The sequence below is a fragment of the Equus caballus genome, chromosome 3 (assembly GCF_041296265.1).
Source record: "Equus caballus isolate H_3958 breed thoroughbred chromosome 3, TB-T2T, whole genome shotgun sequence".
Lineage (NCBI taxonomy): Eukaryota > Metazoa > Chordata > Mammalia > Perissodactyla > Equidae > Equus > Equus caballus.
In genome coordinates this window covers 7,129,388-7,267,500 of record NC_091686.1, presented here as the reverse complement: position 1 = coordinate 7,267,500, position 138,113 = coordinate 7,129,388, and the positions used below count along the sequence as shown (strand labels likewise).

At 45.4% G+C, this 138,113-nt stretch overlaps 1 protein-coding gene and 1 long non-coding RNA gene across 11 annotated transcripts; one reads left to right on the top strand and one right to left on the bottom strand.

Annotated features, from left to right (window-relative positions):
- Positions 1-30,690: 30,690 nt before the first annotated feature.
- Positions 30,691-52,033, bottom strand: IRX5 (iroquois homeobox 5). Of its 4 annotated transcripts, XM_070261825.1 has the most exons (5): positions 51,307-52,033; positions 49,833-50,238; positions 48,880-49,659; positions 41,630-41,824; positions 32,327-32,449 (listed from the first exon to the last, which is right to left on the bottom strand). In XM_070261825.1, exons 1-4 carry the CDS (start codon positions 51,553-51,555, stop codon positions 41,679-41,681), a joined length of 1,581 nt encoding a protein of 526 aa, XP_070117926.1. In that variant the 5' UTR covers positions 51,556-52,033; the 3' UTR covers positions 32,327-32,449; positions 41,630-41,678. The 4 variants fall into 4 exon arrangements, with proteins under 4 accessions (XP_023492773.2, XP_070117926.1, XP_023492771.2 ...); XM_023637005.2 differs by lacking the exons at positions 32,327-32,449; positions 41,630-41,824 and adding an exon at positions 30,691-30,869 and having other exon boundaries at positions 51,307-52,032; XM_023637003.2 differs by lacking the exon at positions 41,630-41,824.
- A 158-nt stretch (positions 52,034-52,191) lies between these two features.
- Positions 52,192-112,471, top strand: LOC102148326 (uncharacterized). Of its 7 annotated transcripts, none has more exons than XR_011436858.1 (7): positions 53,852-53,987; positions 57,486-57,607; positions 58,974-59,038; positions 99,666-99,849; positions 100,729-100,901; positions 101,690-101,950; positions 112,112-112,471. It is a non-coding gene; the product is annotated as an uncharacterized lncRNA (long non-coding RNA). The 7 variants fall into 7 exon arrangements; XR_011436859.1 differs by lacking the exon at positions 53,852-53,987 and adding an exon at positions 54,085-54,211; XR_011436862.1 differs by lacking the exons at positions 53,852-53,987; positions 57,486-57,607 and adding an exon at positions 52,192-52,606.
- Positions 112,472-138,113: the final 25,642 nt, after the last annotated feature.

Here is a 138,113-nt window from a genome sequence, read left to right as displayed (position 1 = left end):
TTTTTTGAAACAAAGATGAAGCTAGTCTCTAATTGATCTGTGTCTGCTGTTCTCAGCTCTTGCCTGGCAGCCAGACAGAGGGCCGGGGCCTCTGCCAGGGGCAAGCCTGGCGGGCGTTCGTCCTCGCGAACGGTGGGGGCCCCGGGCTGTGGGCTCACAAAGAAGTAACAAGGCCCTCTGCACACCAAGGGCAGCGGGGCCAAGGGAGAGGGGGTCTTGTCCCCATGGAAGTTAAAGCCAAACTCCCCTCTGCTTTCTAAGAGCCTGGGAATCAATTCCTGCTCTTCTGAGTGGACAGAAGAGCAAGCTGGCCTCTTACGCGCCCAGGTCTACCTGGTGGTGTGGGAGTCTGGGGGGAGATGCCAGCTGCCCTCCCCCACACGTGGGGAGCACAGGCCTGGTGGTTAGACAGTGTGAGTCCAGGCCTGCGGTGGGCCGGTAAAGGGTTGACAGCCGACTTTCTGGGACAAGGCAGTACCCCTTATCCGTGGCATTTACTGATACCCGTGGTGTAAATATTACCACCATGGCCAGTGTCAAGGCACCAAGGTGACTAAATGGACAGCTGGGAAAAAAGGTGCATGTGATCAGCTCTCACAAGCCATTACATGCAAGCCCCAGCTCACCATGGGCTCCAGCACTACCACATGCTGCTCTGTGGCTTCAGGCAGGTTGCTTAACCTCTCTGTGCCTGACTTTTCTCAAATGTAACAAGAGAATAATAACAGTACCTACTTCCTAAGGTTATTATAAGACTTAAATGATAAATGCCTGGACAACATTTAGTGCAGTGTCTAGTACATCGTTAGCACTCGGTAACACTGGGGATAATTATTACCACTGAGATTACTGTTACGGTTCAGTTCAGAGAGGAGTTGGCAGAGCAGCACTCATGTATACACAGACGTACGTATACATGCTCTCACTTAGAAATGGGTGCAGGATAGTGGATCCCTAACTTGCAAAAGGCCACCAGGAGAGACAAGTACTAGGTGGAGCAGTCTCGGCAGACTTCCTGGAGGAGGCAGGATCCGGATCTGGAGGAGGTGAGAGAAGAGGCAATGGAGAGAGGTGAAGGTTTGGGGCCAGGACACAGAGAGAGGGACACATGAGGGTTCACAGATGAACAGTAGGAGTCAAGGAAGGAGAGGGGACTTGAGCAGAGGGAGCAGGCCTGAGCCCACCGCTGTGGGCTTCTGGAGCCTCCTGGGGCTCCCATGGCAGGGCCCGGAGCAGCAGCCCAGGCCAGGGGGGAGTCTGGAGCAGAGTGCCAGGGCCCCTCAGGGTTCCTGTCGCAGGCCTTGTCCTGGAGAACTGGCCTGAGCAGCAGGTACCGGACCCCAGACGCTCAGAGTGTTCTGAAGCGCCCCCTCCGCGCCCGCGCCCCGCATGGCCCGGCGGCCCTGACTCGGGTAATTGCGAGTGATAATTATTGAGTGTGCACAAAGGCCTGGCTTGTTTTCTCCTGCGGGTGGGGCCCGGGGGCTTTGTTTGGGCCAGGGATTGTCTTGGGGCCTCTGTTTAGCCAGCACTGTCTCCTCTTTGTTAACATTCCTCACTAACGGTGGCTCCTCCAGGGCTGGAGCGGAGGGAGCAGGGCGGCACACACGCCCTCTGCGCGCTCCCCGGGCCCCTGGGAAACCTCGGCCCTGCTTCCTTCTCGCCAGGCACAGGGGCACGGGGGGTGGGGTGGGGGCAGCAGCAGGCGGCTGCCAGGCCCAAAACAATCCAGCCCACCTGGCAGGTGCAAGGCCCCCGCTCAGGCCATCGCCCTAAACACGGGGCCCTTCCCGTGACCCGCTGTGGCCTGAAAACAGTCATTAGGTGTCACTTTCTATGGCGGCCCTCTCTCTCTCTGGGGCAGAGGGGATAATTACACACCTGGCCCTTCCCTGCCTTGCACAGCCCCCAGGACAAATGCTACCTAGGTCCTCTCGGCACTCGGAGCCCATTCCCACCCAGCACTTACACGGCCGACAAATGAATGTTTTCGCCTGTCCTCGGTTCACATAAATAGCCACAAATTCCTATAATTAACTACAGTGAGCTGGGCTGGGATTAAAACAAAGACGGGCTTGTTTACTGGGATGTTCTGAAACAAGCAATTTTCAACATTACAGTGTCAACTGCTGCCTCTGTCTTTGTTAAGCAAGGCTTCGGGGTAAGGGGGGCAGGCGTGGATGGTGAGGGGCCCCGGCAGGGAGCTGGGAAGTGGTAGGGATGGCCGCTTCTGATGTTTCAGCCAAACACCCTTTGTCCATGGGTCATTGGACCCCTAAGGCCCCAGGACCCACTCAGCTACACGAGTGGAGCCAGGCACAGCCACGAAGACACTCTCTCCTCTGCCCGGATAATGGGGTTGGAGGCCCCCAGAAACGCTTCCTCCCTCACTCCTGGCCATTCCTTCCACCCACCCAGCAAAATTTCTGAAGTTTCCACCATTAAGTGTTAAAGTGGAACAGGCCTTTGGAGAGCATCGGGCCCAGGCCGTCCTTTCCCATACGGGGGAACTGAGTCCCAGAGAGGCTCTCATAGCCACCTGTTCAAGTGACTCGGCCAGCTGGTGATCAAGCTGGACTCGAACCCGGGTCTTCTGATTACCACCGGGGGACCAAAACCAGGGCCCACGGGCCAAGACCGCCCAATGCCTGGTTTTTAATGGACTGCAAATCAAGAACAATTTTTACATTATTAAATGGTTGAAAAAAATGAAAAGAAGGATAATATGACCTGGCATGTGAAAACTACGTGAAATTTAAGCGTTCATAAAAACAAAGTTTTACTGGAACCCGGCTTCTCGTCTGCTTCCACGCGGCTCTGGCTGCTTTCGAGCTACAGCGCAGAGCCAGGTGGCTGCCAGAGACAGTGGCCCGTGGAGCCTAGAGCACTTCCTCTCTGACCCCTCACAGGACGAGGCTGCTGCTTCCTGCGCTGGTACATTACGTGCTGCTCTATTAAAAAAAAAAGAAAAAAGCGGAAGCTTTTTTTCAAAAGTTTATTTTCTGTTCGGTGGAACTCTTTCCTGAAACAAAATCTTGGGCAGACCCTCAGTGTGTAATGCTCATCAAAGCGGCCTCTTCTGTTCCATTCAGCCGGGGGGGAGCGGGGTGACAAAGACCCCTGAGGACCCTTGGTGGGCTCCCTGAGTAGAGGGACGAGTGTCTGAAACCCCAGGTGGGAAGAGCAGTGGCTTATGCACAGCCGTCCCGTCCACAGCAGAGTGGGGGCGTCCACACGGCTGTGAGGAGCAGGTCTCCTGCAGACCCTGAGACAGGAAACTGCCAGGAGACCTTTCGGATGGGGTGGCCTCACCCCACATGTGTTGGGCAAATGAGTTTAGCATTCAACAAATCTTTCCTGATCTCCTCCTTGGTGCCAGGCGCTGGGTTTGGCAAGGAGGCTACCGAGCGGACCAGATGGGACCAGGTCCCGCCCTCACGGAGCTGACACTCCAGCAGGAAGCCGCCAAGTCGTTCATGTGAAGCAGTTACTCGTCATAAGGAAGAAAAATAGGGTGGAGCGAGAGTGGGAGCGAGATGAGGGTGGGCACCGGATAAAGGAGAAAAGGAAGGACTCTGAGGAGGGGACCTCTGAGCAGGGAACGAATGAATGAACGAATGAGAAAAAATGAAAGGGGAGAGCAAAATCCAGACTGTGGACAGGGCTGGAGCAGGCTGGCCCACAGAGGCCACTAGACAGAAACCTCAGGGAACTATAGAGAGAAGCAGGTGAACACTGAAAGACGACCTTGAAAATTTAGAGATCTGTGCTGGGTAAGTGGTGGGGCCTGTGCCCCCTGAAGGCACAGTGTTAAGACCCCGTGTCCTATTGCTTGGGCTTCTAGCCAGACACCTGGCAAAGAACCCAAAAGCCAGATGCTTGTCCCCATTGACAAGATCAGCTGTTGGAGGCACGAGGAAGTCAGTGGAGAAGACCCCAGCAGCCAGGCCCTTCGGCTCCTGGGGAAGCCCCACGAGTGATCCCCGTTTGCATCCTGCCACAGTGGCGTGTGTGCAGCCTGGGCTCTTGAATGGAACTCTCCAGCATCCACCTCCATATACGTCTAGTTGTTCATCTTGATGATTTGCCTTAACGGTGCTGCCATCAAGGCAACTCAGCTCGCGGCAGGGTGACAAAACTCACGAAAATTCAAGGTGTTTAACAGCCACCCAGTCAGAGCTGTCCCCCGGGGCCAGGGGGCCAAGCAGCTGCAGATGCGTTAGTCCGGGCAGAGTCAGACCCGGGCAGAGGGGCAGAGGGGTGAGAGGCGGGCCGACGGGGCGGGGCACTGTGAAAGCGAGGACGCTGGGAGAGTCTGCCCCAGGTGACCTCTGGGAGCCTTTGTCTCCACCTCTGAGAAATGGGCATGGATGGAGCGATAACCATACAACCCCTCAGGGTTGCCATGAAGAGCAAATGAGGGGACACATGTGGAGCGCTTCAGAAACGTGACGAGACGTGCAGGCGCGCCGCTGGGGCTCCTAACAGAGGGGGGTCCAGCCAGGCTGAGAGAAGGTCACGACCTATCTGAGTGGCAGGGGGCTCGTCAGACTGCGGGCTGTGGTGCAGAAACTGGGGCGGGGCCTCCGCGGCCAGGCTGCCTGCGGTCAAATCCTGGCGCCGAGACTTGGGGCTCAGGCCACTTGGGCCAAGTCGCCGTATTTCCCAGGACCTCAGTTTCATCACCTACAAAATGGAGATAATGATGGGTCTCGCTTCTCAGGATTCCTGCAGGACTGCCCGTGTCAGTTAATAAACGAAGCACAGAGCCAGCCTGCGTCACAGTTCTTGGCAGGGCCCGTCTCTGCTCCCAGGGCTGGGGGAGCGGGGCTCTGAAACCCCTGGGTAGCTGGGCACATGGGAGGGGCGTCCTTACTGGGTCGGGGGGATTGGTTGGGGGAACTGGTGCTGGCGGGGACCTTGCTTCTCGCTTCTCCCCCTTCTTCTGGCTTCTCACCACACGGCAGTCAAAAGCTGGCCGGATCTGCTGCATGCTGTGGTTTTCTTCTTCACCCGGTTATTTGCTAATGCCGAGTGTACGGAGTGGCAGGCATTGGTCTAGGTGCGGAGGACAAGATGGGGATGGAACAGACCATGTCCTGCCTCGGGAATCTGGCTTCTAGGGGGGGACGCAAGAAATGCGGACAAGGCAGACCGCGATATCATGCCGAGTGGTGACCGGGACTGGGAAGAAAAACAGAGCCGGCGAGGGGCTAGTGACAGTGCCGTTTCAGCAGGGGTGTCAGTGAAGGGCTCCTTGCAGAGGTGACGGCTGGGCACACCGACTGTCTCTGGTCCTCGGGCCCCAACCTGTACGGCGAGCGTGACACGGAGCCCTGAGCAGACTTTGTCTCTGATCACCTTGCCCACCTTGCTGCTGCCTTCTGGGAGAAAGGCCCCCTCCAGACCCTGAGGCGTCTGTCCCCAGCAAGCCCCGGGGCACCTGGCTCCTGAGAACCAGTGCTGCCATCAGCCCCAAGGAGAGCTATTTTCTTATTCGGGCCAAAGGTACAATTAACAGCCTCCGCTTGGGCCTCACCCAGCCCCGGGGCCTCTGCTCACGCCTGACCGAAGGCAGGAGGGAGGGGACCCTCCCAGTACCCCTCAGTCAACTGCCAGGGCTATTCTGGTGACTGTTATTTGGGCAAGGAGTGGGCTAGTGGCTTGTGGGAGGGAGGACAGGAGGGAAGACGCTAAAAATACCGAGGCCAGACTGAGGTGACGGCCTCTACCCTCCCTGGCCCGGCCGCCCTCCCTGGGGGAGCAGACCCCAGTCCCTGCCGTCTCCTGGGGACAGGCCCCTGAGGGCTCAAACCCACCCAGGAGTCCTCAGGTTTCGGCTAATGGGAGTCACAGCCACCGCCAGGCGGGAGGTTCTGGGGGGTAGGCGACCGGCCGGGGTCACGTAGTTGGGGTGGAGGACAGACGCCTGGGACGTTGAGAAGCAGCTGTCAGTGGAGCAAAGGCAGCCCAGTCAGAGGCGTCCTGCTGAAAGCATGGTGTGGGGGAAGCCTGCACGATGGTGTCGCCTCCCCAGGCCCCTCCAGCCCTTTCTTCACTGAAGGAAGACCCCAGCCACCCCCAACCTGTGCCCCTTGCCCGCACATCTAAATCCCACAAGCCAAGGCCACCTCCTCCAGGATGGCTGAAGCAAGGCCCCCAGTCAGCTGTGTGCTCTCTCTGCTCTCCCATGTGCTCTACACGAGCGGGCCCTGGGGCCCCGAGCAGGAGGGCCCTTCTGAATCCTGGCTCAGTCACACCTTGATCTCGGGTGATCTCGGACACGCCACTCGACTCCCCCGGCCTCAGGTCTCTGGCTCTGACCACCTTGTAAACAGCCATCTGGGCGACTCCCCACAGCTTCCACCCGATGGGGGCTCCAACTGAGCAGGGTCTGTGGTTTACTCAGCTTGAAGGCCAAGGGCTACTGCATGAGCAAGCCCACCTCCACCTGGGGGGCTGGGACACATCAGGGGAGGGGACTAAGGGGCCCTTCATATGGGGCTCTAGTCACTCAATCATTCGTTCACTCATTTGTTCCTCTGTGCTCTCCTTAAAGAGTTTCTGAGTGTGCTCCGTCTCCACGTGGGTGTTCCTCTGAGCACTCGGAATCCAAGGGGAGCAAGTCAACGCCCCACATCCGTGCGGAACTTACGTTGTAGGAGGAATAGACAGACAGGCACCAATAAATGAACCCGTGTGTTTGCAGGTGATGCGGGCTGTGACGAAGAGGAAAGCAGTGTTAAAGAAATAGGGAGAGTGTGTGTGTGTGTATAGGTGCATGTGTGTGTACATGCGTGTATATGTGTGTGTGCATAGGTGTGCATGTGCATGTGTGTGCAGGTGTGAGATGATGTAGGGGGCTGGGAATGGTGACCAGGGAAGGTCAGATTTGAACCAGGACTCCAAGGATGTGAGAGCATGAGCCCCTGAAATACCTGGGGAAGAGCATCCTGGGAGCGGTCCGGGGCAGAGGCAGCCGGCACTCCCCCTGCCCCTCTCAGCGCCGGCTCCCCAGGGCGGTCCCCTCTCCCCTGTGAGCCCCCGTGAACCTTCACCCTACAATTACCATCCTCTGCCCAGGGCTATTTCCTGCAGACTTGTAAATAGAACCTCTTTCAGCTCCACACACATTATGGTTTGTCTAAAACGGTGTCACAGGAGCCAATTTTCCTGAAGGACAACTGATGCCTAGAGGTAAGGTTTACGGAGGATTCCCGCAGGACCCCGGCCTGCCGGGGACCGAAACGAGGGCCTGGGGGTGACATGACCCCGCCAAAGCCACTCACGTAGCCAGGTGGACCTTGGGCTTCTCTGGAGTGGATTTTCTTGGGGACACGGAAATAAATAAGATGGTTGGGTCACAAACTGACCAGCACATCAGGGCGGGGCCGCAGCTCAGGCTCAGGGAGTGGGAGCAGCGGGGAGCTGGGCCCAGCTCCCTCCTCTGCACCTGCTCACCCTTTGTGAGCTGACGCCAAGGCACCTGACTAGCCAGCTGTGACAGGTAGTGGCCATCTTGCAGAAGCGAAGGAGGTTTATTACCAGAGAGAGGGAAGAAGCACGAGGAAAAGGCCAGACGGTTCCAAGGCTTCTCCACCCTCCATGCCGCCGATGGTGCTGCCCAGGCTGCCGCAGGCCCGGATGACCGGTGCGGATGGAGAACCGGTCCCTGCTCAGGGGAAGCAGCCCACGGGCACAGGGCTTGGCGGAGTGGAAAGCAGGCTGGACGGGGCCCCATGTGAAGTTGGGGTTGTCATCTCCACGCCACCAACGAAGAAGCTGAAGCCCAGAGAGATGTCATGCGTTAAATGCTCAGTCGCACGTTTGCTGAGTGGCAGAGGCGGGATTCAAACCCAGGCCTGCTGGACCCCAGAGCCCACAAGGCCTCCACACTCACGGACACCTGGAACCCTGCCCCTGCTCTGCCTTAGGATGTCTGGGCAGGGCCCTCTGACCAGGAGCTTCTCCAGGCCGTGACCTTCCCACAGCCCCAGGGGAGCGTGCCGCGCAGCTCTCTCCAGGGCTCAGGCTTGAACCCCACAAGCAGTGCTGGCCGCGTTGGCCCAGGTCCCTGCCGCACTCACGCTTCTATGAATAAAGGTTCAGAGAGCATTTTAGGAACCAAAACCACCTAGTAATCTTCACTGTCTTGTCGCTTTTTTTTAACAAAACAAAAAGCTTGAACAGATGTTCAAGGAACAGCCTAACTAGAAAAGTACTCAACTTGGGTTATTTAAAGATGACTCAGGAAGCGGAGGTCCAGGGCCAGGTCCTGAACCCAAACTGACCTCTAAGTCAGTTAGCTTCTCGGAGCCTCAGTTTCATCTTTCACCAAATGAGGAAGGTGTTAATATCCACCCTGTTAATATCCCATTTGCCTCGAGGATGAGAAACAAGGCAAAGCGTTAAGAACACAGCTTTTAGGATCGAACACACCTGGGTCTGAATTCTCGGCTCCACCATTTCTAGCTGTGTGACCTCGGTGGTTGAGAGTGCCCTCTCTGGGCCCCAGTTTCCTTAGCTACGAAAGGGAATTAACAATCCTTGTCCTGCCTCTCCTCCGGGCTGAGTGTGAGGCTCCTGAGCAACCCCTGAGTGTAACGCAATGCAGGGTTTTCCTCCCCCTCTGGGGATTTTTAGTTGTTAAAGGTTTATATGTATATATACGGTAAAATCATGACTCACTCACACAAATATAAGACGAACACGTGTCAAAGATTTTACTTAACTCATTAATTAAGGAGGCAATTACAACTGTTCAAAGGAGAATTCAAAGAACCCGCACACACGGGCAATCGAGAAAGCTGAAATGAATTTACAAATAGATGCAAAAGTATCTATCCACCGACCAACCCACAGGCATTGATCAACTGCATTCCTGACCAAACAAAACTTATTTGCATTCCCACGGACAAGGACCATTGGAATTATTATCAGTTTCTGCAACTTTCGGAGATGAGAAATAGCTCAAAGACTGAGAGCTGTGGAATCATCCAGAAGGAGGAGAGGACACACAGCAACTTTTTTTTTCTGCCTGTTTCAAAGCCTTTCACACTTTCTCCCAACACAGTGATGGGTCCCTGCCCCCACCACCTCCCCACCTCCAAAGCAGAGTAGAAGAAGACGTGTGTTCTTGACCCGCTCAAATCAAGTGGCAGAAAATTTCATCTTAGGTGTCAACTTCAGTGAATAGTGGCGACTTCCTACAGGGCTATATGGAAAAGGTTCCAAAACCACTCAGCGTGGACCAGAACAGGTCTGGGCGGGGGCGAGCGGTGGGCAGAACTCTCCCATGACCCTCACCCCTGCGCCTGTGACTAGAAAGGCCCCCCTGCCACAGCAGGAGTCAAGTGCTGCAAAGGAAAGAGCCACCAGAGGGAAGGTGCCTGCGCCCCTGGATTGTAGGAGAAACTTCCAATTGGAGACACTGGACATAAGTGAGAAATAAACCTTGTTCTTCATTAAACCACTGAGAGTCTGAGGTTTACCTGTTGTAGCAGCTGGTGTTACCTTACCTTATGCAGCCTTCACCCGTCTGGATTTGAAATCTTGCTTACTTGCTGTGTGATCTTGGAAAGTGACTCCACTTCTCTGAACCCTGGATTCCTCAAATGCACAAAATGGGGATTATGATACATTCATCACACGATAGGTGGGAGAATAAATAAGGAAGTGGGTATGGCAGGAGCCCACCCCTCCTTTCAGGGAGAGACTTAAAATCAAAAGCATCTGCTAGGAATTGGTTTTCTCCTCCTGGCTTGCACAGACAGACCTCTTTACGGTTGACATGACACTCTTTATAAGCAGGAACAGAAAGAGAGAAGTGAATGCTTCTAAGTACAATAAGCCTGGGGTGGAGTAAACTGACTGACTCCAAAGAAGATGAATGCGCACTGTGATGGGACGGGCTGGCTTTGCGGGTGATCTAAGAAAGAATGTTGGTGCTCATCTCTTGGGTGGGAGAGTGAAGCAGAATTGGAGTGCCCACCTTCGCCCTCACTCACAGCACCTGGTCCCATCCCTAGTTCCCTTCGGGGGCTTGAAGTGGCTGAGCTGGGAGGGCCCCCAGAGGGGCTGTTAGGGACACAGGAAGCAAAGTGTGGTGGAACCCTTTCTCTTTGTCCTGTAGAAAGCAGAGTGTGTCGAGGACGGGGTGCATTCACCATTTTGAAGAACTTGGAAATGCCTGCATGTGGCGAGATGTAGAAATGTAAGGGAAAAAAGTGAGGAGTCAGGAGGACAAAGATCATCCACGGCGAGGTGGAGTGGAAGGAGCTGTAGTGGACTGTCCAGGGAAGGTCTGAGCTTGCAAAGGCCGTAGTGGGACAAGGGAATGACCAAGCCGGTCATCATCCTCAATCTTTATTTCTGCACCATGTCCTGTCTGAGAAGTAGCTGACCCTTCATTAAGGAACTCCAGACGTTTATGCTGCAGCCCCGATCCTTGGGTCCAGCAGAGACCGCAGAGGTGGGGTGGCCAGAGGATGTGGCCACTGTCTCTGCCCCTTTTCTTCCCTGGGCTCTACATGTGACATCACCACTGGTTATCAGCAGCCAAGTGAGACTCCTGTCCTGACAGCAGGTAGACGAGACCTTGAGGTGCGAGAGCAAGACTGAGTGCCCTGATGGGCTCCCTGCTGTGGCTGAGGACCCCCTCCTTCCTCTGAGTTACGCAGACATGGAAGGGCCTGTGCATGGTGGTGGTGATGGCACTTGTTTGCGGCTGTATGTGCTCAAGCGCTGGCACTACTGTGAAATTAGCAAGTGGCAGGACATCAGTTCCCCTGCATGTGAGCCCAGGATGCTTGTACAGAAGTATAATATCTAGGGTAAGGGAGGTGTTGACCCTGCACTGATCAGACCCCATCTGGGGTGCCGTATCGTCATCGGCACCATCACTGGCAGCAGCAGCATTTCCACCACCGTTCTCAGCATTATTCTTCATTATTACAACTTTAGCACCTGGCCCAGGGTGGATACAGAACCATTGTTGTCAGATGAGTAAGAGGATGCATAAATGAGGAAACAGGGGTGCTGTCGGCTCTGGCAGATGCAAACATATACGTGTCTTCTTCCCAGATAAGAACCAAAAGGAACCTGGCTGTCTGGGGCCATGGGACCGATTGCTTCTGGTACCATAGGGTGACAGCAGCATGTAGTGAGCATACTCGGTCCCCGAGCTCTGGCGTTTCTGGCTCCGTGATGAAGAAAATAAAATGGCAACATCCCTCCATAGTGAGCTGCAGGGATGTTTCCGAGGGAAAGCAGAAGAGAGGATGAGAGAAATCGGGTTCCAGCCCCCACTACCAGAAATTCCATCTCCCTATGTCTGTGTCCATTTCTACAGAATGGAATAACAGCACTCCCTATTTCCCAGGATCGTCCTGACAGTTCAGTGAAGACAGCTATGTAAGGCACGGCCCTGAGTAATTGCTCTCTGCTGTCGCTCTTAGTTCTCCTGTCAAGTGTTACTACTCATCCGAGGATCGCTGAGCTGGAGTCGGACCTGGGAGCTCGGAGACATCGGAAGTAGAAATCTCTGTGTGTGGTCATGGCCCGTAAGAGCTCAGCTGGCTTCACTGTTCATGTACATGCCTCTCCCCAGTGCAAATTCTTGAGATTAGTCCTGGTGTGGTGGTTAATTTTATGTGTTGCTTTGGCCAGACTTAAGTGAACACTTGTTAGCTGTTGCTGTAAAGGTATTTTTTTACTTGCGATTTACACATGACTTTGAGTAAAGCAGATTACTCTCCATAATGTGATGGGCCTCACCCTATCAGTTGAAGACCTTAAGGACAAAGACTGAAGTTTCTCAAAGAAGGAATTCCACCTCCAGATTGCAACATAGAAATCTGGGTTTCCAACCTGTGAACCCAAGCCTGCAGCACCAACTCTCGCCTGAATCTCCAGCCCGCCAGCTCACCCTGTGAATTTTGGACTTGCCAATCCCTGCAATCATGTGAGGCAATTCCTTAAAATAAATCTCTCTCTCTGTATACATACACACACACATAGGCTTGTATATGTGTATACACTTATATACACACACTGATACACTTGATCTCAGCCTGGATGGCTTGGCAAAACCCACAAGTTGGAAATGCCCAGGAACCTGCAGGAAGCATTTGGTGCTCAAAATGTGAGGCCAGAATTGAGCTCTGAACCCCCGTGAATGCTGCTGCATTTGGAGAAATATGGGCTAAAATCTGCAGCCTCAGCCTCCTTCCAGTTGCATCCCCTAACGTGATCCTGTGGGAGAGACCGTGACCCTGAGCCACCTGCCTTACAGGCCACATTACCTGCCTCCGGGTAAGAGGCTTGCTTCCCAGGTGAAGGTGGCCGGAGCCCTCAAAGCAGAAAGTTGAGTCCATCTCCTGAGAACTGCAGGGCCCTCCACAGACGTGGGGACACACATCGCTCCTGGGTTACAGCCTGAGAGTACCTCTCAGCAGGGCAGCCCAACAGCTCCAAAGGTGTCTGTCATCCTGCTGAGCGCCCTGGCTGTTGGAGGGGGGGCGGTTTGAGAACTATGACTTTTTAAATTTAAATACTCAGAATGCCTCACTGGGAGAGTCCGCCAACTGTGAAGTGGAAATGTGCTTGGCAGTCAGAATGATCGCTCCTGGGTGGCTCTAAAGTTTTGTACTCCAGCTGCCAAGACGTGCTGTGTTTTCTATTAGCCTTCCTTGCTGGTCACAGAGACTCTGGCTTAGCTGTGCAAGTCGCTGGGAGAAGCATGGGATTGGAATGACTTGGACTGGAATTTGAGTCCTGCATCTGAATTTTGCCAGCTGTCTGACTTGGAGCAAGGTCCTCAAATTCTCTGTACCAGAGTTCTTTGTTGCATAAAAAGATGTAACAGCAACTGTAATGCCTATCTTACTAAGTGTATCAGTCAGGACAGGCTAGGTCATGCTGCATAACAAACAACTTCAAAATTTCAGTGTCTTAGAGCAAGGTGATTTATTAGCTCACTCACACACACATGTCTCTCACATGTTGGCCCAGAGCTCTGCTCCAGTCATCTTTATTCACATAGGCCAACAGAGGCCCCATCTGCAATACCACTGGCCATCGTGAAAGGTAAAGGGAAAGTGGAGAATTGCAAAGTAATTCTGAAATGCTTCCACCCAGAAGGGCTGTACTCATTGGTCTGGGCAAGTCACAAAGCCACACCCAGCCTCAAGGGAAGAAGGAAGTGCAATTCCTCTGTGTCTGGACCGGGAGAGAACTGGGCATGTTGTCAAGCGGGACTAATATCCACCATGTCAAAGTCTGAGGAGGAAGGAGCGTGTGAGAGCATCCCTTAGATCACGGAAGATTCTGGAGACTGTAAAGAGTTCTCACATTCATTTCTATTCTCAGAATATTCTGGCCACTGGGACGACCAGCTTACAACTAAGAACTGTCACACGTTCCAATGTCATGCCTGCTTTTGTATTTATGATCACATCAGTATCAAGAAACACAACTCTGGTGTGGTGACAGATAAAAACTAGACTATTGGTGGTGAACACGATGCAATCTATAGAGAATCTGATACATAATAATGTACCCCTGAAATTCCACAATGTTATAAACCAATAACCTCAATAAAGTGATTTTAAAAAATCCAACTGTGATCATCAAGCGCTAAGGAGAAAAGAACACACAGAAACTTAAGATGAAAACATGCATTAGTGCTAAATTAGTGCCAACCAACAAATATATTACGGAATGTTCCCAGAATCAAAACAGCATTGGTGTCACAGCACCATATTCTTATTTCAAGTGATGATTTGGTTTCAGTAAAAGAATATTATTCTTCATCCTAAATATTTTCATTTTAAAAATTTGGATATTAATATTTTAAAATTTGTGTTACTACTCCCTTAGCAAGGTTTATATTTAATTCATCAATATGTTTGCATTATATAGCTGTATAAGAGCTATAAGCTAGCTTTGTATTTGTAATTTGCAGGGGATACACTGATCTGTTTGTCACCCAGCATTTGAACTCCTTTCCTACGACAGTAGAATCCTCATCTTATGAATCAGGGTCTACTTCCAAATGGAGAAGCTGAAAATACCAGCAATTTGCTTTCCCAGCCTCCCTTGTGGCTAGAGTATCCTTGACCTGGGTCCGCCAAACAGATGCCCTGTCTCCAGACTTTGATCAGAACTCATGACGGAAACAAGGAGAAACCCTACGCAGGACCATTTCAGGGTGGGTGGGCGGATGTGGAGCTGCTGCAGCCGGCCCAGCACGGGTGGTGTCTGCAGAGACAGCTCTGGCGTCTGTGCCAGTGGTGGCCTCACCCCAAGCTCTGTAGGACGAGTTCTGCCTTTTGATTGGATGTTATGAGGCCTCCTCCTTGTTCCCTGGTCTTCAGGGAGAGTCTGTTAGCCACTCCACATCCTTCATTAACACATTTTCTATTTATGTTAGCCACCATTGTCTTCTGCTGTCCGTAATATACATATAAATATTGAAGTGATGTTAAAATAAAAATAATCTGTGTGAAACCTCAGTGTCCCTCCAGAAGGATTGGGTACATAATCTAAATGTGATAAGCACCAATCTCATGGGACTCTTATTTTAAAGTGGAAAGACAGGATGTGATAGCAGAGGGAACCTGCCAGGGTCCCACAGTGGGTGAGGAATGGGGTCCAGACCAGGACCCAGATTTCTTGCCTTCAGACCTCCAGTTCCTTCCAATGAAGCAGCCCAGCTGGGGCAGTGCTGGCCTGTGCTGGACATATGGCAGGTGGGGAGGACGTGAGGCATGAAAGGGTGCTGATAATGGAACCTAGTTAAACATCTGCACCCCATAGCTGCTCCTCGGAGCATCCTGGCAAGGGGTACCTGTGACTGGCCAACCAGGATTGCTGGCCATGGCCCCAAGAGCAAGTAGGGAATCAGGGGGCAGCCCTTGCTCCCGGAACCGCCAGACGACTGCCCCTCAGTCCTCCTGTCAATAAGCTGTGTGCCTGAGAGAACATCATAGCAGCAGGCGCGCCATCCTGCCCTCTCTGTGCCAGGGAGGGTCTGCAATCACTCAGATACGCTCGCAAAGGGTGTGCATCTCCTGGAGCCGTGTACAATCTCTGCGGACTTCCTGCTCCTCTTGCTCTTCCAGGGCTGGGGGCTTGGACTCTCCCCCTCCAGCCCCAGCCCTCCAGCTTCGCCTGCGAGGCCGATGGTGAGGCACACTCAAGAGAACATAACTGCGGAGACTTCCCCACCCACAACTCGTGCCACGGCTGCGGGCTTAGTTAGCCCAGGCGTAGGGCGGAGAGGGGACAGTGCAGAAAGGTCTCTGCCCGTTGGTCCCTGCCCAGATTTTCACTCTGCCTGGAATTTCTCCACCAAACAGCCAGTCCTTTTGGTAAAGCGTGGCTCTCATAAGTGCCTGCTTAACAACCTATATCTCTGAGGACACCAAAGGGACTTCCCGAGAGGAAGCCAATGGTTCAGATGCATAAAAAGAGCATATTAAAGAGCAGATCTGGCCAGGCGCAAGCTGAGCAGGAGCGGGTGAGTGGTCTGGACAGGCCCGACCTGAGTCTCTGAAAAGCAGTTCTTTGCACCCACCCCTCGCTGTGAGCCCTGCGGGCCCAGGAGCTGGTATCAGGGAGCTGCCGCAGAATGAGGAGAGGCTGCGAAGCAGCCAGAGCAGGAGCCAAGGAGACTTCCGGCTGTGGGGAAATCTACTGATGGTGACAGGACAGGACCCGGCATCAGCCACTTCATCTCCATGTGCTTTAGTTTCCTCATCTGTGAAATAGGGGTGAGAATTCTACCAGTCAGGACAAGCGAGGTCTCCTGCAGTAACAGACAACCCCAACAGCTCAGTGGCTTCCAATAACTCAAGTTTATTGCTCACTCACGCGACAAGTCCATTGTGGGTGGGCGAGGAGTTTCGGCTCATTGTATTCAGAAAAGCTCCCACCTCAAGTGTTGCTGGTTTATGAGCTGGAGGGGAAAAGAATGATGGAGATCTTGACCCAGCAATCATGCTTGGGCCCATAAATAACACAGGTCCCTTCTGTTCACACTCATTGGCCAGAACTGGTCTCCTGATCCATCTAGCCGCAGGGGGCCAGGATGAGCAGTCCTACCGCGTGACCCGGAGAGGAAGAGCCGGAAACAGTTGGCGACTAGCATTAACGCCTACCATAATCATAGAACGTACTTCTAGGGTTGTTGACACAATTAAATGAATTACATTTGTAATACGTTCTATGTAAGTATAGGCTATTCCTATTATAATGATGATGATGATGATGGCGAGGTTCATTATCAATAAGAATATTAAAATAGGACCCAAGTAAACTGTCAGTGAAAGAATAATTATTGTTCTAAATTACTATTAAAGTACTAGAAAATTTGATGTGCTGTCAACAAGGGTCAAATCCTGGTTGTGCCACTAATTGCTGTGTGATCTTAGGAAAGATGCTGTCCATCTCTGAGCTTCTGATTCCTCTTCTGTACAATAGAGGTCTTGGGCTCATTACTCAGGAATGAGCCTAGGGGGTAGGTAGGGTATAAACAAAAGGAGTCAGGGGGCTGGCTTTGGTTCACTCACAATTGCTGGGGTGGCATGCACCCCTTGCTGTTGAGTTCAGGAAAATCCTTGACATGGGAGCTGTCTGCATCAGGCTTATGAATCTCAATCCCTAAATTATGGGTGACAGTGGCTTCTTAAAGAGGAAATGAATTGTTGCAACACAATCCAGCCATGTTGTATCGATATGATTAGCTAGTTATCCACGGAGTGCAGTAATTTGCTTTGATTTTTAAGTATCCGTTAGCAGCCAAGTCCTAATGAGGCGGCTCTAAATTGATTAGATGCTCCGAGATACAGCACGGTTCACAGATTGCTTCAGAAACTGTCGCGATCCTGAGACTGGCATTTCATTGGATTTAATGATTGCCGGAGAAGGTGTGCATCCCAGCCAGATACAATCACATTTGTCAGCATGATCCTTTTAAGCACAATTCAATTAAAGTGTTATTCTCTAATTTCATTAGACCCAGCACCCAGAGCTGATGCAGGACCCCGATATTGTGTTAGGAGGGGAATGCGCACAATTTCATTTCCCTAATTGGAGTTTAGTGATCTAACACGCTTTTCATATCTTAATTCTTGGGATAATCTCCGGGTTTTGCACCTGCTACAATGCCTTTCATGGAGACGAGAAATCAGCACTTGGTCACGCCTGGAGTGGAATCGCTGGGTCACATCTGCCTCATGGAAGGGAATTTGCTCCTCTGGATCCTTTGCTGTGACCTGATCCTTTCCCATGGATCTTGGCCTTGACTTTGATAAGGAGCATCTCTAGCCCGGATATGATCAGCTTTTCCAGCCAGGCTGGCAGTCTTAGGATGCAGGTGTGGGAGGACGTGGGCCAGTCTGGGTCTCAGCTCCAATGTGCATCCATCCATCCACTCAATCAATACTCGGTGGGTGCTGGGCACTGTGTCAGGTGTGGAGGGGACAAGCATGACCAAAGCAGACATGGCCTCTGACATCACTGTAGGGGAGGAAGACATTTCCTCTACCCGCTCTGGGTTCTTCTGGCTGGAGAACGAATTAAATTCACATGAGACAGAGTAACAGGAGAAAATTAAACAAAGCTTTATAACGTGTATACATGGGAGAAGCTCAGGCAACCTGAGCAACTCACCAAAATGGCTGAAGCCCCCACTTTAAATATCATCTTCAGCTAAAGACAAAGGAAGATGTTGGGGGGGGGGGGGGAGTCACTTACAGGAGATTACCAGAAAAGTACAGTAAACAAGAGTCAGGTTATTACACAGACTTGAGTCCTTGCCTTCCACATTGATAAGAGTTTCTAGAGATAACGTCATCCCCCCTTCTTCCTGGTACAGAGAGGAAGGCACCTTTACAGATGGAGATTTCCTTTATGGTGTAAATATCTCTTAACAAAGGGTAGGTAAATTCAACTTTTCAGAGTTTCTTTCCTGTCTGCAGTTTTTAAAAGTAACCAGCCCAAAATAATCCTCATGCCAAAGAGACATATCATGGGGTGGCCAATTCCAGTCCCCCACATCACGGGACCAATCTCCAGGGTGCTGGGGAGAGGGGCTGGGGAGAGAAGGGTACCACAGGGCTGGGGAGAGAATGGTGCCACACAAAGAAAAAAACAATCCCCACTGTACAAACCGATGTGAAGGGGAAGAATCCTGTACCAGAGACCTCTTCTTGTTCTAGGCTTAGTGGTAGGGAGGGCCTCTGAGGATGAAAGCCAAAACTCTAAGGTGTTTCCATGGCCTGAAGATCCTGGACAAGGCCCAAGGGGAGAGCCATAAAGCCCTCAGGCAGGACCCTCCCTCTGGCTGCCGCCCGACACCCTGGCCAGGACCCATCCTTCAGATTCTGGGCAGAGCCACAAGGCGGGAAGAAGCTTAGAACATTTGTGGAGCCAAGAATGGGTCGTTTGGTTTAAATGAAGTAGAAAGTGTGAAGAAATTGCATTAGGGAGGCTGGTGGCGGCCAGACCCCATAGGATCTTACAGGTCTCAGTTTACATCTGTTGTTCCAATGTCCCAGTGTGGGCGATAAATTATAACGCCACCCACTTTCAGGTCAAGGTGGGGAGGAGCATTTTATTATTTACATAGACATTGTCTAGATCTGCAGGTGCATGGTGATAATAAAAAAAGACAAAGTTTTAGTTGGTTTCATTATTGTTTTTACATTCTGTGCAAACAATGAACCCCTTATTGCCAGCCCCTGGGGCAGACCACTCCCGTTGTCCTACCCCCATTACCACACTTGGTATTTTAATTTTTGTCCTGCTGGAGTGACACAAGTGTAGCTTGCACGGCTGGAGCCCCAGCACCAGAACAGCGCCTGGCACATACTAGGCGTGACCTATCTATTTTTTAAAGACGGCTCTGGCTTCTCCAGGGGAAATGGATGGGAGGGAGGCAGGCGTGGACGCCAGGAGGCCAGTGGGGAGGCTGTTACGTCTTCCAGCGGGGAGATCGCGATGGCTTTGACTAGAGGGAAGCAGCGAACATACTGGGAAGAGGACAGAGCTGAGACCCAGCACGTGCTGGCTGTGCGACCTTGGGCAATTCACGTAACCTCTCAGACCCAGTTTCCTCATCTATAGAATGGAGATATCTGTTTCCCAGAGTTGTCCGGAAGTGATTTGGCGCCATGCTGGGGACAGAGCATGTACCAGAACTTGGGCTTTTGGTGAATGGATAAATGCTGCCTGGTTGGTGACAACTGCATCCTAAGCAGTGCAATCCATGATTTGCCCCTGACCAGTTTCTCCCCGTTGGGAACCGAAGACCTTTAGGCTTAGCTAACTAGGAGCTAAGGAAGCTTGCGCAGAGTCACCCCGAGCCTGCAGATGACCCTCTGCCCAATCGTGGGCTCAAGAGCTGATCAACTTTGCCATGACTGAGGGCAAACTCAGTCCCACTTTTGGGGGTGCTCAGAGATGAGTCTCAGCATGCCGGAGGGGAAGGACCAAGGAGGTACTGAGTCCACTTCCCTCATGCCACAGATGGGGAACCTGAGGCCACACGTGAAGTCAGGGCAGAGACGGCTATTTCAGACAGTACTTCCACTCTGATGGAGCACTGGCCTCAGACCAAATGGGACCCAGGAGCCCCCACTCACCTCTTTCCACAAGCACCCACATTCCAGAGGGTCCTGCTCTTGATGATACTATAATGATAAGAAAAACAGCTAAAAGGTACTGAGCTCTATGCACTCAGCTCTTCTGTGCATCATCTCATTTCATCCTTTTGATGGCACTGTGATGGTGTCCTTTTCACAGATGGGAAAACTGGGGCTCAAGGAGGGAAGAAGCTTGCACAAGGTCATCAGCCAGTAACCAGCAGAGCAGGATTCAAACCCAGCCTAGCTGGCCCTTAACCACCGGAATGAACTGCCTGATGTCATGAGCCTTCTCCCCATGCCCACCCCTGCCTACAGGAGAGATGTCAGCCTCATCCAGGCTGAGGAGGACATCTAGAGCCCTGGACCCCACACACACCTCCTCAGCTCTAGACTGGCCTAAGCTGGTCCAGCTCCAATCAGCTTTCAATGGCAGGATGCCCAGGGCCACCCTCCATCCTGACACAGTCACTTCTGGGACCTGGCCTGGCCGCATCAGCTGGTGCTGGTCTCTGTGGAGATATAAAACCCCAGCAGTGGTCACAGTGAGATAACAGGCAAGGGAGCTCCTCACTGAGCAGAAATGGCTTCCCATTGCACTCGGAATAAAAACCCAAGTTCTTTCCACGGCCCACAAGGCTTTGGAAAATCTGATCCATGCTCCATCTCCAACCTCATCTCGTAACTCTCTCCCCAATACGGTCTCCAGCCACTCTGGCCTTCTTTCTGCTCCTCCCTCTCCGCTGAGTACCTTCCAACTTGCTGAACCCCCTAACTAGAACATTCTCTAACTAGAACATTCTCTATCTACAACATTCTCTATCTACAACATTCTCCCCCTCCTGATCCTCTTTTAAATCTGAGCTCAAATGTCACCTCTCAAACAGATTTCTCTGACCAGCCAATTTAAAGCACTCCTCCACCCTTGGCCCTTGCATCTATTCTGTTATATTTTTCTTATAGCAATTACCACTATCTAAAATTATCCGATATATGTATTTATTGGCTTATTTATTGTCTCTCTCCCTTGACTAGAATGTAATTCTATTAGGGCAGTCCTAGTCTGTCTTATTTATTACTTTATCCAGTACATACTACAGTACCTGGTGCATAGTAGACAATTGATAAATATTTGTTGGGTAGATGGATGTGTGAATAGGTGGATGGTTGGATGGATAATGGATGGTTGATGGATGGATAGATGGGTGAATATGTGGATGGATGGATGGATGAATGGATGATGGATGGACGGATGGATGACGGATGGACGGATGGATGATGGATGGATGATGGATGTAGATGGGTGAATAGGTGGATGGGTGTCACAGAAAGAGCAGCTGTGGAACCATAGACCATCAGGCCTAGAGTGATCCTCAGAAAGGAGGTCTAGGCCTCTCATCTTTCAGAAAAATAAGCTGACGTCCTGAGACCAGAACAGACTCATCCAAGTCTGGAGACCCGGGTTACAGCACTGTCTTCGATTCTGAACAAAATCAAAAACAAAACAGTGCTGAATAACTAGAGAAAGCCTAAGTGGTAAAATGGAAAGAGCACTGGGCTGGGAGTCAAGCCACTTTGTCAAACCACCTCTTGCAAGCATTCAGATATCCAGCCTCATATTCCTTAATCAACTTGGTTCTGTCCCACATGACCACCCCCTGCCTAGGCCCCCTGGCCAGAGGACGGCTCCTGACCCAAAAGCAGTGAATCCAATGAGTGACCAGAGACTAGGCCTAAAGACACAGCAGGCCCACCCCCTTCCCTTCCTTGGGGTCTGGCCCAGGACACACCGAGAGAAGGAAGCAGTGGCAGAAACACTGGGTGACGATCAAGAGCAGGGTTGCAGACTGGAAACTGTGAGCTTGTTTTCCTTGATCTTCAGAATAAAAGCTTAAAACTTGAATTAGTTGCTAAAGTGTAAAGATCAGACATCATAAAATTCAGATATCCGGTTTTGGTTGAGAGATCAGAAGATTAGCCAATGCTGAGCCCACATGCCTGCTGGGCAACAGGTGGCTGGCACTGAGCAGCCGCTGCCCAGTGGCTGTCACTCAGAGTGCATCCAGGAAGACAAAAGCCACTTCAGGAATTCAAGAGAGGGAATTTAATGCAGGTAGTCAGCTACAAAGGTGTTAGAAGAGCCAAAAAAACAATGAAGAGGGGCCAGCCTGGTGGCATGGTGGTTAAGTTTGCACACTCTGCTTTGGCGGCCCAGTATTTGTGGGTTTGGAGCCCAGGCACAGACCTACACACCGCTCATCAAGCCGCACTGTGGTAGCATCCCACATACAAAATAGAGGAAGACTGGCACACAGGTTAGCTCAGCAACAATCTTCCTCAAGTAAAAAGAGGAAGATTGGCAACAGATGTTAGCTCGGGGCCAATCTTACTCACCAAAAAAAAAAAAGACAACAAGGAGGAGGTAAGGTAATGTTGAGATTAGCAACTGGGACTAGAAGGACAACGGGAGGAGGTGTTGCTGTCAGAGATCAGGAAGGAAGACCACCAACAGAGGCTAGGATCATGGAGGGCCTGACCTGCAAAAGCTGGGATGGTGGGGACAAGCGTCAGCCAGTGGAAGGAGGAATCACGGGGGAGATACAGCTGCTGCTGGAGACACCACCCCCAACAGTGAGAGGGGCAGAAATACCCCGGCTTCTCCCTTCTTCCTGCCCCCAGTCTCCAACCAGCAACTCCTGTAGGCTAAGCCTCACTGGAAACCGGGTGTTAAAGGAGCATGGGAAATGTAGTTTACAGGGGTCCACACCTGCGATGCTGCACACAGCAGGAAAAGGGAGGCGGGTGGAGCTGAGAGGGAACAGGTGAGTGACCAGTCACCCTTCAGATGGCACAGATGCTGGATAGCATCACTTTGCCACCTGGCCCACTGGACCCATTATGTTAGCTGCCTGCACCCCTGGGCAAGTGCATTTGTGACCCGTGTGTTGAGAAAGGACCAAGAAGCCCAGCAAGGCCATGTGCAAGTTGATGTTTTAAGGGAGCAAGAACTCCGAAAAAGTGGAGGAACTAGGTACTTTCCGGGAGACTGGAGACGCAGACCCCCAGCGAGCCTCCAAGGGTGGGAGAGCAGCTAATCCACGCACTCCTGACGTAGGGCCGGAGCCTCCCTTCCATGCCTATCCTTCTTTCTAGGACCTTCTCTGGCCCCTGCCCATGTGCCCTCCGTGACGTGAGGGCCCTGGAGTGAGGCTGTTTCCTGACCCCGACAGAACCTTACTAGAGCAGGCAGCTCTGTAGCACTGCTTCCAGTCTCAGAACATCTTCCTGGTTCTCTCAGTTGAGTTTTGTGACAATGTGGGAAGTGGGCAAGCAGTCATCTCATTTCACAGACGAGAAAAACGAGGCCAAACGACTCTAAGGGCTTGTTTAGGGTCACTCGGGGAGTGGCTGGCCCAGCCGGGACCAGCGCCCAAGGCCTGACTCTCCCAGTGTCATCTCCTCGTCACCTTCTCCGTTTTCTCACTGACCAGGGTCCCCTCCTGACAGCTCACCTCCCCTTCTGCCTCCGGAGGTAAGACTTGCTAGTCTGAGTCTGTCAGAACGATTTGGATTTTGGTTAAAAACTAGGAACTTCTGCCCCAAGCCACCTAACGGGAAGAGTGAAGAGAGGAGAAGAAATCTTTCAGAGACAGAAGGCAGTGAGAAACATTTTCCTGGGAGGAATCGGTAATAACGAACACTTGCCCAGGTGCAACTCTGTGCCAGACGCTGTGCTAAGTGCTTCACGTGAATTAACTCATTTCATCCTCCCAATAACCCCATGAGGTCGGGGGTGGGAGGGGTAATAGGCAGATGAAGTATCTGAGGCACAGAGAGGTTAAGTAACCTGGCTAAGATCACACGGCTAATAAGTGGTAGAGCCAAGGTTTGAACTCACAAGGCCTGACTTAGAATCTTTGTTCTTAACGTGCATTAGCTCATTCAACTTCCTGACACTCCGGGAGCAGGGTGCTAGCAACACCAGCCTTGTAAAGATAGCGGAACTGAGATTTGAGGAGGAAAGTGATTTACCCAAAGTTTAGGCCTTGTTAGCAGCAGTTAACAGGCTTGTTCCACTTGGGTCCAGGCCAGATGGCACCTCCCATAGCTCACATCTATCCCGCCAGGAGGGAGATGTGAGATGGTGGGTACTGACAATAACTGGCATTGACCGTGTACTCATAATGCCTCAGCCACTGTTCTAAGTGCTTCCAAGTATTAACACATCCTTCCAGGAACCCCACGCAGGAGGTACATCCTACCCCCATTGTACAGATGAGAAGACTGAGGCCCACACAGGTTAGGCAGTGTGCCCAAGATCACACAGCTGCTAAGTGGGTGGAGTCTGGCTCCAGAGCCCTCCTGCTTTTCGATGGGGGGTGGGCGCCGGGAACACTTGCTCCCGACCCTCAACAGCAACAATGAATGGCTGCGTGCCCTGATGCAGCCCAGCTCAGTGTCGGGAGGCACCCCAGCTGGGACATCAGGGACCCCGGAACAAGCGGCTCCTGTTCGAGGCTCCCAGGGGCTGGGCTGTCACTAACAGAAACCATGGGATGCACCCAGTAAGAGATACGCTGGGGAAGGTGCGTTGTTGCTCTGCACAGGGGTGATCTCACCATCAGAAAGCATTAGGGGTCAAGTCTGTCTGTGAGCCAGGCTGGGGACCAAGGCAGGGGAAGTGGGCAGATGAGAGGGGGACTATTAGAACAGACAGGGAGGCAGACAGACGAGGGGAGTGGGAGGGCTTGAGCGAGAAGGGGAACTCTGAGAGACATATTGAAGCAATCGGAGAAAAGGAAAGGAAAGAAAACAATTTTGAGCCAGCCCTTTTTAATCTCCCCTCCCCCAACAGCCCTCGTCTCACCCCTGTTTCCCCCTCTCCTCAAAGTTAGTGATTAAGTTACCCCATAAATAACAAATAAAATGAGATGGGCGTCTTTGAGAATGATTGGGGGAAATAATTAAATAATTGTCTTTGTGAGCACTGGCCAAATAAAATGATTCTGACCCCTTTTCATTCCAAGATGGGGCCGGGTGGTGGGGGAAGGGAGGGGGACCAGGCCACAGGCCTGCTGGTGGAATTACCTCTTGAGCTCTCTCTCTCCCACGGGTGGTGAAGGTTCGTTTCATCATCACATCTGGCCATCCCGGCTGGTAAGGGCTCACAGCAGTGATAAACGACGGGTGGTTCCAGGAAGGGCAGCAGCAGCAGAGGAATAAAGCAGGCCTCCAGCCTCCGTCCCCAAGTGGGAGCCTGGATGGCAGCCCACAGGATGACAGGGAGCCCAGGCCCCCCTGAGACTCCAGAAAAATCTGAAGCCCTCTGCCCCACCGTTATAGGTCAGGAGCGTCTGCTACCCTCCTGGACCCCAGGTAAAGACAGTTTCCCCCCTAATAACGCCCCCCGAAAAGAGCCAGGCGGGAGGAACAAGCTTATGATGCTGCTTGAGTTTCATTGGACTCAGGCAGAAAGGTGAGCTTATCCCCCCAAAAGAGCAATTTTGATAACACACTTTGCTCGAGCACTCTAAATCCGAACCTCAGAGCTCCTGGTTGCACGCCTAGTCACATGACCAGCACCTGTGAAAGTCTTTGCGGGTCATGAAGGTGGGTCTTCTGGTTGGTCTGTGTATTTTACAGCAGCAGAGCTGAGGGCAGCTTCACAGGGTCTTGCTGTTTCCTGCTTGGGTGTGGCGGCCCCACCCATCCTCCCTCCCTGCCTCCTCCTCTCCCTTATTTCAACATGTTTACTGAGCACTTACTCTGTGTCAAACCCTGTTCTAAACTCTGGGAATACAGCCCGCCACAAGACAAACGAGGTCCCTGCCCTCATGTAATTTACATTCTATAAGAAATTACAGACAATAAACAAATCCACGAACAACAATACCTTAGTCTTAAGCCCTAGGGAAAAAAATGTACAAGGGTCGTGGGGTGGGGCAGGGTGGGGGAGCAGGCAGGGCGGCACAACGAGGTTGCACAGTCAGGGAAGGAGTCTCTGCGGAAAGTCTGTGAGCAAAGGAATGCCAGGACGGTGAGGTCAGGCCAAGAGGATGAGCGGTCAGATCATGCAGACGGTGATTTTACTCTGGGTGGGATGGGAGCCGTCTGGCTGCTGTGTGGGAAGTGGACATAGAGGCAATGGTCCAGGTGAGAGATGGGCCAGGTGGAAGCAGTGGAGATGGTAAAACTGGGGGTTCCTGGATGTATTTGGAAGGTAGAGCTGGCCGGACCTGCTTAGGAATTGGAGAAAGAGTGGATCATCCTTGGATGATGGCAGAGTGAGTGCTGGCTGAAGGGAATGCAGACCCTGCCTCGGGGGCAGACCAGGAAGCCCTCACCCTCTAGCTCTGGTGGGCACCTCCACTACAGGAGGGCAGGCTGAGGTGAACACCTTGACTTTCCACCTTGGCCTTCCTCCCAGAGCCTCTGGCGGCCGGCGGAGGAGAAGGCGCTCCCCAGGAACACCTACTGCTGCCACCCCTGCCGGGGGCCTCTCTGCAGAGCATTATCACCTGCTTTTTTGCACATGGAAACAAAAAATCTGCCTTGATTTCCATTGATCCATCCTGAATCAATGCTTTTAAAAAATCTCACGCACATTTGGCTTAAGAGCCAAAGCATGCATTTTATGTTTTGACATGGTGCCATCGATCGCAGGCACGCGTGTGTGCGTGCCCCACCTGCCGGAGCCCCCCGCCCACCCCGGCGGCCAGCTTGGTCGCAGTGCGTCCTTAATGGCCTTGCCCCCTCCTGCACCTTCGATGCCTCCCCTGGCCCTCAGCACGGGGCCCTTTCTCGGGTTTTCTGAAAGGATCGATGAGGCGCTGCGGCCTCCCGCTGCTGCCCGTCACTCACACTCTGCCATGCCATAAATTATGTATCTGCCTCTCCCCCCCACCCCCACCGGCTCTAATTTCTATTGCGTTTGTCGATGGCTCTTTGATGGTTGACCCTTCGGAGCCTCAGAGGCAGGGGTGCAGTTGAACTTTAGTGAGGACGAGGGTCAGGGCAACAGGCTTAGGACGCAGGGCTGTCACGGGGGCAGAGGGAGGCGGCAGCTGCAGGGCTGTGATTGGAGGAGAGGGGAGGGGCTGGGGCCGGGACCAGGGAGGGCTGAGCTGCTTCCTGTGGTCCTGGGACATCAGTGGAGCGAGGGTGGATCGGGTCCCACCCTCCCAGCCTAGGAAGAAGGAACATATTTCTGGGGGGAAAGAGAGAGACTGAAGGTGGCATAAAATGTCATCTCCTGCTGGGACTCCTACCCCGGCCTTTAGGCCAACAAGGAATTTTGCCAAGACTGGGGCGAGCCGAGGCTCGTGAAGATGGGGGCGCAGCATCTGTTTGCTGAGGAGTGGGCTTTTCCCCCTCAGGAGGCTCCGGACCACCCCCGCAGAATGCTGAGGGACGTGTTGGAAGAGCAGGGGGCTGGAAGGCCCGAGGCCCAGCCTCTGCCTCTCATTTACTGTGAGGCTAGAGACAAGCCCGTTCCTTCCCCCAAAACAGGCAGCCGGAAGTTCAAAGTAGCTGACACTCATAGCAGCTACCAATTATCGACCCCTTAGCACTACAGTCTCAGTTCACCTTCACAACAACCTGGGGACAGTCGCAATCCCTGCTTACAGATGAGCAACGTGAGGCCAGAGAGGTTAAGTCGGTTGCCCAAGATCGCACAGCTAGAAGTGAGGGAGATTTGAACCCAGGGCTGCCCAGCTCCAGCTGCTGTGCTCCTGGTCCCTCTGCCCGCTCCTGTCGTGGTTGCCAAGGCCCCTTCCTGCTTTCTTCCACTTTGATTCTCTAAGCGTCAAATCCCCTGGCCTTTGCACTCTAGTGTCCCCTGATGTCCCTCTCCCCTCGACCCCTGCCCTCAGGGTCTTCCCCAGCTGCACTCCAGCTGGCCTCTCCACCCTGCGTCTTCTCTCCCCACTCTCCCTCTACAGAACCACCATGCCTGCCTCAGTTGATGTGACAATGGTGGCCAGAGGAGTGGTACGTTTTCCCCACCTAAGGAAATTTCTGAAATGAAACATAGAAAAAGAGTCAAGCCAGAAGTCCAACTTATAATCTCTGCCTTGCGGCGTGACCTAGGGCAAGTCCTTTCCTCCGTGTTGACCTCGGTTTTCTCATCTGTAAAATGGGTACAAGGTAATGGATGTTTTGTATACCTCATAATGGAGGTGGGGAGGAGAGAGAGAAATGGGATAATTCATCAAGATCAAAATAGAAAATGACTGAGGAAGTATTTTGAAGCTTTAAAACATCATACACGTGAAACAGATTGGTGCAAATACTTATGCAAGCACAAAGAGTGCTTTACTCTCACTCCAAGGGAGGAGACTCGAGCAGATGCTCTGGGTGACACTGGAGGGGAAGCTAAGGCAGTGTCCAGCTCTGCAGCCACAGTGACCTCTGTCTCCTGGCCTTGGGGTTCCCCTGAGGCCTGGGGCAGCTCTTTGGACAATGGACAATGCTCCAGGCTGGGAACCATCACAGTCTCCCCTAGCCCCATTCCACTGAGGTCAGTGGATCTTGTTAAGACCGAGACCCAGCTCTTGAAGGGAGCCCGCAGAGCTCCCAGGCTCTGAGCTGGGATATCTGTTATCTCTTCCGGAGAGGAGGGCTCTCCAGCCTCAGGCTGAGAACCAAGCCCGGGGACCCATCAATTTGATATTCATTCATTTTATGAAGAAGTTCGCATGTATAAAGTACTTGGCACAGTGCCTGGCACATAAAAGGTGCTACTCAAGTGCCCGTCTTCATCATTCATTCATCCTTTCACTCACTGTCTAGCTCACTCCATCACAGGCTGGTTTACAGAACTCCAGGGGGTGCCATTCCCATGTATGCAGGGGCCCTGTTTGTTCCCTCTCTGAAGCCAGGCACTGGGCCTTTGGGCTTCATGAGTGAATAAAGAGAGGCCCCCTACCCCTGCCCCCACAGGGGTCTCATAGTCTGTAGCAGAGGAGATGAAGATACCTATAAACATCCATAATTCTGACATAAGGTAGAAAGCGAAAAATAGCCCCTACCAGAAAAAAATAGAAAGAGGAGGAGGAGGTGGGAGGAGGGGATCTCAGTTGCCTTCCGGGCTCGGGCAGGCAAAGTCAATAAGGGAAGAAGCATCAGAAGTGGAGAAATCCAGAAATCCTGCCCCACCTGCAGGGGGCAGCAGTGACCCATCTCCAGACAGCTGTGTCCGGGAAGGCGGCGCTAGGATTACCAGGTCTTCTGACTTTTTTTAAGAGAATCAAGAAATCCAAATTTTTTTGTGCTATATTCTGGTTTTTAAAAATATAGTGCAGGTCAATCAAAAGGGCCACCAGTTTGCAGCTCTGGTTTGAGCTCTACAAGAAGAAATCAATTCCTTCCCAGGGAAGGCTTCACGATGGCGTCTGACCCTGACCTTGAAGACTTGGAAAGATTGACATGCGGAGACGGGAAGAAAGGATCAATAGTGACCTTAGAGAGCATCCAGTTCATTTATTTCCTTTCACAAATTAGGAAGCTAAGGCCTAGGGACTGGGTCCTTTTGGTGGCTAGTTAATATGGGATGGGAAGTGGGGAAGAGTTTGGAAGAGCAGGTTGGAGACAAATTGTGGAGGACCTTGAATGCCGGGTTAAGGAATCTGGGTTTGAGTAAACATGCATGCCTTAGAGCTAACACTTCTGAGTGCTTTCTATGCCAGGCTCCAAGCATCATCTCATATAATCCTCACAATATGATTACTACCATCCCCATTTTGCAGACGAGAAAACAGGCTTAGAGAGTTTCACAAACTTGCCTAGTTCACACAGCTGGTGAGTGGCAGAGCGGGTACTCAGACCTAGGCCTTTCTGACCCCCAAGTTTGTGTCCTTGACCACCACGTTCTACTGCAAAGAAAAACAGAGCAGTTGATCTTCGAAAGATGCTCCATTGCCTATGCATATTTTTAATTCTCTAACTCGTTTCCTGCCAGAGCCCTGTTTTGTTTTATGGACTTGAAGATTAGGTTTCCACATTTCTTGAGGAGTCCCTCCCCGCCCCTTCTTAAACACAGCTGTCTTTGGGGGTGGGAAGGAGGAGTGCTTTAAATGGGAGTTGTTTAACTAATTGCCAATTATCTCTGAATAGGGTAGGGTTTCCAACAGCTGTAAGGGATTTTGGTCCCCATCCATTGCCTACTGTTGCTGGTACTTGGAGTATGTTGAGATATTCTTGGCCTCTTGCTTCAAAGAGACAAACCAGGGCCTCACCCCTCCTCCATCCATGCAGACTGTGTCAGCCCTGCTCAGGGGGGCACCAACCATTTCTGACTATAAGAAGATGGCTCCAGACTCACTCTGAGTGCGAGTGGCTTTGTGCTTGTTGGGGCTGAATTCTCCCCAGGACTTTATCCCTTCGCTAGTATTTCCCCATGCAGTTTAACATCTCTCTTGTCTGGAGGGTTCTTGCTTAAATAGGAGACCAGACTTTACCTCCTCCATCCTGAATCTAGCAGAAAGCTCAAAAGAAAATCTTCTAAGATGCGATGCCAGAAGACCCCAGCGTGATGGGTGATGTTAATTGTCCCTTCTGGCTCTGTCTGCTGGATTCCTGGGAACAGGCCGAGAGGCAAACCTTTGTAAATGTTAATCTCCTTATGCTTAACATATCACACTGTCTTTGAAGTTCCCAAACATGTTGACTCCTATCTTGGTTGAGAGTTGTGTGGCCCAGACAGGCCAAATGCTTGTTTTGTCTTTCGTCTTCCTCCAGGAGGGCTCAATGATAATATGTTCACCTCCAGCTGAAACACGCACAAGTCCCTCTTGAAAGCCAGGTTGTGGGGCGGGGACAAGATGCAGCAACACTCAGGGCCACTATACCCCTATCCCCAGAAACAAACTTAATTTGTGACATTTTCTCACCCAGGACCCATTGGATTCAAATGGATGACCCTGACTCTTACAAACTCCTCCCATGATATAGGAAGGGGAAAAAAGGAAAGATTGTTAAAAATCCATCCATATTTGTATGGTTTAGATAATACTAGTTGTTGTAACAAATAAAACCCAAAATGTATAATGGCTCAAATACAATGGAAGTTTATTTATCCCTGAGGTCAAGTCCAAAAAGGATGCTCCCGGTTGGAGGTAGCTTTCCTCCAAAGGATGCTTCAGGAGCCCTGATTCACTCCGTCTTGCAGTCCTTTCCCCTTCAACGATGGTCTCCCGGGTGTCTGTGCTCATCTGTAAGGGGCTGTGGAGGGAGAAAGAGAGGGTGGTGAAGGCACACCCATTTCTGAACTGCTGGTGCCTGGACATGACATGTACCACTTCCTATCGCGTCCCGTTGGCAAGAACTAGTCACATGACTTCATCTAGAAGAGAGGCTGGGAAGTACAGGCCTGGCTTGTAGCTGCTTCCCCCCGGCAACCTATACTCTAGAAGTGGGAGCGCAAATCTTTGGCAGACAGTTAACCTCTCTGCCACATCGGGGAGCCGTGAGGAGATCGCTGTGATACAGGAGGAAGAGAAAGTAGTTGAGTTGGAGTCAGAAGACATGGAATTGATTTTAGAGTCTGACTATGTCCTTTTGGGTGACTCACTTCACCTTTCTGAGCCTCGGTTTCCCAAATCTGTAAAATGGAGGTAATGCAGAATGGGAAGAGAGAATAAGGTTGAGCATAGGATGTCCTGTCAAACATTCTACCTGTGGTCGTCAATTCAGTTTGGACCTTATAGTATTTCAGAAAAAATGTGATATAGTTGACAATTTATATGGATTTCAACTTTCCCTGAAAAAAAAAATCGAAAGAACTGCCAACACTGGGTCTGCATTCCTGCGTGGTGACAATTAGCTAGAGCTGGATGCAGAAAAGGTATCGCTCTGCAGTTCCCTATAGGCCCACCACCCCCATGTGCCTGCTTCGCCCACCTACATGGCCTGGCTGTCCCCCGTCGGCAGTTAAGTTTAAGACTCCTGAGCTATATAAGTGTCATATATGTTAATGATGATGATGACTCTCGAGCTTTAGGAATGTTTTACTTCTGCTTTTCTGCTTTCCAAAGAATGTAGTCATGGCCAGACCTCCACCCCAGCTACAGAATCTTGTGCCTCGGCTTACTTAACTGATCAGCTCCAGAAATTTCTTATTCACAATGAAGGCCAATGTATATAATTTTTTTAGTTGTCAATTTTTTTCATCTTGGCAGAGCATTATGTTGTGATGCTCTGGATCTTGTTAATTTTCTGGGTCTTGTTAATTTGCATAGGATAATGAATGGGAATTCCTAGAGAAGGTTTTATTCCAGAACTCAGAGCCCTGTAAGTCCAGGAGTGTGATTAGGAAGTTGGCCTGCTGAGGCCAGTGCTGGGGAGGATGACTGACTGACAGCTGTGATTGACTGGCACTGCTGGTGATGCCAGGGGCACAGCTTTGTCGGGGCAGGCTGGTTATCTCCTGCCAACGTCCACTTGGATACCACTGGGAAGGCCATAAATGAGCAATCATGGAAGCCTTTTAACAGTCTGTTGACAGAAGATAAGTTAAGAAATAGAGTTATATAAGACTGCAGGGCAGAGCAAGCAGCAATGGGAGAGAGAGGAGAGAGAAGGAGGGGGAGGAAGGAGGAGGAAGAGGAGAATAATTCTGAGTATATTTATATTATTCAGGACAGGCTAAGTTATGCTGTTATAACAAATGACCCAAAATCTCAATGGTTTAAAACAACAAAAATTTATTTCTTGCTCATGGTACATATCCATCGAGGGTCAGCAGGGGTCTCTGCTCCACGCTGTCCTCAGTCTGGGACTCGGGTCGATGGAGCCTCCGCCATCTGGAACATCATTATGGGAAGGAAAGAGAGGGAAAGTGAATCATGCACTGACTTTTAAAGAGCCACCTGGAGGTGACACGTTTTCCTTCCTTTGCCCACGAAATTGCATGCCATGCCTCATGCAGAGTGAGTTGGGAAGGACAATCCCAACATCAGCCCAGGAGGAGAAAGACTGGGACATTTGTGAACAGCCTTCATATCTACCTCTTAGAGCATCCCAGGATTCCGGATCTGGAAGGATTTGTAGGCGTTGGGACTCTTTGGGTTGCAAAAATAGAAGGTGAAACTCAAACTACTTTAATAAAAGGGAATTTATTGACTCACAAACCCAAAAGTCCAGCAGTAGATCTGTCTGTCTTCAGGCAATGCTTAATCCAAGGGCACAGAGTCTCTAAAATCTTGTCCCTTTCCATCTCTCAGCTCTGTTCCCTCCCATGTGGACTTCATTCAAGGTTTCATAATCTGGGGTTCAAGTTCAATGGGAAAAGAAAGCCTCTCCTTCTCTTCAAATTTAATAAAAATTATAGACCTCAATCTCACTGGCCCAAATTGGGTCATGTGCACATTCCTGAACCAGTCACTGTGTCTGGGGGATGGAATGTTGGGCAGGCCTAAATCATATGTCTAGTCCTGGAACCAGAACCAAATAAACTTCATCAAAAGCATATGGACCTGGAGGAGAGGAGAGGTGGTTCCCAAGGGAAATTCAGGATACTGGACTAGAATAAGTGTCCAAAAATACACACAAATAAAATAAGACACGTCCACTACTGGATGTAGAGATCCTCCAACCCAGCGGTTTTCCACGTGTCATTTTGGAGGCGTGCTTATGGGGCTGCCAGCGAAGATGAGGACAGGTTCCTGCACTCTGTCTCCCTTTCAGTTAGAGCCACTGTGCTTTGTCTGTTAGATATATTAGGACTCCATGTAAGATTTCTTTGGAACCAAAAAAGGGAGTCCTTTGCTTTAAAAAAAAAAAAAGAAGAAGAAGCAGGGGCATTAAACATCACTGATCTTTGATCCCACCTCCTCATTTTACAAAAGAAGAGACTGAGATTCAGAAAGATTAGTAGATGTCTCCTCATGTCTCATTGGCTAGAATCAGTCACATGGCCACCTAGCTGCAAGGGAGGCTGGGAAAGTGAACATCTGGCAAAGGAGACTGGAATTATCCCAACTGGCCTAGGCATAAATGGTCCATCCCCTAGGGCTTGGCACATTGACACCCTAAATAAAGCTGGGGTTCCTTCAGGAAAAAAGAAAGAAGCGAATGGCTCTCAAGGAGCTGTCAGCCATGGTGGTATGAATCTGATCTCACTGAAAGTTCCTTAAGGCTAGGACTGGGCTTTATGCCTCTGTTTATTCCTCCAGTGGTCTGTGAAATGTGCCAGCAATAACCTCCTTTAATCTTCTCAACAATCCTATGTGGCAGTGGGTCATACACTAACTTTTAAAGTGTGTCCACCTGGAATAGACTCATCTCTATATTGTGTCCCATTTTACAGATGGATAAGCTGAGCCTCAGAGGCGAATTAAATACTCAAGGTCACACAGCTGGTAAGTTTTGCTTATCCCTTACTTTACACCTTTAGCATAGAAAGGGGCAGAGGACTGAGGAGGAGGGAGCTTTAAGCACAGACTTTTTACTACATAGGCGTTGACTGTAGAAAGATGGGAGTAGAGAATGAGAACACAGGCGTACCAGGCAGAGGCAACAGGATGTGCAAAGGCCCAGAGGCAAAATAGCGCCTAGAGATGGCAACAGCTTTACAGGTTTAGAGCATGAAGTTTGAAAGAGCATCGTACTCAGGAGTTTGGACCATGTGTGAGGACAGTAGAGAGCCATGGAGTATTTCCGGGAGGGGAGAGGGGTCTATCTTTGTATGCAGTTGTCTATCTTCAGTAGGGAAACTTGGCTCACTGCAGGGAGCGGGACTAGAACTGGGATGCCACTGAGCAGGTGAGCGATGACAGGGCCTGGATGACAGTGACAGTGGTAGGAATGAAGGGAAGTCGAGATTCAAGGTAAAAACTGGGCATGTTGATTCCACCAAATCTGCATCCAGATTTGGTGACCGGGGCTGACAATTTGGAGAAGATGGGAAAAGCTGAGACTGGCTCCCAGGTTGCTAGATGGTGGGGCCACTCGCTAAGGGGGGACATGTGGGAGGCGAGTGTAGAGGACAGGAACCCAGGCAGCCTGGCTCCCAGCCTGCACCCTTAGTCACAGTGAGCTCTGACTCCCCTGCACTTGTCATCCACCAGGGAAGGTCAGGACTCAGCAGTGGGCCAGAGGCATCAGAGGGCCCCCAGTCGAGGTGAGGAAATCCCCTCCCTGGGTGTGGGTACACCAGAAGTCCCCAGTCCTCAAGCAGCCTGCAAAGAGCACCGGGTACAGCTGAGCACTACCAGCCAGGAGCAGGAAGGGAGCTCATCCCTCACTGGGCTTCAGAGCCGCAAGGGGCCTTTGCTCCTCCCCTCCATCCGAGGGAAGACACCTGGACCCTCAGGTTCAGCTCAGGACTGACAGCGCGCCCGAGACAGATCCTGCTGGAGCTCTGGCAGGCACTTCATTACTTCTTCCACCCGTATCCTCAGAGAATCACCTGGTGCTCTCACTCCCATTACCCTGAAGCTAAGACTCTGCCTGGCACAGTGTTGAGGGAAAGGGTAGAAGGATAAATGATTTAAACACGTGACAAACTCGTCTTCAAATTTGCCTGGAAGAGTAAATGCCCCTGAGTAGCTAAGTCAAATAGTTTTTTTTTTAAAAAAAAGCAAAAGTAAGGACTGCCCTACCAGATTTTAAGACACACTGCAAAGCCACAGCAAGACAAAGAGTATGGTACCGGCTCCAGACCAACAGACCAGGACAGCTCAGAACCAGATTATACGTGCAAAGATGAAAGATCAGTTCAGAGCTCACAAAAATGTGTGCTTTTTGGAATTATCTTGTTTCCAGTCCCACACACAGGCCCTCAATATGTGACCAACGAACACACTGGCTTTGTGGGCAGTGCTAGAATGAATGACTTTCTAAAGCACCCCACAGACATGCTCACACATATCCCACCCAAACTCCCGGGACACAGATATTATCATCATTAATTTACTGTGGCAGAACTGAGGCTCAGAAAGGTTAGGCCACTTGCCCAAGGTCACACAGCTGGTACATGGCAGAGGTGGGACATAAATCCAGCTTTTCCTGACCCCAGAGCTGGCGCACTCTGCTGCCTCTTCCTCAGCAGCAGCCCCACATGGAGAGGAAGCAGTGTGGGCTGGAGCCATTGCAAAAGCCCTAGAAGCCTCTAGAAGCGCTTGAGCTCAATCTCTGAAGGGCAAACGGATTTAGACAGGTGACTGGGATGGGTTACTCTAAGTCTCCAGGCTAAGAAGGGAAGTGTGTGTAGATGGAAAGATGGGGGGAGAGCCTTGAGACACAGACCCATGAGGAGGCTGCTGTCACCGTCCAGGAGGGAGAGCACAGGGTGTGGAGGGGAGGGGAGGGGAAGAACATGCAGTTTGGGGCCAGGTTTTGTGACGTGCGTGCCCCCACCACACCCCACTTCCTACACTGCCCAGATTGAGGATCACGGCTTCCCTGCAAGATCAAATAGCATTTCAAGCTTAGCGAATAGCAGGTACCTTGTTCTACTCACAGCAGGACTGAGCCAGGAGCAGCCAGAAGAACAGCTAAGGTCTAAAGCAGCAAAGAGCAACCAGCAGCTCCCTCCCAGCTCCATCGAGGCACAGAAATGAGAGGCAGACATTTCCAGGTTTATGTCTCACACTGACACCTACCTAGGCAAATAAACCTTTCAGTGCCTTAGTTTCTTCATCTGTAAAATGCGGATAAGAATAGTACCTCCTCCATAAGTTTGATGAGGCACACTGAGATGATGTGTGTAAACATACACCCACTTTAGTACAACCACTGGCATATACCAAGAACTTAACAAGGTAGCTATTATTATAGATAACAAAATAATTGTTTAGGTCATATGTTAACCCTTGAATGATGCAAATAGCAGCTTTTAGCCAAGGCATTGGTGCTGGAATTCTCAAACATCATTTATTTTACCCCCAAGATGGAGACACGGGCCTTATGACTAAGATATGTCAGATGAAAGAAAGTCCATTCCATTCCACTCAAGAAATTACGAATTGTCAAGCCTCCTGCTATGAAGATGGCTAATTATAAAGAGAGAGAGAGAAAGAGGAGAGAGAGAGAGACGCACAGATAGTAAATAATGAAAGCTCACATATTTCCCTGGTTTGAAGTACTGACTGCTATAAAAAAGAAAGCAAAGGAAAGGAAAATCTGTTCTACCTCCACAAGTCCCTCCTTGTGTGACAGAAGTCCACAGTGTCACCCCCAGGACTTCTCATTACTCAGCAGTTTTTGGAATGAGTGATTGATGCAATTAAAGTGATTGGTAAAGAAAGACTCAGTTACCAAGGAACAGATGAGTCAGCAGAAAGTTTAAGTAATGAAATAATGTTCCAAGGAGTGATTCTTAAAATAAGCTTTTTTTTTTTTTTTTTTTTAACTCTAGACACCTTAACTATTGCTGATCAGCAAAAAGATGTGAGGTAGTTGAGAACTGGGCGAAACACACTACGCAATTTTAGAAATTCTCAGATGAAGTCACTTTCAACAACATCAAACCGTATTTATCAAGTAATAATGGTAAGAGCTTACATTATGGAGAGTCAACCATGAGTTTTGGTGGGCTTTGGTTACATTATCTCATTTAATCCTCAAGTCTGAGGTAGATACTGTTAATATCCCTGTTTATAGATGAGGACACTGAATTTCAGAGAAGTTAAGGAACTTTCCCAGGGGTGCACAGCTAGGCAAATGGCCCAGATGGGAATGGAATCCAACCAGTCTGGCACCAGAGTCCACCTTGTTTAGATTCTCCGTCATTTCACCTGGCTCACTAACACACCCAAGATAACAGAGTACGGGCAGGATTTGAACTCACATCTGTCTGCCGCCAGAGCTGTTTCAAAATTCATATTTCTGTGAGAAAATACAAACAAGCATGTTGGCTTGGGACCCATCCATTTGTTTTCGTTCCATCAACATGTACTGAATACCCAGGACACACCAGGCTTTGGGCTCTACGTTGGTGCTGCAAAGATGACTGGGGCCAGGAGACCGCCAGGAGGGGATGCAATGGTCCATCCACAGGTGAAAAGCTCAGACTAGTGCAGGGGAGGGAAGGCAATCCGACGGGATCCCTCAGAAAGATCTTTGGGACTTGGGGAGCGAATGCATGTGGGGTATGTTTCTGAAGTCCTTCCAGTGGGTGGCCGGATGAAGGAAGGGAAGAGGTCTGGGCTTGGGGTCAGGGTAGGAATTGTAGGGGGTGACTTCAGTTTGAACATTTTGGGACATTTTGAATTTGAGTTGCTTGTGGCCTGGAGATACACATTCAAGCCGTCGGAGGTGTGGCCCAGAGCAGCGGTGAGAGCTGGGGCTGGATGCTAAGGCAGGTGTGCTGCAGCACCGCAGAGGGTCCTGGCAGGCCTTCCAGGGCAGGTGGGGGAGGGCCTAGCTGATCAGCAAGCTATGCCAAAGGCCCCCGCCCAGGGAGAAAAGAGAGCCCAAAGGGACAGGGTGGGGGGGTGGCTTTGAATGACATTACAGTCAGGAACCCAGCAGCCCCCTACTCGTCAGCACTAAACAGTCAGCGCATGTCCCTGTGGTTGGCCTCCAGAAGGACGGCAGTGGGATGGGAACCCCACACCTGTAAGGGACTGCTGGGCAGAAAGCTCTCACAGGGAGATGGCACCCACCCTCTCAAGCAGCACCCCCCAAACTCGTCTCCGGGCTGGACGCTCCAGCCCCCCTCTCCCCCTGCAGAAGGAAAGGATAAGGACTAGAGTCCTCTGTGGTGTCAAAAACCATATTGGGTGGCAGGTCTTGGCCTCTTACCCCAATGAGTGAGCCCCCAGACAGGACAAAAGGGTCTGGCCCTGCAGAACGAGTGGGATGCAAGGAACAATAGCTCAGCAGGTTTATGAAATCCTCCCATTTTGCCCCCTCCAAGCACGCCCTGAGATGAGGGTTAGAGCGCAAGGGATTTATTAAGAAAGGGGTGTGCGGGAGCAGGGTGGGGACGCGGAGGCAGCCACACTGGCTCTGTCCCCAGCCAGCTGCGCCATCTTGAGCAAGTTGCTTCACCTCTCAGGGCTTCGGCTCCCCTCTCTGTAAAGTGCGCAGTTACCATCTTTCCAAGTGTGCTAAGCACATCTCCGGGGAACGCGGACGATTCTGGGTGGCGGAGAAGTGACGCTTGCGTGGCCCACATGACTTTGAGGGCAGCCTGCAGAGCTGAAGGAGTCGGTCTAGGGAAACCTCGAGGGGCACACAGCCCCTGAGAGATGCCAGTCGCCTTCAAAGCCCAGGAGAAAGAACTTTATTGAATTAATTGGTTTTTCATAATTGTTTTCTGTTGATGGCAAGTGATAAAAGATTTTCACTTACAGTGGCAGTCTAAATATTCCTTTCAAAATTAGTAAATGGTGACAAAATTCGAGGGAAACTCTTCTGTAAATAGCAATTTCAATATCAGAGGCTATGATAAGGATGTGGAGGGTGGGGCTCGAAGGAGTAAGTTTTGAGGAACATTCAGCAAAGAAACGGCTCATTCTTCGCAGTCTTGAGTGCTCTGGAGCCTTCCCAGACATCCCTCCTACAGGTTCTAGGACCTGTCAGGCATTTACCAGATTAAAAGGGAAAATTAAAAAGAAAAAAGAAAGGAAGAAAGAAAAAAAAATCTGGAGAGAGAAAGAACTCCACCGACCAAAATAAACCAGGCCAACGATTTTTCTGCCACACTCTTCCTAACAGCAAAGAGGTGGTGTTTATTCCAAATGAGCCCTTTTCTCCACCTTGCCACTAATCCACTTTTTTATGTGATCCAGGAAAATCAGTCCTCAACTACCAATGAACATCTTTGCACGTATGAGTATTTGGAAAAAGAGCCACCTATGACCACAGGGTTTGGATTTAGATGTTGGATACAAATAGAAGGCACACAAAACTAACAAACAAACAAAAAAAACCTTGCGGTTTGGATCTAAAAAAAAAAGTCTCAGAAATGACAACTGTGTGGTAAGTCTGATGTCAAACCGTGTTCGCTGGGAAGGCGTCTGGGCTGTTCTGGAACCGTGAGGGTATTTGGAATCCGGGCTAACAGATGTCTCACTCTGTTTGAAAGATGTCGAGATGCTGTTCCTAAGGGCCTGTGGGTTCCCCTGGGGACAAAAGCCACTGATAGTTTTACAGAAAAAAATCCCCAAGATGACGACCATATATATAACACAAAGACTCAAGAAAAGGGTTGAGGGAAAAACAGTCAGGCTGAGACATCAAAACAAACAAAAAAAGAAATTCACAATAAATGCATGAAAGACCCATGATTCTGGGCCTTGCCCCCAACCCAAATCTTTGTTTGACAGGACTTTCTCTGTAAAATGATGGGCAAAGGAATATTAATTTTTGCTTGTACTATATGAGATAATTGTGGGTGGGCAGACAGTCGCTTCCAGCAGGAGAAATGAGAAATCTTTTCAGATAGCAATTATTTAGGGAAAAAAACCACTCCCCAGCAGGGGCAGCCGTCCCAGTGCCTCCTTGCTGCTGAGAGTGGGGAGGGCTGGTCCACTCCTGGCTCTTCCCTCATCTGTACTTCATGCACGGAGTCCCAAGGAGGCAGCGGGCCTCCAGCAGCATCCGAGGAGGGCTAAGATGTTTCTTAGCCCAGCCTAAAAATATCTCCCTTGACAGCCTGTCACAGTGTCTGAGATTCCACCATTATAAATTCATTCCTCTCTGTTAAGGCATTTTGTTTCAGGAGCTCTCTGTTGAAATACAGATATCCCGGAGAATTGAGCTCGGGTGAGGCAGAGGGAGAACGCGGCCTAAGAGTCAGGAGACCTGGGCTTCCGATCTGCTTCTGCCTGGAAACTCACATGTGAACTTGGGGAAGTCGTTTCCACTTTCAGAACCTCAGTTTCTCCACTGGTTAAAAAAATAAGTAAAAGCAGAAATTAAAGGAGAGATGTGGGGGTCAGAGAACACTGAGATCTCTGGTTTCAGGAGGAAGGGTCTGCTCCCTCTTGGGTTTGTGCTGGACTCTGTGGACTCGGCCACCAGATACCCAGCATGGCCAGGAGTGCCAAGGGACTGGGGGGTCTCCAAGCCAACCAACCCAAAGGGCAGGTTGAAGAGCATCTTACTTCCCCCCCCTGAAAAAAAAAAAAAGACCCCTGCTCCTCCATTACTGTTTGACATCTCAGCAAATGGCACGCTCTCCACCCTGCTGCACCATGCCCCTGGGTGCTCAGGCCCAAGCCACAGACGCATCTGGAACCCCCCTCCTCTCGTCTCCCACTCCAATCCATCAGCAAAGCCTGTTGTCTCTACCTTCAACAGGTAGCCTGAACCTGACCACTTCTCCCCACCCTCTGGCCGCCACTCTGGTCCAAGGCAGCATCACCTCCTCCTGGATTCTCTATCAGCTTCCTAACTGGTCCCTGCTGCTCCTCATGGCCTGCCTCCCCGCGTCTTAGCTCCTCATACCTGAGAATGCCTTTAAAACATAAATTACATCCTGTCACTCTTCTCAAAACCCTCATTCTCTTCCCCCTCTCTCTCTTATCATAAAACCCAGAGATCTCAGCAGGACCTACAAGACCCCATACAACCTGGCTTCGCCTTGGCCTCATCCCCTCCCACGAAGGTCTCCCTGCTGTTGCCCAAACCTGCTCCCACCTCAGGACCTTTGCACTTCCTATTCCTTCTACCCAGAACTTGCTCTCCCCAGATATTTGCAAGGCCTATTCCCTAACTTCTTTCAGGTCTCTGCTCAAATACCACCTCCCTAGGGACACTTCCAAGACTGCCCTCGCTAAAAGAGCACACGCCCTTCATGTCCTTACCCACCTTAATTTTTCCCTTAACACTCATGACCTGGATATTGGGATAAGCCGTTATCACACTGGGTTGTCTTCTTTCTGTCTCCCCCTCTAAAATGTAAGCTCCCAGAGGGCAGGGACTTTGTGTTGCTTATCGCTGCATCATCCATCGGCACAGAGAAGAGTGCTTCTGGGATATCACAGGTGCTCAATCAGTACATGTTGGAGGAAGGGAAGGGAGCAGCTTACGTGGAATGGCACTGACATGGAGGCCAGCCTCAGCATTCCACTGGAGAGGTCAGTGCCGGGGTCTTTCCAGCAGGGCAGGGTGTCCTGGGGGGTCAAAGGAAGAGCCGACTGTTGGGAGATGAGGGGCGGCACTGCGGGGGTGCAGGCGGGGAGGTAGAGTCCCAGCTGGACCGATAAGTTCAGGGGCTGCAGGTTCTGGAAGGAGACCAGGGGAAGGAGTTGAAAGGCCCTTGTGGACAGATTCCAAAAGACAGAGCCACAGACCAAGGGGGTTATGAGCAGGAGGAGCTCTGAACTGTCCTGTGGACTGACCTGACATTGGATTCTACCCCCAGGCAGGTCGAGTCATCTCCAGAAAGCTCAGTTCGGATCAGGCCGCTCCCCTGTCTAACAGCCTCCCCAGGCGCCCCAGTGTCTTCCCATCAAGCACCAGGGAGTGACGTAGCCAGAGCAGGCGGAGGGTAGGAGGGAAGTGCTAAGGGACATCAGCCATTCTGGTGGGATTCTCCCCAAGTCAGAACCCAAATCCTCTGTCTTCAATGGCTACCGCTTACCCAGGGCCTTGGCTAGTGTCCACAGTGGAGTCTTAAGAGAGCGTGACCCTAATAACTATACTGAAGGGCAACTCTGTGCCACCCACTAGTTAACACCCACCCCGTGTTAGAGATGAGGTTCAGTGAGGTCATTTGATCTATCCAAGACACACAGCTTAGTAGGTTGCAGAGGTAGGACCGAGCCACCAAGGCCCAAGCACCCAACTAGTAAGCCTTAACGTCTCTGGACAACAGCGCATGTCTCCATCTCCACGCTGCCTGGGGTGCTCTGGTCACAGTCAGTCCAGAGAGGCCTTCATCCGCTCAGGGCCTGCAGCCACCGGAGCCCGGGCCTCCCCCAGGCCTGAGCAGCCGGCCCGCAGGGGGCGATGGCGGCACGGCTGGAGCCTGCGCCCCGAATCCGGGCCCTTCGGAGGAAAGCAGCTAAGGTCAAGGAAAGCGCCCCGCGTCCACGCCTGATGCTGGGGGAAACCCCTGCAGGCGCTGAGCCCCGGAGGCCGGACCCCAGCTGTGACGAGCTCCGCAGCCAGGCCACGGTGCAGCCCAGAGCTCTCCAGCCCTTGTTTGATGAGCAGCGGCCAATAAATTCATTAATCATCATTTTATGCCTCATCAAACCCCCTCCAAGCCCCTCCATGGGAGTTACACAAATTAGCCCCTGAAAAGACAGTAATTTCAGTTTAGCGAGGTAAGTGCTTTCTGATGGGCTCCGCGCACGGAGCTCTCCTGACAAGCCAATCCATCAGCGCGTTGGGGACGGGACGCGGCCGGGCCTCACCCAGCCCTCCCAGCCCTGCCTGACCTAGTCTCGGGGGACTACCTGGCGAGGGTGTCCGTCTAGGGCGCCCCCATTCCCAGGCTTCTTTGCACCCATGCTCCGCAGGTCGTCTCGTCCAGCCTCTGGTCCTCGCCCACCCCGACCTCCTCCCCAGACCTTCTGAACAGAAGAGAAACTTCGCGGGAAAAACCGAGGCCCCAAACTGGCAACGAACTTGAGGGTGGCGGAGGAGGACGCGCGGGCGCTGAAGTTCGGCACTCCAGCCCCAGGGAGGAAAGAGCCAGGCAGCTCTTTATCCTCCTAATGTCTGGATGTCGGGGTTCCGCGACCCCTTGAAATTATTGAAGGGCTGTGTGTATTGCGTGCCTGCATTACAGGAGGGAGGGAGTTATCCATGGCTTCCTGCGGATTCTCAAAGAAACCCCAGGCTGCAAAAGCCGGCCGTCAGGGAACAGAGAAGAGGATCCTTCCGTCTAAAGAGCGGCTCCACGGGGCCCTGGTGGCCCACGTGGACGCGCCTAGTGTTTTTCATGGCCCTCACGTCTTTCTGAAACCACCACCTGGGGTGAAAGATGATGCCTGGGGAGGTGAGCAAGAAAGGCTTTTCTATCGAATGGGCCCGGCCGGAATGGCTCCAGCACTGGGAGTTGGATAAGAAAGGAGAGGGGAACAAGCCGGAGAAAATTGTGCGAGGGGTGAGGTATTTGCAAGCGCTAAGCCAACGCCGCGTCATCTCCCTTTCCTGTCTCGGTGCACAGAAGGCGCCACGGGGACCCTACCTGGCGGGCAGGGCCCACGCAAAGGAGGTCAACGAGGAGGCACAGCCCACACCGCGCTGGCTGGCCAGCGCGCGCCGGCCGCGGAGAGCTCGAACGCCGAGCACGGCGCATCCCCTTCATTAGCTTCCCCTCCACGCGGCGCTGCATGCCTCGGAAAATAAGTTAGCAAACGGGGAGCCGTTTATCTCTTTTATCTTGGGGCCTGATCCAATTAAATAAGTGCACATTTACATTTGCATCCATCAGGCGGGAGCGCTGAGAGCCCGGGGTTTGCTCGGAGCAAATAAAAGCAGATTTCACTGGGAAAAGTGGCGTCTGGGCGCGCCGGGCTCGTCCGGGAGCCGGAAACGAGCGCGGCGGGGCGGGCGGCCTTGGGGACCCAGGACCGGGGCCTGTGGCGGACAGGAGGCCAGAGACCCTCCAATGGCCGGGAGGGGCCGGCCAGCGCAGGGGATGCAGCCAGAGCTGCATCCCCGCCCCTGAGGAGATCATCTTTTAGGCCACAACCCGGGCCCCGCCTTGTGCCCGGGATCCAAGTCGCATTTAGCGCGAAAACGAACAGGAGACCAGCTCCGGCCCGGTCACAAACGGAGACCCGCGGAGTGGGTCTAGGGACAGTCCTGCAACTTTGGCCAGTGTGGGAGGAGGGCAGGCGGCAAGGTCCCAGTCAGGCCCGATTTTCCTCCTGGTCGATGGCGGAGTGGTGACGGAGGCGAAAAGCCAGGCCACGGGCGCGCTCCTGCTTTCCCCCCATATCCCTGCACCAGAGGGAGACCAATTGATAGCACCCGTTAGCGCATCTGCGGGGGTGAAGGGGGACGCCCAGGGGAGCACCTCCTGTTTTGCCACGCCGACCTCAATAAAGGTGCTTTCGAAATAGGAGGGTTTGAAGAATTGGAGAGTAGTTTTGTTTGTTTTTCCTTTGCCTATAGATGTCCAACCCACAGCCCGAAAGACAGAGACGGTCTTTGGGGGCGCGGTTGCGCTGTAGACCTGGGATGCGCCAAACCGCAAATGGAAACGGCGCGGGGTCCAGAGCCCGGGCGTGGACAGGCCGGCAGAGCCGGAAGCGCGTGCACCTGAAGCCAAGCGGAGCACCGACGCGCCGCCCGGCTGCGCACGGCTGCAGCCCCCACCGGCAGGCTGTTCCCGTCGTCGGCGTATTTCTCAATTGCTTGCCGCCCGGTTTTCGAGGCTGTGCCAAGCCGTGGCAGGAATCCGTAGGGTTAAACCTGTTCTAGACGCGGGCGCTGCTCTCCAAATCCCCAGTGCTAACTGGGTCCTGGGTCCCGGGCCGCAGCGAGTGAGGTGACGGAACAGTTTAAGTCTGACCCCTCTTAGGGTTCAGAACTAGAGCCGGGCGGTGGGTGGGGGGCATAGCCGGGTCTCACCCAACTCCCGCTCTCTGTGAACCGCGTGGCGCCCGGGGCCCAGTAGGCGGCGCCCTTCCTAAACTGCATTGGCGCCGGCCTCCCTCTCGGGAGCGCAACCACATTCCTTTCTCTTTGGGCGCTTTGCAAAGCGCTATTCGGTGCTGGTGCCTCCTCCAGCGTTGGCAGCTAGTTGTGGGGGACAGGTGGGCTGGGAGGCACGGTCCGTTCTGAAACCGCACGCACGACCCTCCCCTAACCTTCCAGGCTCGAAGAGCTGCGCGCACCACGCGGAACGAGAGGCCCCGAGGGGTTTGCTAACCAGGAGGCCTCGATGCAGGCCCCGCACCCAGGCGGGGGAAGAACATTTCGCACGCTGGCACCCCGAGCCAAGGAGTGGAAAGCTGAAGGCCCCCTTCCGCAGCCTCGCCTCAATGTCCGCGTATGCGTCCTCGGGACCTGGCGGGGCTCCTCGGCCCCAAATCCCATGAACTGATTGGGCCCCGCAGAGAGGGGTAAGGGAGGGACCCAGCGCGCCCCCAGTTTGGCGCTGCCTCAGGGGGCTGACTGCATAGACCCTACTCAGTGATCCTGCAGCCCCTGCTGCCAGGGATTCAGCGCCTCCTAGTCCCTGAGTGCCAAGCTAGGCGCTCCTTGAGGGCCGGAACCGGCGCAGCCAAGCGCAGGTGGCAAACGCCGGCGCAGCCCCAACACTGAGGTGTCTCAGGCGCTGCTTCCCGCAATTTCCGCGCGCCAGTCCAAGCCTGGGAAAAACTCCGACCCCAGTGCCTCCAGGACACATCCCCTTCGAGATGGCCCAAGACGCGGCCAAGCGGAGGCTCGAGGCGGGATTTGGGGCTGTAAAGACACAAAACTACTTCTGGGATTAAAGGCGGGCGGCAGTTCTTAAATGCCCGAACCCCGATCTGCCCGGCAGGCCTCCCCCAACGTGAGAAGTCTCTAGACACCAGAAAAGCCACTGGCCACCGCAACCCAGCTCCGCAAAGGAGAGAACCTGAAACTTAATTGGGGGCTTGTTCTCAAGATGAAGTACGCAAAGAAAACCGTAGACCCTGCCGGGGCCAAGGGCGGAAGGATGCGAGCAGGGGGCAGCGACCCTGGCACAGCCTGCCAGCCCCTGGCGGTTTCGCTCCCGGCCGGGAGGCTCCTCGCGCGGCCCCTCGCTGGGGAGGACCGCTGCGGGCTCCCCGGCGCGGTCCCCGTTCCCAGGCGGCCCCCGGGCGCTCGGCTGCCAGCCCCGGGCTGTGGCGAGCAGACTCGGGAGGCCCGCGCCGCGCCATTTGCATATTCCGGGGAACACAAGGAGGCCTGTAATTTTCTTTTCAGAATCGTTGGGCAGGGTTTAGGGCCAGTGCTTCCAAAACCCCGCAGAGCTGATGTCGTCCTTAAACTCTCTCTTAAGAGAAGGGGACTGGCCTATTCTTCTGACTTTTCTAGAAGACAAGGTGACTCCTGGGGCTGCATATTCAACAGGGGGGAAAAAGCTGATTGTGAATGAGGCTGTCAGGGGGTGGACGGAGGGGGCTGGGGCGCGGGGGGTTGGGCGAGTCATCTCTGGAATTCAATTGTTTAAAAAAATCATTTATAATTAAAGGGACAAAATAAAATACGATCGTCTCATGCATATTTAATCATTCGCACTTCCAGCTTTGAAATCATTTTCCCTGCATGAATTTTCTCACTAATTTAAACTCTGAAGTCGACTGCTGTTCGCAAAAACATCTGGACAATGCAGCTTTCAAACTTCTTTAAATTCGTATAAGCTAAAGGAGCCCCGTTGCAGGTTTGAAAAAAAAAAAAAACTAGCAAAAGTAAAACCTCCGGTGAAGTTTGGGGTGTGTTTAAAAAACCAAGTAGGGTTAAAGTAATCTTGAGTACAAATGCAAATATGTGCATTTTGATTTAGCCTAATTAAACCAGTGTTATGTGCAAACACATTCTCTCTACACTCAGGCTTGGGTTTAATAGAGCAAATTAATTCCCCGCGCTGGAGTAAGTTTTTGCTGGAAACCCTCCCCTCCCCCGACCACCGAAAATTTCCCACGAAGTGAAACCCGTCCGCGGTTCCACATCTCGGGCGCAAAACAGAGACGCGAGCACTGGCAGTGCTGGCGGGCCTCGGCGCGGGGCGCTGCCTCCTCCTCATTTGGGATTGAGACGCATCCTGGCTTTTCATTTTGAGATGAAATGTGCGGGATTAAAATGAGAAAATAAAACCTCAAAAATACTTTCGTAGCTGCTCGGACTCGCATCTGACACGAGAAAAGTGCTAAAGCGACGACAAGCCTGCTAGAGTCCACAACGGCCTCATTATCTAGGCAAACGTCCTCGAAATTTTGAATGCCACTTGTCCAAAAAGGGGCCCCTGGTGGGGGGCCGGGGGGTTCTCCGGGTTCATGCGGGCCTCCCCACGCTTCCTCCAAGCGCCTGGGGCGTCCCCCCGCCCCCTTCCGCCGTCTCTCTCTCCAATCTCCGAGTCTGCAAAGTGCAGGCTTGTAATTCAGGACAAGTGTGACACCTACCTGTGAAAGGGGGGAACCGTCCCCTCGCTGGTCCCGCAGTTCCAGCCCCGCGGCTGCGCGGGGCTCTACGGGGCCGCCTACCACCCGCACCCTCGCGGATGGAGCATTTACTAACTTAATCAAATCCAACGAGGAGATCAATGCCCAATTTTGAAGGGGTAGAGAAGACAGTGACTTGGGAATGCCTTCTCCTTGGCATCCCCTACCGCTCCCCGCTCGCATTAGCCCACAGCACCTTTGAAATAGTAATAAGGGCTAAATCCGGCATAAAATCGAACTCATTAGCAAAGTTCACCAGCTGATTGCTTTGCATAAAACACGACACTGATTGGAAATAATTAGGTTAAGCGATGGAGCTCGGGTGGTGCGTGTCTCTAGCTGGCTTTGCCATCTTTTCTCCCTCCTGGGCACACACTTGAGTCTCTCTCCTCCTTCCTCCACGGTCCAGTCTCCCCCCAGCAGCCCGCATCAGTGATCCAAATCTGCACTCCGGGCAGCGCCAGGTTCCCGGGAGCTTGCAGCCTAATTATGGCCTCCCCCTGGCACCCTGAGGTCCTGTAGAAGCTTCGATTCTCCACTTCGAAAAAAAGTTGCAGTTCGCACCTTTTGTCCAAGGCGATGGACAGTTTATTGAGGCTTCTAAAAAGTAATGAGTGGCTCTGATTATGTTAAAATCTCTTTTAATTAAATATTTTGCATTTTACAAAGGCGGCTGCAGTTTCTTTGATTTTTTTAAATCTAAGAGTATAACCTGTTTCCTTTCTGTAATAATACTTTAGCTCATACCCAGAAAAATCAATAGGTGTAAAAAATTAAATTAAACTTGTATTTTTAAACTATGAAACAGTTTTGGGGGAAACACAAATGTATATATTTATATTACAAAAAAAACATTAAATGCCTGTACAGGTGTCTTAATTTCATAATTTACTTCAAAGATACTGAATTATCAATTTAAATACAAAAATGCTACATTAAATATACAGAATAAGATTTAATACAAACCTTTTTTTTAATTTTTCTTTTCGGTTGGTTAAGACATTTTTCTGCGCGTGGAGATGTTTACATTTTTATGTCATTCACCTCCACGAACTATAAACTTTTTAATAGGAGGGGGAGTTTTGTTTTTCTCTCTCGTTGATGGAAAAATAACTGCCAAGGCCATGTTTTTTAATAAATTAGGAAAGTCCTGGACCGACGCAGCCCGCGTTAAATGTCGGACATACCTTTCTTCAATTCATAGGGAGAGTCTTTGCACAGGTCTAGCTGGGACTGGCTCCGCAACATTTTCGGGTCTTTAGCCAAAGCGTCCGCTCGGTTCAACACGGTCTGGTTTAATCCATTGAAATGCGAGCCCGGACCGGCTGTGGGGCCTGGGCCGGGCCCCGGGTGGCCATGAAGGTGTCCGAAGGACCCATAGTTCGTGTAGCCGGGATAGAAGGGCGCCGTGTAGTAGAGGGGCCGGGACAGCACCGTCCCGCCTGGAAAGGGGCACTGCGCCGAGGGCGAGCGCGAAGGCGCCGGGGCGGGCGACGAGCGGCTGCCCCCCAGGGCCTGCCCCGCCACGGGCCCGGGGCACGGTGGGCATGGAGAACCCTCGCTCCCGCCGCCCCCGTCCTTGACCTTGTCCGAGGATGTGGCGATCTCTGCCAGAGACCACAGTTTGGGCTTGGCAAGCACCGCCTGCGGCGGCGGCGGCGGCGGCGAGTGTATGACCGAGGGCCCGCCGGGCCCGGGGGGCAGCTCGCCCGCGGCGGGGTGCGGGCCCGGAGCCGGCGCGCCCGGCGGGTAGTGAGGGGCCGGGTCCTCGGCCAGCCGCGAGGCCGCCGGCCCGGCCGGGGAGGGCCCGCCGGCGCGGGGGGGCGCGGGCAGCGCGTCGAGGCGGCCCTCGGACGGCGGCTCCTTCGAATCCGAGTCGCTGAGGCTGCCCTCGGCCTCCTTGCCGGCGGGGGTGGGCGGCCCCTGCAGCCGTTCGCAGCCCGAAGCCGCCTTCTGCTCCGCTCCTCCTGCGGGCGAAACCCAGGCCGTCAGGGCGTGGAGGCCGCGCGGCGGGGCCCAGGTCCCCGCCCGCACAGGCAAAGACCCCTGCCCCCATCCTCCAAACCCTGTGCGCCCCCTCGTCAGGCCCCCCTGTTCCTTCTTACTCCCGTTCAACACTCCCTTTCCCGTGTCCACCAACCTGCTTCGGGACCATCGGGGTCGCCCTTGTCCTCGGGCTTCTGGGGCTCGTCCTCGTCGTTCTTCTCCAGATCAATGTTCTCCTCCTCTTCCTCGTCCTCGCTGCGGTTCCGCGGCGTCCAAGTCATCTTGTTCTCCTTCTTGAGGCGCCGGCGCGCGTTGGCGAACCAGGTGGACACCTGGGTGAGGGTCATCTTGGTGATGATGGCCAGCATGATCTTCTCGCCCTTGGTGGGGTAGGGGTTCTTGCGGTGCTCGTTGAGCCAGGCCTTGAGCGTAGCGGTGGCGTCTCGCGTGGCGTTCTTCCGGTACGCGGGGTCCCCGTAGGGATACGAGCCCAGGGGCGCCGCGTATGGGTGGTACCCCAAGGAGCCTGCCATGCCCGGTGTATGGTCGTAGGGAGAGCCCTGCAGGCAACAGGCGAAGAGAAGGTGAGCGTGGGCCGTGGTCCCCAGTGCCACCTGGGCTACCCAGGCACACTTTCCCTGCGCCCAGGGATCTGCCGGCTGCGAGGCCCCAACTCTGGCTTCCCCCGAGGTAGGGCTGGCGGGCTCAGACCCAAGGGGAAACCCTCCTCCTCCTCCTCGGAAGGCAGCGGGGGCACCAACTCCTGAATCTGGTCCTTCGGGGGCGCTTGAAGTCCTCCTGGCCTCCGCGGCACCCTGTTGGTCCCCGTCTGCCTGGGCACGTCCGTCCCCCGTGCGCAGATCTGGCCACCGAGGCCAGGCCCTCCACCCAGAGAGAGGCCTGGGCAGCGGCGGCGACTCTGCGCTCCGCGCCCGGGTGGCTGCACGTTAGGCGCAAGGCGGGAGAACAAGGGAAGTCAAGGCATTTTTTCCCCCCCAGAGAAAGGCAAACGAAAAGCTAACTCTTGTCCCGGGACTCCCACCCCTCCAAAAACGTTACCCAAAACCGAAGCCACGGCGCTTTCCCAGAAAGTGTACCCGGCCGAAAAATCCCGGATGCACCGCAGCGCGGCCGACTTTTCAGAAATTTAATACCTCCAAATCGGATTGCGAAGATAGGATTACGGATTTGCAACATTTTGGAGGACTAATTAAAGGCGAGGCCAAACACATTTACATCGACTTAGCACGCTTCTGCTCAGATTTCGGGTCTATTTCTTTTGAGCTACTTTTCCAAAATGGCAAAACCAAAAAAATTAAGTGAAATAAAATTTGCAGGGCGGCCTGGAGCTCACGTTTGAACCAAACGCTGCTCTTTAATTGCAGCGAGCTCTCCCCAAAAACCCCTTTCAGCCAACTCAGCGACCCGAGCGAGACGCGGCTCTCCCCTCCGAGCAACTCCTGAGCCCGGGGCCCGGGCGACGCCGAGAGAGACAATCGCCCAAGTTTGCAGGGGCCTCGAGGCCTGGCGGGGCGGTCCGGGGGGCGCCGAGCCCGTGTGCCCCACAGCCCCCGCCCGCCCCGCGCGGCCCCCGCAGCCCTCGCCCGCCGCGGCGCCCGCTCACTCACCACGTACGAAGAGAAGGCGGCGGCGGCGGCGGCCGCGGGGTCGGCGCCGTACTGGAGGTGCGAGTTGTAGCCCGGCGAGGGCGCCGTGAAGGCGGTGGAGCCGGCGTAGGGCGAGAACGCGGAGCCCGACGACGAGCGGCCGAGCTCATCCGTGCGGGGCCCCGAGATGACGCTGGTGCTGTACGCCGGGCACGAGTAGAGCGCCAGCGAGGCGGACGGCTGGTACAAGTAGCCCTGCGGGTAGGACATGGCCACACACGGGCATGGGGCGCGCCGCGCCGCGGCCGCCAACGAGCCGGGCGGCGCCCTGCGAGGGCGAGCGGGCGGGCACCTGGCCTCCGGCTGCCCCGGGCCGCCGCTCCTCGGGCCCCGGCTCCGGGCTCCGGCCCGCGGCGCCTCCTCGCTCGCTTCCCGCGCGCCTCCGGCTGCGACCGCCGAGCCCGCTCCTCTGCGCGCCTCGCTCGCCCCGGCTGGGTTTCCCCCCCTCCCTTGCTGCTTTCTCTTTTTCCCCCTCGCTCTTTGCACTGGGGGGCTCTGCTTTTGGCTTCGCAAAGGTCCTGCCAAGATGCTAAGTTGGAAATTGAGGATTCTGACGCCTTGTGCGCGCCTGAAGCTCCTCCTTCCCGGGGTGTAGTCGGTGGGAGGACTGGCAGGAGCCTCTGGGCGGCCGCAGCCAACCCGGCCGCCAGGCGCGCCTCGCCCTCTCCCTCTTCCTCTCCGGCTCCCTCTCCCGCTCGCTGGCGCTCCCCTCGCCCCTCCCTCGCGCCCGCCTCTCCTCCGCAGCCCTCCTTTCCCCCCTCCTCTTTTTCTTCCCCCTCCCCTCTTCTCCTCTCCCCTCCCCTCCCCGTCTCTCTCGCTCTCTCTTTCTCTCTCTCTCTCTCTCTCAGACTCTCGAGCGCCGGCCCCAGGATGACAATCACATCCCAGGCGCCCCGATCTCTTCCAACTTTCCTCCCCTGCTCATTTGGGGTGGAGCGGCACTTCCGACGCACGGCGGGCCCTGGTCGCGGGTCGGGCCGCTCCGAAGCACAAAGGGACCGAGGCCGCGGACTGCGCGCCAGCGGACGCGCTGCTCTCTCCTCGCCACAGTAAATCACGGAGTTAGCGGATTTCTTGTTCGCCAGGAGGCTGAGCTCCGAGACGGATCGCCGTCCACCCGCCCTGGCTTCTCCCCACAAGCCAGGGGGCCCGAGAGCGAGTTAGAGACCCGGAATGAAAGTCCCTGGGAGAGCCGGATGGATGCCCGCGTCCAGAGCGTAGGGAGTCCAGGATGACTGTCCTGGGCAGCCAGCAGCAGCAGGTGGGCGAGTGACAAGGCCTTGGACGTTTGCACGTCGCGGCCCAGCCTCCTTTCCACCAACTCCCTGCCAGATGGCGAGGGAGAAGACACCGGGGGGCCTGGGAGTACAGGGGTAACCTATTTTTTTTTAGAGGAGAAGTAGTGGCAGGAGCTGCCAGACGACGAAGCAGCTACACTGGAGTAGGTCTCCGGACCCCACTACACCCGCGCCCGCCCCGCCGTGCCTCGCTGTCTGTTTTTCAGGGCTTTCCCTCCGTAGCTGGCCCGGCCAGGCTGTGGTGGCGGTGGAGGGAGCGGGCCCCCTTCCCCTTCGCACTCTCGCACCCGCCCACGCTCCACTGCAAACACTTCGCCGAGCAGTGCCCAACCCAACCACTGTTTGTTCAGCGAGGCGCTGGCAAGGCAAACACACACAACTGAGTCACAGGCAGAGCGCTTGCCCACGACGGCCACGCAGTTAGAATGCAAAACAGACCCTCTGCGCGCCTCTCCTCCTCGCGCCGCCACCCGCCACAGAAGCCACAGACGCACTCGAACTCCGGGACAGACAGGGGCGCTGGTGAACCAGGACAGGGGTTGGCACAGTGTTGGGCACTCCGCTGGAGCTCAGTATATCAGGGACATTGTGGCCTTTCATGGTGGGGTCCCGCGCACGCTCAAGCATGACTCTACACAAAGTTTCTCGCAATGGCTCCGCAGATGAGATACGCTTTATTTCCCGAGCCCCAGACCCCGCACCCTTACCCACCCCGCACCCTCGCACTCGCTGGGCAGCGCGACTTCACGCACGCGCGCTGACTCCTCCCCGCCGTCACTCCTCCAGGCTCCGCCCCTCAAGCGGACATTCTCCGCGAAGCTCCTGGTCCGCCCCGCCCCATCCCTCCCAACCTCCACCTCTAATTGGACGCTGGCCTCGATTGGCCCCGCCCTCCGGCGACGTAAGTCCCCTTCCCTCCGAGTGGTAGCGCCGAGGGGCGGGGCGGGGCGTCGGCGCGCTATTGTCATGGAGACGGGAAGCCCGTGGTGGCGGCGGCGGGCACGGCCGGGCGCAGGCGGCTGCCAGTCGGCCGAGTGGGCGAGGCCGCGCGGCCCGGACGGCCCGAGCGGGAGGGAGCGCGCCGCCGGCCGGTGGCGGCTGTCTCCCGGCTCGGCCCAGGCCCGGCGGGCGCGGGCAGCGCCCCAAGCGTGTCTTCCCTGCTCCTTCCTCCCGCCTCTCGCGGCCCCTCCGCCCGCAGCGCCCGCCCTCGGCTCCGCCCGCCGCCGCCGCCGGCGCAGCCCCTCGCGGTAACGGTCGGTAGCGGCCCGCGCGCGCCGCCCGCCGGGGGCTCGCGCCAGCCACGAGGGAGCGTCCGCGGCCCGCGGCCCGCGCGGCGGAGGAGAGGTGAGCCCGCGTCCCCCGTGCCGGCGCATCCGCGTCCCCGCGTGGCCCCGATGGACGCCGCCGGGCGCCCCGTGGGCACGGCCCGCGGGCGTGCAGGGCGGGCCTCTCCTGCTGTCGCGGTCCGCGGGCGGGCGCGCGTGGGCGTGTCCCGTCCATCCACGCGTGGCGGCTTCACCCTCTCGGCTCTCGTCCAGGATGCTGGTTTCTGAAATGGAGCCATGGAGGTTTGTGCCACCGAGAATCCGAGTCTGTCACACAGACATCCTCATTACATCATCCTGCCACTCTGGGCCGCTGGGCTCTGCCCCCCTCCCCTCTCCCCCACCCCTTCCTTTTTACTGTCTTCTTTTTGGTGTCGGGGAGGACTGGAGAGAATCCTGAAAGATACTGAAGCATTGAGAATTTATGGTTGTGTTGCTGTGGTTGTCACCTCCGCTCTACGTCAAATTTAAGACTCATTTCTTAAGGATGTCTCTATTTTCTGCTTTATTTGCACATTGATGGCTCTGCTGCTCGGCTGGCCGCGGCCGCCGGCGTCTGAGATAGACTTGTGTTAATATGTGAAAGGGAAGAACTGATCATTAGCAGGCAGACGGGATTCAGATAGCATCTGGCGGGTTTTCTCCGTTTTCATGTAAAAGCTTTCACGTTTTTGCTGCTTAGCACGAGGTTTTAACTTTTTCTTTTGGTAGTGGTGACGATATCTTCCCCTCTCCGCCTCTTCTTCCCCGTTTGTCCATCAGCTTTCCCGTTTGGGAACCTGCTTACTTGTTAGCAGAAGTTCGCTGGGCTCTGGTCACTGAAGCCTTCTCCCCAGCAGAGGTGGGAGCTCTCTTCTCTCGTATGCAAGGTTACCAAAAGGACTGTTTGTTTTTTTGTTTTTGTTTTTGTTTTTTTTTTTGGCTTAGTATTGCATTTGTATCTTTCTGAACATTTTAACTTAGACTAGGGATAGGTATGCCCTGGTTGTTTTTAACGTAGGACTTCAAACAATTCTGATTTTTTTTTAAACTTGCTAAGGGTTTATTGGTTTGTCATGTCTGCAACGATCCAATCATGCACAACTCTTAAAATTTAAAGCTTTCAAATAAGATCCACAATTGTATTGCCAAGACATGGCTGAGAGCTTGCCCTTGGAGTTTTGGCTGTGCAGTTGTCATTGTTTAAATCAAGTGCAAAAGAGGTTATTCCTGTTTATTTAGTGTAATAACTGTTTACAGTTAAAACTTTAAAGACTCATAAAAGTAGGGCTGCTGTATTTTACAGATCTCATCCTCCTTGTGGGAGAGACACACCACCACCCTAGGAAAGGCAACAGATTGTTCCTGTCATATCGCTTTGCTGTTTTGGCGTGTACTTAAAGGATTATGATTGATAAGGCTGTCTTGCCAGAGAATGTTGACACAGGTGTGCATCGTTATCTTAATTAAGATCCTGAGAAAATGTTGTCTATAAAATGGTGACATAAGAAGGGCGGCATATTTTTGTACAGTTTTGCTTTTGGAGAATTTAATTACACTCGAAACGTGTCTTTGAGCTTCCAGATTTTGTGAGCACTTTGGCAACAGGACTTTTAGAGAGAAATGATAGTTTAATGTTAAGCATTCTGGCATGTACTAATACTACTTGTGGCTTTTTGGCAGTGCCTTTGTCGGCTTTCTTTGTGCTCTATCTTTGTGGAATAATGGTGACTAATTTAGAAAGAAAAGCAGAAGTAGGGCAGCATGTTATTAAGCAAACGTTTAGTAGTGTTCAGAGTAAATCTAAAGAGGAAAGCATGCTTAATGTGCAGAAACAGGGACACAATAAAAAGGAAAATATATGAGAAATTTATGCCACTTCATTTTTTGGAAAGCAGTCTCCTGGAATGTTTTAATGATCTAAAACAATTTCTTTTTTCATATCATCAAGTACCTAGCTACCTTGTTTATGGAGTGCCTTGTTTTTTATTTCCAGAAATAGAAGGAAACTGTTTTATTTCTTCCAAAATATTATTCTGCCAATTTGAGTTGATGAGCAAGGGAAGACCGTGCATTTAGCCTCTTATTAGTATAGGGATCTGAATCATAACCTGGGCGAGCACTAAAATAATATTACTGTCCCGTCCTTCAAATCTCTGAATGCAAAAACAATAGCAAGACGGATGTGGTTGATTATATTACCGTTGGCTTACCCAGCACCTAATACCCTTTAACATAAGTATTGCGTTAAGATTTCCCCCCTCTCTTTGTAGCTCACGATTTCCTGGAAGCTGGCTGTCCATCAGTGTGTATGTAAGATGTGTGAATGTTTTTCTTTAATATTGAAACTTATTGTAGCAAGAGGAAATGAAAGTGGAGGAGGCCATAGGCGTATGATCGGACAAGCCAGGTGTGGAGTCACAGCTCATTTGTGAGTCCAAGGATAATTAGCTGGCTAGAATTACAAGGCAGACCAAAATCAAAGAAAGACTTATTTAGATTTGTTTGGTGAAACTAAAACACGAGCATTAATTTTGAGATAATTGTTTCACTTATCCCCCAGCTCCCCCATCAACCTCTTTTTCTAGCAGCAAAGATCAGCATCCTCTGCTGTCATCCATGTAGTATTTTCACATTTGATGTGCTGTGTTCAAAGAAATGAAATAGGGATATGAGCTAATTACCTATCATCTGTTTTAATGAATAAAGCCAAATAATTATGAATATATTTTTGCATTATAGAAATCCTAGGAAAAATTTAAGTGTTCTCCAGTTGATAATGTGCAGTTAAGTGAAATCATATGCTCCTGAGTGAATTAAACATGTTCTTTAAAATAGAGTATGAAAACACTATCATATTTTGGAATAATGCTTTAACTCTGAGATAGCACAGCCTGTTTTGTTTACTGGTACCTCAGTATCTTTGTATATTTCCTTCAATTTCTACATTGTGTTGGCTTCTGTATTTTTAACATCTTTTTAGTATAATTGTTAGCCGTTTTATAGAGAATAATTGTTCTTAATAGACTAGCAGCTGATGCAACTCCAAGAAGATATAAAAGCTTGGAATTATTTTTTTTCTCATCCAATAATGACTCTGATTTGCTTTCACAGCATTGCTGTAAAGTGTGATACTCATGACTTATTTCTGCATAAATCTGCAGTATTTTTATAGCTAGAACATACCTAAGTACCAGTTCAGCTTGGCAAATTAACTTAGATGCTTCAGAATTGAAAACCAGTATATTCTAATGTAGTTTGAGTTTAAGTCTTTATTAGTAAGGATGCACTTAACATTTGTTCGGGAGAAGGGAATATAATTTTCTCCTGCAGTTGTCATTTATATAATCCATTTTTCTAGCCTTTTCTCAGGCTAATGATATTCCACACCTTGATACAGCCTTTATTTGTTTATTTGCAGTAATATGGGGTGATACCTTGGAGAAAATTAGATTAGATATTCATATCTAGTATCCCCAAAGTATTTAACTAGTCTTCTGTGTTTCCTTAAACAGAATCATTTCCATTTTCTGTGTAGGTGGTAAGTGTGATGCTTCTATAATACATTTGGATGTTTTCAGCTAAGTTCACTCTGGACTCTGGGGCTCCTCCAGATGTTGGCTGAAATTTGTCCTTGCCCCTCCCCAGGCTCCTGCACAAGTGAGTGTCTGCACACGGTGTGCTGTGTGCGGAGTAAACCCAAAGTAACGTCCGTGTTGGCTTTACCAAAGTATTTACGTTGGTAATAGGGACTAAGTACAGAATGTAGAGATTGTCACTTGAGGCCTTTGATTATTAAAATTTTATTAATGCATTAAACAAAGTTTCTGTAAATAGAAAATTTTTGATTCATGGAAATCCAGTGAATAATTTATTTTTAATGATATCGTTGGGAAGTGAAATTTATAAACTCAGTGCTTTTCATAAAAATCAAGACTAAGGTTATGATATTTTATAGAAACAGAATTGTTACTTAAAGGAAATAATCTATTTATACCAAATTACAGTTTTTGATTATTTTCATTACCCAGTTCTTTTAAGAATAAATTTAGTGGGAGTATCAGCTTCAGTCATAGGCACCAAACTCTCTTAGTGACAGAGTGCCCAGGTGTGTGTAAAACTTGTCATTTCTCATCAAAATAAGGTGAGATGAGAAAAGCTATGAGAAAAAATTACTTTGCAGAATATTCATGTTGTCTAGTGAGGAGAGCAAGGAACTCGGTGTAGTGATAGAGAACATTTTGTTAAGTAAAAAAGATGGTTGTATGGCCAAAAAAAGTAATTTTATGGAAGCCAACTCTAGTTAGTACAGCCTGCAGTAGACCGAATGCTTCTCTGTGAATACTTTCAGAGGCGTTAAAGTGATTTCTAATGTCCTGGGAAGCAAGGTGTAATTGTTTTTAAACTAGTTATGTTCCCCTATCACTGAGTCATATGGAGAAGAGGTTTCACGTCTGACTAAGAGCTCAAGCATTACAGCAAGTTAGAAAATATACAGCACAGATAGAAAGAAAATATTAATCAGTGAGCAACCTGATTTCTCTTTGTTTGCCTTTAAGCTCAGTCTTTTTGTTTTTAACCACGTGTAAAGTTGAATTTCAAAGACAGGAAGATTGGGGGTTTTTTTCTTCCTAAGGATAAACATAGGAAAAAATCTAAACATGTAAACAAATTGGTTGAGTTTTATATCTGTTGTCCACCAAAATTTATTATTCATTCATATTTCATGTGTATTAATAGTATTCAAAGTATTAAAACTAATTCTCCTTTTAAATAAAATAGGTGTGGGGTTCCCCACTCTTTTGAAAATATGAAGAAAACGTGCTTTCAACAGTAATGGATTACGGTTGATTAATTGAGAAGGTTGTACTAAACGTTCTCTAGTGGAAACAGCTAGAGTATGCTTTTTGAGAAATGTATCATTCAGGAATAAATCAATTGAAGTATTGGTAATTAAATTGTAATTCCGTGAAGGAAGGAAGTGGTGGGAAAGATGAAGCTAACTATTGCTGTTTTTCTTTTTAAGAACCTACAGTTCATAATGGAGCTACTGTACTGGCTGTGGAAGGAGGAGATTCTGAAGATAGGGAGGTAATATTATCTCTTTTAAAAGAATTCTTTCCTCTGTAATCCCGAGCCTTTATTACATATAAGAACTTTATCTAGTACACAGCAGTTTCTTTAAATTCGGGGTATGAAAACGGTGTGACTTTCCCGCACGGAGTTTGTGAGCTGCTTCTCGAGGGCTCTGGGCTGTGTTGGGAGAGCTGAGGAATCTCATCTAGGCGTGCTCAGCACCCTTAAAATAGCTGCTTTCTGAGAACGCGGCCTGTGATGGAGGCCCGCGCAGTTCTGCTGGCTTTCCTTTCCGCCTGGTGGACGTACGGTACGTGCAGCTAGCGTGTTGCTCAGCCGTCCTGGTCGCCCTCCCAGGCTTCGTGCCTTCTCTGGGGGATTGCGCTCTGCAGGGCCATTTCCTGGCGGCCACAGCCAGACTCTGAGTGGGAGCCTTGGTGGTGGACAACTGATTGCAGAGCTCTGCCAGGGAGTGAGCTAGGCCCAGCCTGGGCGGCTCCCGTGGGCTGGAGGCCGGGAGCTGGTACACATGGTGCTTTTCCGGGTTCACAGCTTTAGGTCCCTGTCCATTTTTCGTGTCATCCTGGGCTACGGTGACACTTCCCTCTCCTCTCGCTGGGTTGGCTTGCTGCTTCCTTTGCAGCTGTCACCAGGATTCTCGTGGAACGGAAGCTGCTTTATTCTGGACGATGTCTTTGATATTTACCCATGTGCTTTTTCAGTTTCAAAAACCTAATGTTGGTGTTAAAGAATGAATCTAAGAGTCTTGAGGAACAACAGTTACGTTCAATTTGTATCAATAAGAAAAGCTTTTATCTTCTTATGCTATGTCGCCATATTGCATATGCAGGTTAAATTGAAAACAGAGTAAAACCCTTTTATAAAAGACCAATTACTGTGTCTAAGAATGTTTATGCAGGCTTAAATTGTGTACTGGTATTTATATCTATTTTTTTTCCTTTTTAAGAAAAACAATATACTTTTCTAGTAAACAAAAATAACTACTCCCTGAACTGTATCTATTGGATGGATATTAATAGAACAATAAAGGGCTTCATGGTGTCTAATTATACAGTTAGGAAATGGTAAGCAATGTGGTGGCTAAAATCAGTTTCTTCCATTCAAAAGGCCAATATACATTTAAAAACAAAAACCTTCGGGAAAAAGACTCTTTAAATCAAATAATGTTTTTGGTTAACACAGCAGCAAGGGGAAATATACCAAGCTCAAATTCTTTCATTAATGCCTGGGCAGAGGTTATAAGCAGCTGAGGAAGCCATTAAAGTGGAGCCTAGAAAAAATGATGATATCAAAGTGATTACTTGGAAAGCAGTTTACATTTGCAAAACAATTCAATATTATGACCTTGACCAACTTTTACACCTCATATACTTGGGTTATTACTCCAGCTTTTAAAATATCAGTCTACGGTACAGCTTGTGTATGGAATGCAAGGGTACTTTCGAATTGACCAGGTCTTGCTGGTCATCTTAAAATATGCTACAATATTGCAAAATTGAAATGTAATGTGTATTAATATAAAGAAAGAATAAAATTTAATATCTGGGTAACTGAGACCTTTAAACCTACTTTAAAAGTATAATCTTGACATCTGTGACACTATCTTTTGTCTGTGTTATATAGATAGAATTATAGATATTCTACAACCCAAGTGTCTTATTTATTAATTCCAAATTTTATTCTCTATAATGGACTTTTAAAATAAAAGGTATATGTGCTTTAGAGAGTCAAATTTTGAGTCATGGGCTGATTTATTAAGCAGTAGTACATAAAAAATCAGCTTTGATTAATTTAGGACTGTGAAAGGAGGCAGGTAAAACTGTTTTCAGCTGGACTTTACTAATGCAGCAACCATTTAAATTAAATGTTTGTTAACATAATAGTGATGGCATTTTCTCCTCCCCCTCCTTGTGGTTTTGTCCAACTAGATGTTACAGTGGCAGTTGCACTGACTGTTAAGTGTTTAAATGATGACACCATTATGTGAAGTGATTCTGAAATGAGAGATTCCAGCCAAGCATTGCATCTGCTCCCGTCTCCTTCACGTCATACTCTCTGGCAGTACAGATTATGATTGATTTGTTTGTGACAGATTGTAGGAAACAGTCATTGATTTTTCAATATTTTACCTTAAAATTATTTACAGTTGTAACCATGGGGAGGTATTTCCATGGGCTGTCAGCCCCTGAAAGACTAGGATAATATTCCCTGCTCTCTGACAAGACAAATTACCTGTAATGAGTGCAGTAGCTGAAGGGTATACTTTTATTTTAAAATATGTCAATAACCCCAGTGACTAAACGAATATTGATTTAGCATAATGAAGCCTGAGTAATGTGAAAATGAGCTTTTTCAAGGAGCATGGTAAAGACTTTCTTTTTAGCTGGTTCTAAGAAGCTTTTCATTCTTTTCAGCTAGCTGGTGGAGAGGAGTCTTCTGTGCAAACCATCAGGAATGATAGGTTGTTTGTGATAACCAGGGTCCAAATATTTTGCCCTTGCTTTTATCGATTCTTTTTCAAATCTTATTTGGAGTCTTACTTTAGTCATAGAACGGCTACTGGTTTGCTTGATCTTATCTTTACCTGATTGAATATTTTTTCCATTTCAACGTATTTTACATTGGAACCTCCAGTAATGAATATTAAAATAGAACTATATGTACAGTCATTTGTAGATGACATAATAATTATCTTAAGACATCTCAAATGGGTTATTGTAGTATTTAATGTGCCGTATTTCATGGTGGAATAGTCCCCAGTCCCGGGACATCAGATTGCTCTCAGTGGGAATGAAGATTAATGTACTTACGTCATGATGTTTTAGGCATCAGTGCATGTTTTTATTTTTGTCGGAATTTTCTCCCTTTTTTAATGTAATTCTCAACTTTTTAAGGATTAAGATCCCAATACATAAGGTCCTTCAAATGAGAATGATAGGGAAGTATATAGCTTTATTTTATAGTCCCTCAAGGAACCTGAAGATTCTATGCCTGAATATGTATCTCCATATCTAAGTCGGTGAGGACAAGATAGGGTAAACAATGCCGGTGATATATAGCAGAAAAGTAGGCATGTGAGCAGGATGTCAGACTGACGTTTCATGGGAGCCTAACATATTTTATAACTAATAGTAATGAAATCTTACTAAAAGCAATAGGTAAAGTCTCTTTAGAAATTAAGAATGAGTTGTGATTTAAAGGAAATTCAGATGGCTCCTTGTGAGTGCTAGTTCTCTTGGAGCGTGGCGTTGGACATGTTGCAATAAAATGAAAAATATAAACATACTTTTAATGGAAAAAAGGATGAACTGTAGAACAAAAAATACTGTTTTCTTTTTCCCCGGAATTTGCCTAAGGGCATGACACAGACGCTCTCTGTCCCTCCCCTGCTTTCTGTCCTGCAGGAAGCTGGCTGCTTGAGCAAATCTCCTGGTCCCCTGGTTTCAAATGCTGTGGGAGTTCATTTCTTTGTCGCCCCTCCCCAAATCCTTTCCCTTTTTCTATGAAAGGATCTTTGAAAATAAAAATATGAGGGATGCACCATCATCATATATGAAACCGGTGGCCCAGATTCTTCAGCCGTTCATTTAGTGTGTAGTTCTGAGTGGATGGAGCGTCCACAGACCTCACCCAAGGAGCAGGCCCATCCATAGCTAGCCCTGCGGGAGAAAAAGGGACCAAGATTTTCCCTCAATAGTTTTTTAAAATAAAACAAATTTCTTCAGACAAATCCACGCTCAGGAAAGCATCTGTGTTGTCATCCAGTTTATCTTGGAGTAAAATAATAACTGTGTTACAGTCAGCACCTCGTGACCCCATCGTTCCTTTAATCCCGTGTGTTCATTTCACAGTACATGTGTAGACCTGTTTACCTGAATTAAATTTAATAAATGTGTAGATAAAGTAAAGCTTTTTCTGGGGAAATTCTTCTCTTTTGGATACTGTGCCCTTCTCCGTTTCTTGTCTCCCCTTGAAAAGAATGTCCTGCCCTTGTTCTCCTTTAGGGAAAAACTATTTATGTAAAGTGTTTTTAAATCATGCAAGTTATTGCCTGGGGTTGGTTAAAACATTTATTTTTTGAAAAGGAGAAAATGCCCTCGTCGTAAAAATCTTTCTTGTATTTGTATCTATTAAGATAAATAGTTGACTTTGATACGGTACATACCGATCTACTTAGTTAATTTTTTTCCAGAATTCATTTTACTGTGTTTGGTCTGACCTTCGATGATAACTTAATATAGAAACAAATTAGCATATAATTCTATTTTCCACGTGACCTCAGCCAGTTGCGGAATTGTACCACCACTTTTGGGGAGCAATTTGATAGTTTATGGAGACTGTAGCTTTAAGTGTTTGCAAATGTTCAGTGTGTCCTCACTAATGTGTTATCGAAATGTTTTAAAATAAGCATTTAGAGGAAATACTCACCCCTATTACGAAGTTATTAAAATGCCTCCTAAAGGTAGCATTTTTAATTAGTGTACAGAATTGATTAGTGATTTGTCTTCCCCTAGCATGAAGCAGCGCGGCGAAGTTAAGTGCGGTCGGTGAAGTATAAGATATTAGGGATTGATGGTGACAGTGATCGTGACAACTAAATGGATTTTTTTTTTTCCTTTTAGATTCAGCTATCGGTCTTTGAAATTTCCTGTGGTCTGTTCATTCTAGATGCAAAGGACATGGAAAAATCAAGTGCTCAAGTGGTTTAAATATGTTTGGATGTTCCTATTTATAGACTACAGCATTTTTCCAATTAAAATCCTCAGTTGTCATGCAGAAGAAGGTTATGTTTTTCTTGATCACCACTTTTATTTGAAATGCTTAGTATTGTAGAGTATCACCATTTTCTGTTTTAGTCAAAAGTATAGAAAAAATTAAATCAATTTTATATATTGAATTTTTTTCTAAAATGTCTTTATTGGATTGAACGAATGTTTATACCTGAAAAAAAAGGGTTAAAAAATGCCTTTCTCCATCCTAGCAATTCTTCTGGCAATCTGATATTATTAGAGTAGGTTTAAAATCACCTTCTAACATGACTCTGGTATATTCTTGGGAGAAAAAAGACTTGAAAGGCATCTGTATATATATTTTATTCTCCATATTAGTCTCCCTGGAATAGAACATTTTTTCCTGAGACAAATCTATTAGCTCAACTCAGATACCAGAAAAAATTGCCCTAACTGGCAGAGCATTTGTTATGTGTTTGAATGTTTGATTTACATAAAGAAGGTTGACATCCATTTCTTTCACAGAGTTCTTACATTTGGGTAGAATAATGACAGGTTGCCTTGCCATTGGGAAATTCCTTGTTGTGGCCTTTGTGGCAGCTGTAGGAACACGGAAGGACTCCTCTGTGGCAGGCAGGCCTCCGGCCTCTGTGGTGTGAACACTGAGAAAGGGGTCTGTCTGGCCGGAGAGAGCCCCTGGCGAGGGAGCTGGGCAGACTCACAGATGCTGATGACGCTTGTAGACGCTGCTGGGAGTTGCTGTTTTGTGAGTGACCCAGATTGTACTTCATCCACTTCTGTAGTTTTTACAAAGGGTCAAAGTGCTGTGATGAATTCTTAAGCTCAGATCTCAATGTGGCAAAATAAATTTATTAGGCTAGAGTATTTCTGTTTTTATTTTTAATTAAACTTTGTATTTTGAGAGAATTATAGGTTTCACATGCAGTTGTACTAAGGAATGGAGAGGTCCCCCTGCACTTTACCCAGTTTCCCCCAACAGTAACATCTTGCAATATCTAGTGTAATATTACAGCCTGGACGTTGACATTGATACAGTCCAGATACAGAACATTTCCATCACCACAAGCACTCCTTGAAGTGCGTTTTTAAATGCGTACTCCCTTCTCTCCTGCCCCCCCTCATCCCCTCCCCACCTTAACCCTAGCAACTACTAGTCTGTGCTGCATTTCTATAATTTGTCTCTTTAAGAATGTTATATAAATGAAATCATATAGTTTGTAACCTTTTGGAATTTTGCCTTTTCTCAGCATAATTTTCTGGAGATTCGACTTGCCTGTATGAAGAGTTTGTTCTTTCTCAGTGTTGGGTAGTATTCCGTGGTCTGGTTGTCCCACGGTTCGTTTAACCGTTCACCATTGGGGCTGTTGGGAGCTTCAGTGTTGTTTTTGGGTTTTGACTATCATGAATAAAACTGCTGTAAACATTCTTGTGCAGGTTTTTGTGTGAACGTAAGTTTTCATTTCCCTGGGATAAGTGCCCAGGAGTGCAGTTGTGGCTCATCTGATAATTACATAGAGAACTGCTTTTTGAAACTCACCTTGATTCTGTGTGTGTGGAAGCGGAGACAAGGAGGACATCCACATTTTTGTGGCATTTTTACTTTAACTGCATTTGTTTATGATTTTAAAACATACAGACTATCTTAAATAACGTGTAGCCAGATATCCAAAAACATTTTCCACAACCTAGATTCTGTTCTTATTTTTGAGTAGTGCTTTTGAAAAAAATTGCTTCTTTTTTGGGGTAAAATGTTTGTGTAATGGAATAAAGGGAGACATACACTATAGAAAAGATGTTGCAAAGCTGACAGGTTACTTGGAAAAACTGGGGGATTTTCCAGGTGTTGACAGAGACCTGACATTCCAGAATGCCTTGTGATAGTTTCTGAATTGAGAGACTAGCGTTTGTCACTGTCCTCTCCCCCATAGTTTTTGTGTGTAGAATTAAGTCACTATCTTTACAATTTGTGTTCAGTAGAATTGCATTTAACGCTCATTTAGTTCAACTCTATACACTTAGTAGGAAAAAGAGGGAAAGAAGAAACGAAAAGTATCTTTTCCTAGTATGGCTCCTGAAAATGCAACTACTTTACAGATGCTTAATGGGAGAAACGGCTTAGTTCCAAACCTGGAAATTATACTGTTATGCTTACTGAGACTTAGTGAGGTATGTACAAAACCATCTGTGCTATATTTCTAGGGAGACCCACTGGAAAGATTTTCAAGGGTAATTTTTACTCTTATTTTCTACCATATATATTGACTTTAGAACTCTCACTGAAGATGCAGTTCCATTTCTTTTTTAGAAACATTGGATATCATTAGCTAGTTATGGTGATCTTTCTAACAAAAGCCAATATTATCAATCTTTAGCTTTTTTGAGTGAGACACTAGGCTCTTTCAATCTTTCAATGCTTCTAAATGTAATTTCACCTTTAGCCCATTGTGGTCATGACCATAGTGATAGAAATGACATAAGATAATAAAATAGTCCTTGCCCTTAAAAATGACCTAAATAAAAGATATGTGTACACTTGGAATCTTTAAGTATCAGTGGTCACTGGTCATTAAGCAGCAATGGAAGCGCCCCAGGTTCCAGCAGTTCTAGGCGCTGGGAGCTAACAGTAAAGAAGAGCAACACAGCCCCTCTTCTCTTAGCCTGGTTTTCATGGCTCTTTGCTTGCGGGGTGGGGAGAGGAGAAAAGTAAAAAGAAAAAGAGAGAGACCAACATGATTATGTGTTAGTACAAATCCAGAGCCTTCACGCTTCAGGAGAGAGACCAGGGAGCTGGGACCCTGGAGCAGGCCTCACAGAGAGCGGCAGGCTGGAATTCTGCAGGAGCGCTGTGCGCCTGTGCGATGTGGAGAGGGCGCCCATCGGAAAGGGGAGATGAGCTGCAGTGTGGTTGGTTGGAAGTGCAGTGGAATCTGGTCTGGCTAGAATTTCCTGGGGCATCAAAGGGCTATGTCACTGCCCCAAAGTATATTTAACAGCTTGCTATGTTTTAGGAACTTGCCAGAAATGCAGCAAGCTTTTTTTTGAGTAATGTTTGAATTTAAATATGTGGATTTGAGTAAAAAAACAAATGGATACTCTTCCGCCTAAAACTAGGGCTTGGAAATATATTTCAGGTAATGAAGCTCGATCTGTTTGTGTGTGTCTATGTATAAGACAGAATATTATTTTCCTCCTTTTATGTTTGATAAGGGATAAGATGTTTTATACTTTTCTGGGGTCTTAAATGCATTATCTATAAGACCATAATACTTTTGAAAATTTTTGTTTATTTTAGGCGTAAAATAACAAAAGAACTTAAAGTTCTTTTGGAAGAGCTCCAAAGTTAAAATTGCAAGATCTCATATAGATAAAAAGTTTCCTAAAGAATAGTACATTTGTAAGATTATATAGAGAGCTGATGGCTTTGCTAAGAAACTATTTTGAGCAACCTAAAAAAATACAACTATTTCTGTGCATTTTTCTTAAAGTGTTCAAGGTAGTAAGAGAGAGAAGAGCCTTTTCTAAATATGCATGCAATTTTAGGGGCTGAAGTAGGAAGCTCTAATAGACCGAGGTCCCTTTAACTTGAGACCTTGGAAAAAGGAAGAGATGGAAGGGTCTATTAGAGTTTCTTTGAATTTATATGAATCATAGATTTGACCAAAGTGGTTACAAAAGGCATCAAAAGTAAGATAATCGGGATTTTAAATGTAATAATATCGATTCCAATATCCTCAACTCTATGGCATTGCCAATGAGGAGGCCAAAATGCATTGTGTTTTGTGAAAGGTTGGTGACTTGAAAGTTCAGAGTGTATGTAATGACCAGGCATTGTGGAATCATCTTGTAATACTGTTTAGCAGTTAAAAAAATAAAAGGAAAAGAAAACGGTGCAATTTTGGACAGTTTTTTAAAAAAAATTTTACAAATCCTGCAAATCATAGGTTGGTTACCAGTAGACTTCCTGACTCGGCCATGATTGCTGTATTCTCTGTGTATTCCTTTAAAACACCAGGCACTTTATAATTTTGTCTATAATTGTTTATGTATATTTTCTCCACAAAATGTGTTTAGGGCAACTTATTGCTGAATTACCTTAACCCACTTGCCATCTTTAAACTTCGTGTATGAATAAGTGTCAGCTGCAAGACGCGCTAGGACACTATGTAATTTTTTCCAGGAGCCTTCTTATTCAAAATACCTTTCAAACTCAGTGCATAAAAATAGCATGCTACTTCCAGTTGCAGGCTTTTGAAGCTGGAGAAGACTTGTTTTTCACATGAAGAAACTGAGTCTCAGGAAGATGAAATGACTTTCTGTTAAGTGATAATGAGGATCTTTAGACTCCAAAGCAAATGCTGCCAACTTGAAGATGCTCGTCCCCAATTCTGGAAATTCAATTTACAGATGCTTCTATCACAATCCTATTCTTAGTAATGTTTTATTCTATAGACGTCAGAAATAAATGTCTACTTGCCATCTGTACGTGTCATACAAACATTTTGGCTCCAAATACAAGTACAAGTAACAAGTTAATATGGATACAAGTAGCAAGTTAAAGTGTATTGATCTCAGAACTGAGTTTTAACCAATAGAATGTTTCGTTTATTCATTGCTATTTCTGCATACCTGCTGTGTTTTAGCATTGTGATAAATCTGGGAATTAAATATGAATGCAGCATGTTTCCTGAATTCAGCAAAGTGCACTTTGGGCTCAGGCCTGGAGATGAGATGGTGAACAGCATGCCGTGTTTGCCCTTGTGGAGCTTGGAGCTTTAGCATCTACAGTGGAGACAAGGCATACACAGACCATTTCAGCACAGCATGCTGAGAGGGAAAGGCTGGGTGCTGTGGGACCACGGGGGCACAGTCCTAACCGAGCCTGACAGAGGGTGGGCAAGGTCAAGGAAGGCCTCACAGAGAAGGGGGCATTGGAATTGAGCCCTGAAGGAAGAGGGCTTCACACGGGGGAGCACAGGCCAGGCACAAGGGCGAGCAGGGTGCATTTGGGGGTCTGCGAGGAGTTTGGGAGCTGCAGGAGGGATGTGTGCAGAGGTGGGAGAGAGAGAGGAAGAGGGGCCAGGCTGCAGAGGGCGTTCGTGTGCCTGCCGGGGAGCTTGGGCTGCATCTTTCCTTCGCCTGAGGAGCTCTGTGCTGAGAGATACCACTTTTGGGTGGCGGGTGGGATGCAGTGGAGGCCAGCAGGCTGGGACGGTGAGAGACCAGTTAGGTGATCTTTGCAAGTAATTGTTCAGGTGAGAGAACAGTTGCCTGAGCCGAGAGAGCGGCCAGGGGAAGGGGCGAGGCTGTGGGATTGATGGGGGATACTAAGATGCGGAAAGTAAGAGGAGTGAGGACTGGTGACACACGAAGGTAAAGGCGTCCCGTGTCAACGAGGCTGTCCAGAGGCCTTCAGCAATGAGGTGGTGGCGGTGGTGGTGTGAGACGGGGAGCCGAGGAGAAGCAGGTCTGATGGGGAAAAGACACTCTGTGGGCGGGGCAGTTGCTTTGGAGGCGCTGCTAGAATATCCAAGGGGCTTGCAACTCACAATCTAGCAGCAGGCCGGGAACATTCTTTCGTACTGGTGCCACTTTTTTTTCTCTTAAAGGGCAGATTTCTCAAAAAATGTGTTTTCTTTCATTATTAATTTTTTATTGTTGTATGATGCAGTTGTAATTATCCTGTGAAAAGAAAGTCTGAGATGAACTGTTCAGTATTACTGGGCAGGGCTTTTTTGAAAAGCATAGGTTCAGAAGTGTGTAAAGGAAGGAAAGTGAGTGTTCCTAGCTGCAGTTGTCCCCAAACATGTCAGTGAATTAAGTGCACTAAATTTCAATTGTGCCTGGAGATTTAAAGAGAGAGAGGCGAAACATTTCCAAGAAAAAAGCTCTGGAGAATATTTTTGTTTTTAGAAACTTGATGAGTTTGAATTACAACATATACTTAAGTGATTAGTATGGACTGTTACCTGGATCTTATTACCTCAAACATTCATTCCCTAAGTACTTACTTGGCACCTACTAGGTCTTAGGTACTAGACAGTGTGGGCCACAGAGTAGAGGCCACAGTGGGCGTGGTCCTCCCTCACAGAGTTTAGAGTCTAGCTGGTAGATTAGAAATCCTGAAGGTAGCTTTTTATGATATTCCTGTCTGTGTCTGCTTAATATAATTGACATACCTCATGAGGACAACTTATGACTCCGAAATCCCATAATAGTGAGCATTTATACCTCCAGAGGACACTGCCATGTTCACAGGAGGAAGAAAAAGAAAGGGTCAGGGCTCCTGGGACTTTCTGCCTGATGAGGTGGGGCTGGTGGAACTGTTCCTCATGGCAGGAACCTGGAGCGGGTGTGGACAGTCGCTCCTGGCTATTCCCGAGGGGCCTGAGAAGTTAAGATGGTTTGGTTGCCCAAAAGGGTAAGGATGAAAAGAGTTGAGATCGAATACGCTTGTTTTAGAGTTAGAAGGAAGTTGAAACTTGGTACTTCCTTCACATTTTGACTTTGAAAACCTTGACATCCATTGAGAAGCTGAACTATTGCAGACTTTTGATTTTAAAACCAAATTAGATCATTTTTTGAGCAAACCACAGCACATTTCTGTACCGTTTCTGTGCCCAACCTTACTTACTACTGTCCCTCATTTTTCAGGGGAATGGGTATCCCTTCTCCTGTCTAGCTAACCACTTGTTTTCTCTTTTCCATTTTCTCCTGATTTCTTAGCTCTCTTCCGGATCTTAACATCCCCGCTCTTCATTTCTCTTTCTCAATCACTCCCGTTCTACAAGTCCCCTCTAGACCTAGTCTCTTCCTCTAAGCGCCACTCGGAATCTTTTCCTTCTTAACTGCCGAGCTTGTAGAAGGATGCGTTTGTAGAAATGTGCTTATGGTAGCTTTCTCCACTCTCACTGTCCATTCGTCCCCATGCCCTCTGGTCTTCTAGTTATCTAAAGGCCTAGATCTCACCCGACCTAACCTCTCTGTGCACGTGACAGTGTCCTTGGCTTCTGAGATGCTGCTGTCCCTGGGTTCTTTGGCCCCTGACTGTCGCTTTTGCAGGCTCCCTCCCTTGGTGTGCCCCTCAAAGGTTGCTGCTCTCTGGGGCGCTGCCCTCTGCTTCAGTACTGCTCCCTTGCCTGAGCCCTGTCTCAGTTTCAGCTGTCTAGTGGGACAGCTCCTGATCACCCCTCCGCTGTCTGTTCTGCCCTGAGCCACCTTCTGTCTCTGCCCTGCTGAACGTTTCATCTTGGTTCATGGCATCACTCTTGCCCCAGTTACCAAATCAGGTCAGTGTTACTCTCATAGACTCTACCAGGTTAGGTCAATTCTTTATTCTAAAATTTCTCAAAATCCCCCACCTTAGTCTGTTCTCAGAGATACTTGGGGACACAGGGTTGAGGAATCAAGGTCTCTGTACCTCGAAAGTCCACAGTCTACAGTGCAACTCTAAATGTGGTCCATAGACTGTGACAGAACACAGCTCTTTACTTTGATAGACTTTATTTTTAGAGCAGTTTTGGTTCACAGTAAAAGTGAGCGAAGGTACAGAGATTTCCCAGATATCACCTGCCCCACACATGCACAGCCTCCCAATAAGCAGATCCCCCACCAGAGTGGTACATTTGTTACCATTGATGAACCTACATTGACACGTCGTCATCACCCAACGTCTATGGTTTACGCTATAGTCCACTCTTGGTGTTGTACTTTCTGTGGATTTGGACGAATGTATAATAACGTGTGCCCACCATTACAGTATCGTGCAAAATAGTTTCACTGCCCTGACGATTCTCTGAGCTCCTCCTATTCATCCCTTCCTCCCACTAATCCTAGCAACCCCTGATCTTTTTCTTTCTCCACAGTTTTGTCTTTTCCAGCTGTCATATAATTAGAATGAAACAGTATGTAGCCTTTTCACATTGGCTTCTTTCACTTAGCAATGTGCATTAAGTTTCCTCCATGTCTTTTTGTGCCTTCGTAGCTCATTCCTTATTAGGGCTGAGTAATATTCCATTGTCTGGATGGACCACAGTTTATCCACTCACCTAACGCAGGACATCTTGGTTGCTTCCAAGTTTTGACAATTGTGAATAAAACTGATATAAACATCTGTGTGCAGGTTTTTGTGTGGACACAAATTTTCCACTCTTTTGGGTAAGTACCAAGAATCGTCATTGCTGGATTGTACGGTAAGAGTATTTAGTTTTATAAGAAGCTGCCAAACTGTCTTGCAGAAGTGGCCGTACCACTTTGCATTCCCAGCAGCAATGAATGTGAGTTCCTGTTGCTCCATATCCTTGTCAGCATTTGGTGGTGTCACTGTTTGGGATTTTGGCCATTCTAATAGGTAGGTATTGGTATGTCATCATTCTTTTAATTGGCATTTCCCTGATGACATATGGGGTGGGGCATCTTCCCATGTGCTTATTTGCCATCTCCATATCTTCTTTGTGGAGATGTCTGTTGAGGTCTTTGGCCCATGTTTTGATTGGGTTGATCATTCTCTTATTGTTGAGATTTGAGAGTAGTATGTATGTTTTGGATAACAGTCCTGTATCACATGTGTCTTTGCAAATGTTTTCTCCCAGTCTGTGGCTTGTCTTCTTGTTTTTCACAGAGCAGAAATGTTTCATTTTAATGAAGTCCAGCTTCTCAATTCTTTCTCTCATGGATCGTGCTTTTGGTGGTATGTAAAAAGTCATCATCAAATCCGAGGTCACCGAGATCTTCTGTTATCCTTTAGGAGCTTTATACTTTTATGTTTTACATTTAAGTCTGTGACCTATTTTGAGTTAATTTTCATAATAGGCATAAAGTCTATGTCTAGATTCCTTTTTTCGCATGTGGATGTCCGCTTGCTCCAGCATTATTTGTTGAAAAGGCTCTCTCTGCTCCATGCTTGGCCTTTGCTCCTCTGTCAAAGATCAGTTGACTAGATTTATGTGGGTCTATTTCTGGGCTCTATTCTGCTCTGTTGATCTATTTGTCTGTTCTTTCACCAATACCACACTGTCTTGATTACAGTAGCTTTATAGTAAGTCTTGAAGTCGGGTAGTGTCAGTCCTCCAACTTTGTTCTTCTCTTTCAATCTTGTGTTGACCCAAAATAGGGTCTCTGGCCTCTCCATGTAGACTTTAGAATCAGTTTGTCAGTATCCACAAAATAACTTGCTGGGATTCCGATTAGGACTGCATTGAATCTATAGATCAGGTTGAGAAGAACTGACATCTTGATAATATTGAGCCTTCCTGTCCATGAACATGGAACATCTCTCCATTTATTTAAGTTTTCAATTTCTTTCATCGGAGTTTTGTAGTTTTCCTCATATAGATCTTGTATATACTTTGTTAGGTTTATACCTAAGAATTTCATTTTGGGGGTGCTAATGTAAGTGATATTTTATTTCTAATTTCAAATTCCACTTATTCGTTGCTGGTATGTAAGGAAGCAATTGACTTTTATATATTAAACTTGTATCCTGCTATCTTGCTATAATTGCTTGTTAGTTTTAGTAGTTTTTTGTTGATTTGTTCAGATTTTATACATAGATGATCATGTCTTCTGTGTGCATAGTTTTATTTCTTTCTTCCCACTCTGTATACCTTTTATTTCCTCTTCCTGTCTCCTTTTGTTAGTTAGGACTTCCAGTAAAATGTTGAAAAGAAGTAGTGAGAGGGGACGTTCTTGCCTTCTTCCTAATCTTAGTGGGACAGTTTCTAGTTTCTCACCATTAAGTATGATGTTAGTTGCAGTTTTTTTGGTAGGTGGTGTTTATCAGGTTGAGGAAGTTCCACTCTATTCTTAGTTTACTGAGAGTCTTTATCATGAATGTTAGATTTTGTCAAATGCTTTGTCTGCATATATTGATGTGATTTTTTTTTCGTTAGCCTGTTGATGTGATGGATTACATTAATTGATTTTCTAATGTTGAACTAGCCTTGCATACCTGGCATAAATCCCACTTATACACCCATGGTGTATATTTATACACCCGTGGTGTATAATTCTTTTATAGGTTGTTGGATTTGACTTGCTAATATTTTGTTGAGGATTTTTGTATCTATGTTCATGAGAGATATTGGTCTGTAGTTTTCTTTTTTGTGATGTCTTTGGTTTTGGTTTTAGGTAGTGCTGGCCTCATAGAGTGAATTAGATAGTATTCCCTCTGCTTCTGTCTTCCAAAAGAGACTGTAGAGAATTGGTATAATTTCTTCCTTAAATATTTGGTAGAATTCACCAGTGAACCCATCTGGACCCAGTGCTTTCTGTTTTGGAAGGTTATTATTTATTGATTCCATTTCTTTCATAGATATAGGACTATTCAGATTGTCTGTTTCTTCTTGTGTGAGTTTTGGCAGATTGTGTCTTTCAAGGAATTTGTCCATTTCATCTAGGTTATCAGATTTGTGAGCGTGGCAATCATAGTATTCCTTTATTAGCCTTTTAGTGTCCATCAGATCTGTAGTGATGTCTCCTGTTTCATTTCTAATACTAGTGATTTGTGTCGTCTCTCCTTTTTTCTTCATTAGCTTGGCTAGAGACTTATCACTTTTATTGACCTTTTCAAAGAACCAGCTTTTGGTTTCATCCATTTCCTCCTTTCAGTTTCATTGATTTCTGCTTTACTTTTTATTATTTCTTTTCTTCTGTTTACTTTGTATTTAATTTGCTCTTATTTTCTAGTTTCCTAAGGTGGAAATTTATTTTATTGATTTTAGATCTTTTTTCTTTTCTAACATATGCATTCAAGGCTATAAATTTCCCTCTAAGCACTGCTTTCCCTTCCTCCCACAAAACTTAGTAAGTTGTGTTTTCATTTTTTAGTTCAAAATATTTTTAAATTTCTCTTGCGATCTCTTGTTTGATCTATGTGTTACTTAGAAGTACGTTGTTTAATAGTCAAGTATTTAGAGTTTTTAAACGATTTTTCCATTATTGGTTTCTAGTTTAATTCCACTGTGGTGTGAGAGCAGCTTTGTATGATTCCTATTCTTTTAAATTTGTTAAGGTGTGTTTTATGGCCCAGAACGTGGTCTGTCTTGGTAAATGGTCCATGTGAGCTTGAAGAGAATGTGTATTCTGCTGTTGTTGGAAGAAGTAATCAATAGATGTTCATTATATCTAGTTTATTGATGGTGGTGTTGAGCTCAAATATGTCCTCACTGATTTTCCACCTGCTGGGTTTATTCATTTATGATAAAAGGGTGTTGAAGTCTAACTGTAATAGTGGATTCATGTATTTCTCCTTTCCGTTCTATCAGTTTTTGCCCCAGTATTTCATGAATCAGTATTTCCTCTGTTGTTAGATGAATACATATTAAGGATCAGTATGTGTTCTTGGAGAATCAACCTCTTTGTCATTGTGTGATGCCCCTTTTTAGCCCTGATAACTTTTCTTGCTTTGAAATCTGCTCTGTCTGAATTTACTATAGATACTCCTGCTTTCTTTTTATTGGTGTTAGCATGGTACATCTTTCTCCATCCATTTGCTTTTAATCTATATGTCTTTATATTTAAAGTGGGTTTCTTGTGGACAACATATGCTTAGGTCTTGTTTTTTTTAATCCACTCCTGCAATCTCTAACTTTTAATTTGTGTTTTTAGACCATTGATGTTTAGAGTGATTATTGATATAGCTGGATTAATATCTACCATATTTGTCACTGTTTTCTATTTATTGCCCTTGTTCTTTGTTCCTATTTTTGTCTTCTACTCTTTTTCTGCCTGTTATGGTTTTAATTGACCATTTTATATTATTTCATTTTCTCTCCTTTCTTAGTGCATCAGTTACACTCTTGTTTTACTTTTTTTAGTGGCTGCCCTAGTGTTTGCAATATACATTTGCAACTAATACAAGTCCACTTTCAAATAACACTGTACTGCTTCACAGGTAGTGCGACTACCTTATAATAAGAAAGTAATCCTAATTCTTCCCTCTGTCTCTTGTGTCTTTGCTGTCATGTATTTCACTTATATGTATGCATACATAAGCATATATATATGCATACGCAATCAAATATATTGTTCCTGTTATTATTTTGCAAAAACTATTATCTGTTAGATCAATTAAGAAAAGGAAAATCAAAGTTTTTATTTTACGTTCACTTATTCCTTTTCCAATATTTTCCTTTCTTTGTGTTTATGTTTAGATCTGAGTTTCTAACCTATTATCACTTTCCTTCTCTCTAAAGAACTTTTGTTAACATTTCTTGCAAGACAGCCTTACTGGCAGTAAATTATCTCACATTTTGTCTGTCTGAGAAAGTGTTTCTTCTTTGCTTTTGAAGGATAATTTCTTATGGCACAGAATTCTGGATTGGTGTTTTTTTTCTCTCAACTCTTTGAATATTTCACTCTACTTTCTTGCTTGCACAGTTTCTGAGAAGTCAGATGTAATTCTTATCTTTGCTCCTCTGTTGTAAGGTATGTTTTCCTCTGCTTTTTTCAGGACTTTTTCTTTATTTTTGCTTTTCTACAATTTAAATATGATATGTCCAGGTGTAGTTTTTTGGGGTTTTGGGGGGTTTTTTTGCATTTATCCTGCTTATTGTTCTCTAAGTTTTCTGGATCTGTGGTTTGGTGTCTGACATTAATTTGGGGGAATTCTCAGTCACTGTTGCTTCAAATCTTTCTTCTATTCTTTTTCCCCTTCTAGCATTCCCATTATGCATAGGTACGCCTTTTGTAGTTGTCCCACAGTTCTTGGATATTCTGTTCCAGTTTTTTCAGTCTTTTTCTCTTTTTAGTTTTGGAGGTTTCTATTGCGATATCCTCAACCTCAGAGGCTCTTTCCTGAGCTGTGAGATTTCTTTCCTCCGTGTACTAAGAAGCCCTTCAAAGACATTCTTCATTTCTGATACAGTGTTTGTGATTTCTAGCATTTCTTTTTGATTCTTTCTTAGAATTTCCATCTCTGTGCTTACATTACCCATCTGTTCTCACATGCCGTCAGCTTTATCCATTAGCATTCTTAGCATATTGATCATAATTGTTTTAAATTCCCATTCAACATCTCTGCTATGTCTGGTTCGGATGCTTGCTCTGTCTCTCCAAATTGTGTTTTTTGCCTTAGAGTGTGCCTTGTAGTTTTTTCTTGGCAGCCAGACACAATGTACTGGGTGAAGGACCTGTTGTAAGTCGGCCTTTAATATGTTGTGATGGGTGTGGGGGGAGGGGAAGCGTTCTGTAGACTTAGGATTAGGTCTCGGCCTTTTAGGGAGCTTGTGCCTCTTGCCCGAACTTCACAATGGCTCCCTTGTCAGATATGAGTTGACTGTATATGCTTGGGTTTATTTCTGGGTTCTCAATTCTGTTCCTTTGGTCTGTTTTTCATGACAGTATCACACTGTCTTAATTACTACAGCTTTATGGTGTAACTTGAAATCAGTGCTGCCTCCTGCTTTGTTTTCTTTCTCAGGATTTCTTTGGCTATTTAGGGTCTTTTGTGGTTCCATATAAATTTTAGGAGTATTTTTTTCTATTTCTATAAAAATTGCCATTGGAATCTTGGTAGGGATTGCATTGAATCAGTAGATGGTTCTTGGTAGTATGGACATTTTAACAATATTAATTCTTCTGATCCACGAACACAGGACACTTTTCCATTTATTTGTGTCATCTTCGAGTTTTTTCATCAGTGTATTCTAGTTTTCAGAGTAGAGACCTTTTGCTTCTTTGGTTTAATTTATTCCTAAGTATTTTATTGTTTTTGATGCAAATGTAAATGCGATTGATTTCTTTTTCAGAAAATTCATTATTAGTGTATAGAAATGGTACTGATTTTTGTATAATTTTGTATCCTGTAACTTTACTGAATTCATTCACACAAACATTTTTTATCAGCTTGTGACAGGATAAATACCAAAAATAAGAGAGAGTGTTTAGAAACTTGTATAGCAATTTGGCATTGCCATGATATCCACATGCAGGATTTTGTATTTTACAAAAATACTTGTCTGCAGAAGATTGGAAATTAGAAACAAGAAACAACAAACAAGTGGTCCTTCACTACAGATAAATGGAGTAGCGTGGGACAAGGAGGCAGTCGAGAAAAATGATTTGGGGTGGAAATGATCCCATTTTTGCTGTTGTCCAGAGGTTCCCTGAGTTCCCCAGGGAAGACAGTCCAACTGCCTGGAGCGTGGAGGGAGGGCTGATGAGGGGTTTCCAGAGTGGACATGGCGGGGAGGGTACAGCAGGATGGGGGAGCACATAGCCATCCCCCCCACCGACTCACCCCTGCTGTCAGAGCTATCTACACGGAGATCTGACCATATCACGCCCTTGCTTAAATCCTTTAGAAATATCCTCCTGCCTAACGCTCCTCACTTCTCAGCGCCACACACAAGAGTACTCACCGCCTGACCCGCGCTTCCTCTGCTTCGTTCCCACCTCTCCAGGGTCCAGCTCTCACAGCCAGCGGCTGCTTTTCCTGGAGCAGACCCCAGCATGCACTGCCACCTCCGTGCCTACGTACCTGCTGCCTCTTCTGTTTGGAAGGCCCCCCCGCTCCTCCCACTGTTGTCTGGTGAAACCCACACATCCTCTACCATCTTCCTCCTTGGGGCTTTCCTGTACTTGACATCAAATGAACAGGAGGGGCAGGCCCAGGTGCTCGGTCAGTGTTGAGTGAGTGTGGAGCTGGAAGCTAGAAATTCATCCACACCTCTGATAATTTCATGGCCCTGTGTCTTCAGTGGGCATCCCACAACTGGAAAGGGGGTGTGTTTTAGGCCATTAGGTAGGAGTAACTACCAAATAACAGTGATGCTGGCTTCTGGACGTCTCAGGGCTGGGGAGACGGGGGAGAGGCTGTTTGTGGTTGGGGGTGGGGGAGGGTAGCCATCCAGGGTGGAGGCAGCTTTCCTGGGGTTCCCATCCTTCTCAGAGAGAGACCCTGGAAAGTAGGGCTTGGCAAACTTTGTCTACAAAGAGCCAGATAGTGAACATTTTAGGCTTTGTGGGGCACGCAGTGTTTGTTGTAACTATTTTGTCATTGCAACACAAAAGCAGCCATAGACAAGTGGGTGTGGCTGTGTTCCGATGACACTTCTACAAAAGCATTCTGATAACATTTACAGCTCCTGCTCCTACAACATTGCCAACTCCCGCTCAAAGGAGAGAAAATGGACCCCTTCTTCTGCCCTGTCTCTAAACAACCTAAGGCTTACCTTTAGAGTTTCTAAATCTCTAGAAATTTTTTCCCTTCCAAAATAGCATAAACAATGAGTAATCTGCCACTACTCGCCCGTCAGCTGCAGAGGCCTGAAATGTCCTATACGAGTGGAGTGTGTTTGTAAAGTTCATCCTGAACCAGGTCTTTATGAGACAGATACATGAGATTATTACTATGAAGCTACCTGGGGACTAAAGCCTTGCGGTGGAACAGCTGTGTGATGTCAGCAGCGTCCTGCTGTGTTTTGGTGGGCTGTGTGGATTTTGGAGCTGGAGAGTAGACTATAGCTTTTCCTAAACTGAAATGAGGCTAGGGACTTGGAGGGTCACCATGTCCGTTGTCTGGAGTACTGTCTGGACTTCACAGCCACGGGAAAAACTACAAAGGTCAAAAGAGTAGTAGGCAGTACAGCAATGCATAAATTAGGCCAGTAGACAGTAAAGGCATATACTTGATAAAATGCTCAAACCGGATAGCCATGTCAATTAAAATCTCCAACAATGGAGTTCCTAAAACCCTGACATAACCAGCACCAAGGAAGGAGATGAAGGAAGCTTGCTGATGATACACACAGCCTTTGTCACCTCCTCCTGCCCTCGGGCTCCATGGAGGCCACCCTGTTTCCCCAAAGTCACAAATCAGGACATCTTGTGTGGGCCTGATGGAATGGGACCCCTAGACGCGACGCTGGTGCCAGGGGAGCTGTGAGGCCGGGACTCCGACTTTGTCCTCTTCATCTCCGGGTGCTGTTCTGAGTGTCTTCAGATGAGCCACATTCTCCTACTCTGAAAGCCAACCAACACAGGAGGTTATTCGCCCGGCACCTTTTGTCCCCAGATGCCAAGTCAGGTGTGCTTTATAGTATCAGTGGAGTGGTTTCCCTTACAATCTCAGACTCCTCCCTTGCTCTTTCCTATGTCTTAGATCTCTGGACACCTCCAAGAAAAGCTGATGATATTCCTGCTGTCCACCGTTTTTTATGTGACATCCAAACACTTACAAATGATATTTAAGTTCAGCAACAGTTTAATGAGCACCGGCTATATCTTTATGATGTGAAATGGAGTAAGAATGGTGAGAATTCCTTGATCGTCACACACATGCATAAGCTAGGCTTACTTTCCGACAGCCTCTTCTCATGAGTGTAATATATAATTTTATGAAAAGGGTAGAAGTTGGCAATTTTATACCTCTTTTCTCACCATTTATCTTTGGACATTTAGTTTTCGTCTTGAAAGTCCATTTTTAAGTAAATTTATTGTCAATTTTGAAGAGGACTAATTTATCTTAGTTTATTCTAACCTTGTGTACTTTTACGTTTGAATTATTTACTGTGGGTTTGGTTACTGACCTATTTTATTTGTCTTTTTATGACATACATATTTTTAGTGGAGACGCTTAGGCTAAACTATATTTATACCACAGTACATTACCCATAAAACTATCTAACTACAGTAAAACCACGATAATCTGGAACTCTCAGGGAGTGGGTTGTTCAAGATAACCAAGTTTTAAGAATTCACATTAACTGTTTGTGATGCAAACCTTGTTAAAATGGATCGTGCCTCTCCCTCATCTTGAAAACGATGTATCAAGTCCCATCGACCTTCGATTACTCGTGGTCATCAGAAAGAACTGCAGGGTCTAACTCCCCTCTCATGAGAGGACCTGAGGGTTTTGTTTCAGTTTTTCTGTTTTTTTAGTTCTCATTGGCATGTCTTAAAACAGTCCTGTTTCGGGGCCGGCCCCGTGGCCGAGTGGTTAAGTTCACGCGCTCCGCTTTGGCGGCCGGGGGTTTCACTGGTTCGGATCCTGGGTGTGGACATGGTACCACTCATCAAGCCACGTTGAGGTGGCGTCCCCCATACCTCAACTAGAGGGACCCACAACTAAATATACAACTATATACTGGGGGGATTTGGGGAGAAAAAGCAGAAAGAAAAAAAAGAAGATTGGCAGCAGTTGTTAGCTCAGGTGCCAGTCTTTGAAAACAAGTCCTGCTTCTCCAGTTGCTGTTGGCTGTGTCTCCCACGGGCCCTTCCTGCAGTCCCTCGTCTGCCCTTCGAATTGCACTTTTATGCTGCTGAGGACCTGGAGACCGGGTGCTGGAGCTGGCTAGCATGCAGGAAGGCAGGGGAAGCGACTCCCAGGGCCCCCTGGCCAGTCACATGGCGCAGTTGTGCGGTAACTTTCAAGGAACTCTTGTCTGCCTGAAAACGCGTGTTCACTGATGTGTGGCTCTGTGTGTGTTTCAGCCAGTTGGGTGTTCAGTTGGGGAGATCCATCGTTAACTCCTTTCCTCAGCGTGCTTCCCTGCTCTGCAGAGCTCTGCAGAAGCCGACTCCAGCAGGACCCGGAGCTCTGGCTTTGTGGGTGAGAACCAGGCAGCTGGTTGAACACTCCCTAGAAAAGAAAATCGGGTTTAAAACAGGCCTCATTTTAAGCTCATAGTCTATTAAACGATGCCTATGTTGTGATGATACCCTGCTCACGCTCCTCCTCTTCTTTATCCGTTGCTGCTTTTTCCTTTTTTAATAAAGTGCTCAAATATGTTCATTTGGTTTGTAATTGATTGGGACTAAAGCTAAAACCTTAATTCTAAAAAACAAATCTCTAGTCAAAACCGCGGAGTTCTTATGACTCTCATTTTTTCTTTTTTATGCACATATTATAGATGCCCCATACATGTTTTGCATTAGGTTCTTTGCATGGTAACAGAGTGCAAAATGCTCTGTTAAGTGTCCTGGCAGATGAACGTTAGGCTGGAAGTCCTGGTTATCTTACATTCCCAAGGTACCTTACAGCTTCCCCTCGGTTTCCAGCGTGTTTTCTCATCACATCTTCGGAACAACACAGGGATGGTATTGTTCCCACGTCAGAACCAGGAGACGGAGGTGCAGAGGCCCAGTGACTTGCCCAAGGTCACACCACTGTTAATGTCCTCAGCACTGAGCCCGGATCCTCTGCTTCCCAGACCAGGGGGTTTTCCCCACTAGCCCCTAAGAAATCGTGTTAGTGAGTAATAGGGTAGATTTAGTTCTCACTGTGCCCATGGGGGCTGCCAACCCCTTCAAAAATATGAAGTACCCTATCATCCAGGGGAGAGGAGAGGAGGGGACCCTGATCCCTTTTGATCCTGAGGGGAAGTCTGTCATCTTGGACTAGCCGTGATCTTGCCACTCTAGACAGGGCTGGGACTGCTCATTTGGGGTCTGAAGACCAACTGGTCAGGTGGCTGCAATAATTTGGGGACCCTGGGACTAAATATAGTGGCTTTAGTTATTATGTAGATAATTGTCCAGTGTTTTGAGAGAACCAAGTATTGTTTTGTTTAATTGTGTTTTGGCCACATATTAGTAGTCAATTAGTGAAATTATTATTTTTCAAAATTAGTTACTTATTAAGTGTTTTGGAATAAATTCTGACCCATTTCTTAATGCAAACAATATCTGTACCACTTGTATCTTTATTTTTACTTTTAGATTTTACAATATAGCTGTTCTTTGGGCTAGAAAAAATAGTCTTTGGCAAAAATAATTTGCACAACTGGATTTAATATGTCATTTACAAATTCTGTGTCTTTTTGCTGTAAGATGTGTTAATGATAGGCTATATTAAGCCATTGTTCTTGAAGGTCTATTAAGGTCTATTAAGATTTTACAATACATATAGAATGTTTAAATAAACCTTAAATTTATATTTTTATTTTCATCTACATGAGTGGAGGGGTATTTGCTCTTGGACTGGAAATTGCTTCTTGAGAAGTCAACCCAGCCCCCAAATTCTAAAATGTTCTCCTTACCCAGTTTAGTTTAAAAAAAAATCAGACATTTAGCCTGATCTATTTATATTAACAGACTGGTACTATCCAGTTAATCCTATAATTAAAGTTCATTTCTCAAAGATGTTACTAAACTCTTAGAAATATTAAAGATTTAAACCCTAAAAATTGGTATGGAAATGATTAAATTTTCCCTATTTTTTTCCCTCTCTCCCAGAGTGATTAATTTCACTCTCTGTGTCTCACCCCATGAGCAGTAATGCTGCTGCCGAGAGGCCTGGTTCGGTGAAACCTGTTGAGAGGATTGTCTCTGTTGGAAAGACAGCTGCCGAAAAGGCATTCCCTTTCTGAGCATGGCTTTTAGATTACAGCCAATCAAGCCTCAGAGCTGGAGGAACACCTGTCAGAGACGTTTTTCTACAGAGATGGTCTCTTTAATCAGATTTCATTGCACTTCAGAAAAAGGTTCATTTTAAAATGTGGGTAAAACGGCATCTGCTTTTATGATTCATCCTCGCCAGACTTTTAAAGCTGAAAAACCAATTTAGAGCTTATTTATGACATTGTTCTACCATAGAAGGAGAAACTGCGACAAAGTGTTTAAAAAGGAAGCACTTGCCCAGACCTTTGATTTGTAACTTTCGCTTGCGAAAGAGATCTCAACATTTATCTTTGAACTTTTTTGTGTGAATGTAATTAAGGATAGGAATTCTTACAGCAAACTTTTAAAATGTTTAAGCTAAATTGTGGATCCATGTACTGAAAACTGGGAAAGTCTCCTCTGTTGCAGTGTGTTGCACTTATCTGTGAACAATGCCAAGTATTATTGATGCTGACTGGTGTTTACAGGAACTCGGCTCCACTTTCACCTCCGCTCTCCTCAGAGGCACCGTGAAGTCTGTAAAATGCAGGTCCTTTCTCACATCTGCAGACTCTATTGAGTGGAACTATTAGAAGACAAACCTCATCTTGCAAACTGTAATTTAATGGTAGAACAGTGTGCGGACCGGAATATCAGTTAATTTTCAAAACATTTTATTCTACACCAATTAGCTAGGTCCTGGAGGGCAAAATGACAAGAGGTTACTCGTTCACTATGTATTTAATTAATTGAAAAATGCTCAAATTGCTTTTACAGTTGTTATTAAAAAGTAGAATCAATGTTGCCAGTGCTCAACCATAATTGGAACCCCGGGGAATTAAATATTTAGCATTAGTAATGTAACAGCACTTAGGACACAAATTTCTATTTTCGTAATGAAAGCTATACACTGTGAGTGCAAGTGGCTAAAACGACAGCTGTGACAAGTGAAACGGCCTGGGATATTTCAATAAGACACCTCATTGGACAGCAAGTCTTACCGCATTACTCGTTTGTAAGAGATCTGCAAGTTTAATTCCCAATAGGAACCCGTTACCCAAGTATTTAGATTTCTAATTGCAGGCGGGATGAACAGTTGGGCAAATGTCTTGCCATAAGTGGCTGCAACGTATAGTGCTTTCTAAATAATCCGCTGTAAGTTCATGCCTTTGTCAATTTAAAAATAGCGGGACTGTCAGGGAATACAGATTGTGTTTGTTTTAAGTTTAATTACATTTTAAGCATAAATGCTTCCAGTGTTACAATGAGAAAAGTTGGATATTGGACTCTAATGAGCAGCGGCGGTAGACGGCTAGAGACCCTGAGGGATTCCCTCCGAGAATTAACTGGATAAAAGTACTTGGTTAGGATACCGTTGATGGCTGAGCTGTTCTTAAAACCCAGTTATAGAGCTGTCTCTCAGCCCTGTTTTTCATTCTAAACAGGCCCTGTAGAGACTTTAACAGCCGCCCGTTACAACTGTTCAAGTTGTCAAAATGTATTCTATTACTCCACTAATAAATAGCATTAAAGGGTATTTGACTTCATTTCTCATTTTCAGAGGGGATCAGGTTGATAAACACAACTGGCTTAAGTTGGCCTTACTTTAATTTATTTATGTCGTCTCAGTAATATTGAAGGTCTCTGGTTTGAACTTTGCAAATGTTATTTTCCTGGGGATGTAAAACTTACAAAATATTCTGGACAATGGAAACAATTAATGGAGGCTATTTGTCAAAGAATCTTTGTCCTTGAAAGATGTCTGACTTTCGCATTTTTAGTTCGCATTCAAAGTACTTGAGAAACCAGAGCTGAACTGACATTCTTTGGAGCGTAACTAGACTAAGCCCTTTGCCCATCACTCTGTCTCTTCTTGAGGAAAAGCATTTGCAGGACAAGTGGACTTCTTTTCCTCCCCATTGTCTTTGTGTCGGTGTTTTGAGAATTTATTCTAATTGATAATGAATTCTTTTCTATTTTATTTTTTGTAATTTTTAGGACAATACCTGCTTACTTTAAAAGAAAAGAGAGAAAAGAACACTGTGGAGGTTTATTTGATAAGCTCTCCTTTTCACCCTCCCCCCAGTCCTGCTTCCCTCCCTGGTGGTCCGCTTTGCTAACGGTTTCGTAACATTATCAGATGTTTATAGCATTTTCTGTGTGTATTATATATTTGCATAGACACATATTTAGGTGTATGTAATCCATATAGTGTATTTAAAGAATGTAATTTGGCTCATTTCATAGAAGTCTATGACTTGCTTTTCTCCCCACTTAATTTATCATAGACATCTTCTTATCTTGGTGCCCAGATCATCCTCATTCTTTTTAACAGCTAATTGTCGTTCCAAATTCTGGAGGTATGAAGTTTATCTATCTGTTGCCTACTGATGCCATTTAAAGTCATCTCCATTGTCTTCCTATGGCCAGTAATGTTACAGTGAACTTCAGATGATGCCTAAGTTGTGTTTGTGGCATGTATGTGTGCATCTTTGTGCATGCGTCACAGTAAAATATGGAACTAACATTTACTGAGTGATTACTCTGTGCCAGGCGTTATTCAAAGCACTTCACATACATTAACTCACTCCATCTTTACAATAACGAGTTAAGATGTATTATAATCGCTATTTCACATGTATTATAATCCCTATTTTCCCTTCTCAGGGAAGCTGAGGCACAGAGAGGTTAAGTAATTTGCCCAAGGCCACGGGAATCAGCAGATCCAGACTTCAAACCCAGAAGCTTTGTCACACCGCAGTCTGAATTCTCACCCAGCACAGTGTGTCTGCAGAATACCTTGTTTTTTCTTGGAATTTGCCCTTCTTTGTTAGGGAGTTTGAATGTTGTTTCATATGTTTATTGCCATGACATTTCTTCTGAGAAGTGGCCTGTCCATGTCGTCTTTGGTCATTTTCCCGTAGTGCTGTCTTCTTATCAAATTACAAAAGATCTCTATTGATGATGGCTCTTGACTCTCTGTTACATTTTATCAAGTATTTTTTTCTAAGTCTGTTCCTTATATTTTTACTTTGTTTTATGACCAAGTTTTGCTTTATGGATTGAGATATAAAGAAGTCTTTTCCTACCCCAAGATTACAAGTATGCTTTCCTACATTTTCTTCTATTACTTTTTTTTTCCAAGTTTTGATCTTTAACCCACATGGAATTTATGTGGCTTGTGGTATAAGATAAAGAGAAAACCTTTTATTTCCAGTAACATCCACAGTTTCTTTTGGTAAATTCTCCACTTTCTTCTCCATGGTTTGAAACATGGCCTTTGTCTAATGCTATATTACACCTATATATGTCTCTGGATTGCAAGTTCTTTGGAATATTCCATTTATCTAATCCTGCAACATCACTCTTTTTGTCGTTATAATTAAATGTGTTTAAATCTTTAAAAAATTTTTTTTAAGATTGGCACACCTGAGCTAACATCTGTTCCCAACCTTCTTTTTTTTCTTCTTCTTCTCCCTAAAGACCCCCAGTATATAGTTGTATATTTTAGTTGTGGGTCCTTCTAGTTGTAGCATGTGGGATGCCACCTCAGCGTGGCCTGATGAGTGGTGCTAGGTCAGTGCCCAGGATCCGAACCAAAGCAGAGTGTGCAAACTTAACCACTTGGCCACAGGGCCAGCCCCAAATCTTTTAAATTTTTTAAAATAGTCTGTATCAAATACTCTTAATCTTAAGTTAAAAAGTAATACATATTTATGTTAATAAATACAAATAGTTTAGAAAGGTATAAAGAGGTGGTAAACAGAGATAACCATGTCCTATTCCCAGAACTTGTGAGTACCTTACCTTACAGGGCAAAGGGGGTTAAGACTGCAGATGGCATTCAGGTCCCTAATCAACCAGCCTGAAACAGGGAGATGGTCCTGGATCATCCAGATGGGCCCAGTGTCATGACAGGGGTCCTTCAATGTGCAGGAGGGAGACGTAAGGGTCAGTATCAGAATGAAGCAACGTGAGAGGGTCTCAACTCTCCCCTGAGCGTGGCCGACTGCTGGCTCTGCCGTGAGGGAATGGAGCCATGAGCCAAGGAACGCCGGCTGCCACCAGATGCTGGAAGAGGCGAGAGACAGATTCTCCTCCGGAGTTTCCAGAAGAGAACAAAGCTCTGCCGATACCTGGCCTTTGGTCCAGGGAGACCCAGCTCGGACTTCTGACCTCCAGAACCATAAGACAATGAATTTGTGTTGTTTAAACTGCCAAGTTTATGTAATTTATACAGCAGCAATAGAAAACGAATCCCAAGGTGAAAAGCAAAAAGTCTTCTCCGTTTTCTCCTTGCCCCTCTGGAACCGCACACCCCGGTCCAGTCCCGACAGGTTATGACTCTGAGTGATTTTGTATTTTGGGTGCCAGGGGACGCTCTGCAGAGATTTTTATGGTATGCTTTGACATCTCTTAAGGGAGTCTCCTGTCTTTTTTCAAAAGAAATTTTAACTTCTTCTACATTTGCTTTTTCAGATCAACATTTGAATCCGTTTACAAATTCCATTTTAAAATTCCTTCGGGGGGCCGGCTCCGTGGCCGAGTGGTTAAGTTTGCGTGCTCCGCTGCGGCAGCCCAGGGTTCGGATCCAGGGCGTGGACATGGCACTGCTCGTCAGGCCACGTTGAGGCAGCGTCCCACATCCCACAACTAGAAGGACCTGCAACTAAGATATACAACTATGTACCAGGGGGGTTGGGAAATAAAGCGGGGAAGAAAAAAAAAAAAGATTGGCAACAGTTGTTAGCCCAGGTGCCAATCTTTAAAAAAAAAAAAAAAAATTCCTTCAGGGTTTTGATTAGGAATACACTGAATTTATAGATTAATCTGGAGGAGGGATGGATAACTTTCTAATCCTGACCGCTTGTGATAGCTCAGAATAACAGCTAATGAATATTTTTGAACGAATGAATATGTGCTTTGTTTTATTTTTGGAGAAGAAAAGGGAGTAAATATTCTATTATTTTCTAAATATTTTTGTATTTTCTTGAAATGACCCATTTCACTTGGATTTTTCAATTTATCACTGTAAGGTTCTATATAATATTTTCATTCAAAAATCTTTCCCATATCTGTAATTATGTCCACTTTCTTAATCCAAATGTGGTTTAACTTCATTTCTCCACTTTTTTTCTTTATCAGACTTGCCAGTTTTATGTTACTGGTCTTTTCATTTTAAAAAAGATGTTGGTTGTATTGATATATTCTTTTTGCAATTGTCTGATTTTCCTTTCATCTTGATTCTTCCTGATACTTTGTTTTAGTTTATATGATTAACTTTTTCCTGGGTCTTTTGGCTGAATGTCTAATTTGTTTCTTTTTTAATCTCTCGTTTTTTAATAAATATTTTTAGGCGATGTTATCCTCTAAATTCTATTTTGGCTGTGTCTAGTAGTTTTTATATATATTGCTTTCATTATGTTTCATAACAGAATAGTGCATAATTTTATACTTTTATTCTTTTCTAACCAAAGAGTTATTTTGAAAAGAGCATTTTAAAAAATTAGAGCAGTAGTTTTTGGGGGTAGGGGAAGAGCTGTCCATTTGTTGTTCATTTCTAGTTTTTTTCTTTTTTCTTTTTCATTGCAGCTAGAGAATACAGCCCGTATGCTGTCCACTTTGGGTAATATATTGAGATTCTCTGTGCAGTCAGTTAATTTTTGCAAACATTTCACACATGTTCAAAAAGGGCATATTCTCTCTTTAGGAAAAGTATCTTAAGTGTGCTTTAGTAATGAAGCTTGTTACTTGGGTTTTTTCAAATATTCCGCATTCTTATTTTCCATATACCTCAACTGTCGGTCAGAACACTGGTCAGAAGCTCCCCTGTACTTCCAAGAACTTGTTTATATATTTTGATGCTTTGTTTTTTCTCGGAGTGAAGGTTCGGGTCTACTGTATCTTCTGGTGCGTTGCACGGGTAATTGATGTAAAATGTCTCTCTTGTTTCCTTTCCCTGCGAAGGAAGTCTTTGCCTCAGTGTGGCACTTCTTCCTGTGTTAGACTCACTGCCAGAGCTGCCTCGTGACTTTCTTGTCCCCCCCGTTTTGGAGGAGTTGCTTCGCATTTTCCTTGCTTCGCCCTCTGCTCTAGCCCTCAGCAGGGAGCCTTCCCCGAACCTATTTGTCTTTCCATTTGGCGAGCAGTTCTCAGCGGCAAACACTGCAGGTGAAACCCGCTGTCCCGGTGGTGAGGGTGGGGTCTCACAGGCCGGCCACACTAGCGGGAGCCGCAGGGCCCAGTGGGGCCAAAGTGGAGGCCCGCGCTCAGCGTCAGGCAAGGCCAGGCAGGGGTGGCAGGACACTGGGAGTGGGCCTTCCTGCATGTCGCATTCTAGCTGCCGCATCTCCTCCCCTTAGTCCCAGCCTGCTAACAGAGCCCAGTGTTTTCGGGCCGGTCTTTCTGTGATCTTGAAAGATAGCCCCTTGCCCGCTCTGGGTCTTTCATACTCGTCATCTCTGAATTCGCTCTTTCCCTGCTCCGTTAAGAAGCACATCCTTCATTTCTATTGTAGTTATACCTATACATTTTGGGGTTGTGATTTACTCTCTCTGGTGTTTCGATTAATCTATTTCTGTCTTTTTTATTTTTATTTCATCAAGCTGTCAATGATGAATTGTTTAACCATGAAATAGCACTACAAGGCTTATAAAGAAAAACAGGAGGTCTTTCCCTCTCCCTTCCTCGCTCCCTCTCTGCTCCTGAGAGGCAACCCTTAAAAAATTTCTTGCTGTTTCTTCTGGCATTTGTCTTCACATTTCTAAATAAAATGATTTCTGCTGTTTCTTTGGTTATCAGTTATAGCTATGTTTTATTGACTTCCCTCATGACATATGAGTACGTAGCTTTGTTAGTTTACCATCCCTAAAGCTCTGAAACTTTATTTTTCCAATATAATTTTTAGTTAAATGAGGATTTGGTTTTTACTGCTGGGCAAAATAATGTACTTATACTTCTCTAATCGTTTAAAAAAATTTCTCGAAGCTAATAATGGCTTGTTTCCATATTTGATTAGTTTCTATATGCTTCATCAAATCCGTTATAGACTATCAATTGTTTCCAAACAGTTATATGTATCAGATAATAATTTATCAATTCTCTTCTGGTTATTTGGTTTTTCTTTTCTAGAGAACTTGCTCCAGGAAACTTTTTTGTCCTTCTCCAATTTGGATTGATTGCTTTCTTGCTTTGCCACTTGACGGTCATTCTGAAAGTTATCTTTGTGTTTTCCTGTGTTGGATTCCTCTGTTCTTAGTATTATATCTTCTTTTCTTGCTTTTTGTTTTCATGGAGCACATCCTTCCACAGCTTTCTACAGAAGTATGCGTGAAAGTAAAATGTTTTCATCTGGAAATGTCTTTACTGTAGGTGTCACACTTTTCTAAGAGCTCTGTCTTACTCCTCCTGTTCCTGTTCTCTGACAGCCTGTTCTTGTTCTATAGATACACTATCTCCCCTTATTTTTCTGAAGTTGTTAATATTTTGATTTCGAACACTGTTTTCTTTCTCTGCATGGTCTCAATTTCCTCCAGGTCCTGTTTTTCTGTTTAGGTCTTTATCTTTCATGTTTGGGCATCTCCTCAAACGTCTTGTGGTCGTTAGCGATAATATTTAAGATGAAGGTGGTAAGAAGCTGGTTGGAACCTCTGCGTATGTTTGTGGAGTTGTTGGTGGATGAATTTCACTGCAGGATGGTCAAGTGGAAAGCCAGTCTTGGCTGTGGGGGACTCTTGAACTCCTGGAACTGGAGGTCTCTCATTCTTTAGGTTCGAGTCCCAAATCTTCTATTTGGGAGCATCACTTAGCTGCTGGCATTCTGGAGGCAGGAAAGAGGGAGGGGTCAGTGAGCTCCCCATTCGGGATGCTCCTTTCTCAAGCCCTGTGCCTTGCTCCAGCCATTCTCTATGCCTGGTATCTCTAAGCCTAAAGCCTCTAATTCCATTTCTCCTGCCTGTATGCCTAGGAGAGGGGAGGGGATCTGGGAGCTGACTGCTGCACACACAGACTTTCAGCCCATCTCCAGGTTAGCCCTCATACCCACTGACACCACACCTGGTTCCTCTCTCTAGGTGCCCTGGCCTCATTCTTATCTTTCTTTCTTCTACAGAACTTAGCTTCTAGCTTCCTTTGCTCTTTAAAGCCAACTTATCACTTCTCCATCCATTTTCTGCTTTCTTAAATTGTTTTGATGTCCTTTCAGATGATTTTGATGTCTTATATGCAGTCGTGTCTTCTTTCATCTTTTTCCTTGTGCTCTTTTTTATTTCTTTGTAATAATTTTAGGGGATTTTAGAAAAGAGGAGAGATTAAATGTACACAGTGCATTCTCATAGTTAATTTTCAACTACTTGCCCCCATATTTCAGAAATGCCTTTAATGTCTAATTTGCTGATGGCTCCTTCCTTGCTTACATGCTGTCACGGAAGTATCTGTTAATTTCATCCTCCAGTTTAAACCGGAAGTTAATCTTGAGTGAAAGTCTGCGATGACTGCTTATCCCCACCAGAATAATATATTTATTCAAACAGTACAAAACATATTTTCAAACTTCTTGTTTCAAAAATTTTTAAACGTATAGAAAATTTTCAAGAGTAGTGCGATGAATTCTTGTATACTCTTCACTTTGGTTCACCACTGTTTCACATTGTTCCCTTTGCTTTCTGTCTAACCATCTCTCATTGATTTCATGACCTCCTACCCCCAGGTACATTCACAGTACAGATATCAAATTTAGGAAATTTAACATCAATACAAGACTATTACCTAATATTTAATTTGTAATCAAATTTCACTAGTTATTCCAATAAAGTTTTTTATAGCATTTTCCCCTAATCTAGGATCTAATTGAGGGTTATCCTTTTCATTTGTTGTCATGTCTCTTTGGCCTTCTTTAATCTAGAAAAGGCTTTTTAAATTTTTCATGACATTGACGTTCAGAGTGGGTCCAGGGCAGCTGTGTTATAGAATGTCCCCCCGGTTGGGTTTCTCTGTTGTTTCCTTATGATTAAATACAGGAAAACCCCAGAAGTGATGCTGAGTTCTTCTCAGTTCATCACAACAGAACGCACACGATGTTGCTTTGTCTCCATATTAGTGATATTCATTTTGACCAGTGGTGTCTGTCAAGTTTCTTCCAAGTTTTCTCCTTGAAATGAATAAGTAATCTGTGGAGAAATAGTTGGAGTCTGTGCAAGTATCCATTGTAACATAACTTAGTAGACCTTATTCTAAAAAGAGTCGCCCCTGCTGGAGGCCTGAATTATGCTGGCGTGGTTAAGATGGTTATAATACACATTAGAGTTCAGTCCTACTACGATGTTGTGCTGAAGCTAAGGGATAGGCCCTTTGCGTCTGATTCTTGTCTACTGATAACTAAATTCACACCTGGAGGGTGATCTTTCCCCTCTCCTGGCGCCACCGTGTATGGTTCTGCAGGTGTGTGACGCACCAGAACATTGTTCATACTGTGGACATGCTGGATTTTGTACATTTATCTTCACAGTTTTTCAGCAAATGGAAATAAAACATTTTGAGAAAAGGGGGTCTTTTTCTAATTTTCACAAAGTACCCATTGACTTTAGATGTGGGGAGTGGGTTATAATCCTTTCTTCCTACCAATAAAGTCAGGGATGGTGTTTAAGTCCATAGCTTAGGAACATCAGTAATGTTAGAGCTGCATGACTGAGGCCAGAAAACATGGGGGACTTCTGATGGGATGTGCTGGCTCGGGAGATGGGGAATTAGAAGATGCCCCATCAGGGATTTAAGAAAAATTATTAGAGAAGAAAAAGAACAGATGTGTGCACAAGCAGAGAAATCTACTTTAGATCATGTGTTGGTCTAATCGTTGCAGATGTAATAAATTTCTAGAGAAAAAAACTTAAGCAGAAGAAAATGAAAGCAGGTTAGAGTCAGGGCCATGAAATTCTTACAGCTGAAGCATCTCAGAGGAAGTCATTTTGGGTGAGAAGTGGGAGAAGAACGAATGTGTCCAGGGAAAAGAGGACTAGTTCAAAGAAAATCTATTGGAATGAAATCCTGGTGAAGGGTCTTGGTTGGGTCCCCTTGCCTTAAGATGAGCAGTAGGGCCCTGGAAGCAAGGGCAGCCCCGCGGCTCAGAGAAGATGCTTTGTTTTGTTTTCTGAGTGTTTTGCTCTCTAGTCTTGAGAACACACAACTTCATTGTGACTCAGCAGTTGAGAATCTCCATCCCTCTGAGTACCACGGAGCGTTGCCTGCCGGCTGGTGGTAAAACATACCCCCCGTCAACCTCAGCACCTCTTCTCTAAACAGCCTCTGCCAGATCTGTGCTCTCCTGCAGCTTACATCCTGGGGGGAGAGCGAGGATGCACAAGGGCACAGGTGAACCGGATCATTGCGGATAGAGATAGGTTATAAGCCCCCTGCCTAACCCTCTTGGCGTGCTCTGGGTCTTGCTGGCCTATGGCTGGTCTGGTGTCTATGTCCAGTTGCATAAATAGTTTATATGTATATCCACCCCTTCTGCTAGTTTGTAAATACCTCAGGAGCAAGTTTCACCCCTTTGAAGAGTGCTGTTCTCACGGTGCTGTATATATGCACCGTGTGCTCCATCTGTGCTCACTCGTGGAGAGGACAGACAGGGCAGCCCCATGGACAGACTCATGAATGGAGACTCAGACCTGTGCTCAGGAAGGAGAATTGACAGTCACCTAGTAATGATATCTACTTTTCTTTCGTTTTTTTTTTGTTTTTTTTTCTTTTTGGTCTTAACGCATGCCAAGAAAAAGGGACTAATAGGAGTAAATTTCTTAATTGCCTGTAATTAGCGTACAACTTAGAATTTCTGTACCTGTCAGTAGCTTGAATTCCGAGGAAGGGAGCTGTGTAGCGACTGGCTGTGGACAAAGCAAGTGAAAAGGTAGATGGAAATCACGCCCTCCCCACTGCCGCCAACGCTCTCTGCCTTTCTGAGTCGATGCAGCGAAAGGGAGGCTTGTAATTTTCCAGCTGAGAAAAGCTCTGAGCCCTCTCGTGATCTGGGTCTAATCTACCTCAGTCTCATTACAGACAGTATCTTAGTTAAACTTGTAGGTAGCTGGGAAGGTTCTGAAAGTTGCTGTGTGCTTGTGCTCTCAGAGCTCTGTGGATGGGCGAGATGATCTCCATGTGGAAGCTTCTGGAAGGAGGCACCCTTGACTGTGGATGCCTCTTGAGCCATCCCTAGGTGTTTTGCAGTTACTGATTGACTTTTCCTGATCTTCCTGGTTCCCTTCCCCACCTCTAACCCTTATGTTCTCTTTGCCTGGAACTCTCATCTCTTCCTTCAGGTCTCAGCTCACTGACACCTCCTCAGAGACGCCCTCCTGGATCTCCATTTTCTCTATCATGTACTGTCTCTTTGCCTTTCTAGGCTGCAAGCTCTGTCTTTTATCACTCTTTTTTCAAATTCTGGTACCTTCTTGATACATATTTGCTGAATGAATAAACAAGGTTAACCAAAGTGGGGCCAGATTGTTCTAGACTGGAGGAAGTTTTCCTTCTGCCTGGCCTGGAGGAAGCTGCCATCAGAAGCACCTATGTTGCCTCGTAACATGCCAGATCCGGACCACATGCTGCTTTATGAAGGCCTGAAATTGGGATCCATGTGGAGAGGAAGATTCAGTCTTCTTGTCACTCCCCCCACATCTGTGTTCCAGCTGTGATGACTGAAGCTCTGTCCCTTTCAGAGAAAAGTGCGTAGACTGGAGTTCTGGGGCTGGAAATTAATTCTCGATCTCAATAATGAAAGCTCATGTTAGTGACCATTTACTCTGCCAGGCACCATGCTCCGTGTGTAATACGCATGCTCTCTCTTAATCCTCAGACAGGCGTAGATTGTCCCTGTCATTTCTATTTTTAAAAGCGAGGAAACTGAGGCTCAGAGAGGACGAGCTGCTCACTGAAGTTCATGGGATTCATGAACGAGAGCACTAGGCCTTGGACCCGGTGGGTCTGTCTGATGCCAGAGCTTCTGCTGGCATAGTTGTGTTCTCGGTTCTCTGTGGTGCTTTCCTCCCTCTGTGTTTCCGCATCACAGTATCACTGGCTGGAGCTACGACATCTCGGAGGAAGAAAAGATCACAGAGGCCGTCTGTCTGGTCCCACTCCTGCCAGCCTTGAGGAGAAATGTAAGCCTGACATTTCCAGCCATCGACCATCTGCAGAGTGAGCACCATCACTTTGCAGTCAGTTCCTCACGTGGAACAGTGGGACTCGAATCTGCAGCTTACCAAGGCGGAGAGGGGCACAAAAGCCGGCCCCAAATCGTTTTTGGCAAATGCTCACAAGCCCTTTGTCCACAGGATAAAAGAAGCTATGCTCTGGAGTAACTTAAATATTAAGTAGAGTACTTAGCCCGGAAAGACACTTTGGGGACTTACTCTACAGATATTTCCTTCTGACTTACAATTAAGGTAAAACACCGAAGAGCCCAGGCCAGCTTTGCAAGTCCTCTGTCCCACTGGGCTTTGTGTTAAATGCAGCCCTCTCACAGCCTGAGGTTGCAGACTCATGGGACAATGTGGAATAAAAACAGTAGGACATGTTCCAAGATTTACCATACAATACAAATTGTGGACTAAAATCACAAGATGTTTCTCCCCACTCTTTCCCTCAAGTTCACCTACTCCCATAGTTCCTTAGGTTTGAAAGGATTCAAGGGCAAGGAGAATACCATCGAAGTAAGTAGATTGCCCTTCCTGGTGGTGTTTCTGTGGCTGCCCCACGTGGCCCAGTGTTAAGTAGCTGAACATTGCTGCTTGCTGGCAGCCAAAGTCAGCCCTCACCTCCTAGGGAGCTCCTTCTGACTTCAAAAAGCATTCCATGGGGTTGCAGGGGAGAGGAAATGGGGGACAGGCTCCCCACATGCGCTGCCTGAATTCATTTTCCGTCTTTGCTCTTCCTGGTAATTAGAGCCATGAGGGAGACAGAGGTGCAGAGAATTTGAGGCATTTCTCAAGGTAAGGTGCTAGAAACCTCAATCTTTGACTGAGAGATTGCATTCTCCCAGAAGCAACATTTTTAAAGCATAAGTAAATGTAATTTCAATTGGGAAGTTTCATATAGCAGATGCATAAGGTACACTGAATCAGTTAAGAAAATGCGTGTTACATATGAAAGGTCATCTCTGCATCTCTCAGGGCGAATCAGGCCCTTGGAGTGTTTCCTACAGTCTGACAGCTCTGCTGGTGACAGGCAAAGCCAGCCTGAGAAGGCGCTGCTTACAGGATGGCACGAGAAATGTGCCGTTTACAAACCCTTTCTGTGCGTAGCTGGAAAGCGTGAGTGAGGCGGGAGTAAACACCAGCTAGCCGGACGCCTCCTGATCCGGAAAATCGTAGCCGTGGCTGGCCTGTCAGATGTTTGAATTTTTTTCTTTTGCTTGTTAGAGTTTCTCAGAGCTGGAAGAGGTCTTTGAAGTCTTCTAGATAGTTTTCCATATCAAAAATAAAGCAACCTAATCCTTGTTTTGTTCCACTTTTATATTTTGAATGAATATAGTGATAATGTGATAAATTAAGTGATAAGTGAAAATATAGTGATAAAGATAATGATTAAAAGTTTTTAATTTGCAGACTTCTGGCAGAATTTTTAGCACAGTATAATAAGTTACTGCATGAGCCTACTTACTCCAACCGATTTAATAGAAACATTGTCATAATTTGTTAGATTAAATGAACAGTGATAGACTGAATTTTATTTTAAAATGTAGTCTGTCAAAAGATATTTATTGCACACCCCTGTGTGTACGGAATTGTGCTAGAGACTGTAGGCATCAGGGGTTTAGCATTAACTGACCAACTTAGCACCCTGAAGACCCCTGTCCCCTATGGCAGTGGCACATTCTGAGCCTTGAACGTGCCTCAGTTGTGATTATCTTGGGGAGGAATGGGGGGGCCCCCTCTCAGGGGCACCTGCTCTGTGAGTTGTTCCACAGCCATGCTGAGCTTGGCTCGAGTCAGTCTCTCTGTCTGTGTTTCTGTCTCTCTGCCCGTCTAACCCGTGGGGTGGACTGTGGTTGGAGTTGGGCTGGAGGTTTCCCTGTGTGAAGCTAATTGGCCCATTTGAGGCTTCAACCCAGAGTCTTGGACTTCTTAGCACCTTTCTTTAGACACCTGGGCTTGGCACTTCGGATGCGAATGCTCACTGTCAGTCATTAGGAATGATGCCCCGTTTCTCCAGGGGGCCATGGGTTTGGGCTGGCTGGCTGCGGCATCAGCACCAACTCACTCTTACAGCCTGAACCCTGGTCCTCGATGCAAACAGAGTCCAGGCATTATGGGGCCAGTATGTCCCCTCTCCCATTCCAGAGACAGCTCAGTGGGCAACACATCCCACAAGCTAGTCCACCCCACGATAATATGCAGTTGTTGGGAGTTCAACAATGCCTAGAGATTACGAAGCCATCGATGCAAATGTGTGAGCCACAAACCTATTTTTTGGTGGTAAACAAAAGGCTACCATGGTGACTTTTTGAGGAAAAACTTATCTTTCTCTGAAAAATCTCTGATTCTATGGGTTAATCAACTCTAATTTTAGAAAAACCTAAAAAATGGTTCAGCTTATGGCCTTTGTTAACTCAGAACAATTTTCTTTATGCTCTTAAATAAGCTCAAATGTCACAAGAAATATATGTATAAAGAAAAACATTTACTTTTTAGGGAATTCACAGTTGCTGACTTAGAGTATTTAAATATAAATCTGATATTCATAATAGCCTGAATCTTTGATGGGCCTTAAATTTGAAAGATGAACGTCAGAGGGGCCCGTTAGCCAGTTAGCAGGTCCAGAATAGTGACTATGCAGCACACTGACTCCTGTCCTCCCCCGTGTTCTAACAGCCGTCCCTAAGCCACTGCGGCCCTCTTTTATGAGCCCAGTGTGTCGTCAGAACCTTTCTCAACACAAGTTCAAGTCAAGTGACTGGAACTGGCCCTTGAGATGACATTCCTACACCAGCTCTGCTCTAGGTGGCTTCATTCAAGGAAACTTCAGCATGCTACCTTCTGTGGCCGAGTGGTTAAGTTCACACACTCTACTTCAAGGGCCCAGGGTTTCACCAGTTCGGATCCTGGGGTTGGAACTACTCGTCAGGCCATGCTGAGGCATCCCACGGAGCACAACCAGAAGGACCCACAACTAGGATATACAACTATGTCCTTGGTGCGGGGGGGGGGGGGGGGGGGGGGCGTTGGGGGGCGGTCTTGGGAGAAGAAGGAAAAAAAAAAAGAAATGGAGGTCCATAGAGGCTGAGTCATTGGCCAGATGACGTTCATGCAGCAAGCCCAGCATACCATTTATATGCTCTGGGTTTCTTATGCAGCTGTGTATGTCAGAGATATAATTTAGTTAATGGGGTAAGTTTTAAAAGGCCCACTGAAATTTCTAGATTCCTTTCAAATGAGGTGTAAGTAGCAAGGTTGTTAATAGAGCTTCTGCCACTTAGGAGCTGTGGGACCTTGGGCAGGTTTTCTCCTCCATCACATGGGGATTTGAGAGTACCTACCTGACAGGGCTGTTGAGAGGAGGATGGGGGGCGATCTATATAAAGTCCTCACAACAATGTCTGTACGTAACAGCTATTAAACATGTTAGTGGCTATTATTATTTCTGGTTATCGTTATTCTGAGGAGAATGCATTTTCAGAATGGGACGAAGTAATTATTATCATTACATTTTAGCATTTGAAAGTGTTATGACATGCTGGATATTTGGATCTATATATTATCACAATTTTAAGTATTATCATTTTCAGTATGTCATTTTATGTTGGCATTGTGTCAGAGGCTGGTGTCATATGTCAAAAGGGATTTAACTCATTGGCTGTATGTCATAAATGTGACACAGCACTGAGAATCAGACCAGCAGTACCTGTTTTTAGCGCATGTTGGGCATACCAGCGGGGCGTTCCTGGGAGCTGGGTGACAAGCTGAGCTGTGGGAGCAGCTGAACGATTTTCTGGGGAGCCCTGAAAGACCAGAATAAGAGATGATAATTATTCCCTAAAAACCAGTTTTCAGATGACCCCACCGTGAAATGGCACTGCAATCGCGCCGCCATGCAGAGGCCAACACTGGGCAAATGGCCCGTTACAGAAGGAGGTCCCGGGCGCCTTTGTTGAACGCTGGAAGCCGGCTTGTCTTCCTAAACAAAGCCACTGTACTGCTGCTCTTCTTTCAAGAATAAATTGAAGGCAAATGAAATGAATTAAGAATATTAGAAATGCTTTGTCTATCTTTAGGTTAGGTGGGCTATTGGAGAATACTTATATTTGGTTATTATTTTGTGATTATTGCTTTCGTATTTAGAGAAAATAATTGAAATAAATGGTTTAACTTACTTAGCTAAATTATTTTCACAAAGACACAATGCAAAATTTATATTTTCTTATTATAAATTATTCGTAGTAGAAGGCCACAAGTAAAAATATGGAACTGTTCAAAACGAGTATTTTTGTCATTAATGAGATGCTTAAGGGAAGCTAGGAAATTAACCTAAAAGTTTTGTATTTCTATCCCACTTCTTTGCAGTCACTGGAAAAATGTCAGCTTCTAGAAGGTAGCACACCACTGCCTCTGGAGAATGCTGGGCACAGCGCCCCACTCAGTTCAGCTGGATAAATGCAGCTTGATGGCGGAGAGGGTGAGCGCTGGGTTTAAGGCCTAGTGCGTCAGAGGACATGGGCGTGCAGCCGGGAAGCCAGGAAATGCTAAGGTAATGTGATTATATTACCTAGTTCCGGGACTGCATATATTCCTATTGGAATATTCCTGATTCTTTGTTGTTCCTTCTTTCACCCGATGAGTTAAAAATTAATCACATTGCATTTAAAAATGTATCATCTGACCCTCAGATTAGACATAAATTGAGTATATTTGACCAAACTAAGGGCAACTTTATCACGTAGTAGTTATACCTATAATAGCACAACAAATTAGCAGGATATACAGAAAAAGAAACAGACAACGTCACCACCAAAAAGTTGAGTTCATTGTTCGTGTGAAGTATTGTTGGAATTTGCTGGGTTTTGCTGGCTGCGGGTGTAAGCCCGGGAAAGCGCTGTAATGTAGCTCTGTCCAGGCATCTCACGGGGATGTGACTGCTTGGGGGTGGTGAGCAGGTCTTTCTGAGCAGATTCCCACGGCCCATGGCACCCTGAGTGTCATGCCCAGACCCAGCGTTTCTCCCTATAATAGTGGACACGCCCACGGGCACGCTTGCTCACACCATGCAGTGCTTCATTCCCTGACGACCTGCTGTGCCCTTAGCTGAGAAGCCTCTGCAACGGCCCAGCAGAGAGGGAGTCATGGGCTTAATGAAAAGAACCACGCAGCATTCGTTGAGTGTCTGCTATGCGTTAGACCCTTTACATGCGTAACTTTAATTTTTGCGGCCACACTGTGGGGTAGATATCATTCTTATTTTACAGACGAGGACGTTGAATGGGGCAGGGATAATTGTTTGTGTTGAGCAGGAACAAAATGGGACTGTAATTTTGTAAAGACTGTACTCCCCAACTCCCTGGCAGTTAGCTTGGGACCACATGACTAGTTCTAGTCAGTGGTAAATGGAATTGGCGTGTGTTACTTCCAGAGGGAACAAAGAAGAGGGGGTGTGAGGGCTCAACGCTCTCTCCTCCGCTGTCACAGCAACCCGGGAGCCACGTCTGGAGCCGGCAATGTCACTAAATAAGGCAGCCTGGATTGCTGAGTCATCACGTGGACGAGGGCCCCCTGCTGAATCATCCAGTTCACAGAGCACTTGAGGCAAGTAAAATTAACCTGTGTTGTATTTAACCACTGATGTTCCGAGGTTTATTTGTTACTGAAGCATACCCTAGCCTGTCTTGACTAATACATTGAGTCCCAGAGAAAATAAGTTACCTGGTTATGATGTCGTGGATGCTGGTCTAGAACTCCCACACACATCTATGGCTGCAGAGTTCCCTTTATCATTGCTAATGTTCTCTCTCTGGTTAGGACAGGCAGGAGGGCTGAAGTCCACTCTGCAACATTTTAGTGTCCCTAGAGTATGCTGGCATGGGACATTACAGTGTAATTTTCTTTCTTTTTTTTTTTGTTTTTGTTTTTGTTTTCTGGTGAGGAGGACTGGCCCTGAGCCAATCTTCCTCTTTTTTTTTTTTTTCTCCCAAAAGCTCCAGTACACAGTTGTATATCCTAGTTGTAGATCATTCTACTTCTGTGTGGGATGCCACCACAGCATGGCTTGATGAGCAGTGTGTAGGTCTGCGCCCAGGATGCAAAGTGGTGAACCCCGAGCTGCCAAAGCAGAGCACACAAACTTAACCACTTGGCCACAGGCCCAGTCCCTGTAATTTTCTTTGTCTTCTTCCTCCTCACCAGCCTGCCAGTATTGGTGAGAGGAAGCAAGTTGGTGGCTGGATTAATGGATGTCCAAATGATATTTATTCCCTCACATTTTTTTTTTTTTTTACCAATTGCCTAACTTACCAAATTAGGTGTAACTTAGGAAACAAAATAATTGCCCTTCTTGAGGGATGGTGACCAGATGACTCACTCTTCTTTTTCCAAAGACTAGATGGTTTGATTTGAGCCACTCATCTACACTCACGGGCTGGATCCATCTCGTGACCAGAGAATGCACCAGAGGCCTGAGTGGGGTAAAGGGAAGGAGTCAGAGCCCTGGATCAGAGAAATGGCATGTGAGATCCATGTGGACCTGAGCTTATAAAGTCGTAATTCCCCAGAGCTTCTTCACGACTCCAAAGAGTATCATGCCGGTTATATGGTGGGGCCAGAAAGAAGGCTCTGCTGCCCAGGATGGATTATACCAGGTTTGTACATAGTTATTCAAGAAGATTTGGTGATTTGTACTGGACATTCATTCACGTGTTCATTCATTGCTCATTTTTAATGTTTCTGGGTATTGAAAAAAGAAAGATCAATAAAACCAGCGCCCTTGGCCAGCAGTAGCTCACCATCTTGACACTGAATCGGACAAGTGAACCATAATAACAGAGCACGAGAGATAGTACACTTTGTAGAGACAAGCGTGGATTGCCATGGAGTGCCACTGAATCGCCAGAGCAGCCCCCTGATCCAGCTGGTTTGGGTGTGGGAGAGTCAGGAAGGTCTTCCCATTGGAGCAACCCCTGGGCAGGGTCTTGAAGCCCAACTAGCCCAGGCAAAGGGCTGTGCACGACATCATAAAGTCAGGGTTATTCTGACCTCAAGATTCTCTAGGGCAGCTAATCCTTAACCTCAGGGCCTTGAACCCACACAATCTATGGCTGGGTCTCAGGAGTACTATAAAACCCCTGCATGGACCCAGAATTTTGTGTGCAGCTAACTTTTTCTGATCATACTCTTACCAGATTCCCAAAGTTTTCCATGACCTCCAAAAGTGTTATCATCGTTCCTCCAGAGGACACAGCAGTTCTTTGGGAAGTCTAGCTAATTTGTGGTTGAGAAATGTGCTTGCCTGTGGAAATTCGATGGTGAAGATGAGTTCACAGAGATTAATTTCCCTCCCAAGAGTTTTCCCCGATATTCTTACATTGGGGACTTAATTAAACAAGATGGCTTACAATCTCAATGCCAAGGCATTGCTTGCTCACATACCCACAATGCCTGCACGCATACACGTGCACACATGCACACTAACATTTCTAGAAAATTCGAAAGATAAACACATAATTAAAATTAAAAGGCTTTCTCCCACCTCTCACTCTTCCCACATAGCTGAACACTATTAGGTGTTTCTTGTATTGCCATTAAAAAAATGTGTATCACATACCAATATACTAATATTTTTATGATTATGAATGAGCTCGAGCACCATCCCACACATCTATTCACTGTTTGTGTTTTTACTTCTGTGTGTGAATTACCTCTTCATATCCTTTGTCCATTTTTCCATTGGGTGTGTCTTTTTCCAGCTGAATTACATAAACCCTTTGCCAGTTAGGGAAATGGGCCTTTAGATCTTGCAAATATTTCCCCCAAATTACCTTTTGTCTTTTGTCTTTGTTTATAGTGTTTTTGTCTACCTTAAGTTTTTAAATTTATACATATTTAACTTTATCAAAACCTAGGAAATTTATTGAGAGTTAGACTAGATCTCAAGCTCCCTTCATGGGTAAAGAAGACCCTATAAATACGAATGACCACAAAACCTGGAGGAATGCGTGTCCAATGGTGGATTTGCGTGACTTTAGCAGGTGGGTGAAGGCCACTTCTGTTGTCAAGGTCTTTCCGGTGATTCTCTCGTCTCTCCTCTGAGATGCTCTCCTCGGTATTCTAGCAGCTAAACAGTTGATACTGCAATCAAGATATGATTTTCAAGAATGTCTTTATTACTGTCAGAGAAGTCCTATGGTTCACTACAGTGACTGACTTTGTAAAACCCAGTCTCTAGCACCACGCCTGGCACTCAGAAATGTGCTGGATGAGTCTATGAATAAAAGGAACTTGATTCATGAAGGGGTGGACTTCTCTAGGAAGTTTGGTGGGCTCAAAGACACTCTAAGACTTTTCCAGGGGCAGGAGAAGAAAATAAGAAATTGGAATGAAGACGTTAAATTACTTTGAGGTAGCTTTCAAATAATTTATGATACAGTTTTAAGCTCTTTGTAAAACATAGATCATCATACTTTGTGAGCTTCTACAGCTATAAAACTTAAACTATTAAAGAAAACTCCATCATCTAATGACAGAGCTTCTCAAAACCTTGATATGCCAATGAATCACCAGTGAGCTTGTTTGAATGCAAATTCTGATTCAGTTAGTCCTGGGCTAGGGCAGGACTGAGAGTGTGCATTCCCAACAAGCTACTTGTGCCCAGACCTCACGGTGGCCAGGCCCTCAGACACATAGCTCCTGGACGTTTTCCCCACGCCTGCTGTCTTCTGCTTCCTTTCTTCTTCCTTCCTTCCTTCTCTTTCTCCAGGCACGTGATCCGATGGTATTTATGTACTCGCATACACATGCTTTATATGTGTCTTTATATTTCTAAAACATTAATTGAGAAATAGGCCATTGTTACAGAAACCACAATGTACTTCATGCAAAACCATTGGGTACAAAGGCAAAACATTGACAAATTGGTACTTTCTTGCTTGGTCACGCCTGATTTAAGGAAATGAACCCAAAATTGGCTATGTGAATTGGAAATTGACTTCAACCACATTTAAATTGTTCTCTTTAAAATATTAGCAGCTGAGTGTGTAAACCAATATTTATTTTCTAATCAAAGGTTTGCGGCAAATGGTTTATAAATGAAAGAAATGAGGGAAGAAAGCTTTGAAATGGTTCTAGTAATAGAAATGGAAATAGGATGTTTTCTTTCTCTAAATGGCAGACACAGGCCTCAACTAAAATTCATCCTGCTTTAGAAAGAGGAAATTGTATGAAAAACTCACCACTGTATAAAGGTACGAGGCCAGCACCTCTGCCTCTAATCATCGTGAGTATTTTCCGGTGGAAAAAAGTTGAAGATCCAGCTACATTAAGAGAGAATCTATTAACAGAATAATTGTATGGAGAGGACCCATTAAGAAAAGCTTCCAGAATTCCATTATCTTAACTGTCACTCGCCACTCGGAGTTGTCTTGGTGCTGTGTGTTTTCACGAATTACCCGAGCTGTTTGTTTTCCCTTTATCCGTCATCGCGCTGTCAGCGGGGCCATTCATAACAACTTTTGGCAGCTCGTCAGGGGAGTTCAGAGCTTGAAGAGGACCCTATCAGCTCTCACACCTCATTGTGTGAAACTGTTTACCAGCATGGCCTTTTTCTGTAAATATTACGAGCAGGGCCCTGAAAGGGCATATGTGTGAAAACAAAATGGCCTAACTGTGTAGGGCCTGGGCTAGATGGCAGATCTGAGTTGGCTGAGGATTTGCAAGTCCTTGTGTTTCCTTTATTCTACGGAATAATACCTAGTCGCCGGTCTTGAAGTCTTGTGTATGCTGGCTAATTAGACAATATTTAATTTGACTTCACATTTGTGTCAGTTTGGTGAAAGTGAGACTTTGTAATTAGGGAGTGCAGATCGGGTTTCTGTCACAATTCTACTCCTTGCTGTAATTTAATGCACACTTTTCCAGTGCATTGTCACACTTGATGTGCTGAGTGTCCGCCACCCCCCATCTTTTATGCTTCACTAGTAACAAGGTGGCCCCTATTATACAACCAACAGCAAATGGACTCGGTCTCCTGGACTTAACGGCCTGACGTTTCTGCCAGATTCACCCATCAGAAATAATTTCCCATTTGAAATGAATGCCAGCAACTCTCCATTGAAGCAATATCACCAACCTGCAAATGGCTATGATTTTTTTTGGTCTTTATTTTCACTGAAGTTATATATGCACAGATTTTTAAAGTGTAAAATAGTTCTAAGTTTTGTGGAGAAAAATAGAAGTCCCAGTTCCCCCTCCCCAGAGGCAGCCACTTTCAACCCTTGTGGCAAATTTTTTAGAAATTGATTTCACAGTGAGAAAAAGGTTGTTTCAGTTTGCCAGTTTTGGGATGTTATAGAAATGGAACCGTTGTGACTTGCTTCACCCACTTACCATCAGGGTAGGTTTTCTTTTAATCACTCTTTTTTAAAACCAAGGTATAATTTACATACAATGAAATGCACAGATTTTCAATGTAGTTTTAACAAATGAATACACCCACGTAAATGTTCACCAAACTGTGGGGCATTTCCATCGCCCCAGAAAGTTCCCTCATACACCTTTGCAGTCAGCCCCTCTAGGAAGCAGTCAGTTTCCTTATTTCTTTCATCATAGATGAGATGTACCTGCTCTGGAACTGCTTTATGGCATCATACAGCGGTGATCTTTTATGTCTGGCTTCTTTTGCTCAGAATGACGTCTTTGAGATTCATGCAGAAATTTATTCCTTTTAGCTACCCAACAGTGTTCCATGTATGAGTATACCACTGTTTGTAAATTCGCTTATTGATATTCGTTCCGTTTTTTCCAGTTTTGGGCTATTGGGTTGTCTTTTTATTATTGCTTTGTAGAAGTTCTTGTATATTCTAGATCACAAATCCTTTGTCAGCAATAGGCTTTGCAAATCTTTCTCCCGGTCTGTGTCTTATCTTTCCATTTTCTTAATGGTGTTTGATGAGCAGAACTTTTAAATTTTGATTATGTCCAATTTATGATTGTTTTTACAACTAGTGCTTTTTGTGTCTCAGCAAAGAAATCTTTGCAGATTGTGCACGTATTCTCCTGTGTTTTCGTTTGGAAAACACTGAAGCTCTATAGTTTCAGATTTTACATTGAGGCCTCCTATCTCAATCGAATTTTTGTGTATGGTGTGAGGTAGAAGTCATGTTTTTTTCTTTCTTTTTAAAATTTTTAATATGGATATACAATTGTTCTAGAATCATTTGTTGCAAAAACTTCCCTTTCCCATCGGGTGTGTGTGCCTTTGTTGAAAATCAGTTGACCGTACATGTATGGATGTATTTGAGGGCTTCGTGCTGCTCTGTTGACTTGTTTATGTCTGCTTATGAAAATAAGACAGTGTCTTCATTGTTATGGTCTTACAGTAAGTCTGGAAAGCAGTAGTATAAGTCTTCCAAGTTTGGTCTTCTTTTTAAGGTTATTTTTATTATTTTTCATCTTTTGCATTTTCATACACATTTACAATCAGCTTGTTAATTTCTACTAAAAGCCTCATGGAATTTTGATTGAGATTGCCCTGAATCTATTTATCAATTTGGGGAGGAATGACACTTTAGCAATGTTAATTTTCCCTTTCCCTATATGGTTGAAGTTTTTATTTAGTATCTTTCTATGCAATATGTAGTAGTTTTCAGAATACACGTCTTACATATCTTTTCTTAAATTTATTTTTTCGTAGTTTATGTTTTTCCTGTGATTGTAAATGAATTGTTTTTTAACTTCATTTTCTAATTGTTTGCTGATAAAAAAATCGAAATAGAATTAAATTTTGTATATTGACCTTGATTCCTATGACTTTCTTAAATTCACTTTTCAGTTCCAGTAGTTTTTTTGGGCAGATTCTCTAGGATTTTTATACATACAATCATGTCAACTGCAAAAAAGACAGTTTTATTCCTTTCTTTTTAATTTGTATGCCTTTATTTTTTCTTACATTGTTGTACTAGCTAAGACCTCCAGTATATTGTTGAATAGATGTGGAGAGAGTGGATATCTTGTTCCCCAACTAAGAAACATTCAATATTTCTCCATTAAGTATGACATTAACTGTTGGGAGTTTTTTTGTATATGTCCATTATGAGGTTGATGAAATTCCTTTCTCTTCCTAGTTTTTTGAGAGTTTTTTTCATGAACAAGTGTGAAATTTTGTCAAAAACGTTTTTGTATCAATTGAGATGTTTTTTTTTCTCTTTGATTCTGTTAATGTGTTGAATTACAACTATTGATTTCATAATGTAAAACCAACCTTGCAATCCTGGCACAAGCTCTGCATATTAATAACATTTATCCTTTTCATATAATGCTGAATTTGATTTTTTAATATTTTATTGAGGACTTTGTGTATTTATTCATACAGGACATTGGTCTATAATTTCCTTTCTTGTAATGTCTTTGGTAGATTTTGGTATCAGGGTTATGCTGGCCTCATAAAACAACTTGAAAAGTATTTCCTTCTTTTTTCTCAAAGAGTTTGTGTAAGACTGATATTAATTTTTTCCTTAAGCCTTTGATAGAATTTGTGAGTAAATCCATCTGGGCCTGGGGTTTTCTTTGTTGAAAGGTTTTTAATAATGAATTCAATTATGAAAATAGATATAAAACTATTTGAATTGTTCTATTTCTTCTTGTGCTAATTTCGTCAAATGTACTTTTCAAGACATTTGTCCCTTTGTTCTAAGCTATTGAATTTATAGGCATAAAATTGTTAGTGCCTTCGTCTTCTTGGAGAAATGACTCCCTTGTCATTCTGTAATAAGCCTCTTTGTCACTGTAGTATTTCTTGTCCCGAGCCCACTTTGATGTTAATAAAGCTACTTCAGCTTTCCTTTGAATAGCGTCTGCATGGCATATCTTTTTTCAATCCTTCCACTTTTAACATCTCCATGTCCTTATATTTATAGTGGTATTTCTGGAGGCAGCATATAGTTGGTTCCTGCTCTTTAGCTAATTTAACAATCTCTCTTTTAATTTGTGTGGTTTACATTTAACGTGATTATCAATATGGTTGAATTAAAATGGACCCTCTAACCAGCTATTTCTATTTGTTCCATTTGTTCTTTGTTTCTTTTTTTCTTTGTTTTTGCCTTCTTTTTGATTAATTGAGCACTTTTTATGATTCAATGTTGTTTCTAGTATTGTAATATCATGTATACCTCTTTTGAAAAAAATTAAGTAGTTGCCTTAGAGTTTACCATATACATCTTATTAAATCAAATCTACTTTCAAATAATATTCTCTTTTGTGTCTAGTATAAGAACAACAACTTCTCCTTCCCATTCTTGTTTGTTAGCTGCCACATATTTACTCTTTCATATGCTAAATACGCAATACTACTATTTTTGCTGTAGGTAGTTATCTTTCAGAGCAATTAAAAGTAATAAAAAATGAATTTGAACTTTGTTTAGCTTTAGTTATTCCATTTCCTGTGCTTTTAATTTCTTTGTGTAGGTTCAGGTTGCTGTCAGCTATTGTATTCCTCTGCCTCAAGAAGTCTCTTTGGCATCACTTATAGTGTGGCTCGACTGGCAAGGAATTCACTCAGATTTGTCTTTTGGTTTTGGTTTTTGGTTCAGGAAAGTCTTTATTTCTCCTTCCTTTTTTTAGAAACATTTTTACTGGGTGCAGGATTCTGACTTGATGGATTTCGTTTTCAGCTGCAGAGACCATTCCATTGCCTTCTGGCTTGCATAGTTTCGGATGGGAAGTCTACTGTAACTCTTACCTTTATTGTTTGTTCCTTTCCATGGGATGTGTCTTTCTGCACTGGCTGCCTTCATCATTTTCTCTTTGTCTCTGGTTTTCAGCACTTTGAATGGGATTTTCCTATGGTGTGGGGGTTCTTTTGCAGGAAGAGCTTTTCTTCTGCTTGGTGTTCTTTGAGTGTCTTGGAGCAGTTGTTTGGTACCTGTCATTCACTTTAGAAAATTCTCACATATTATTTATCCTTGTCTTTTTTCTCTGGCTTGGCAATTACACACAGGTTAGATCTTCTGGTGCTGTCCCATATCTCCTGGATGCTCTGTTGCATTTTGAGCCCCACCCTCCCTCCTTCCCCACCGTTCTGCAACCAGTGCCAAAACTGTTATAAACCTAGTTTCCAAGTATGTGAGGGTCGGACCGAAGAGATTGTGTTGTTGTTGTCTCTGCTCTTCTTCTCCAAACCCTTGTGGGTTTATCCCTTTAAAAGATTGTTTTCTGCCAGGACAAGTGAAAGTAGATACCTGTGTGCAATCTTCCATCTTTACCTGGAAGTCAAATTTGAGTTTCATTATTTAAATTAAGCTTAAAATTAAGGACTAAATTTTCTACTATCTTTGAAGTGAACTACTCTATTATATCTTATTTTCTCATTTTAAAGGATGCTTGAATTCTCAAAAACAAGGGAAAAGAATCACAAATAATAGCAGCTAACATTTATTGTACGCTTATTGTGTGCTAGTGTTGTAAATGCTGTTCTTGTGTTAACTTACTTAGTTCTCACAGCAACTTTACAATATAGACACTCTTATTATCCTCATCTTTACAGATGAAGGTAAACTGAGGCACAGTTAGATTAAGTAATTTGCCCAAGATGCAGAAATAGAAAATGACAGAACTTGGCTTCTTAGCCACTAAATTCTAACTGCCTTCAACAAATGGGAATAATCTTTGGTCTTGGCCTCTGCAGCCCTTCCTGCACTAGTGTCACCTCTCCAGGACTCAGTCTGTTAATCAGCAAGTACATACCTAGTGTCTGTTACGTGCCCAGAATTTTTTTGTTCACTGCAGTGGTATAAAGAAATATGGCAGGGCTGTTTCCTTGAAGGAGTCCACATCTCTCCAGAGAGAAGGCCCCCGCACATCTGAAAACAAGCTTTATGATACAGAGTGGTGTTCACTGGATCTGGATGCTCAGGAACCACGGAAAACACGTTAAAAATGATGGTGGTTATTCAAGAATTTGCTTGGTTCCTGCATTACCCATACTGCTTTTCACTTTTCCTTTTCCCTCTTTTTTGCACCTTAATTCTTAGCTATTCTACTGTTTGTAAATACTTCTTTCACAGAGCTAAATAAGAGGATTGTTTATAAGCTCAAAAGATCTTTTTAAAAGTTTAAAGTGGAAAGAGTCTCAAATTCTTGGTCACAGTGACGTGTATGTATGTGTGTGTGTATAACTTGTAATGTATATATCAAAAGCAACATATATATCCATATGTCTATTTCTATATATGTACCTTTTATCCCAACTATCTTCTTTCCCCGTCAAGATGGATAACTGAGAACTAAGAAGTATTAGCGTTTGGTGTTCCCTAGTATTTCTGAAATAGCTGTGAGTTAAGAAAGCCTTTAACAGATAAAATATTATCTTTAGATTTGTTAGCACAGTCTCTGACTCTTAAGAGGCACCTTACAAATATTTGTAGTTTCACTGATTGAATGAATGAAATTGAAAGGATCCCAATGTGAACCTTTTTATAAATAATATAGAAAATCCTCATGAGTTTGTTTTTAATTTGAAGAGATTCTCTTTTTTTTTTATTTTTCCTTTTTTTCCCCAAAGCCCCCCAATACATAGCTGTATATTTTTTGTTATGGGTCCTTCTAGTTGTGGCATGTGGGATGCTGCCTCAGCATGGTCTGATGAGCAGTGCCATGTCCACGCCCAGGATTCGAACCAGTGAAACCCTGGGCCGCTGAAGCTGGAGCACTCGAACTTAACCACTCGGCCATGGGGTGGCCCCTGAAGAGATTTTCGTAATGCAATGCACATCAACATATCTTAGGGAGAAAGTTGCCAGGAAGGGCCAGAGGATTAAGGGACTGGATTCATTCTTAGCTTATGACCACCCCCTTGCCAGTGCAGTCCCTGGCAGAGAGTAGGCACTGAATAAATATTTGTTGGATGAAAAAGTTACTCATTTGACATTATTTACTCTGATGCTGAAGGAAGTCTGTATGCTACCTAACAACCTATCCTGAGAGTAGGCTGTGCTCAGTAAGTGTTCAACAAATGGTAAATAAATAGTCATTGTTATGCAGAGATTTCGGGAGTGGAGGCTGAGGCCTTTTGAATCTATAAAGAATCCTGACAAGAGTCGGGAAACCTAAAGCAGAGGTGTCTGAAGACTTCCTGTGTTTCTCTTCTAGCTTTAAGAAATTCGAGTGACATTTGTATGGCAACATGGGCACGTGGAAAGAGATGGGAGGAGATGGGAGCTGGAAGTTCTTTCCACTTTTAGAGAAATGCCCTCTACCAAGGATTTATGCAACAGGGCGGCATAGGCCCACCCTAGCAGCTCAGGATGAAAACAGCCAGAGACAATGGGATATGACACAGTAATGAGTTCTCATTTGTCACGTGTCGCTTGCTGATATGGTCTAAGGAGATGGTGTTCAGTAATTCTTAGAAATTATTTACGGGGCAGTTCCTCTGACAGTTTTCAGAGTACCTCCACATGCTCTATCTGTTTTAATTTCCACCACTGTGCTATGAGGAATCTGAAATAAATATTATCATTCCCATTTTATAGATGAGTAAATACAGTCTGAGAAGTGAAATGACCAGCCCCAAGGTCACTCAGCTACTCAGTAAATGACTGGACTTGAAGCCAAGTCCTCACTCTGGGTTGATTCTTTTTTTCCATGAGACGAAGCAGCCACTTTGTTTTACAGAATCCATCTATTTTGTTAAGTGCTTGCAAACGTGCTAGACCTTTAAGAATTTGTGTTTATAAGATCATTTAGCGATCAGTAGCAGCCACTAAAAGAGGCAGACTGTTTTTTTAAAACTTATTCTCTTTTTGGTCCCACAGGGAACAAAGTTTGTCCTCCTGATACACCCGATCTGGAATGATCAATAAGGAACGATCGGTGGTCAATAAGGACACATCCACGCGCTTTCGTTAAAATACTCTGAGTTTTCAAGGACTCCTGGTTGACTACAGGTGGCCGTGTGGTTCTGATGAAGCACGAGGCCATGGATATTTGGAGCGGTCACTCTGTGCAGGGTCCAAAGCTGCAGAGCAGAATGACTCAGGACAGACAGCAGGGGAACTCTAGAAGGCGTAACCTCCCCAGCAGATGAGGTCTTGATGGATGACTCCTGATTATGGAGTCCTTTTCATTTACATTCTGGGTTGTTACCAGGAATAAATCCTACTGTTTCTAATTAATGCACTCATTGTCTTTGTTTTGAATGGAAAAGAGGGGAAAATATATTGATACTTCTGTAGCAACACAGGAAATATGCTTAAACTGGAATATCTTTCTCCATCACAGGTAATATTAATCTTTACAGTTCTCCAAAGTAAATAATTATTGTATAGTTGGCTTTCTATTAGTATGGATTGGTGGTATCCTTTGTGAATTTCCAGGTGACAATTTGTTGCAGGAAGCATTCTCTCGAGAAACCGTTCTTAAGATTATTGTCCAATTCCTCAGTGAAGAATTAGGAGCCAAACTGGCTAGGCTAAACACACAACCAGTTAGCAACAGGCTGATCTCGTCCTTCCGGGATTCTTAGCTGTCCGAGGACTGACTGATGAGGCCACAGAGGGCTCCTTGTCCAGCGAGTCCTCCCGTGGGAGGGGAGCAGCCACACCACAGCCTGTCCTGAGTGAGCCCATCTTGTGTATTTCCAAGTTTACAAGTGTGTGAGCCTTGCACACGCACCCGTTCCCTCTGAGGAGAGGATGATGCAATGACGAAGGTGAGGATGGCACGGCCACTGTGCCGCATTCTCTGAATAATCTCCTTTCGTTCCAACAACAACAATGGGAAATGAAAAGAATCTTCACGTTTTGAAACAAGAGCTTGGACAGACGATACAACTTGCCCAAGACCACAAGCTATAAATGGCGAAGTGAAGACCTGCCCTAGTTCTGTCTGCCCCCAGCGCAGTGCTTTCTGCCATCGCCTGCACTGTCTCTACCGAAATAATGGCCTCCCTGTGGTAACCGTGAGAGGCTGGAAACGTGGGCCTGAGAGAACTTCTAAATATGAAATTATAACTCTTTGCCTGCTGAGATTCTCATTTTAAAAAACCCAGAGGAAGATTATATTAATATATTTATTTAACACTTATGTACAATATTTACATTTACAAAATGCTTTGTAGTGTAACAGAATGGGCGGACATTTTTATTTGGGCATATAATTGTCTTTTCGTTCATATTCATTTATTCCTTTGATTTATGTAATATGCTCTCCACTTGGTCTTCTGAGATCATGTACAATGGTAACAAATTTAAAATAAGATTAATAAAAGATTATTTCATATCTCTCATAGGGAAAACTGACGAGGGCCATTCCAGTCTCTGTTCCTTATAAATATTATGCAAAAGAGCATAATACCGTCCCCAGAATACTGTCTGTAACACTCGCTGTGCTTGTTCATGGGGCTTTAAAGACATACTTCGCTCCTATTCGCTGTTTGTTGTGTGGTATTCGCTTTTGCCTCAGGCGCTCAGGGTGCCCAGCAGCCGGGTGGGTACAGCTGTGAGTGACCCGGCTTTTCGTCATTGATCACCAAGCAAAAATCCCCCAGAGAACGTTCTTGCTGACCGTCCCTTCCGCCGGGAAGTCTTTTTCCCCAGATGGTCACCTAAGGGCCGTCTTCTCTTCATTCAGGCCTCAAATCAAGCAGCCTGCCCTGGCCCTGGGGCCAAAAGAGCCCGTCAGTGGCGTCCCCTGGCATTCTTTTATTTTCTCTTTAGCACCTCATACTCTGTGTTAAGAACTCTAAGGTTCCAGAGTTTGGTGAGAATGGATAAAAATATACATTGATCAGCTAACGTGTCATTTTTAAGTCACTGTGATCTGCTTCACAATGAGTCCTGTAAGCCCTCCCTTCAGTGGACAGCACGCTGACAGCTCCCAGCACGCCCCCTGGCTTCCTGAGGACTCGCGCCCTTGCTGTGGAGGCCGTTCCCAGGTGCAGCTGGGAGCACAGGCCTGTATTTGGTCTCCTTACACTTTCTAAATAACTCGTATATATAATCAGTAGATTAAAAAGTTATTCTCAAAAAGTAGTTTTTGTCATCCTTGTACGCATGTGTGAATACTAACTTTTCTTCTTTAAAACTTGCAGGTAGGTGCCTAACCAGACTGGGGTGTAGAAAGACGGCTGTGGAGGCCTGTCCTGGGAGGAGGGTTGGGGCAGACTGGTTAAGTGGTTCTCAACTCAGGCTGCACGTTATTAATGATATATCCTGCCATCCAGGGCCCATCAAATCGGGATCTTGGCGGGCGAGCCCAGGCACTTGTCCTTCCTAAAGTGTGCCAGGTGATCTCATTTGCAGACCAGGGTGAGGACCACTGGATCAGCAGGCTGCTAGTGGTCCCCTCTTAAGAAAAGTGGTGACAGGGTGCAGGGGTCAGCTGCCGCCTTCCCCGCGCCTGCCGGGCAGAGGCGCCTGATTCTCATCCAGCTCTGACTGAGCCTGGGAAGGGCTCAGGAGCCCCTCTCTCCTTGTTGGTGGTTTCTGGAACTAGTCTTGCTATCTTCACCATAGTGTCCCATGAGCCCAGTGGTGCCGCCACAGCACCCACTCTTTGGTCCTGGCCTCCTGTGCCGATTTGCCGATTGTTCTCCAGCTTCCTCATGGACCCTCCCCCCAAACTTCAGCCTGCTCGTCTGTGCCTGGCTACTCTTTGCATAGCTCCTGCCGAGTCAGGGCCTGGTCCCCCATGTCCAAGCTGCTGGCTGGGGTCCTGCTTCAAACAGATTGAACCACCTGGAATCCAAGTGGCATCTCCTTCCTGACTCTTCACCCGCTGGCGACTCCTGCTGCTGCCGAGTCCCCTGCCGGGTCAACCTCCTTGAACACAGCTCCTCAACGAGGCCTTTGAATTCATGGAGGAATAAGCCCCACCTCTTTAGCAAGAGGCCTTGCAAAGTCACGTGGCAAGGCGCCTGAATACAGGGGAGGGTGCAAAACGGGGGCCATTAATGCCCTCAACTGCAGATGGGAAGCAAACGAGGGAGATACTGACTAAGCCTCTGGGAAAGAAACAAAGTGTGTGAGCCTCAGCCATAGAGGGAGTTTCATTTGATCTGAGGAAATAAGGTGTGCCCGGTGAGAAAATAGCCACTTTGATCACGCTGCCATGAAGCGTCCAAAAGTTTGGCAACTCAGATGTGACTTGAGAAAGGTGTACACATTATTTAGATAAGTTAATAGTGGAAACTTCAAGTGCCTCTTACAAGCCTGAACTGGGGGAGAGACGGGGCTGGGATTGGATCCTGACAAAGACTGGTGGGCCGGCATCAGCATCGCCAAGCTGCCTTCTCCCGGGAGAGGACCGGGCGAGGCAGGGCTGCAGTGACTGCCGCAGTTGGGGTATCAGATGTGTCTGTGGACTTGGTTGTTCCAGGTGCACTTAGTTCATCACTTCGCTTCTGGCACAGGAACCTCAACTCTGCATCTCCCATCCTCCGGGCGCCTGGGCGGATGGTACTTCCTTACAGCCTTTGAAGTGTGAGGGAGGAAGCATCATATATGACTTCCTTGTGGAAGCAATTAAGAGCCACCGCTCTCTTTTTTTGTGGTTTCTTCCCCTCTGACAATGAACTGTCAACCTTGCATTGAGATGGTGGCATCAAAAGGTGGTGGAGCCCTGGGTCCCTGAGTGACTAAACTGAGCACAGCCAACTGCTGACCCACGTTGAACAGATAGCATAAGAGACATAAACCTTTATTGTGCTAATAAATAACATCGGGGGTTGTTTTTTATTGCAGCAGAGCTTAGCTTATCCTGACCACTTCAAGGACTTTCCCTATGAATGAGCCCCTATAAAGGCTCCAGAACTTTAAAATTTACCTCTAGTCTGGTAAAATAGGGGGAAGTAATTTTTCACCACTGAGAGGGAGAAAGTTCCTGGCTCCACCTTCCTATGCTCATCCAAGGCGGAAGACTCAAGAGGGTGGAGAAGTGGTGCTTGTTGACTTCCTGCTCTGGACCAGGCACTGCAAGAGATGCTGTGTGTGCACTCAACCTCTAGAACAGTATGGCTAAAGGATTTTGATTTTTATATTATAGATGGGAAAGAAGAGCTCAAAGAGGTTAAATCACTTGCCTAAAAATCACATAGCTAGTGGATGTCAGAGCTGGGACCAGAACCCAAGTCCATCTGACTTCAAAGTGGATGTCTTTTTCCTATAGCGCAAACATACAAGTGATGAATTTTTAACCCCTTCTAGCCTGTTAGTATTTTACTACTAACCATAACCTCTAGAATAATCTTTAGTTAGATCACCCTATTATTCAAAGCTATTATTCTGAGAATTATTTTGTTTTTTCATTTCATCCAGATTTGTTTTTACTGATCTTTGACACCTGAGGTGCTACGAATCTGTGTTTGTTTAAACTCCAATCAAACACGCTCGTGTTTGTTTTAAGTTGGAATTTCATCACCGGGATATTTGGAAATGCTTCCTCTGTGGCCACAGGTTTTAACAGATGTGTGGTTTGCCCTCTAAGGCAAGGATCTCAGAGGAGGGAAACAGAATGAGATGTACAGGGAGCAGGTTTACTTGTGAAGAGGGGAGAATGAAGGCTGGAGTCAGTTAACAGGGGACCTTTGGTCCCTGGGATCTTTTCAGACGCCATCTTCGCCGCCCCTAGAAACCTAGGACACATCTGTTTCCGGAAAGCCCCAGGGATCCCCTGCGCCTCGCCACACTCAGACTCAATCTCCGTGCGAAGCCACGCCTCACCCTCTCCGTGCGCTTGGGGTGGTTCCCTTGGCTTTTCGACCGCAGCCAAGGCGCTCCATTCAGAGATCGGCGGAGGGCGGGTCTCGGCCTGCATTCTCTGACTCATGGCATGACTTCTTGACGGAGAGCCAGGATTTTTCTCAAGTGTAACAATATTAATTATCAAGTCACTTTAAAACACGTGTGATGTATGTGTGCATTTATTTCACACGAATGGTATAAAGATTAAATACTTAATGAAGCCATTTTTCATATCAAGGATATATTTGCCCTACGCCTAGATATATCTCTCCCTTCTGTTTCTCATGAGAAATATAGCTATCTTTATTATGTAATCAGTAATATATCATTCCTTCTAAGCAGGATCTAATTTTAGCAACATGATGAATGGCCCAGGAATATGTTCCACTGCCCTCTGCAGAAAGGAATATATATCAGACCTGCTCAGGTGTGTGTCATTTCTTTATATTGGGAAGCTTCAGCTCCCCAAGTGGCAGCCTGGGTTTTTCTGGCTGAAAGCCCCAAGTTCTGTCTCTATTTCGGCTTGTGCAGACACTGTTCGGAAACGGCCATGTGCGAACAATAACCAGGTTTGCTGGCTCCAGCCGAGGAGGTATGCTGCTCTCCTGTGCCTGGGTTTATTGCGCCAGCTAGAAAATGACCAACTCGGTTTTTTCTTCAGTTCATTTACGGGCAGGATCTGCTTGTCTAAGATTGCACTCGAGTCCCTGACAACCATCTCCCATTTTTTCCCATTTTGCCTTTAAGCAGGAATCACTTCAGTTTGACGAGCAGCATGAGGAATTAGTAGCTTTGTTTTTCTTGAGCTTCCCAGGAAAAAAAGTTTGCTTTCTTTCATGCTACCTGTGAGTTTCATAGCTGCTTGTGCACATTAGTAACGCCTTGCATCTTGATAATGTCGTAATTTTAAAATTATTTTGAATTCATTTTTAGTTGATCTATAAGACAGTCAAAGCAGTGCTTTATCCCCACTTTGCAGAGGTGAAAATTGAGGCTTGGAGAGATTACATGACTTGTTCAAGTTCTGAGATACGGCCCAGTAAAGGATAAAAATCTAAAACTCCGTATCATGCTACTGCTTATGCTTAATATTTAGTGACATCTATATAAGATGAAAGATAAAAGTTAGAGGTGTTTGTTTTTGCAACAGTTGTATGTGTGAAACTCTGAAATTCTTTGTGTAACTACTATATTTGATGATTGTAGGGTGTCCTTTTTTCTCATATTCATGTCTCTAAAACAGGGATACATTTTATAATTAATGGGGTATCGTAATCTAGTTGGCAGTGTTTTTTCTTTCCTAGTGGTCACAGCAGAGTGACTTTTAAAATGTCCCAAATCTTCACCCTCTCTGTCTCCATGCCCTTTGCAATGTCATTTTGCAACTCCTCCTGTCACAGTCAAGCTTATTTCCCCATGCCTTGAGAATGGGTTGGCCTTATCGTTATTTATTCCTGTAGACGGTGCTTTGGTGCCCCACCCGTTCCCCTTTGCCAGGACCACTTGGGCTTGCCTGACTTCCACGTGCACCTGTGTTTCCCTTCGTGAGGGCTGTCTCTGGCTGCCTGCTGTGATGCTTAAAAATATGGTCACAGGTGCTTTGACACTCCTCCCTCCTCTCCTCTTGAACATGGGCCAGACTTCTTGACCTGACGCGCTTCTCTCAAATAGAATGTGGTGGACATGACAGTGTGACTTTCAAGACAAGGTCATAAAAGACACTGTGGTCTTGCTTTCTCTCGGATCACTTACTTTGGGGTAAGCTATACGCCTTGTCCTGAGGACACTCAAGTGGTCAAATGGAGAGGTCCACGTGGTAAGAAATTGAAGCCCCTAGCCCAAATCTGGCACTGACTGGCCACCCGTGTGAGCGAGCCATCTTAGAAGCAGAGCTTCCAGCCTGAGTCAGGTTTTCAGATAGCTAAAGTCCTGTTGGTTTCTTAACTCGTGCAGAACCCCATAAAGCAACCTTATGAAGAACCCCAAACCAGAACCAACCAGCTAAGCTATTCCAAAATTCCTAACCCTCAAAACCAATATGAAATAATAACTATTTATTCTTGTATTAAGTCACTAGATTTGGGGATAATTTATTGCACAGCATTATATAACTAAACCCATTCACTTGGCAGGATGGAAATGTTGGCGAATTACCTCTGGAAGCATCCTTCAACCAATGACATACAGTAGTTTGTATAAATACCACAGCTTCTTCACCCCTTGGGTAGGATAACTGAACTTCCAGAGTTTCCCCTGGGGGATTAAGTTCCATTTGCCCAGAATAGTAACTCAACTGGTAACACTCTTTATTGGCCACTTTCCCTTCCCTGTTTAACTTCTTCACTTCCCTGCTGGTGTTTCCTTCACCTTCCTTATTGATTACTTGCTCTCAAGTCAATGCCTCAGAATCTCCTTTTTTATGGTAAGGAGAAATGCAAACTAAGTCAATTCCATGTAATCAGTTGCCAAGTTATGTGTATTTTTCATTTAACATTCTCTTTTCATGGTTGCAGTTCAACAGCATCAATCTGAGCTAATGCAAAAAAAAAAAAAAAAGACAACAACAAAAAATCAACTCTCCCACTTCATACATATATAAATGTTGGTGAAAATATACTCCCTCCCCAATTTTTGATACAGGTTGAAACTCAAAACCAAGAAAAGAAAATCAAGTGCCAGAACAAAAGAGAATACCCAAAGTTACAGTAGTAAGAGGGAAGTGAAATGAAAATGCTCACATGTGAATCAGGAGGAGAGAGAGTTCTTGGCAGCTGAAGCTTTGAAGCTCTGTGAGCAGGATCATGTAGCCTGAGCCCCATGAGTGCCAGGAGCAGGAACCGGGGTATCTGCATAAAGCCAGGGGTCCTGAAGAGCTTCTCTAGTGTCCTCTGAGTTGGATACAAGAAACTATCCACTAGCTTAGGGGAATAACAGGGAAACTTGTAATTTTCTTAGGCCGTGAGAGTAATAGGAATCACTCAAAAGAAATGGGAATTTGTGCCACAAGTGATATAAGGTCTGAATTCTTATTATTCATGTGCTATAGGGACCCAAACTAAGAAATTATCCTAAAATCTTGTACAGAAGTAGTAATGGTAACAACACCCCACAGGGATGCTCTAGAGCGTGTGAAATTTCCATGGACTCCACTTTCTCTCTCATCTCCGTAAGAAAGAATCTACAGAAACAAAAAGGACAGAAACCATAGGGAGAAGTCAACCACAGTGAAGTTGAGCTAATAAATGCAACAAACGGAAGAATTTGCATCTCAAGAACTAGAAATAATAGAACAACAATCTAAAAAGGGCTTTAAAATAAGTACTTTAAAACATTTCAAGATATGAAATAGTAACCACAAACCAAGAATAAAACTATTTGAAAACAGGTAGATTTGAGCCAAACATTCTAAAAATGAAAAATAATTGAAATGAAAACCTAATAGACCAGTTGAATGGTAAAGTAGATATGGCTGATGAGAGAATAAATGAATTGGAAGACAGATCTGAGGAAATCACCCAGAATATAAGACCAAAGACAAAGAGATGGAAAATATAAAAATTGACCAAATGGAAAGGTCCTACATATGTCTATTAAGAGTTTCATATGGAAAAAACAGAGTAAGAAGCAAAGAGATAGTCAAATTTCCATTGTCTAAGACATGAGTCTTCAAATTAAAGCAGTACCAGGTCCCATCCAGTGTAATTAAAAGCAAATCTACTTTTAAACACAGTAGTTTAACTGCAGAGTCTCAACCTTAAAAACTACCAGAAAGAAAAAACAAATTACCTACAAACAAATAACAATTAGACTGAGAGCATACTTCTCAAAAGCAACAATAGTTGGCAGAACACAGCTATTGTGAAACAAATGCAATTATAAACGTACAGGAGCAATGCACTTAAATTGCTGAGAGGAAAATGATCATTCCAGAGTAAGATAAAGTCAATTTTGGGCATCAAAAGACTTTTTTTGGCAAGTAGTACTTTGTCAAGTAGTACGTGAAGATTTACCTTACCATGAAAAGAAGAAGTGACATGCAAGAAACATTTAAAAAAATGAATAATGTGTGGGTAAATATAAATAAACCTTCAATAGTAGAATTAAAAATGACTCCTTTGTAAGCATTTAAAAATCAGGTAGAAATAAATTTTTAGGTAATAAAACCATGAAAGATGGGAGAGCAGATCAGAGTTAAAGCATATATTATGGGGAAGGAGGTGAGTGGTACTGATTAATTCTAGATTTTAATTTAGGTGTGAATATTAATTTAAGGATAGCCATAAAAGAATAGAGATAGACTGCATAACATGCCCACCAGTAGAAGAAACTTGGAAAGTGTGAACTGGTATATTAACCACCAAACCATGATAACAGTTTCCTCTTGGGAGAGAGAAGAGGTGATTGCAACCAGGAGGAGCTGGGGGCAAAGAAAATTTCAACTTTATCTGAAATGTCCTAAATTTTTAAAACATTTAGAAAACGAAATAAGTAGTACATGCCTTGTATCCTTCTTTTTCCCTTTGCCTGTGGGATATGGTCCAGGCTTTTCCGTGGTATTTAAAGTCCCTCATAACCTACCCCTGCTCTTCCCAGCCACCTTAGCTCCCTCTCCAACTCTCAACACACATGTTCTATTTCCATCAGGCCAGTCTCCTCATTTTTCATACATCTTCTGCTAATTTAGGCTTCATGCCTTTGTTGTTCAAATCCTGCCAGTCCCTGAAGACCCTTCTTCCTGCCATCCAATATTGTCAATAGCAAACAGAGCTGTCTGTAGCACATAATACATAATTATATTCTGTTTAACTCTCTCTTATTTTTATATAGCTATCTTATATTTTATATCTCTTTTGTTCAGTACATTTCCCTTAAAAGATTACAGAATCCCAGCGGTCAAGAGCTGTCGTGTTGATTGTACCCTGTCCTGGAATCCCTCCGGCATGTTCCACAGCTCAGCACAGAGTAAATGCTCGGAACGTATGTGCTAAATTGAAAGCAGTCCCTCTGGTGGAAAGGCAATGGAGGAAAGGAAAGGAACAAAGGAAGTTTTGACCCTTCTTTGGTGGATAAATTGGACAGACAAAACAATAACATAAGTCACTTATTTGAAGGTTATTATCGACCTCAGCGATCTAGAATGTATTTGAGATTCAGAAAAAGTCCATTAAGAACATGGGCTTTGGTGTCAGACAGACCTGTTTTGAGTTTCAATTTAGCCATGTTATCATTATCTTTATGACTGTGGACAAGTGACTTACGTAGTGTAAGTCAATTTCTTCACGTGTAAAAGGGGAAATAGGTATTACATAAGAAGCACCCAGCACAGCACATGGCGCGTGGTAAAAGCACTAAGTAAATATAAGCTGGGATTATCATTAGCTAACACAGATAAACCCAAAGCCGTGCATGAGATAACCTAGCTCTCCTCCGTCTCCATCGCCAGCCCGTAAGAGAACTACATTCATCTGCCCTCCGGAAGTTAAATGTGGCCGTGCTGGTTTGTGTGCCAATGAAATGTAAGCATGAAGACGTATGTTATTTCCTACAGAATTTGTAAGACCTCGTGAGCAATCCACCACTTCCCCTGCCCTCCACAGACACTGTGGAAGTGGAGATGGAGCCTCTGTTAGCCTGGTCCCTGAGTGACAATGCTGAGGGGAGCCCTCCTGGAACCCAAGTGCACACATACAATGAAAGAGAAACAAGCTTTGCTGTGCTAAGCCCCCCAAGGCTTTGTAGCGGTTTGTTCCCGCCGCAAAACCTAGCCCATCCTGACTAATATAATGCATTAAAGGTCACACATTTTCCCCCCCTTAGAAAAATCTACCTAAAACCATACCTTAGAATTCACTTGCTCTTCCTTAAAAATACTTCTACCCAACTTGTTTATGTGGTTTCCATCTCACAGGATGTTAGAAGCAAAACTCTGGAGGAGATGCCTAACCTGAAGCAGGCGCTGACTCCCATGAGAAGGGAGGACTGCTGAACTGTAAAAAGAAAAGTTAGGAAAACAAGAGAAGGATCTCTGGGGCCATTCGGGACAGGTGGAATTAACCACGCTTCCTAAAAAGCCTTTGAAGCCATGTCTGTATCACAGCAATGCTCTTTCAGTTCATTATAGTTTTATTACGTTATTTTGCTTATTCATTTAATTTATTTTATTATACATTTACGTTTTACTACACTTCTTTTTTTAATGCTTAACATCTCCCAAGCATCATGCGAAAGACTTTAAATATGGAGCAGGTCACTTAACACTCCCAGCGTCTCTCAGAGGCGCCAGGTTTTAGTCCGTCCCTGTGGATGGGGACACAGCAGCATTCAGAGATTTGTAGCTGCCCAACGTTTCATGGTCAATAGGGCAGGCTTGGAGTTTCCTGTGAGCCCAGTCTGCCTAATTTCAGAGTCCTTTCACCACAATCCCTCGCCATGCATTAGCAGACGCCGTAGGATGACCCTCAAGGAAAGCTAAATTATGTTTCAGGAAAGTCTGTTTAAAAAGACTGAAAAAACATGTGTGATATTTTGGAAATTTTTCTATCAAAAAAAAAAAAAGATTCAGTTTTAACAAGTGTTGGTGCTTCAAAGGGTATAAAGCTTGGGTTATCAGGAAAAGCCACATGTGGGAAGCAGTTCCCTCTGGAACGTTGTGAGATAAATGAGACAGTCTTGAATTTCAATGATCTTATAAATGCAACATGAGTGATAAATATAAATCTATTAAAGCTCTTTCATTTAGAACAAGGAATCTGTATTCTTTGACCATATAACTTTTTTTTTACTGCGTCTTTCAAGCAGAAAAATATGCTTGCCATAGATGAGTCGAGTCCTTGATTCTTTACAACGTGAGGGGGGAGGGCCAGAGGTGGGGGCGGGGGAGAGGGGAGGGAAGGTAAAGCGCTCTGTGGTGTCCAAATGGTTGCCAGAGAGGCCCCAGGTTGCCATTCCATCTCTGTAGTTGTTTCCTTATGCGAAGGATGGCTGCGGACACCCGGGGGTCTCGTTGTGAATGAAGAGCAGGGGACAATGAAGCTGGGAATCCCAGAGAAGTTTCAATCATTGACAGGCATTTGCCAGAAAGCATTTCTTATAAGAAAACAGCATTTCACTCCTTGCGGCCAGAACCACATCTCTAGGGCTCAACTAACCTGCTCTGGAAACCCACATTTCCCCCATGTTCCACAAACAAGGTTCCATTCTGGGTGGACATTTGATGTTTGCTTTTATTTTTGCATGACCGTCCGACAGGTAAACAAATATGTTTGTCACAGAACGGCAGCACTGTTGTTTAAATGTGTCAAACACAGTTGCAGTTCTCTAGAGGAACTATCGAGAATGCAGGGTCCCTTTCTCTGAACTGTGTTTTCATCCCCCGTGACTGCAGGGGCAGCGTATTAACATAGCTTGAGAGCGGCTCAGATACGCCAGAAGGGGGTTGACTGCAAATGCTTACTATCAGGCTACTTCTGACAATTCCTAATGTAATCCATATCCTCCGCATACATTCTAGTTACACAATTTATGAGGTATAACAAGGGGAGAGAAGTGGGGCTGGGATATAATTGTGACTGATGTGAAACAGACATGTAGAATGAATGGCCTTACAACATTTTCTTTGAAGTTTGCTAAAAGCAGTAAAGTGATATTCACTATAAGTGAAACCTGCTGTTACAGATATCCACTGGCTTGGGGAACTTTTTCTTTTTACTTTATTTCTTGAATTTTAATTTGCCACTTGAAGTTTTTGAAAAATTTCCTTTCAATGTGCAATGGAAGAGAAAGAGAATAAAAATTGGGGAGCCCTACTGTGTGCTCATCCTGTGTCAGGCGCTGGACCTCAGGGCTGACTTAGGAGCCAAGTAGGCTCAGTGCCTAGAGCCTATGGAGATGTTTTAATTTTAATTTCTTTTGAGATCAGAAGAAAACAATGAATATAATAATAATATAATATATTAATAAATTCATACAGTGAAATTAAAAATTAATATAATAATAATGATATAATAATGAGTCCCACAGGGATTATATTTGTCCTTTAACCCTTTTAAATGGAGGAAGGGACTCGTGAGTGCCAAGGGCCCACAGATTTCATAATGTGGCCCTGCTTGACATAAATTACCTCATTTAATTCTCTTGAGTAATTCTAAAAGACTGGCAAACATGGGGAAAGTGATGCTTTGAAGACTGGAGAAATTTTCCTAAGGTTCTACAACTAGGACATGGTAGAACCAGGTCTTAAAACTGCTGTCTAACTCCTTCCACTGCAGAAGAGTTTAATGTAGAGGCAGTTCTGCGTTGAGACACCTGGTGTTAGGAATGAAAAATGTCACTTGTGTATTTGGCACCAAAGGAATAAATGGAAAATCAATTCTGAGGTTGGCATTGTCCATGGTGTTTTTCCATACAATTTTGGAAGATGTCTAGAAATATATGTAACCCAGATGTCCCCAAGTTCACCAGCTTCAAGGTCAGGATTTCTCTATAATACTCAAATAATGCTCTAAGCCCCCACAGGAAGTCCAACCTTCATCCTATCCCTACCCCCTTCCCCATCTTTCTCTCGGGGCCTCTGGAGACGGTGTATGTGTTCCCCTAACCAGTCCTGGCTAATATTTGTAGTCTCAGCTGGCAGCCTTTCACCAGATTTGGGAAGTCACTTTTGGGCAGGTTGCCACAGGTTTCTCCTCACCATGGATGCACGCCTCTCCCTCTATTCCCCAAAGCACAGTGAAGACAGAGCTCAGACTTCCAACCAGGTTTTACTGAAGTCTTGGGGGTCTCAGTATTGCAACATAAAGGGCAACATATGACTAAGACCTAGGTTGACCAAGCATCTCAATTTGTCTAGGACTAAGAGAATTCCCAGGAACTTTCAATTTTAAAACTGGGACAGTCCGGGGCAAACCTGGACAAGTCGTTCACCCTACTAATCCCACGCCTGTCTCTCCTTGAACCCACAGCCCTGACTTGACCTCCCTTAGGGCCTCAGAGAGAGAAAGAAATCTCTCCTCCGGTTTAAGACCAACCTCCTTTCCTGCCTCAGTCTGATTAGTAACAGTCAGGAAACCTCATGGCCTGGACAAACCCAGAGGTCCACAGGGATGTCCTCAACTCAAAGTCATTGGGTCTTAAGTGACGCCATGGATGGGACCCTAAGAGTCCAACTTGGGTAGCTCTGTACCAAACCCATGCGGTTTCTTATCGCAAATCTCTTGGCCCGCTAGAAGAAAGGGAGATGGGGCATCTCCGTAACTGACAATCTCTTGTGAGCGATGTTTAGATTAGAACATGAACACATTTCTCAGGAACTAGAAGTAATTTTCATGCAAATATCAGTCTAAATCTAGATTTCAAGAGAAAAGAGATTTCCAACTCTCCAGGAGCACAGATCTGTTCAAACACCCACATTCATTACCAAATCCACAATGAGCACCTCAGTGGGAAGTACCTCTGTTGTGGCTGCTGTATGGACTCCGGACTTCTGCCAAGACCCTTGGGTAGGAATATGCCCCATATACACTGTTGGCTAAAACAACCTCCAAATTGGACCTGCCTGAAAAAAAAAAAGAAATTTCTTCCTACCCTAGAACGTAGCAGTGTTTATGATGCCAAAATGATGAGTTTCCAGTTTTGAAAATTTAAAACTTAGGACTACTAGGAACTCTGTTATATGTAGAATCAGAGGTTACTTGGAGATGACAAAATTCATAACGATGCAGTTAAGTGCAACGTGAATTGACAATATTTATCACAAAAGCTAAGAGGCCATCTTGGGCAAAGTGACCAGAAATTTAATATTTCCAAGAAGGGAAGAGAAATCAGGGAAGTGAGACAAAATAAAGTTAAAAAGACTGATTCCCGAGGACTTCACACTGAGTTGGTAAAGCTACAGAAGGATCTGTCACGAGACTCTACAGCATTAACTTTACCATATTTGCATTAAAAAAAAATCACTATACCTTCTTCTATACCTTATCATCATTATGCCACCTGTTTCAGTTTTTTGACCAAAGATTATATGTATATGTTTTGCAGGGGAATGTTAAACTTGAAATTAAAAATTAAACAGTCTGTTAATAATTTTTCTATTACTCTGTGTAGTAAATGTCGCTTTCCTTTTATTTTTCTCTGTAGATAATCCCAAGAAATGGAGAACAAAATAGGTGTTCAACTAAAATTTCAGGTAGACCTAAGAAGTTTTTTGTGCTGGGCCTGGATAGGTTGAGGAACACATAAATCCAGGGATCAGGGAAGAGTGGCATTAGAAAGCAAGAGAGTACAACTAGTTTTTGCCTTGGTGAGAAGCCAGAACTCCATAAGCTGCAAAGGTGAGATATCAGAGTAACCAGAGGCTCAGTCTGTGGTGAGGAAAGACCAGAACAAGACGGGCTGCATTCTCAGGCTCAGCTAATGAGAGTCAAGCCTGGGCAGGACGGGAATCCTGGAGATGGGGACAGGCGAGGGTAGCTGACTGCATGCTGAATCAGGCCAAAGAAATATACTTTCCTGATGAAGCTTTTCATGTAAATATATTCTCAAAGTTGAGGTTTTGAGAATGAACATTCAAAAAAGCATTAAATAACAGGACAAATGAGACATGATTAGCCCAAAAGATGCCCAAAAGGCCTCTGATAAAATTCAACATCCACTTCTGATTCAAAAAACAAACGAAAAATTTCTGATTACATCCATGTCAGAGTGCTGGCCTTGGACTAGTCATGGCCCAGGAAACAACTCCTAGACTGAACAACAGATATAAAGCCACTGTTTGCAGACACTGGATAACAGGCAGACCAGGACCATGCCCATGAGAGAAGGGAAACACGTGAACTGAGCCCCACATCCACACTGGCTTTCTATCTGAAAGTACTTTCTGGATCACAGTGCCTAGAGGTGGGGCCCAAGCAGGGCACAAAGGTCTCAAGATATGAAGAGATAGAATCTAGAGTTCAGGGCTGGCAAGGCAGCTGGAATTTGGGGAGCAGATTACTGGAGAAGAGAAATATGTACATAGAAGGAGATCCAGAAATCTGCGCAGGGGAAGCCCATGTCTTCGGGGTCCCCAAGAGTCAGAGAAGAGCAACTAAGGTGTGTGTGACCCAAATAGAGGTCTTGGAGGTTGCACAGTGTTGCGACACATAGGTGTTATGATGCTACAGAGTGGAGAAACCTTGTCTAACATCCTAGGTAATCAAGTAAGATCCCAGAGGTTGTGCCTTAGGAATAAGGCTACTGTAGACCTCTTGTAACAAAGAGCAAGACTGTAAGTGTCTTAAATGTTGCAGGCCAAATGGTTTCTGACACAACTATTCAACTCTGCTGTTGCAATGTGAAAGCAACCACAGACAACATGTAAACAAATGAGTGTGGCTATGTTCCAATTAGACTTTATAAAAACAAGTGGTGGGCCAAATTTGACCCAGGAGTGATAGTTTGACACCTCCTGCTCTAAAGGATAAAGTTTCCAGTAAATTAAATGACTGTCAGAAATAAACACAAAACTACTTAAAGGAATACAGAAAATTCCAGACTCTCAACAATGCGGCATTCATAATGTCCAGCATATGATAAAAAATTACTAGGACTGCAAAGAAAAATGTGATCAATAGCTAGGAAAAAAGTAATAGAAATTACAGAAATGACAAAGACATTGTTATTTGCAAACAAAAACTTTGAAGCTGTTATTATAATTATGGCTAAACATTTAAAGAAAATGATGGATATAATAAGCGACCAGATAGGAAACCTCAGTAGAGAAATAAACATAAAAAAAAAAAAAAGAACCTAATGGTAATTCTAAAACTGAAAAATGCCATATCTGAAATTTTAAATAATCATGGCGTTGGATTAACAGCAGATTGTATACTGCAAAAGAAAAGATCAGTGAGCTTGAAAATGGGGCAAAATAAACAAAACAAACAAAAATACAGAGAAAAAATTATTAAAAAGATAAACAGAGCCTCAGTCATCCGAGAGTCATCAAAATATGAAATGATCTCACATACACATAATTGGAGTCCCAAGAGGGAGTAAAGAGAGTTTGGAGACACAATTTTTTTCAATTTTTGATGAAAAATATTAATCCCCAGATACAAGTTCAACAAACCCCAAGTAAGATAAATTCAAAGAAAGCCATATCTAGACATATCATAGTCAAATTTCTAAAACCTAATGACAAAGACAAAATCTTAAAAGTAGTTAGAGAACAAGAAGGATTACAATTATGGGAAGGAAAATAGGAATGACTGTTGACTTCCTGTCATTAACTATGAAAGTTGGAAGACAGAAGAACAACATTTTTAAAGTGCTGAAAGCAAAAACCTGTCAACTAGAATTCTATATTAGGCAAAAAATATAATTTTTAAAAATGAGAAAATAAAGACATTTTCAGAAAAGCAAAAGTTGAGAGAATTTATCAGTATTGATAAGAAAATGCTAAGGGAGATCTTCAAGAAGGAAAATGGAAATGTGCATCTTGATAAAAGAAGTAAAGATGATCTCCACAAGCGAATGGAGAGTTCCAGAAATGATGAATAGATGGGTAAATGTAAAAGACTGTTTTCTTGTTTCTTAATTTAAAAAAATATATAATTCACCAAAGACGATAGCAATGTATTAGTTCTTTATAACATGTACAAGTAAAATTCATGAACAGCTGTCCAAAGGAAGGGAGGAGGGAAATGGGTGATATTGTTTTAAGATTAGACATGAAGTAGTAAATCATTAATTCATGGAAAACTATAAATTAAGGATGCATATTGTAATCTCTAAAGATATCAATAATAATAACAAATAATATCTCAAAAACTTCCAAATATTTGGAAATTAAGCAATACTTTTCCAAAACATTCGTGGGTTACATAAATTATAAAACAAACTAGACAATGTTACAAACTGAGTGATAATTAAAACACAACATATCAAGTTGGTAAGATGCATTTGAAAAAGTGCTCATAAAGAAATTTATAGCTGGGTGTGCTTATATACTAAAAAAGAAGAAAGGCTTTAAATTAATGATGTATGTTTCTACCTTAAAAAGCAATAAAAAAGACTAGTAAGTTAATTACAAAGCAAGCAGAGGAAGGAAATAACAGATAAGAGCACACAGTGACATAGACAGAGGAAAAATAACAAAAAATTACCAAAGTTAAAAGTTGACTGGTTCAGTGAAACTGATAACTTTCTAGCTAGACTAATCAAGAAAAAAAGAAAACAAATTATCACTATCGAGAATGAATAAAGAGAGGTCATCTCTAGAGACATTATCTATGCACATTATTAGAAGCATAACAAGGAAATATTATCAACAACTTTATGCCAATAAATTTGACAATTTAGATAAAATGAACACATCCCTTGCAAAACAGAAACTACCAAAACTAACAGGGGAAGAAACAGAAGATTTGGATAGCCCTGTATCTGTTAAATAAATTGAGTTAATAATTAGAAACCTTCCTACAAGGAAAATTTCAGGTCCTCATGGTTTTATTAGCGAACTCTATCAAATACTTAAGAAAGAAATGATATCAATTTCACGTGGTCTATCAGAAAACAGTTGAAGAAAGGATATTTCTGAACTCATCTTATTGGGGGAGCAGAGCCCTGAGAGCAGAACAGAGAAGATGTTGATCTATAAACTCTAAGTCTTGCTCTGTAAATTCAGTGAAGTTACGAGGGTAGACAATTACAGACGAATATCCAAATCTAACAACACATAAAAAGGATGTTACCTCATGGCCATCTCAGGTTATCCCAGGGATGCAAATTATCATTCAAAGATTGATGCAATCCACACCTTAACAGAATAAATGAGAAAGACCACATAATCAATTCAACAGAGGCAACAAAGCACTTGACAAAATTCGACGCTCATCTATAATTCTGAAAAAAAAAAAAAAAACCTCTCGGAAATGAGGAACAGAAGACTTTCTCACCCTGGTAAAGGCGTCTTTGGGAATCCTATAGCTAACATCATACTTAATAGTGAAAGACGAAATGCTTTCCGCCTAGGACTGGGTACAAAGTAAAGACATACTCGTCCATCTCTTCTATTCAACATAGTGCTGGAGATTTTAGCCAGTACAATTAAGGCAGGAAATAAAAGTAAACAACACGTATATGGGAAAAGAGGAGGTAAAACGGTTCTTATTCACACATATCCTGATTGTGCACATAGAAAACCCTAAGATAACTAAAAGAAAAGTGCCAAATTAATAAGCAAACTTAGCAAAGTTCCAGAATAAAAGGCAAGTATATAAAAATCAATGGTACTGCTGTTTATTAGTAGCAAAAATTTGGAAAATAAAATTTAAAACATTTCAATAACATAAAAAATATGCTTAAAAATAAATTTAAGAAAAATGTGCAAGACCACCATACTGAAAACTCTAGAATATTGATGAGAGAAATTGAATAAGACCTAAATAAATGGAGAGAGAAAATATGTCCATGGATATGAGCACTCTGTATCGTTAAGATGACAATTCTCCCCCAAACTGACTTCTAAATTAAATGCAATCTCAATAAAAATCCCAGCTGGCTTTTTGGGGTAGGTTGATAGGCAGGTTATAAAATGTATGCAGAAATGAATATGGTCAAAACAACCTCAAAAATAAGAACAAGTTTGGAAAACTCATACTACTTGATTTCAAGATTTACTAAAAAGGAATAGTAATCAATATAGTGTGGGATCAGTGTAGGAATAGACTCATCAATGAAACACAATAGAGATTTCAGAAATAAAGCCATATTTCCACAGTCAATTGATTTTTGATAACAGCAGCAAAATCATTCAATAAAGGAAAACCTTCAACAAATGATGCTGGAAGAACTGAATATCCAGATAGAACAAACTGAACCTTGACCCTCACCTTATACCATATACAAAAATTAATTTCGGATGGATCATAGACCTAACTGCGAAAGCCAAAACTATAAAGTTCCCTGAAGAGGGGCCAGCTCTGTGGCCAAGTTGTTAAGTTCGTGCTCTCTGCTTTGGCGGCCCAGGGTTTGCTGGTTTGGATCCTGGGTTCGGACCTATGCGCTGCTCATCAAGCCATGCTTTGGCAGCATCCCACACAGAAGAACTAGAATGACCTCAACTAGGATATAAAACTATGCAGTAGGGCTTTGGGGAGAAAAACAAAGTTCCTTGAAGAAAACATAGGAGAAATTTTTCATGATCTTAGGCCAAAGACGTCTCAGAAAGGATACTGCAAGAAATAACCATAACATTTAAAACAATGATAAATCAGATTTCATCAAAATTAAAAATTTCTGCTCATCCAATCACACCATTAAGAATATGAATCAACAAACTAAAGACTAGGAGAAAATATTCATAAAAAATAAAGGTGTCAAGGAACTTGTATCTAGAATGTATAAAGAACTTTTATAACTCATTACTGAAAAGACAACACAAATTTTAAAATGTGCAAAAGAGTTCAACAGACAATTCACAATAGAAGAGATATAAACGGTCGTTAAGCATGTGAGAAAAATTCTACATATTGGTTATCAGAAAAGTTTTAATTAAAACCATAATGAGATATACTATACATGCTATAGAATAGCTAAAATTTTAAAAGATGGACAATAGCAAATGTTCTTGAGTGTTTGGAGTGACCAGAATTTGATTATATCACCTAGGAGTTTAAAACGATACAACCACTTGGAAAATGCTGAAATTTTCATGTAAAGCTAAACGTACAATTACTTTATGAACTAGCAGTCCACCTCCTAGCTGTATACTTAAACGAAATGAAAACATAGGCTTACAAAAAAAATGTGTCCAAGAAGGTTCTTAGCAGCTTTGTTCATAATAGCCCCAGAGGGAAAACAGCCCAAATATCCATGCATGGGAGAATGAATAAACAAACTGTGATATATTCATAGAAAGAAGTACTACTGGGCAGTAAAAAAGAACCACCTTCATAAATGAATCTCAATAAAACATTACACTGAGCAAAAGAAGTCAGACATAAGAACTATGGCTCCATTTATATCACTTTTTATAACAGGCAAAACTAACCTATGGTCCAAAGTTTATACTTAAGAGAACTGAAAACCTGTGTTTACGCAAAAGCTTGTACACAAGTGTTCATAGAAGAATTATTCATAATAGCAAAAAAGTGGAAACAACCCAAATACCCATCAGTTGATGAATGGGTAAACAAAATGTGGTATATTCATACAATGAAATATTATTTAGCCATAAAAAGAAAGAAAGTACCAATAAATGCAGTGATATAGGCAAACCTTAAAATCATGGTGTTGACTGAAAACTAGACACAAAAGGCCACATATTGTAGGATTCCATTTATGTGAAATGACCAGAACAGGCAAATCTATGGAGACAGAAAGTAGATTAGGGCTTGCCGGGGGCTGGGAGGAGGAGCGAGGAGGAGCGACTGCCAATGAGCACGCAGTTTCTTTCTGGGGTGATGAGAATGTTCTGGCATTAGATAGTAGTGATGACTGTTAACTCTGAATAAAACAAACGCCATTGAACTGTACACTTGAAAGGGTGAATTTTATGGTATGTGAATTATGTCTCAGTAAAAACTTAGTCTATAGTGACAGAAATCCGAGCAATGTTTGCCTCTGAGTCAGAGCACGGTTGGGGATCAACAGAGAAAAGAAAGGAAGAAACTTTCTGAGACGATGGAGATGTCCTATATTTTATTAAAAGTGTGAGGTATATGGCTGTATGCATTTTTCAAACCTCATCAAACTATAATATCTGTGCATTTCACAGGTAAGTTTTTGCCCCAACGAGAAACAAATAAGAGGCAAAAAAAGAAAGAAAAATGTTAGTGAAATTAATATAGAATACTTCCTTAATCTAGGTACAACAACTTTATCATATATATAATCTCAAACCAATAGTTCCTATCTTGCTTACTACTGATACCCACTAGAATCATATCACAACTGGAAACAAGATCAACCTGTCCCGTCATGGATGACGTATTTTAACAAGGTTCTGCAAGTGCTCGGCAGTGTAATTAGTCAAAAGAAGAAATGAGGTTTCTGTTTTAGAAAAGAGGCAGCAAATAGACAGCCACTTACAGTTACTGAAATCGTCCACCTGAAAAACCCAAGAAACACTGAGAAATTGTTAGAACCAAGAGGGCTTCGTATCCTAATTGTAAAACCAATAGTTTTATATATATACTACATCATAGTAAACACTATTTAGAAAATATAATGTTTAAAACAATCCATTTTAAAAATTAACAAAAACACAAAATGCCAAGGACCAATGTAAGGAAAGTTATTAAACTCTACCAAGGGTTATAAAAATCACTTTAATAATTCGAAAGTGTGTCTCATCTATGCATGAATGGACCCAATATTATAAAGACATTACTTCCTCCAGATTCATGCACATATCCGGTCCCAAGAAAATTCCAGCCAGTGTTTATGAAACTTGAAAAAATTACTCTAAAACTAATCTGGAAGTATAAATGTGCAAGAATAACTAGAAAAAGAAGAATAATGAGGGTGGACTTTCTTCTACCAGGTATGTATAAGGATTCATTCATTAAATTGGTACAGATCTGGTGCAGGAAGAGGGAGCCCCAGATACAACATAAGAGAAAGCCGAGACACAAATCCAAGCATGAGTATGGATTGGGACAAAGTAAAGGTTGCCTTGAAATAATTGGGAAAAGTCTGGATTGTTTACCTAATGATGCTGGGACCACTGACCGTCTGTAAATAAAGTTAGCTACCAATTACACTTTACAATAGAGCAAATTTACAGCAGATTGAAGGTTAAATGTAAAAGCAAGACCATAAAATTACTAGGAAAAAAATAATTATTTGTTGGACTTCGGTTAGAGAAGGATTTTGAGGAAGATTTTTGAACTATATCAACCAAACTAGGTAATAAAGAGGGAAAGGATTGACTCCTTGAAAATGAAAAAGTTTTATATGACAGAGACTTAAAAAAAATTAAAAGACCAGCATTGAGGAAAACCCTTGCCACATACGTGGCCAACAAAATGTTCATATCTTCAATATGTGATTTCATAAGGCTGCCTTCAACGGAAGTAAAAAGGATCCTGCTCAGCCTCGCTGAGGCCCACGAGAGAGTCTGCCAGCTTCTGTAGCTGGAAAGCCCAGGGATGGAGGTGCGGGAAGCTCTCTTCATGAGGAGGGCAAGTTGGTCGCCAGAGCCGAGGCCCTCCTCTCCCACCAGCTTACCAGTCCCCCAGGAAAGAGAGTTGCTTCTCCGATAGCTCCAGTGGAAAAGCTTTTGCAAAGATTTTGGCTCAGCTTGGGTCATAGCTCCATTCCTGAATAATCTCTGTGGCTGGAGGAAGGTTTCTTTCCCTTTTGTTCCTGTTTCTCTTTTGCTCGTGTTTCTCTTTTGTTCCTAGATTCGAGTTGGGTTATCCACCGATGTTTCCGGCCAGCCATGGATTATGTGCTACGCTCGAGGCAGGGAAAGGGGCAGGTCAGTGCCCTACGAAATACCTGGAATGCGTTTTTCACAACAGAGACCGATTCTGTTACTGGAAGAAGGAAAAAGGACTGCTAAGGGGCCAGCCAGCAGATTTTCACTAACGTACATAAAGTGTTCTCACAAATCAATGAGAAATAATATTCTCAAAAGGACATGAAAAGCCATGAAGATTCATCGTTAATTAAAATTTACTTTTCCCGAGTCCTATTCTTTCATATTTCTGTTGAATGTTTTCCAAGGTTGTAGTTGACTAATTTGACAAATAAAGCGGTTATAATTTATCACAAGATGCTGATATGTTATAAGGATCTTCCTCTCCTCTTAGGTACCATGTAGAGTATAGAGACCTTCTGTGACAATGTTTTAATTCAAAGCAGTGTCTCCGGTTGTGAGAATTTGAGGCGTGATGACTAAGATTCTGTCCCTCAGGCAGAACGAACGTTCAAATCTTTACTTCACTAGAGTTCAATAAATCTTTCTTCTTTCATCTTTGAAAAGTAAGGGAGGGCCTTGTTCTTAGGATTTTTCTTGAACACCCCAGAACTTTGCAATGATTTTATGTGCATATTTCTTAAATGAATTTAGGGACCTGAACTTTCCTGATTTTGTTTCAAATTTGGTTTATCTCATTGAAGGAAAAATTAATTATTATTTATATATATTTTCCATAAAGTTTTTATGATTATAAATTTTTACTCATTAAATATCAAGTTACTGCTTTTTAAAAATACAATCTGTATGTTTTAGACCTATATGAGTGTATTCATAGAAGATAAAAAGTTTAATTTTTGACAAAACAGAAAATTCCTATTAACTTAGAATCCCCAAACTCACAAAGCACAATTATTTTGGCTCTCTGTCTGTTTGCATTTGGAAATATTACACAGCACTTATTTATTTATTTTTTTTTAAGATTGGCACCTGGGCTAACAACTGTTGCCAATCTTTTTTTTTTTTTTTTCTGCTTTATCTCCCCCAACCCTCCCTGTACACAGTTGTATATCTTAGTTGCAGGTCCTTCTAGTTGTGGGATGTGGGACGCCTTCTCAACGTGGCCTGACGAGGGGTGCCGTGTCCGCGCCCAGGATCCGAACCCTGGGCCGCTGCAGCGGAGCGCGCGAACTTAACCACTCGGCCACAGAGCCGGCCCCTACACATCACTTTTATGAGAGAGAGAGAGAAGCAATAGCAGTTAGCTCAAGAGGGACCCTCTAGCTTGTATGCCATTGAGTCAATAAAAATACATGCTCTACCATTTACAGACTGTTTTCAGACGAGCTCGTCACCTTCTCTGTGTCTCAGGTCCATCATTCATGAATGGGGCTCAGAATAGCACCCACCTTACCCGGCGGTTTTGAGGGCACAGTGACGTATAGAGCTTTGAACAGCACCTGGCCCAAAGTGAGTGCAGAGTCATTTGGCTACAACTATTGGTTTGTGTCATTTCTAACCATAGCCCAGCCTGCCAAGCGCTGTGTCACTGACGCTGTTCAGAGGGCCTGGTGAGGTTTAGAAGTACCACCTGCAAGACAGAATGCACTTAAGTAGAGTCGGCTAAACTTATTTCTTTGAACTCGAATTCTCTGGAAATAAGTGTTTCATCTATGGATTAATAAACGGTCCCTACCATTAGTCAGAAGCATAAAGAGCTCTCAGAGTCCTCTGTCAGCTCTCTGGAGCCCTTATTCTATGGTGATTTATTCACGGATGTTTCTGTGTCCTCCACTAATCTGTGAACTGCAAGGAGGCCTATGATTTATTCACTACTATTTCCCCTGGATCCACTGTGGGCCTGTCCCAGTGGAGCTCGCTGAACGTTTGTTGAGTGAATGAATGAGCAAATGGACAAACTACCGAACAGGCATATGACTCTCTAAACCTCTTCTTCAAATAGTTGTCTGCTGTCTGGTCTGAGCAGAGGACAAGTCAGAACTAGACACCCCACAGGCTAACTACCCGGATGGCAACGGGACACATTTCATCTACTTGAAATCTATTAAAAGATCATCCTTGAAAAAATTCTTTCAAGCTTCTTAAGAAGAGGAAATGCCATCATCATATGTGCTTCACCCGTGAATTTCAAAATTCTTTCTTTGAGAGAACACGAAATACTAGACCAACTTAGATAAAATCTTTTGGCTACTTTTGTTGGTCATTCATGCATAGATGCTATTAAAGATGAAATAGAATTGAAAGGTGGTGACCAAAAGGGAATGTGATTTAATTTATAGGAATTAAAAGCATGAGAGGGAAGCAATAAACATGGTTGAGTTTGCTGAATATTTTTCTACGCCTGGAAAAAAATGCCATCTGATATGTATTTGATACTTAAACAGAATGAAATAGTAGTCCAATTCAGAAAATATTTTGAAGATTTGATTTTATCTCCTTGCAGTGAGTGAGGTCTTTTTTCTTTTTTAAGAAAATATCTAGGTTCAGTTCTGTTTGAATGAACTTTAGTTTCTTTGGTAACTTGACTTTAGCATCTCTCTGTGTCTCTTTGGTAAAACTTCGCTTATTCCAGGTTGAGTCCGGGAAACGATTGGATTCAGTCTGTCTTGTAGTTCACCAGGTAGTATGTCTGTTACATTCTGGAGTTCTTGT

Bases quoted from the DNA above. Each gene is read 5' to 3' on its own strand.
- IRX5 (XM_070261825.1), bottom strand. From the start codon at position 51,555: ATGTCCTACCCGCAGGGCTACTTGTACCAGCCGTCCGCCTCGCTGGCG. The intron at 50,239-51,306 runs GTGAGTGAGCGG...TGTTGCCTGCAG, and splicing joins CCGCCTTCTCTTCGTACGTG to GGCTCTCCCTACGACCATAC. The intron at 41,825-48,879 runs GTATGTCCGACA...GTCTCCTTCCAG, and splicing joins TCCCTATGAATTGAAGAAAG to AACCTGCAGCCCCTGAACTT.